General features: G+C 40.1%; 4 protein-coding genes across 9 annotated transcripts; 2 read left to right on the plus strand and 2 right to left on the minus strand.

Annotated features, from left to right (window-relative positions):
* Window positions 1-26,763: 26,763 nt before the first annotated feature.
* Window positions 26,764-33,519, plus strand: igfals (insulin-like growth factor binding protein, acid labile subunit). Of its 2 annotated transcripts, none has more exons than XM_059979150.1 (2): window positions 26,764-26,910; window positions 29,459-33,519. In XM_059979150.1, exons 1-2 carry the CDS (start codon window positions 26,895-26,897, stop codon window positions 31,270-31,272), a joined length of 1,830 nt encoding a protein of 609 aa, XP_059835133.1. In that variant the 5' UTR covers window positions 26,764-26,894; the 3' UTR covers window positions 31,273-33,519. The 2 variants fall into 2 exon arrangements, with proteins under 2 accessions (XP_059835133.1, XP_059835135.1); XM_059979152.1 differs by having other exon boundaries at window positions 26,790-26,910; window positions 29,493-33,519.
* A 226-nt stretch (window positions 33,520-33,745) lies between these two features.
* Window positions 33,746-63,843, minus strand: nubp2 (nucleotide binding protein 2 (MinD homolog, E. coli)). Of its 3 annotated transcripts, XM_059979157.1 has the most exons (8): window positions 63,157-63,246; window positions 54,800-54,887; window positions 49,459-49,571; window positions 44,691-44,889; window positions 41,607-41,761; window positions 39,464-39,574; window positions 38,633-38,702; window positions 33,746-36,308 (listed from the first exon to the last, which is right to left on the minus strand). In XM_059979157.1, exons 2-8 carry the CDS (start codon window positions 54,825-54,827, stop codon window positions 36,154-36,156), a joined length of 831 nt encoding a protein of 276 aa, XP_059835140.1. In that variant the 5' UTR covers window positions 54,828-54,887; window positions 63,157-63,246; the 3' UTR covers window positions 33,746-36,153. The 3 variants fall into 3 exon arrangements, with proteins under 3 accessions (XP_059835140.1, XP_059835142.1, XP_059835141.1); XM_059979159.1 differs by lacking the exons at window positions 54,800-54,887; window positions 63,157-63,246 and adding an exon at window positions 63,710-63,843; XM_059979158.1 differs by lacking the exon at window positions 54,800-54,887 and having other exon boundaries at window positions 63,157-63,312.
* LOC132399134 (SPRY domain-containing SOCS box protein 3-like) lies at window positions 63,447-83,144 on the plus strand. 3 transcript variants are annotated; one of them, XM_059979154.1, is made up of 7 exons: window positions 63,447-63,566; window positions 72,666-72,810; window positions 73,937-74,111; window positions 75,922-76,109; window positions 77,721-77,823; window positions 79,413-79,538; window positions 80,298-83,144. In XM_059979154.1, exons 2-7 carry the CDS (start codon window positions 72,685-72,687, stop codon window positions 80,645-80,647), a joined length of 1,068 nt encoding a protein of 355 aa, XP_059835137.1. In that variant the 5' UTR covers window positions 63,447-63,566; window positions 72,666-72,684; the 3' UTR covers window positions 80,648-83,144. The 3 variants fall into 3 exon arrangements, with proteins under 3 accessions (XP_059835137.1, XP_059835138.1, XP_059835139.1); XM_059979155.1 differs by having other exon boundaries at window positions 63,491-63,608; XM_059979156.1 differs by lacking the exon at window positions 63,447-63,566 and adding an exon at window positions 63,843-63,967.
* On the minus strand, window positions 82,715-100,209 carry LOC132399133 (probable crossover junction endonuclease EME2). The gene is made up of 8 exons (XM_059979153.1): window positions 99,592-100,209; window positions 97,350-97,498; window positions 95,399-95,491; window positions 93,332-93,456; window positions 91,836-91,953; window positions 91,224-91,339; window positions 90,304-90,493; window positions 82,715-87,144 (listed from the first exon to the last, which is right to left on the minus strand). The coding sequence occupies exons 1-8, from the start codon at window positions 99,968-99,970 to the stop codon at window positions 86,974-86,976; spliced, it is 1,341 nt and encodes a 446-aa protein (XP_059835136.1). The 5' UTR covers window positions 99,971-100,209; the 3' UTR covers window positions 82,715-86,973.
* Window positions 100,210-117,082: the final 16,873 nt, after the last annotated feature.

Here is a 117,082-nt window from a genome sequence, read left to right on the forward strand (position 1 = left end):
CCCCCCCCCCCACCCCAGCAAGAAGCAAAAGATTCTATGACTATTTGAAGGGGACTCTCTTTGTGCTCTGTTAGCAGAGTGCTCCTGTGTGTTTGTGGAAAATGATTTGTCTTGCAGTGTCGCTTTGTTGTGCCTCGATGATTTGTTGGCATACCTATCTCTAACCTCTTGTTTTCTTCACTTCATGGGGAGTCTGCCACTCCTCTGCTTCTGCGTCATGTTATTGCCAGCACTTACCATGGCTGAGTCTACCGTCCGCCGCACCAGGGTTGTGTCGTTGCCGACGCCCACTATGACAGAGTCTGCCTTCCTCCGCACCTGCATCCAGTGCTGCAAGCACACACCATTGACGTTAATCCTTATTATAGCTTTCAGGGAATTTCCAGATTAAATGTTGTTTGAGTGTTGAAGTCTGTGCGTGTGCCAGGTAAAGTTTCCTAATATCTTTCACCATTCCAGCAGCAGTGATTCAAGAGTCAAAGGTAAACAGCACAGAAATGGACCCTTCAGTCCAACTCATCCAGGACAACGAAGTTGCCAACCTTAGCTAGTTCCATTTGCCTGCATTTGACCATCTCCCTCTAAACATTTTCTAGCAATGTATGTCTAAAAGTGTTTTAAGAGTTGTAATTGTACCTGCCTCTACCACTTCCTTATTTCATATGCCTACCATCCTCTCAGCTTACCCCTCAGGTCCCTTTTAAATCTGTCCTCTCTCACCGCTAGTTATAGATTTTTCTACCCTGGGAAGATGGCTATGTTCCACCTTATCTCTGGCTGTCATAATTTTATAAAGCTCTATAAGGTCACCCCTCAGCCACCTTCGCTCCAGAGAAAGAAGTCCCAGCCTACATAACAATGTTCCCTCTAAGGTGAGTGCATGTGTACGCACACATCTTTTGCTACGAGCACACAAAGGAATTTAAACTGCCACAAAAGGTCGTCATCCTCTACCTTGTCTGGACGTTAAGTATATTTCACCATTGTACACAATCATATTTTCTTTTCCAGTTTCTGATGTGGATGGTGTTGACAACATGGAGTTTGTGATAATTTATCTGCAGATTTTAGAATTGGCTTACCGATACTGTTTTTTTTATAGAGGTTATTGATTCTCTATGTTGAACTCCATAGAAACAAAAGGTGTGACGCACAAAAGAACTGCTTAATTAAACAGTAGAAACGGCTACACTGAAAGCTCATGAGGTCAGGAATGTGCAGCTACGAGAAATATTTATGTACAATACAGAAACTGGTGTTACCTGCATGTATCGTTGCGATGCAAAAGATGCAAATGGGAAGAAGTGGAGTGAAATTTGAAAACATGATTTTTTTAAATGTCATTTAGCAAGCAAATCACATACAGATGGTGTGCAAATGCTCTGGTGAGAAAATTCTTCATTACCCACTATAGGCCTATTTTGTGAGAGTGCAGATGAACAAAAGCAAAAATGATTAATCCCAGAGGAGGTCAAAGTTCGCATTAAGAGTGTTTTGCCAGCTTTTAAAACGTATATATATAAAATTCAGCGCACACATGTTGTTGTCACTGGGCAAAAAATTGCACAGCACAAGATTTTTGTGCACACTGGTCATTACTAATTCGAGGGAACGTTGCTGCACAGTCCTTCTTTTCAACTCAAACTCTCCAGTCCCAGTAAAGTCTTGTGAATCTTTATTACACCCTCTCTAGCTTAGTCATATCCTTCCTCTAGTATGGTGACCAGAACTGCACACAATTGCACAGGTGCTATCTCACTGGTATCTTGTACAACTGTAACTCTTGTACTCAGTCCCCTACTCAATGTATGTAATCATGCCATAGGCCTTCTTCACCACCATGTCTACGTGTGTCAACACTTTCAAGGAACGATGTACTGGTGCCCAAGATATCTGTCATACAACATTTCCTAAGGCCCTGTCATTCACTACATATACCCAGTTTTGCTGTAACTTCCCAAAATGCATCTCATTCAACTTGTACATCTGCCATTGCTTTGGCCATGTTCCAGTTAAGCTGGAGCCTTCTTCACTACCCAATTTTGATGTCACTCACAAATTTACTTATGCTATCTATGTTCTCATCCAAATATTTAATGTATATGACAAACTGTAGGGGACTCAGAACTGATCTCTGCAGCACAACATTGGTCACAGACCTTCAATCATCCAAGTAACCATCCATGACCATCCTTGAACTTCTCCCACAAAGTCAACCTTGTATCCAGTTGGCTAGCTTGCCTAAATCTCATGTGATCTGACCTTCTGGATCAGTCTACAATGCAAGACCTTGTCAAAGCCCTTGCTGAAGTCTACACACACCCTCCTGCCATCATGGATCTTCTTGGTCATCTCTTCAAAGCTCTCAATCAAACTTTTGGGACACCATTTCCCACACAGACTGCATCTAATCAGTCCTTGCCTTTCCCTCTAGTAACTTTCCCACCAGTGGTTTTTAGCTCACCAATAGCTCTTTAGCTCTTTGTTGCAGTCCTTATAATAACGACTACCCTTCAGTCTTCTAATAGCTCATCTGTGGCTAAGGAAGATACAAAAATCACTGCCAAGGCCCAGCTCTTAGCCGAATCCACCTCCAGCGGTACTTTGCCTCTGTTGTTTACATTCCCCTTCTCTCATCTTGCCCCAACTATTATTTATTTTTCTGTTTCCTATCCCTCTTTGCCAGCCTCTATCTATCATTCATCTGCCAGTATTCCAACTCCACCCTGCTCACTTCCCCTATCCCGCACTACCTGCCTGTCATTTTACACCCCTCCTCAATCCACAAATCACCTCAGTTTCCTTTCTTGACAGTTCTCTTCTCCTTTCTGTGCTGGCTATCCTGTTTCTCCACTGTGACTCCTGTACAGCTCAGAACATCGACAATACCTTCATCCCAACAATACATACGTAAAAACATAAGAAGTAGGAGCAGGAGTAGGCCATCAAGCCTGCCCTGCTATTCAATAAGATCATGGCTGATTTGTCTGTAAACTCAGCTCCATCTACCTGCCTTTTCCCCATAACCCTCAATTCCCTTACAATGTAAAAACCTATCTAACTGTATCTTAAATATATCTAGAGAAGAAGCCTCAACTGCTTCCCTGGGCAGAGAATTCCACAGATTCACCACTCTCTGGGAAGAAGTTTCTCTTCATCTCCGTCCTAAATCTTCTCCCCTGAATCCTGAGGCAATGTCCCCTAGTTCTAGTCTCACCTACCAATGGAAACAACTTTCCTACTTCTGTCTTATCAATCCCTTTCAAAATTTTGTATGTTTCTATAAGATCTATAGTCCCAGGTGACTCAATCGCTCCTCATAGGTTAACCTCTTTATCCCTGGAATCAACCTGGTGAACCTCCTCTGCACTGCCTCCAAAGCCAGTATATCCTTCCTCAAGTACGGAGATCAGAACTGCACACAGTATGCCAACATTCCGTCTGCCTTCTTTATAACCTGTTGTACCTGCAAGCCAACTTTTTGTGATTCATGCACAAGCACTCCCAAGTCCCTCTGCACAACAGCATGCTGCAATCTTACACCACTTAGATAATAATCTGCTCTTCTATTATTCCCTCTAAAGTGGATGATCTCACATTTACCAATGTTGTATTCCATCTGCCAGACCTTGGCCCACTCACTTAATCTATCTAGATCCCTCTGCAGACTTTCCACATCCTCTGTACAGTTTGCTTTTCCGCTCAGTTTAGTGTCATCAGCAAATTTTGATACACTACACTCCGTCCCCTCTTCTAAATCATCAATGTAAATGGTAAACAGTTCCGGGCCCAGCACCAACCCCTGCGGCACCCCACTCACCACTGACTGCCAACCGGAGAAACACCCATTTATACCAACTCTCTGCCTATTGGTTAACCAATCCACTATCCATGCCAATACACTTCCTCCGACTCCATACATCCCTATCTTATTTATAAGTCTCTTGTGTGGCATCTTATCGAACGCCTTCTGGAAATCCAAGTATACGACTTCCACCTGTTCCCCTCTATCCACTGCACTCATTATGTCCTCAACGAACTCCAGTAAGTTTGTCAAACAGGACCTGCCCTTTCTGCTGACACACTGTGTATGTTTTATGTTCTATGTTCATCCAACAGTTTGTTTGTTGCTCTGGATCCAACTTCCGCAATCTCTTGAGACCACCCACCCACCGCCCCACCTAGCAATTTCTTTCCTTGTGTTCCATGACATCCTAGGACAGACTTGGCCAGGACCTTGTTCATAATGAAATGATAAATACCCATCTTATGTATCTTTTTTCAGGAGAACTTGGAGACACAAGAGGCTGCAGATGCCTCCAGCATATTGTTGCTAGAAATTCATAGTGCTCCCAAGCAAGAGGCTCCTGTTAGAAGAGAGTTCACTTAAACTCTTCATGCCAATGCATTATGCAGACACGTAGGGGCTCTGTGGCTTGGCTGGTCAAAGGACCAGTCTTATAAATAGGAGATCCTGAGTTCAATGCCCAGCTGAATATTTCTGCCGACACTGCAGTGTAGCAGTTGGTATAATGATATTGCAGCACCAGCAACCTGGTATTCCAGTTTTATCCCATGTTCCAAAGACGTACAGGTTAGTAGCTTAATTGGTCACATGGGTTCACTGGGCCAGAAGGGCCTGTTGCCGTGCTGCATCTCTAAATAAAATAATGAGCACTAGTAAATGTTTTAAGGAGCAACTAGTGGTTTAGCAATTAGCTGGGCAGCCATTCATACTGCAGGCATGACCTCTTTAACAAAGATAAAGGTCAACTAGCATATTTCAGCTCAAGAGTCCAATTTAACCACCATTTCAGTGCCCAAATAACCAATATAAAATATCAAGAATATTAAACAGTAGAGGAAACACCTGCAAGAACAAGCCAAGGGCATCCTTGTAGTGTGAACTGAGCAGACCCTTTGCTCTACTCTCTTTACACCCATGACTGCATGGCTAGGCACAGCTCCAACACCATCTATAAATTCACCAGTGACAACATGATGGTTGGCAGAATCTCAGATGGTGACAAGGAGGTGTACAGTGATGAGATTGAGCGGCTGGTTGAATGGTGCCACAATCACAACTTGTGCACTCAACATCAGCAAGACCAAAGAATTGATTGCGGGCCTCAGGAAGGGGAAGTCAAGAGAACACACGCCAATCCTCAATGAGGAGACAGCAGTGTAAAGGGTGAGCAGCTTCAAGTTCCAGGGCATCAACATCTCAGAGGATTTATCCTGAGTCCAATGCAATCATGAAGAAGGCTTGCCAATGGGTATATTTAATTAGGAGCTTGAGGAGATTTGGTATGTTACAAAAACTCTAACAAATTTCTACAGATTTACCATGACTGGCTGCATCATCACCTGGTGTGAAGGCTACTATCAGGGGGCAGGTACAGGATAATGAAGACCTACACTCAACGTTTTAGGCACAACTTCACCCCTCCACACTCAGCTATTCCACTTTTACACAGCATATTTATTTTGTTTTCCTATTCTGCTAGAAAACAACAAATTTCACATCATATGTCAGTGATGATGAAGGCAATTCTAACTCTGAGGCATAACCTTCTGCAACATTGGGTCACTAGACCCAATTTCTTCTTTGTTGCTAATGACAACCTGGCACAATTTTGGCCACCACTTACACTCCTTCCCAATATTTAGGGATCAAAATTGAAAATGTTGGGCCCAGCCACCACCCCCTCATCCGGAAACATTAACTTTTTCTTTTTCCATAGATGCAGGCTGAACTGCTCAGTGTTTCCTGCACTTCCCATTTTTGTTTTAGATTTACATCAGCTGCAGTCTTTTTGTTTCAAAATTTCAGGGGGAGAGGCTGATAATATAACTCAAACTCTTCCCAACCTCCATAATTATTTTCACATCTGTTACTCAGGGTAAAGTGCTTATGTTTACAGAGGTAAATGTCATTACAGTTCAGTATGTCCTGATGTACAGAAACTTTATGGGGCATTTCACTAAACAATTCACAAGGCTTTACAGAAGAATTTCTAGCCTATAATTCAGCCCCAGGTCAACAGAGAGAAGAAGGTTATGGGATTCAAGTTTAAAACTTTCTCATAAGTCTGTTGAACATTTTGTAAAACATAACATATTTTTATTATACATGGTAAATTCTTCAATTTCCTAGTCCATCTTCCCTCATGAAGATTTAAATCTACTTTTTCTAGTTTCCCTAACCACTCCAGATGGGGTCAAATGGCTATTCATTTACAGAAATAACAACGGCACAGATCTTCAGCAACACACATAAAATGAGAGAGAAACTCAGATGGTCAGGCAGCATATTCTCATTGCATTGCAGCACAAGCTTAAGAGGCTCAGTAATCTGTTCCTATTCCTGAAGTTAAGCAATCATCTTCAACTTGAACTGCTGCCAAATCTCTGAATGTACCCTGGCTGATGTGCTCTATATTGACTTTGTAGTTGCTTAATCAACCCTCAGTCAAAATTGCTGACTCTCCCCTGGTGCACTTAAATCATTTGTGCCGATGTTTTATTCTTAATATGTTAATGTGTGCATCTGCATTGAATTTGATTATGAATATTTATACGAAGTGGGATGAAATAAATACAAACTTCAATATATTTAAAGCATATCTAAAGTAAAGTATGAAGGCACTTCAACCCTCTTTCAATCTTCCTGCCACTGCCTGTAAGGAGTTTGTATGTACTCCCTGTGACCATGTTTGTTTCCTCTAGGTGCACTGGTTTCTTCCCACAGTCCGAAGATGTACCATTTAATAGTTTAATTGGTCATTGTAATTTGTCCTGTGATGAGGCTAGAAATAAATTAAATGTTGCTGGGCAGACAGCTCAAAGAGCTGGAAGGGCCTATTCCACACTGTATCTCCATAAATAAATAAATATCTTCTTTTTTACAATTAGAAAATTGCTTTTTATATTTATTTCAAATTTTTGTGTTTCCTTTGCTTTCAACTAGCTTTATGAAAGTAATAAAATAACTGTATTTTTAAAGGCACAATAATCACAGCACACTTACAGACCCCAGTCAGTTCAGATAGGAAACAACATCTCCTCCAGGATCTCCATCTGCACAGGTGCACCACAAAGCTGTCTGCTTAGCTCCCTGCTCTATTCCTTTTCTCTTATGGCTGTGTGGCTAAGCACAGCGTCAATGCCATGTTCAAGGTTGTTGGTGGCATCACCGTCATAGGCCGGATCAAAGGTGGTGACAAATCAGCATGCAGGAGGGAGAATGAAAATCTGGCTGAGTGGTGCCATTACAACAACCTCTTACTCAATGTCAACAACACCAAGGAGCTGATTATTGACTTCAGGAGGAAGAAAACAGAGGTGCTTGAGCCAATTCTCAATGGAGGATCAGAGGCAGAGAGGGTCAACAACTTTAAATTCATCTGTGTTATTATTTCAGAGGACTTGTCCTGGGCGCAGTACATAATTGCAATTATGAAGAAATTCAACAGCGCCTCTTCTTCCTTAGAAGTTTGCAAACATTCGGCATGACATCTAAAACTTAGACAAGCTTCTATAGATGTGTAATGGAGAGCATATTGACTGGCTGCATCACAGCCTGATATGCAAACACCCATGCCTTTGAATGGAAAATATGATCAAAAGTAGTAGATAGGGCCCAATCCATCCCAGATAAAGTCTTCCCCATAATTGAGCACATCTACAGGAAGCATTGTCACAGGAAAGCAGCATCCATCATCAGGGAATCCCACCACCCAGGACGTGATCTCTTCTCACTGCTGCCATCAGGAAGAAGGTACAGGAGCCTCAGGACCCACATCACCAGGTTTTACTCCTCAACCATCAGGCTCTTGACCCAAAGGGAATAACTTCACTCAACTCCACTTGCCCTATCATTGAAATGTTCCCACAACATGGGGACTTGCTTTCAAGGACTCTTCATCTCATGCTCTCAATATTTATTGTTTATTGATTTATTATTATTATTTCTTTCTTTTTGTATTTGCAGTTTGTCTTTTGCTCCCTGGTTGAACACCTAAGTTGGTGCAGTCTTTCATTGATTCTATTATTATTATTATTCTATTATGGCTTTATTGAGAATGCCCGCAAGAAAATGAATCTTGGCATTGTACATAGTGACATTATTGTACTTTGATAATAAATTTACTTTGATATTCAGAATGTATTTCTACCAACGACATAGGTAGAAAAAGGGTGGAGGTCCTAAAGGCAGAATACAGGGAGTTAGGGAGGAAGCTGAGAAGCAGGACCTCAATGGTAGTAATCTCAGGATTGCAGCCTGTGCCAAGCGACAGTGAGGATAGGAAGAGAATGAGGTGGAGGATAAATGCGTGGCTGAAGCTTTGGAGCAAGGGGCAGGGATTCAGATTTTTGGATCACTGGGACCTCTTCTGGGGCAGGTGTGACCTGTACAAAAAGGATGGGTTGCACTTGAAACAGAGGGGGACCAATATCCTGGTGGGGAGGTTTGCTAATGCTATTAGGGAGGGTTTAAACTAGATTTGCAGGGGTTGGGAACAGAAGTGAAGAGGCAGAGTATGGGGAAGTTGAAGCACAAGTAGAGACAGCTTGTAGGGAGTTTGTGAGGAAGGATAGGCAGATGTTAGGGCGAAGATGCGCTCAGCCTCATGGTTTGAGATATGTCTGTTTTAATGGAAGGAGTATCATAAACAAGGTGGATGAACTTAAGAGCACAGATCAATATGTGGAATTGTGACGTTGTGGCCATTACAGAGACTTGGATGTCTCTGGAGCAGGAATAGCTGCTGAGTGTGCCAGGCTTTAGATGCTTCAAAAAGAACAGAGAGGGAGGCAAAAGAGGTGGGGATGTGGCATTGCTAATTAGAGATAGTGTGACGGCTGCAGAAAAGGAGGAAGTCATGGAGGGGTTATCTACTGAGTCAGTGTGAGTGGAAGACAAAAACAGGAAAGAGGCAATAACCCTACAGGTGTTTTGGTTTTTTTTACAGACCTCCCCCAGAAGTAACAGAGACACTGAGGAGCAGATAGGGAGACAGATTCTGGAATGGTGCAATAATATTAGGATTGTTGTGATGAGAGATTTTAACTTTCCTAATATTGATTGGCATCTCCTTAGCACAAAGGGGTTTAGAGGGTGTGGAGTTTATTAGGTATGTTCAGGAAGGTTTCCTGACACAATATGTAGATAAGCCAACTAGAAGTGAGGCTGTACTTGATCTAGTATTGGGAAATGAACCTGGTCAGGTGTCAGATCTCTCAGTGGGAGAGCATTTTGGAGGTAGTGACCATAACTCTATCTCCTTCACCATAGCGCTGGAGAGGGATAGGAACAGACAACTTGGGAAAACATTTAATTGGGGTAGGGTGAAATATGATGCTGTTAGGCAGGAACTTGGGAGCATTAATTAGGAACAGATGTTCTCAGGGAAATGCACGGCAGAAATGTGGCAAATCTTCAGGGAACATTTGTATGGAGTTCTGCATAGGTATGTTCCATTGAGGCAGGGAAAGGATGGTAGGGTTAAAGAGCCATGGTGTACAAAGGATGTAGAAAATCTAGTTAAGAAGGAAAGAAAAGCTTACAAAAGGTTCAAGAAACAAGGTACTGTTAGAGCTCTAGAAAAAGACATTGTTAGGAAGGAGTTTAAGAACGGAATTAGGAGAGTTAGAAGGGGCCATGAGAAGGCCTTGGAGAACAGGATTAAGGAAAACCCCAAGGCATTCTTCAAGTATACGAAGAGCAAGAGGATGAGTTGTGTGAGAATAGGACCAATCAGGTGCGATAGTGAAAACGTGCATGGAGTCAGAGGAGGTAGTGGAAGTACTTAATAAATACTTTGCTTTAGTATTCATCAGGGGAAAAGACCTTGGCAATTGTGGGGATGACTTACAGCGGACTGAAACGCTTAAGCACATAGACATTAAGAAAGAGGATGTGCTGGAGCTTTTGAAAAGCATAAAGTTAGATAAGTCACCAGGACCAGATGAAAGATACCCTAGGCTACTGTGGGAAGTGAGGGAGGAGATTGCTGAGCCTCTTGCGATGATCAATAGGGACGGGAGAAGTACTGGAGGATTGGAGGGTTACAAATGTTGCTCCCTTGTTCAAGAAAGAAAGTAGAGATAATCCAAGAAATTATAGACCAGTGAGTCTGACTTCAGTGATGGACAAGTTGTTGGAGAAGATCTTGAGAGGCAGGATTTATGAGCATTTGGAGAGACATAATCTGATTAGAGATAGTCAGAATGGTTTGTCAAAGGCAGGTCATGTCTTACGAGCCTGATTGAATTCTTTGAGGATGTAACAAAACACATGGATGAAGGTAGAGCAGTAGATGTAGTGTACATGAGTTTCAGCAAGGCATTTGATAAGGTTCCCCATGCAAGGCTCCTTCACAAAGTAAAGAGGAATGGGATCCAAGGGGACCTTGCCTTGTGGATCCACAATTGGCTTGCCCACAGAAGGCAAAGAGTGGCTGTAGATAGTTCATATTCTGCATGGAGGTCGGTGACCAGTGGTGCTCTGAAGGACCCCTCCTCTTTGTGATTTTTATAAATGACCTGGATGAAGAAGTAGAAGGGTGGATTAGTAAATTTGCTGATTACACAAAGGTTGGGGGTGTTGTGGATAGTCTAGAGGGTTATCAGAGGCTACTGTGGGACATCGATAGGATGCAGAACTGTGCTGAGAAGTGGCAGAAGGACTTCAACCAAAATAAGTGGTGGCTGAGAGGAATGCACTGCTGGTGGTGATGGTGGTGGAAGCAGATACAATAGGGTCTTTTAAGAGCCTCTTTGATAGGTACATGGAGCTTAGAAAAATAGAGGGTTATGCACTAGGGAAATTTTAGGCAGTCTCTAGAGTAGGTTACATGGTCGGCACAACATTGTGGGCCGAAGGGCCTGTAATGAGCTGTAAATTTCTGTGTTCTATGTTCAATGTTCTATGATGCTCTTCTAACCTGTTAACCTACTCTAAGACAAATCTAACTCTCCCCTCCTACATAACCTTCCAATTACTTTCATCCATGTGTCTATCTGAGAGTTTCTTAAATCTCCCTAATGCATCTACATCTACCACCACCTCTGGCAGGGTGTTCCACGTACCCACCACTCTCTATGTGAAACACCTCTGACATATACTTCAGATACCCATATACTGCAAACAACTTAAAATTATGCCCCCTTGTAATAGCTATTTCCACCCTGGGGAAAAAAAGTCTCAATCTATGCCTTATTTTCTTGTCTACCTCCATCAAGTCACCCCTCACGTTCAGGGAACTTTTGTTGCATTCCTGTACAGGCAAGTATAAAATTTGTGAGGCAAGAGATAAGATCTCTGAAAATAAAAGGATGACTGGGAGCCTCGGAGATGTTTTACTTGATTAAAGTCCATTAGCAATAGATTTAAGTATTATTTTTGAGGTAAAGCAGTGTAGGCACATGATGAATGAACACAGAACAGAGAGGGTGTTGTGATGATGTCACCAACCTATGTCTATTTAGTCCATGATTAATCTAACTTCTCCTTCCTACACAGCCTATAATCGTCCACTTGTCCTTCATGCATGTGCCTACCTAAGAGTCTGTTAAATGTCCTTAATGTATTTGCCTCTGCCACCACCCCTAGGCAGTGTGTTCCAGGCACTACCACTCTCTGTGTTAAAAAAAGTTACCTCCACTAAAGTTTCCTTCACTCACTTTAAGTGGATGTCCTCGTGTAATAGTCATTGCTGCCCTGGGTAAGAAGCATTGGCTGTCTGCCCTATTTATATTATAATATAATCTTATAATCTTATACTCTATCAAGTCACCCCCCCAACCTATCAAGACACCATCCATCGCTCTAAGGAGAAATGCCTTAGCTCACTCAGCCTCTCCTCATAAGATGTGTTCTCTAATCCAGACAGAATGCTCATATATCCTCAGCTCTAAAGTTTCCACATCCTATACTGAGGCAACCAGAACTGAACACAATACTCCCAAGTGTGGCCTGAGCAGAGATTTATAGAACTGTAACATTACCTCATAGATCTTGAACTCAATCCCCCAGCTAATATAGGCTAACGTGTCATGTGTCTTCTCAACCATTCTATCAATTTGCATGGCAATTTTGAGGGATCTATAGATTGGTGCCCCAATACCTCTCAGGAACCCTATACTCTGTATTCAAGCTCAATCTCCCATGCTGTATCATTTCACACTTTTATGGACTGAATGTCTTCTGCCATTTCTCAACCCAGCTCCTATTGTAACTGCGTCTTTCTTAACTTCAACATGCTCCAGCACGTTAGCCTGTTCTACATTAACCTCACGTCACTGTTGAATACTGAAGCAAAGTATTCATGAAGGATCTCCCCTGCCTCCTCTAACTCCAGGCACACATTTTCTCTTTAATCCCTGAGCAGTTTCATCTTCACTTTAATTATCCTCCTATTCTTCACATACGTGTGAAATGCCTTGGGATTTTCCTTAATTCTATTCGCCAAGGCCTTCTCTTGTCCCCTTCTAGCTCACCTGAGTGCACTCTTAAGCTCCTTCCTGGCTGCCTTATAACTCTCAAAAGCCCCATTTGACCTTTGCTTCCAAAACCTTAAGTAAGCTTCCTTTTCCTCTTAACAAAATGTCACACATCTTTTGTCAACCATGGTTTCTTCACCCAATCGTCCTTCCCCTGACTCAATGGGACAAATCTATCCAGAACCCCATGCATGTGCTCCCTAAACAGCCTCAGATGTTGTTGCAAGAATAAATAAAGGGTTATGTTAAGGTCTCCTGGATGTTTGAAAACTGTTAGAATCTGCAATGCGGAAAGAAATTTTAAATATTTACTCTTGCTGCCCATTGGAGTCAAAGTCTAAACTGCAGTGATACTTTAAATAGCTACCTGCCATTGTCAGCACGTTTATGTTTAATAGTTTAATCCATAAACAAAAAAAGACATTATTTTTTCAATACGTGACCTTAGTTGGGGATACCCTTCCCTATTCTGGCATCGGAATCAAATGTGCAAACGATGATACACAGAGAGAGTGACCAAGACATGGATGAACAACGTAAGCAATTGTGTCTGCCTATAATTCATCCGACTGAAGTATTGTGAAGTTAACATAAATTCAAATTACAGTGGGTAGATTCAAAATGCCACATTCAAAACTGTATATATGTACTTATTTATTTTATTTAAACAATCAGCACAGTAACAAGCCATTTTGGCTCACGAACTCATGCCACCCAATTATACCCAAGTGACCAACTAACCTGTATGTCTTTGGAATGTGGGAGGAATCCAGATTATCCAGAGGAAACCCGTGCAGCCACAAGGAGAGCATGCAAGCTCCTTACGGACAGCTGAAAGAAATAAATCAAGGTTTCTAGCATTATAAAGTATTAGACTAACCATGAAGGTATTGTGTGGCCTGCCACTCGACTTCCACATGTACTTGCCCTCATCAAATGCAGCTTTTATGCAGTACTGTGCAAAAGTGTTAGGCACGTACGGCGTGTATAGTTAGAGTACCTCAGACTTCTTCACAGCACTGCATTTGTCAACATGGAGCAGAGAGCGAGTTTGTAAATCTGGAAGGCGAAAAGGCTGTTAGGAATGGAGAGGGTGGAGTGCCACGGGAGGGGTGGGGGATAGGTGGCAGAGAAGGAGTGCCAGGGTCAGGGGGTGGAGTGTGTGCAGACACGCCCAACCTTGAAACACCAGGTGAAGTAATCTGATTCTAAACATTTTGTTTATTGATCATTACAGAATGTCTTTCTGGTGCTTCTCGCTCCCTCCCCTCTCCTTTCCCCTTTTCCCAACCATGACTCCCCTCTCCCTGCCCCTTCCCAATCTCATTCCACAATACAGACCCATATCAGAATCAGGTTTATCATCACTCACATATGTCATGAAATTAGTTTTTTTTATGTGTGACAGCAGTACCATGCAATAGATAAAGTTACTGCAGTCAAGTGAAAATCTGCAGATGCTGGAGATCCAAGTAACACACACAACATTCTGGAGGAACTCAGCAGGCCCAGGCAGCATCTATGGAAAACAGTACGGTTGACATTTTGGGCCAAGACACTTCATCAGTCCTTGGCCCAAAACGTTGACTATACTCGTTTTCATAGATGCTGCCTGGCCTGCTGAGTTCCTCCAGCATCTTGTGGAAGTTACTACAGTACTATGCAAAACTCTTAGGCACCCTAGCTATATATTTTATATATATATATATATGCTCAAGACTTATTAGCACATTCCAGGCTGCAGGAGTACGTGCTGATGGACTCACTGAATTTTGGCACAGCCACAGCAAGGGCTAGGTGGGAAAAAACCACAGTGTAGGGTTCTTCTGCTGCTGAGTTGGGGGAGGAAGACCCTCAATTATTGTAATAGGATACCAGCCCAGAGGGCCATATGAGTGCCAACAGTGATAATGATGGATATGTAGGAATGTAATAGAACAGTACTGAAAGCATCAACCTTGAATGTAAGAATGAAAAAGCATTGCATGATTTATTCTTGTAAATAAATGTGTTATGAATAACCAGATACCCACAGATTCCCTGAACTTTCAAGAGTTTATTAATCTCCACTTCAATTCCTTCAAATATTCCAGCCTCCAAAATGCTCCGAAGCGGGTTCCAGAGATAAACTACCCTCTAGGAGAAGAAATTTTTACATACTCTAGTTTAGACAACCAAAGTCTTATTCTGAAACTATTTCCCTTCATTCCCATTTATGAAAATATCTCAACATCTACACAAAGCATGACATCTTGGGATCCTCTCATGTTTCAATTAGGTCACTGTTCTTTCTTCTAAATAACAAAGAATACAGACAGACTCTCTCAGCTGGATAATAATTCTCTCATTCCTGGAAGTATCCTGGTGAATCTCCTTTGGACTGGAGTAGGGGGGCCAAAAGTATGGCATCATCAACACTCTGTTCAATACATCCCTGTTTCCAAACTCCAGCTCCTATGCAATAAAAGCCAACATGTCTTTTGTCTTTTTTTAATACTTACTTCACAAGCCTGCTAACATTTTATGATTCAAGCATAAGATCCCTCCATATTACCCTCATTTCAAATTCTCTTTCGATTTAGACAATAGTCTGTTCTTGAATTCTTGGATGACTTCACATTTTCCCCACATTAAACACCACTTAGCAACTTTTCAACAACTTAAGCAACTTTTCAACAGTACTGTGCAAATGTCTTGGGCATTTTGTTGCATGGATTTGGTCTGGATAATTTGGAATCCATACAATAATGAACAACAAAAGGCGGTTAAGGAGAAGATTGCTGAGGTGGAGTCTCAGTCGATGCCTAGGTGGGGAAAAGGCAGGACAACCAAAGACATATTTCACTGTGTGGCAAAAGAGATAGTAAATTAAAGCATAGAGAAAAAAATCAGCATTTGTGAGGAGAGTGCTGAGCTACGTATGGGATGTTTGGAGGGCAATGCGAAAAGTTTCTAAGAGGAGCAAAGAGAGATATCTAAGGGCTGCTGCAAATATAAAACAGATTCAAAAATAGTTCAAAGTGAATTTATTATCAAAGTACATATACGTCATCACACACAAACCTGAGATTCTTGTGGGCATACTCAATGAATCCATAATCGAATAATAACCATAATAGAAGCAATGAAAAACCGTACCCAACTTGGGCGTTCAACCAGTGTACAAATGACAACAAACTGTGCAATTACAAAAACAGAAATAATATTAATAAATAAATTAGCAATAAATATCGAGAGCATGAGATGAAGAGTCCTTGAAGGCGAGTCCTTAGTTTGACGGCACTTATCAGATCTGTTCATGGAGGTACAGAACACGGCCAAGGTACACTCAGTGGCCACTTTATTAGGTACACCTGTATACCTGCTTGTTAATACAAATATCCAATCAGCCAATCATGTGGCAGCAACTCAATGCATAAAATGATGCAGACATGGTCAAGAGGTTCTGTTGTTGTATGGACCAAACAGCAGAATGGAGAAGAAGTATGATCTAAGTGACATTGACCATGGAATTTAATGTGGTTTGAGTATCTTGGAAACTGATCTCCAGGGATTTTCACAATAGTCTCTAAAGTTTACAGAGAATGGGGTGATAAAACCAAAAAAAACATCCAGTGATCAGAACATCTGTGGAGGAAAATGCCTCGAGGTCAGAGGAAAGTGACCAGACCGGTTCAAGCTGACAGTAAGGTGACAGTAATAAAATAACCCCACGTTACAAGTGTGTACAGAAAAGCATAATTGAATGCAAAACAGGTTGAACCTTGAAAAGCATGAGCTACAGCAGCAGAAGACCATAAACATACAGGAGGAATCCAATAAGAGGCCTCTCAGTGTAGAAATGAACACTTTACATCAGCCTTTACTGAGAAAGAGCATGCTACTTGGATCTGAACAAAGGAAGTTGTACGTGATATATTCTTGGTTAAAAATTGATATTGATACTAAAGGATCAGTGCATTTAAATGGACAAATTACGTAGTCTATATGAGATACACTTTAGGTTACTGAGAGAAGTAATAATTGAAATTGTGAAGTATTAACCATAATCTTCCAAACATCAATGGATGCAAGGCTGATGTTCAAGGGTGAAGTGCAAATACTTTTTTTTGAAAGAATGTAAGAATAAAGCCAACAACAAGCCAATCAGATTAACATTGGTGGCAGGGAATCTTCGACCCTTGATTAGGACTGGAAAGGAAGGGGGAAGAAGCCAAAAAGCTTTTTCCATTGATGCTACCTGAACTGCTGAGTTCCTTTAGCATTTTGTATGAGTTACCCCACGAGGAAGTTACGTTTGATGTAGTCTAGTAGTAGTGTGGTCACTCAAGTCACGTATGATGTTCTCCTAAGGGGTTGTCAATTGGCTGGTCCTCTACCAGGGGTCTGGAAGCTTGAGGGTTCAGTCCAGTAACTTTGCTGTTCCTAGTAGTGAGCTGTTCTGGACCAAGATCTCAGTTGTTGTTCTCAGAATATTTTGGAGCCAATCTCCTAGTCCAGGTGTCACAGCTCCAAGTGCTCCTATCACCATTATTCTGGATTATTCTGGCTTTAATCTTCCCCATCCTTTCTATCTGCTCCTTCAAGCCCTGGTATTTCTCCAGCTTCTCATACTCTTTCTTCCTGATGGGATTGCCACATCTATTACTATTGCTTTCTCCTTTCTCCTGTTTCTCCAGTACTACTATGTCTGGTTGGTTGGCCAGTACCTGCTTATCAGTCTGTATTTGGAAGTCCCACCGGATCTTAGCTCTGTCATTCTTTTGTCAGTGCTCGGAGGGAGAGAACCAGGAACCTCCACTCTCTGGTCTGACGGACTTGGTCAGTCGGTGCTCAGAGGGAAGAGGACCAGCAGCTGGACAGAGTTTAGCAGGAACTTCGGAGGCCGACACCGGGAGCCGTCTGGGCTCCACAGCACACAGATTCAGAGTTCAGGTCTCAGTGGTGATGGCCCAGTAGGGTCTTGGGCTGAACCGCTTACACTTATGCTACATCTGCCCACAAAAAGGTCCAGGTGAGAGTGACTAATAAAGTGGCCACTGAGTGTATGTTTGTGGTCTTTTGCTACTGTAACCCATCCACCTCAGGGTTTGTCATGTTGTGCATTCAGAGATGCTCTTCTGCAGACCACTGTTCTAACACATGGCCATTTGAGTTACTGTCACCTTGAACCAGTCTGGCCATTCTCCTCTGATCTCTCGAATTAACAAGGCATTTCCACCCACAGAACTGCCGCTCACTGGGTGGTTTTTGTTTACCGCACTGTTCTCTGTAAACTCTGGAGACTGTTATGCATGAAAATCCCAGGAGTTCAGCAGCTTCTGAGATACTCAAACCACCCCATCTGGCACCAACAATCATTCCATGGTCAAAGTCACTGCGATCACACTTCTTCCCCATTCTGATATTTGGTCAGAACAACAAATGAACCTCTTGACCACATCTAGGAATAATGGTGCATAGTTCCCTGAAGGTGGAATCTCATGAGGATAGGGTGGTGAAGAAAGCTTTTGGTATGCTGGCCTTTATAAATCAGACCATTGAGTATAGGAGTTGGGATGTAATGTTAAAATTTGGAGTATTGTGTACAGTTCTGGTCACCAAATTATAGGAAAGATGTCAACGAAATAGAGAGAGTACAGAGAAGATTTACTAGAATGTTACCAGGGTTTCAGCACCTAAGTTACAGGGAAAGGTTGAACAAGTTAGGTCTTCAGTCTTTGGAGTGTAGAAGGTTGAGGGGGGACTTGATAGAGGTATTTAAAATTATGAGGGGAATAGATAGAGTTGACATGGACAGGCTTTTTCCATTGAGCGTAGGGGAGATTCAAACAAGAGGACATGAGTTGAGAGTTAGGGGGCAAAAGTTCAAGGGTATCACGAGGGGGAATTTCTTTAGTCAGAGAATGGTAGCTGTGTGGAACGAATTTCCAGTAGAAGTGGTAGAGGCAGGTTCGGTATTGTCATTTAAATTAAAATCGGATAGGTATATGGACAGGAAAGGAATAGAGGGTTATGGGCTGAGTGCGGGCTAGTGGGACTAGGTGAAAGTAAGCATTTGGCATGGACTAGAAGGGCTGAGATGGGCTGTTTCCGTGCTGTAATTGTTATATGGTTATATCTGCATGCTTTCATGCATTGAGTTGCTGCCTCTTGATTAACTGATTAGATATTTGCATTAATGAGCAGGTGCATGGACATACCTACAATAGATATAGGCAGCATGGAGTAAAGGAATTGCTCGAGGAATATAAAGAATGTAAAAGGAATCTTAAGAAAGAGATTAGAAAAGCTAAAAGAAGATACGAGGTTGGTTTGGCAAATAGGGTGAAAGTAAATCCGAAAGGTTTCTACAGTTATATTAAAAGCAAGAGGATAGTGAGGGATAAAATTGGCCCCTTAGAGAATCAGAGTGGTCAGCTATGTGTGGAACCGAAGGAGATGGGAGAGATTTTGAATGATTTCTTCTCTTCGGTATTCACTAAGGAGAAGGATATTGAATTGTTAAAGGTGTGGGAAACAAGTAAGGAAGTTATGGAACCTATGACAATTAAAGAGGTGGAGGTACTGGCGCTTTTAAGAAATTTAGAAGTGGATAAATCTCCGGGTCCTGACAGGATATTCCCCAGGACCTTGAGGGAAGTTTGTGTAGAAATAGCAGAAGCTCTGACGGAGATCTTTAATATGTCATTAGAAACGGGGATTGTGCCGGAGGATTGGCGTATTGCTCATGTGGTTCCATTGATTAAAAAGGGTTCTAGAAGGAAGCCTAGCAATTATAGACCTGTCAGTTTGACATCAGTGGTGGGTAAATTAATGGAAAGTATTCTTAGAGATAGTATTTATAATTATCTGGATAGACGGGATCTGATTAGAAGTAGCCAGCATGGATTTGTGCGTGGAAGGTCATGTTTGACAAACCTTATTGAATTTTTTGAAGAAGTTACGAGGAATGTTGATGAGGGTAAGGCAGTGGATATAGTCTATATGGACTTCAGCAAAGCCTTTGACAAAGTTCCACATGGAAGGTTAGTTAAGAAGGTTCAGTCATTAGGTATTAATGCTGGAGTAATAAAATGGATTCAACAGTGGCTAGATGGGAGATGCCAGAGAGTAGTGGTGGATAATTGTTTATCGGGATGGAGGCCGGTGACTAGCGGGGTGCCTCAGGGATCTGTTTTGGGCCCAATGTTGTTTGTAATATACATAAATGATCTGGATGATGGGGTGGTAAATTGGATTAGTAAGTATGCCGATGATACTAAAGTAGGAGGTGTTGTGGATAATGAGGTGGATTTTCAAAGCTTGCAGGGAGATTTATGCCGGTTAGAAGAATGGGCTGAACGTTGGCAGATGGAGTTTAATGCTGAGAAGTGTGAGGTTCTACATTTTGGCAGGAATAATCCAAATAGAACATACAGAGTAAATGGTAGGGGATTGAGGAATGCAGAGGAACAGAGAGATCTAGGAATAACTGTGCATAGTTCCCTGAAAGTGGAGTCTCATGTAGATAGGGTGGTGAAGAGGGCTTTTGGAACGCTGGCCTTTATAAATCAAAGCATTGAGTACAGAAGTTGGGATGTAATGCTAAAGTTGTACAAGGCATTGGTAAGGCCAAATTTGGAATATTGTGTGCAGTTCTGGTCACCGAATTATAGGAAAGATATCAATAAATTAGAGAGAGTGCAGAGACGATTTACTAGGATGTTACCTGGGTTTCAGCAATTAAGTTACAGAGAAAGGTTGAACAAGTTAGGTCTCTATTCATTGGAGCGTAGAAGGTTGAGGGGGGATTTGATCGAGGTATTTAAAATTTTGAGAGGGATAGATAGAGTTGACGTGAACAGGCTGTTTCCATTGAGAGTAGGGGAGATTCAAACTAGAGGACATGATTTGAGAGTTAGGGGGCAGAAGTTTAAGGGAAACACGAGGGGGTATTTCTTTACTCAAAGAGTGATAGCTGTGCGGAATGAGCTTCCTGTAGAAGTAGTAGAGGCCAGTTCAGTTGTGTCATTTAAGGTAAAATTGGATAGGTATATGGACAGGAAAGGAGTGGAGGGTTATGGGCTGAGTGCGGGTAGGTGGGACTAGGTGAGATTAAGGGTTCGGCACGGACTAGGAGGGCCAAGATGGCCTGTTGCCGTGCTGTGATTGTTATATGGTTATACCTAATAAAGTGGCCAGTGAGTGTATAGTCCAATCGCAGGCATTGTTCACACAGCTTTCATTCGAACATTAAAGAAAAGACACAAGCAATGTTTCATCTTCAATCAAGAGGTGACACAAGAATCAGTTATAAAATTATAGGAAAAACATTTAAATTTAAGAATAATTGTGCAAATGGTACTGTCATGTACCACGTTATCACATTGATCTATCCAGCATTTTTTTCACATTTGCAGCCTTGACCATTATAGTGAGGTGTTTTCCTAACATTGATTGAACTTTATCACGCTATCACCAGAATATTAACAGGGCAGGAGTTCTTGCTAACGTCAGGTGGTTAACCCAATCACAAATGCAAGCTTGAAAGAATTTGGCCTGAATCAGTAAAATGTTTTTGATTGAACAAATGTTAGATAATTGTATTGAAGCAAAAACAAACTCACAACTATACAGCACGTTTCACCATGTCCAATTTATAGCCATGAAGACTTTCTGTGCAAGGGTCAGTTTGTGTAACTGGTTCCACAGATTGGGGCGGCATGATAGCGCAATGGTTAGCACAATACTTTACAGCACAGGTGACCTGGGATCAATTCCCACCGCTGCCTGCAATGAGTTTGTACATTCTCCCCGTGACCGTGTGGGTTTCCTCCAGGTGCTCCTATTTCCTCCCACGGTCCACATATCATGCCATACGATATAACAAATTGTACTCCACAGAGGTGTTTTCCAAGGGTATGCGAAAAGACTCCTCTACATATTGACACAGGGAACTTGCCTGGACACAAATAACATAGAACAGTACAACACTGGAACAGGCCTTTCGACCCACAATGATGTGCCAAATCAATTAAATTAGTAATCAAATGGCCACCTAATCCCCTCTGCCAACACAATGTCCATTTCATTCTGTTTCCCTCACAATTCATGTGCCTATTAAACATTTCTTAGAAGTCCCTAATGCATCTACTATCCCACTGTTATAAGATTATTGAACAGCTCCCAGTATGAGAAAAGGGACTCTTGACCTCACAATCTACCTTGCTATGACTTGGCATCTTGCTGTCTTTTTACAAATTCCACCCTCTCCAAGCCCTTAATACTCTAGATCGGGGGTCGGCAACCTGCGGCTCCCGAGCCATTTGTGGCTCTTTCACCTCTGTGCTGCGGCTCCCTGTGGCTTTGGGAAATAATTGGTCAGTATTTAATTAAAATGTATTTTATGTTAGTTTGTTAGCTTTTGAAATGTAATTCTAAATTTGAAGATTATGGTGATCTTGTACAATGTAAGTGTGGCGACACATTTTCTGACACATCCGAAACGGCTCTCAATTAGCCAGCATTCCGGCTAAGGGAGATTGCCTACGGGGGTTTGTGAGTACGTGTCTTTTGCAGCATCTGCGTCCATGGGGGCTGGGTTGAGGGAGGCTTAGAAGCAAGGCTGTTTAGTTCGAATAAAGTTATTCGACTGCAGTTTACTGACTGCCTGAACACACCGCTGCAACGTGTTTTTATCGCTATTAATATACGTCACCACTGCCAATACCTGACACCCGCCAGTGCGCGATTTCTTTAATTTTTCGATCCAAGGTAAGCCAACTATGGAGAATTCTAAAAAAAGAAAAGTGACTGAAGAAAACAGAACGTTTAATGATACGTGGACAGATTCATTTGCTTTCACTGTTGACGAGACTGGTTTACCGGTATGCTTAATATGCAATGAGAAACTAGCAAACAACAAAAAGTCAAATGTCGCAAGGCATTTCCAGAGTAAACACGCAGCCTTTGCTCAAAAATATCCGGATGGAGATGAGAGAAAAAAAGCCGTTTCGGAACTGATGCGGAAGGTTGATCTGAGCAAAAATCATTTCCAGAAATGGATGAAGTCAGGAAAATCAACGACATACGCCAGTTATATTGCCGCTCAGGAAATAGTCAGGCACGGGAAGCAGTTTACAGATGGTGAATATATAAAAGAATCTTTCATTAAGATTTCAGAACATCTATTCACGGACTTTAAAAACAAGAGTGAAATTGTGCAGAAAATCAGGGATATGCCCCTCTCTGCAAAGACTGTCAAAGACAGAACCATAAAAATGGCAGAAGACATCACAAGACAGCAAATTAAAGACATCAATTCAGCTGTGGCCTACTCGATTGCCTGTGACGAGTCTAAAGACAAAGGCGATATTGAACAAATAGCGTTGTTCTGCCGGTATGTAAACTCTGCCGGGCCACAGGAAGAACTGATTGAGTTGATACCTCTAAAAGACCAAACACGGGGGGAGGACATCTGTGAGGCTGTCTTGAATTGTTTAAGAGCCAAAGGAATAAAGACCACCCATCTGGTGTCAGTAGCTACTGATGGGGCTCCGAATATGACGGGAACGCACAAGGGATTTGTGGCTTTACTGCAGAAGTCGCTGGACAGAAAGCTGCTGACTTTTCACTGCATCTTGCACCAAGAGGCACTGTGCGCTCAAACATTTCCTCCGGAATGCACAGAAGTAATGGATGTTGTCATTCAGATTGTCAATAAAATAATGGCAAAAAGTTTAAATCACCATCAATTCCGTTTGTTACTGGACGAGATGGAAAGCGCATATTCTGATCTCCTGCTGCACAACAAAGTCCGGTGGCTGTCCAAAGGGGAGGTGCTGAAACGCTTTGTCGTGTGTCTGGAAGAAGTGAAAACTTTCCTGGGCAGCAAAGGGCTCAACTTTCCTGAGCTGGAACAGCCAGGGTGGCTGGAAAAGCTACACTTCATGGTAGACATGACAGCGCACCTGAACACGCTGAACACAGCTCTTCAGGGGAAAGGACGCACAGCCCTGCACATGTTGGAGGATGTCTTGGCATTCGAGCGCAAGTTGACAGTGCTTGCCAGAGATTTACAGAAAGGCACTTTGTCTCACTTCCCCAATTTGAGAGAGTTCAAACAAGGTCACGACATGATAATTTCGGAGTATTTACATTCTGCAATCATCGCAATGCAAACATCGTTTGGGAAACGCTTCTGTGAGTTCAGAGAGGAAAAAAACACATTATCCTTCCCGGTCACTCCCTTAAGCATCGATCCTTCCCTACTGAATACGACTGCATTGGCAGGTGTGAGTCAACCTGATCTTGAGATGGAACTGGCCGACATAGCCGACAAAGACATATGGGTGTCCAAGTTTAGACGCTTGACAGCAGACCTTGAAGATGTTGCCCGTCAGAAGGCCGTTCTTGCTCAGAATCACAAATGGAGTGATATTGAAAACCTTCCAAATCCGGACCAACTTGTGTTTGAAACATGGAATGCTGTGCCCGACATTTATGTAAACATGAAAAAGTATGCGCTTGGAGTCCTGTCGATCTTTGGATCCACATATGTATGTGAGCAGGTGTTCTCCAACATGAACTTTATTAAAAACAAACATCGCGCACGCCTCACAGATGACAGCTTGCGATCCTGTGTAAAGATGAAGGTGACGTCATACAGCCCTGATGTGCAGACGCTGTGCGCTGAGGTCCAGGAGCAGAAATCCCATTAACCAAGTATGATAAATATTTTAATTGCCTATTATTTTATGTATATTCATATTTTTTCATTGTTCAGTGAAATAGTCCTTTTATTTTTCAGGCTGACAGCTGGCTGATGTTATTTTTGGTTTGCTGCTGGCGGAAAATTTAAGTTCGGCGTTTTTCATAAATACAAGAAGGACTCAAATAGACATTGAGTATTTTACTTAAAAGTAACTTTCAACCCAACGTCTTTTTTTCGGAGTTCAAAATGTTTTTGTTGCATGCAGAAATGTAATTTCGTTTTCTCTGCAGGAGTTCATCAATTTCATAAATGCAACACATTATAGTTTGTTTATACATAGCATAAAGGCAAAAAAAACGTTGTATGCAGTGTTATTTCATTTTAAATGTCAAACGGGTTTTGCGGCTCCCAGTGTTTTCTTTTCTGTGGGAAACGGGTCCAAGTGGCTCTTTCAGTGGTAAAGGTTGCTGACCCCTGCTCTAGATGGTCTAGACAATATGAAGGAAATTAAAATCTCACACAAATACAACCCCATTATTCTTATAACTTTGAACAATTACTCTAAACACATACTCATCAAATTCCCTCTATCCCTCTACACTACACTACACAAATTCCCTCTACACTACAGCCCACAAGAGAGACCCATCGCTTCTTGCTTTTAAGTTCTATCCATATGCTCACTGAACGATCCCCCAAGAATGTCATCTCTAGGTACTGCTGTTACATCCTTTTTGTTATCAAAAAGGTTATACCCCTTCCTTGCTTACCTGTACCTCTGTAATTTGTGTAGCATCTTTATCCCTTATCCTGGAATACTGAGCTGTCAGTTCTGTCCTTCCATCAGCCATGTTTCTGTTATGGCTGTAACATCAAAGACCTGAAAGCCAATCCACTCCCTGAGTTCGTACCCCTTACCTGTTGAAATAAATACAGTTTAAAAGAGAATTCCTTTCCTTGCCTTTACGGTGTCCCCAACTATTCTGATTACGAGACTTCCTCTCGCCAGGTATTGCTTTTTTTCATGACTTGCTTTGCGTGTGGAAAATCTTGCTTAATAAACCTTCTAGTTTTTTGTTGAAGAGGTAACCAAAAAGGGAGACAAGGGTAGGGCAGTTAATGTTGTCTACTTGGTCTTCAACTCTGCTCTAAATTACATACAACCATGACTTGGGACTGTGTAAAAAAAGTCTTAGGTGCATACAGGATATATATATCTAAGGTGCTGAAGACTTTTGCACAGTAGTGTAGTAATTTTATGTATTGCACTGCACCGCGGCCACAAAAATCGCAAATTTCATAACATATGTGAGTGATGGTAAACCCGATTCTGATACGGGTCTCTATTGTGGACTGAGAGTGGAAAGCGGGCAGGGAGAAGGGAATCACAGTTGGGAAAAGGGGAAGAGAGAAGGGAGGGAGTGGGGAACACCAGAGGGACATTCTGTGATGATCAATAAACCAATTGTTTGGAACCAAATCACCTTGCCTGGGGTCTCGGGGTTGGGTGTGTCTGCACCTGTGCCATTCCATGCCCCTGGCACTCTTTCTGCCACCTGTCTCACACCCCTCATGCAGCATTCCCAACATTCTTTGCTCCTGCCAGATTTACAAACTTGCTCTCCGCTCCATGTTGATAAATACAATAAAGTGCAAAATTATCATGCACCCTAGCTATATATATGTGTCTAAGACTTTTGCACAGTACTGTATCATCATTTCTTCTTGGTCTGGTTAACCTCTGAACCACCATACCCAACAACACTTTGAGAGTATCTTCACCACCATTCCAAGAAGACAACTCACGATTACTTTCTCAAAAGCAATCAGGGATTGGTAATAATGCTGGCTTTCCCAATGACATCCAAAATACAAAAAAAAAATTAAATACAGACAAAACCCAACCAGGTAGTATCACATTTACCATTATTACAAATACCATTCAATATCAAGCCTGAAAGCACCTATCACCAAACTCCAATACAAATTTTATCCTGCAGTTGTAAGACCATTGAATGAGTCCCCCTGTATGATAAAATGGATTCATGAACTCATAATTTACCTCATCATGGCCTTGCATATTATTGTCTGCCTGTGCGGCATGTTCACCATAAATATACTATTTGATGGCTCATACCACCTCAAAACATTGTTGTACGGATGGCATGTAAAATAGATTTTCATTGTTCTCAGCCCTTAACAATAATAAGCCAGTTTTCCCAATTTTATCATTCAAGGGACACAAAATTGAAAGGTTGCATGATTAATTATTGAGAGCTGGCCAGACAGAGGTCTTATCAGATTTTTATTAACTGAACGTATCTGGCCTCAAGAAGAACATTGCATTGGCAGCAGCATGTTTTATGGCAGCAAAGTAGCTAAATATTGCTACATGTGGATGCTTTAAGTAAATACTATTGATTCTTTCTTTACTGTGAACCAGATGTTTATTTTCTGCTGACCTTATTTTGGCTCATTGCCATTCGGTCACTAACACAGTCCACTGATCAGTGACGGAGTTAAAATAATTATGTATTAAGAAAAGAATGAGACACGTGGAATGTCATGCTGAATCAGCCTGTGGTCTGAAGTTATCTCATGAAAACTGAAGTTGTGCAGAGTAATCCTATTTTCCACCTACGTTATCCAGTCTGGACACAAGACGATTCAGAAAACATACAGTAGGAACAAAATGAGCAAATCTGTGGGTAAGATGCTTATTGTGGTTTTGGGGAACTGGTGGGGAAGGTGGCTGGAGTTGAAAGTAGGGAGGGGTTTAGTCAATAGCAAGCACAAAAGATTTCGGCATTGTGCACAAATTTTTCGGGACTATTTCTTTCCTGCTATGCACTATTTCACAGTATTTGTGAAAGATAAAAATCCCACAGTTAGCAAGGCCTTGTGAACTATTGAAATAGTGAAGGAACAGTTAGAAAAATACTGTACTGGTCACGGCTAAGAGAGACATTTCAGAGGTATTTAGATTTTAGAAACTAGAAATCAACTTGAGTAAATGCAACATTTCTTTTCAAGGTGATGCCTTGGCATTTATCTGACACAAGTCCACCTCCATAGTAAGTGCAATTAGATTAAAATTTAGAGACCACAGAGCAATGTTTTTGAAGTATTTTGGAGTATTTCATGCACGTTTGCTTCTGTGGGGATTCTGCCAAGGTGTAATTAGAGACACTGCATCCCGACATTTGAAATCATTAAACACATCACTGGTGTGTTTAAGGCTACCAGTTGGCTCCAAACACATAAAATGGCACATGTTGCACTCACTGCTTCACTAACACGCAAATGCATTGACCATTCTACACCATCACCATTGCACAAGACAGCAATAAGATGAATGGCCTGTTAATATTTTTCCACTTCTAATAACTGTGTTTAATGCTGATGCCCAACACCCTGACTATAGAACAAAATCTTTAATAAGACCATAAGGCATAAGAGAGAATTAGATCATTTGGCCCATCGAGTCAACGCTGGCATTCCATCTTGACTATTTTATTATCCCTCTCAAGCCCATTCTCCTGTCTTTTCCCTATAACCTTTGATGCCCTAATTACCTATCAATCACCTTAAATATATCCCATGACTTCCTCTCCCCAAACATCTGACAATGAATTCTATGAATTCACCACCCTTTGACTGAAAAAAATTCCTCATTTTTGTTCTAGAGGTGTCCTTCTATTCTGAGGCTGTCCCTCTAGTCCTAGAATCTCCTAAAAACGTCCTCCGCACATCCACTGCATCTATGCCTTTCATTATTCGGTAGGTTTCAATGTAATACTCCTTCATTCTTCTAAATTGTAGCAAGTACAGGCCCAGAGCCATTAAATGCTCCTCTTACATTAACCCTTTCATTCCTGCAATCATTCCTGCAAATTTCCTGTAGACCCTCTCCAATGCCAGCAGATCCTTTCTTAGATATGGGGCACAAAACTGATCATAATACTCTAAAGTGGTCTGACCACTGGCTTTAAAAGTCTCAGCATTACATCCTTGCTTTTATATTGTAATCCCATGAAATGAATGCTATTATTGCATTTGCTTTTATTACCACTGACTCAACCTGCAAGTTAATTTTCAGGGAATTCTGCACTGGTACTCTCTAGTTCCTCTGCCCTTCTGATTACTAAGAGGTCCACGTTTAGAAAACATTCTATTCCTTTATTCCTCTGCCAATGTGCATAACCGTTCACTTTCCTACACTGTATTCCATCAGCCACTTTTTGCCCAGTCTCGTAAACTGACTAGGTCCTTCCGCAGATTCCCAGCTTAGTGTTCACCTAAACTGTTGTAGAAGGACCTCAGAGATTAAATTGGTATGTGTGGTGTGCCATTTATTTTTATTCCAATTGTTAAGGATGATCAAAACTGGCAAAGTTGATCACAATGACTCTGATAGGATAATTTCAGATTATTAATCTTAAATTAAGTTTGATTTTTTTCATATCAAAAGAATTATTCAGGATCTTTTAATAGGAAATGAACAAAACCAATGTGGCCTGAAATAAAAGTACCGTGATTTGCAACAGTGGAATAGAATCCACTCAAATCTTCCACTACTTCCACAAAAAAAAACAGAACTGCTACTACAATCGCATAATAAAAGTTCATAGATTTTCATTTACACTGGGTGACCACTGTATTAAGTATAGAAGTAGAAACCTGGTGTGGTCTTCTGCTGCTGTACCCCATCCACTTTGACAAGGTTTGACATGATGTGCCCTTCTGCACACCAGTGTTGTATTGCATAGTCACTTGGAACATATTTCTTCCCCATTCTGCTGTTTGGTTTGAACCTCTTGACCATGTCTGCATGTTTTTATGCAATGAGTTGCTGCCACACGATTGGCTGATTTTATCCTTGCATTGATAAGCAGGTGTACAGGTATACCTAATAAAGTGGCCACTGAGCGTACTGCACAGTATTCATGCATAAAAGACACATTTTTTAAGGAATAAGCATCTTCAGTAGGAGAATCATCGCTAACCTATGAATTCATTTTATTGCCCAAAGGATAGGTCCCCAGAACATGTTGTTAAAAGGACAGGGCAAGTTGCAATCTGTTGTACCTTAGCTATAGGATAATACACCGGCCTCCAGTAAATTTATTCTGCCCTGCTCCAAGCATTGTCATGATGATTATTATGTGTCTTATTTCAACCAAAGGAGCAGGAATATAGTATTACCCAAAATCAAATATTTCATGTTTTCTTACAGCATTTTGTGTTTTCTTTTAGAAACTTGCTTTGTTTTGCTTATTGTTTATCTGAGGTTCATTTCACTGATGGGAACAAGCTCACAGCTACGACCAGATGGACAGACAGATAACAAAAATTTCACGTGCCCTCACATGTGCACATGCATTTTCGATGACTACACTGAAGAACTGAATGTCTACTGCAGCTCTCACAATCTTACCAGCATTCCTAACGATGTACCAACGAATGCCAAAACAGTTTGGTTTGACAGTAACAACTTCACAGTTCTTCCATCCTATGCTTTCAGAAATCTGTCAAATCTGGACTTCCTGAACCTTGAGAAAGGACAGATAGTTAGCATAGATCAACATGCTTTCTATGGTTTGAAGCAACTGGTCCACCTCCACTTGGAAAGGAACAATCTGAAACACCTGACACCAAGTGTATTCCAACACACTCCAGTTCTTGGCTCACTTAGTCTAAACAACAACAACTTCGGCAAAATTGAGGGAACATTATTTTCCAGCCTTTCCCATCTTTGGTACCTGAATCTGGGTTGGAATAATCTTGCAGTTTTGCCTACAGCAAGTTTTCATAATTTGTCTAAGTTGAGGGAGCTTATTTTAGCGGGAAATAGACTTAATTACCTGCAGCCACAACTATTTACCAGCTTGACAGAGCTGAAGGAACTTGATCTGTCTAGAAACCTGTTGAGAATTATTAAGAGGAACATCTTTGTGAATTTGCAAAAACTTCAGAAGCTCTATTTGAGTCATAATCAAATCAGCACCATCATGCCTGGAGCTTTCATGGGAATGAAGTCTCTCAGATGGTTAGACTTGTCTCACAATCGTATTACCATATTACATGAGGAGACATTTGCTGGACTCCTAAACCTCCATGTACTTCGAGTGCTCAACAATTCCATCACAGGATTAAAGCACAAGACCTTCAGAGAACTTCAGTTTCTAGAAGAGCTCCAATTTGGGTACAACAAAATCAGAAGTCTTCCTGAGAACATTTTTGAGGGCTTAGTCCAACTAGAAGTCCTCACTCTGAATAATAATCAAATACAGGAGATCAGACCCGGGGCATTTGCTGGTCTTTGTGATGTCGCCGTCCTTAATCTATCTAGCAACTTTTTAAAGGACTTATCAGAATACACCTTTAAGGGTCTTCCTAACCTTCATAGCTTGCATTTAGAAAATAATGTAGTCACAAGAATTCCACCCAACACATTTTCTGGACTGATTGGCCTTCGACGACTTTTCTTGCAAAATAATCACATTTCAATCATCGAAAATCATAGCCTCAGTGACTTACGAGGGCTTTTGGAATTAGATTTCAGGTACAACAAACTCACAGAGCTATCTCCTCATGCCTTCACAGGAATATCAAATCTGGAATATCTTCTGTTAAAGTGCAATAAACTTGCAAAAATTCCTGACATCGCCTTTCAGCCTCTTCAGCAGCTCTCTTGGCTTGATTTATCAGAGAATTTTATTGAGTTTTTCTACAATCATACTTTTAAGCCACTGACCAGGTTAAAATATTTGAACCTCAAGAGCAATTCTTTACGGAATTTCCCAGATCAACTTTTGAAACAGTCATCAGAACTTGAACAATTATTGTTGGATGGTAATAGATGGCATTGCGACTGCTTGTTGAAGTCCCTCAGAGACTACTGTCTGGAGAACCCCCATGTTGTGCCACGTTACTTTGAATCAACAGTAGAAAGGGATGAAATTCATACAGTTGTGTATATATACAATAACATCACATGTGCAAGCCCACAAGCCATAGCTAGTACAGATCTGAGAGACATCAGCGAGGACTATTTTGTTAACTGCTAACATCAAGCGCAACATGAGATGTTACCTACAATTATCACAGTCAAATTATTCAAATGGCTATATTGTGATTACTTCATCTTTTACAAGCATATATTATCTGCATATGCACTTATAACAATACATTAATCAGTTAATGGGGGCCTGAAATTTCTGGATAGTATAATCTGTTATTGATACAATATTTCCTTCGGGCTCAGAAAACATATGACTAAGCTTATAAACACAAGAGATTATGCACATTCTGGAATCCAGAGCAACATTCCCAAAATGCTGAAGGAACTCAGCAGATCAAGCAGCATCTATGGAAAGGAATAAACAGTCGATGTTTCAGGCCGAGACCCTTCATCAGGATTTAAGCTTATTATAGTTATGCAAATAATGCCCAGATGATTGAGCAGAAATGACAGTAACTGCACTAACTTGAACATTAAGCAGCTTAAAAGGTAGTAAGATGTTTCAGTGTTCGGGGAAATTATTTTACTGGTTTGGTGAACCAGAAACAAATTGAAACTGATGGATGTCAGTAGGAATGCAATAAGAAAAATTAGCCACTTGGCAAATTATATATTTTAGGAACAAAATGTTCTACCAAACCAAAATACTGAAAAATGTTGTAAATCTGAAATAAAAAGAGAGAAATTTACAAGTGCTAAGTGGGTCAAAGAACATTTATGAAGATAAGGATGCAGTATTTCATGTTTGTGTCTTTCATCAGAATGAGTAAAGATTAAGAACTAGATTTGTTTTAAGATGTCAAGAAATGGGAAAAGAATAAAGTAGATCTGTGGTAGGGTGGGAAACTTAAACAAAAAAGCAATGATCAAAGAAACAAAAGATTGATCTAATGGAGACATAAATCTAAGTGTCAAAATTAGTGATATTTAAATATTATTCAAAATTAAGCACATCCCAGCAACACCCAGGACAAATTTTGGATTAGATTATTTCATAAAATTCAGAAGTTTTAAGTCTACTCTTTCATTCCGACTTAAAAGTAAATTTTGACCTCATTACAAATTTAGACAACCTGTATCTTCTAACCTATCTATCCATGTACATCCCTAAATGTCTTTTAAACATGGTAATTGTTCCTAACTCAAGTTTCCACTGGCAGCTCATTCCAGATAACCATCATACTTCGAGTGTAAAACTTTCCCTTTGATCATTTTTTAAATGGTACCCCCTCATCTTAAATCCATGTTCTTTTGTTTTGCACATTCCTACCCTACAAAAGACATAAACTTCATTGTAATGAATATATACCATTCTTAAACTCTCCCAGACTTTTTTTAAAGGCAAACCTTTACCTGCAATAGCCTATCCCAATCCACTGTTGTCTTACCTCAATTTGGGATTTTAATTTGTGGATTAGTCCCATCTTTTTCCATAACTATTTTCAAACTAGTAAAGAGTTATGGTCACTGCTCTTTAGTTCTGCTTCAATAAAAAAATTCTATTCTGCATATTCCTGACTTCCAACCCATCCCACTCCTCTTTTATTGCATCTTAAACAATTATTCAGCCTTTCTGATGAAAAGTCATTAACTTGACTCCCATTCTTAGCTGATCTGATAGATTCAGACCTACATTATCTACATATACTCCCTAATCTGCTAAGCATTTCTATCACTTCCTCTTTTTAAAAGTTGAGGTCTTAGAAATGTAGACATTTCAGTATATTTCTAAATATAGCAATTTCAAAATCGTTTGAATAGTTTTTCAATTTTCATCGTTTTTATTCAATGAAACATGAGGTTAGTGATTTTTAATGCTAAATTAATGTTCTCTTCAATCCCACCACAGGCCTTAAAGGTATCTTTATTTCCTTCACTTGCAAGTACAACAGAGCAGATGCAGAAAATATTCCTTCAGTTGAAACCTCAATTGTAGAAATCAAGCTTCACAATTCTAATCAGTTACTCAGGGAATACAATACCACAGTAATTACATCTTCAGTTCAAATCCACCACTGATGGAGGAATGAATGTAAAAGCTTGTATAACCACAAAATCACCGGATTATCATTGCAACCAATTTTGTTCATGAACAATCTTTAAGGAAAGTCGATTCCCATTCTTGGCCGATCTGACTGATTGTGGAGCCAGACTTGCACATCTGGAAGAACTGACATTATATACAATGTCAGTCCATATGTCTCAAATGAACAGCAGGCAAAATAATGTCTTTAATATCTTTATGTTACAGTACTGATGATACTGCATGCTTCAATAAATTTCAACAACTCATGATGCTGCTTCTTGTGAATTTAAAACACTTCAGAAACGATCAATGGTTTTTGTTTCCCCAATTATAGTACAGGTCGACCTTCACTAACCTGGCACCATTGGGACTGAGGAGTGCCCAATTAGTGAAAATGCCGAATTACATAAGGATCACATTAGGCAATAGTTAACCGCCTCATCATACCTTTAACATATGAGTACAAGTTAGATAATAATGAAACAGAAATATTAAAGGAGTAGCAAGCAAAATTTTAATAAAGTAATATACTGTACAGGCACAGATAAAATAAAGGGTACAGGTAAATGTACAGGAATTAACTTATACAGAAAAGTTGAGCACTTCTGCTTCTAAAGTGAGACGTTTAATATACCTTCAGGAAAAGTTACATGTCTGCAAGTGTGGGGTTGTCAGGATCATCAACATCTTCATCTTGAAAAATGAGTGAAGCATCAGGAACTGGTGCTGAAACTGGCACATTATACACCTGCTCGGGGTTTAATTTTTCCATCGGAGACTAACTTGGCGTCAACAAACTTTACTGCTGCTTCCTTGTCTGCTGAACGTTTTTCACCACATACTGCATGAAACTGTAAGCCATGATGCTGCTTGAAACGATGAAGCCAGCTTTCACTATAGTCACACTCATAATCTAGTCCTAGTTCTTCATTATACACTTTTGCTTGTTCCTTCACCCTATCTCCAGATAGTTCAACACCTTCACTTACACAAAGATTAAACCATGTGATCAGCACTTTATCTAGTTCCAAAATTCTTACGTCTTTCATTGTTTTCTTACTCACATCTGTTTCTTTGAGCCACTTTCAGCAAAAAAATGTAGCCGTTTTTCTTTCTGTTTCTTTATATCGTACACTGTGGAAGAGCATGTTGTGACACTCACACAAGCTTTTCACTGATACACCACTGTCCAGTTTTTTCAAGAGTTCAACCTTTAATGGACAGTGTGCGGTGTTTTCACTTCACAGCATGAGGTGCATTTCCTTTGCACACTGAGGCCATTATAAATGCAGGAAAACAAGCAGGAATCGCCTGTCTGTGCTTACAAGAGCACGCCAACACGTGAACAGATATAGCGCAACCAAAACAATGCACAGCAGATTGGTATGGTGGCCCAGGAAATTTGAAATTGCAATTGCACAGAAAATTTGAAATCAGTGCCAGATTATCGAAGGAACCGGATTACAGGTAGTTGGATTAGGGAAGGTCAACTGTATACAAATTAAATTTTATTTTCAAAACATGCCTTGTGAAAGTGAATTCCTCAGTCACATGTGGCATTCTTAATTGGATATATGCATATGGCAGTCTATAATATAACATACTACTTTTACATGCACTTCATTCAGCTACAGGTCTTGAGTATGGAAAATATTAATTGCAACATTAGATTTGAGTTGAAAACTTATTGATTAGGAATCAACTAGAATATGTCTTTAATTCCTAAAGTTTATACTTAAACTCACCATATTGAAATAACTCAAGTTGCTGTGTGAACTGATGTCCTACAGGGTAAATTGGCTGTTAAAAAAATATTAGGCTAGTTCTGTTCAAGCAGATAACCTCCTGAATCAAGCACTCTTTGGGCAACACAGCTATACATAGCTCCTTAAGATAGCACTCAGAGCACAATGTCCGCCATTGCAGACACTCTTTACTAAAGGGCATCAGGTTACAGATCTTCATGCACATTCACAAAATTAACAGGGTACAAAGAACTTATTTATTTATTTATTTATTTATTTACACATTTCAATAAGCACAAAGACAATACTGTTCCATATTTATAAAACATATTTCTGGAATAAATATTGACATCTTGTCACCATATCTCAGGAATGGGTATATTTAATGCTTCTGTTCCCCAATCTCCTATTTCTGCTGTCCAATATAAATATACAAAAAACAATCTTCTGCCCTTTTTTTATTTTAGCTATGATTATGTTCCCTGGAAGTTAAGGATCGTGAGAAAATTTGATTTGAACTTTTCAAGATATTAGAGGGCAACTGACGCTGCCTACAGGGAAAAACTATCTCGTCACTTAGGAGTTGAGACTGCATCTAAAAATTAGAGGCAGTTCTTGTAAATGTTAGTATACACTTTACTTGTTTGTTTGTTTGTTTATTTATTTATTGATTGAGATACAGCACAAATAAGCCCTTCCAGCTCTCCGAGCCACACCGCCCAGCAATCCCCCAATTTAATCCTGGCCTAATCATGAGACAATTTACAATGATCAATTAACCTACCACCTGGTACGTCTTGGACTACACGAGGAAACCAGAATACCCAAAGGAAACCCACATGGTCACAGGAAGAATGTACAAACTCCTTACAGGGAGCGGCAGGAATTGAACTCAGGTCACTGGTACTACATTGCATTGTGCTTACACTACTGTGCCATTCAAATGTTGTATAGTATAGAGGTATAAAACCCTCCTCCACAAATATTAGCTGCTTCTGGGTCAATCTGTAATTTTAAATGTAGTATTGATAGATTTTGGTGCATCTTTAATAATCAAGAGCTACTAAGTAAAGGAGTTAGCTCATGAGTCAGTGATAATTACACTTAATGGAGAAATAGGCTTGAGAACCTAAATAACCCATTCCTCTTTCTATGGTCATGTATCATGTCCAGAGAATTCATTATCATTGCTTAAAATCTTCTCCACTATTTTATTAATGGCATCGAAGGTTGCACTCTTTGGAAAGGCTTGGATGAAATCTCTACCTTCTTCCAGACTATGTGCCAGTTGAGGATCTAGAGGAACACATCCTGAGTAGAAGAAAATAAATACAATGATATTTCAAAATCGAAAATGTAAAACTTACATATCAATGAATTCTATCCCTCAACAGAGTTTTAACTAAAGCAATCTTAACAGATATTTATAGTGATCACAAACATTACTGCTGTAAGTAAGAGGAGACAAAATCCCTTTAGGTTCAAAATTAAACTGAAAAATAATCTGCTGGAGGAACTCAACAGATTGAGCAGAATTTGCTGGGGGAGGGGGATTATTTTCCTTGTTAATCCACTGAACTCCTTCAGCAAATTATTTGTGGCTCCAGATTCCAGCATCTGCAGTCTCGTGTCTCTTACAATTAGTGGATTTGAACTTGTGCTTGTCTGAATTTCTCCCTTTCCATACAAAATGCAGCCAGTCTTGGCACAAGTTGAAAGTAAATCTTTTATCAATGTACATACAAGTTATCATAAACTAATCTGAGATTCTTCTTCTTGCAGGGATTCACAGAAAAAAGAATTCAATAGAATCTTTCAAAAAAAAACTATGTATAAACATTCTGACAAACAACCAATGTGCAAAAGAAGACAAACTGCAAACTATAATAATATTGAGAACATGAGTTGTAAAGAGCTCTTGAAAGTGAGTCTATGGGTCACAGAATCAGTTCACATTAGTGTTGAATTAGTGGTGAAGTTATCCACACCAGTTCAGGAGCCTGATGGTTGTAGGGTAATAATTGTTACCAAATCCAGTGGTGTGGGACCTAAGGCATCTGTACCTCCTGCCTGATGGTAGTAATGAGAATAGGGCTGGATGGTGTTTCCTTGGGACAACATATCCAAATATTTTTATACAGAATATTGTAAGGATAATACAGTACATTAAAAAATATTAAAATGGGCATTACCCAGCTTTTCATTTCACTTCACTGGGCAGGAATGTTTCAGGTAGCTTTGTACCCTAACCTCCTACTCTTATGTTCTACGCCCTTAAAATTTTTTAAATCAATATTACAAAATTTGGCTCGTCAAAAGGCAATCAACAATCAGAATGCATATTAACAACGTACTGAAACTTCCCCAGGGCATTACATGTACCTTTAAAAATATGGAAAAATTTCTAGCCTTGATTTTACTTGGATCCACTGACATTCACTACAAAAGCAAGCTGTGAACGCAGAGACACACCTCGCATAAAAGTCTGGTTAAAAGTCCAGACTATTCAAAGGGTATGACATGCTCACAAGATGCAGAGCTCTTGCAACCCTGGTTAGATCCCGACCAGGGTTCTGACTGTGCAGCTTCAACACTCTCCCTGCCCCATGTTTGGGCAGCAGGGATTCAATTGCTGACCATATAGGAGAGAACAGGTTATAGGGGAATAAGCAGGTGAACTCAGACTGGCTGGTTTCCTTTGAGAGCCAACTAAGACTTAATCAGCCAAGAGGAAAAGTACTCAATTACAAAACTTACTCTCAAAGCCATGCCTTTAACCTCACTAAATCACAATCATACAGCACTACTGCACAGAAACAAGTCATTTGGCCCATCTAGTCCATGCCAAACTATTGATCCGCTCTGTCCCATTGATCTGCACCCAGACCAAAACCCTCCATATCCCTCCTATCCATGTACTATCCAAATTTCTCTTAAATATTGAAATCAAATCTGCATCCACCACTTTCGCTGGCACACTTTCACCATTCTGAGTGAAGACATTCACCATCATGTTCCCCTTAAACATTTCACTTTTCACCTTTAATCCATTATCTCTAGTTTTAGTTCTCACTCAACCACAGCGGAAAAAGCATGCTCATAGTCACCCTATCTATATCCCTCATATTTTTGTATACATCTATCAAACCTCCCCTTATTCGTTAGTGAATAAAGTCCTATCCCAGCCAGCCATTTTACAGTATGAGAGTCCCAGTCAATATGGGGAAAGGCAGTGACCTGCTAGCACAACCTTATGTTTCTTGAAACAGTCTGCAATCTCTCCACAAATTTGCTCCTCTAAGTCCTGTGGCTGTTAGAATCTGTATCGCAAGAGGTTCTGCAAACACTGGAAATCCAGTGTAACACACACAAAATGCTGGAGGAACTCAGTACGTCAGGCAGCATCTATGGAGAGGAATAAAGAGCTGACATTTCGGACCAAGAAATCTCTCCGTAGATGTTGTCTGACTTGCTGAGTTCCTTCAGCAGTTTCCCTGAATCTATCATTCATTAATTAATTGTAAAATTATTAAAAAGCTTATACTTGAACAATAATCAAGATAATTGGCTGATATTAATCAAATTCCAAAACTGACAGGTGATTTATGTCTCTAAAGTTCATTTCCAGATCTCACCTAGAAATGGAACTCCGGACTGCTCAGCAAGTGCTTCCCCACCTCCTCTGGAAAATACATTAGTGCATTCCTGAAAAATAATAATTTACCCAAGTCAAGAACCTGAACCAGATAAACAATGTACTTAACAAGCCGTTAAACATGAATGAAATTATCAGCATGAGCCACCCCTGCATTGTGAAGTAAACAAATAATTTTGGTGTTTTCATAACATGAAAATCGAGAGGGTGACTTTCCAGTTTTCCAAGAAATATACTGTTTTGCTTCCTTCCATAAAACAATAGGAAATCAACTGAATAGAGGAAATTTTCCACTTTTCTTGATGAAAGGTATCTTCAAACTATAATGGTTACATGAGCTTTAACTGAGCTTTTAAAACGTTGATCTTGGCCATAATTACCAAGCCGCAAACTCAGACCCTTAAAACAGACGATATATGTTAATTGCAATTCCTTCATGAATATATTAGAATGCAGTAATTTTAATTCCAAACATGAGCTTCCACTTTAACCTAATATTCCAAGGCTTTATTTTGCAATCTGTAAAATGCTTAAAATACTACAGCTGCGAAAAAAAAACTTTCTGTCTGGGAGAATTCTTACTGCACTATTATTGGTTCAACCAACTTAATGGAAGTTCTGCTGCGGAGTACCAAAGATCTCTCTAAAGCAATGTCTGGCAGTAACCAGCATCAGCAAAGAGAAGACCATGTGTGGCCATCTTGTTTGTACCTTGCTGCTGACTGCAAAGTCTAGGGCATCATTATTCAACAACGTAAGACACATCCACTGTAGCTTAATGAACCCACAGTTCAAAAAAAGTCATACTCACCGAACAATTTGGGCAGACAAAGCCACTCATGTTCTCAATTATTCCAATGACAGGTAATCCAGTTTTCTTACAGAACGTCAATTCCCTTCTTACATCTCCTATAGATACTGCCTATTAATTGAAAAGAAACACTTAGATGGTGCATCCCGCCCAGTATTTAGGTAATATATACTTGTTTTCAGATAAAATAAAACATCCCTTTTGATCATTATTTGTTATCAATGATCATAAATGAATGGACCACTTGCTAATATGGATTCGTCACTGTTCATTGAAAAAGGCTTTTTTCATCCAAATAAATGAGCTAGAAGTTAAAGAAAAGACAGGTTATGATTATTTGGCACCAATCTTTACATCTCCAAGTCTTCAACTTCCATGAGAGGGGACAAGGGTTTCACTGTTTTGAGATTCAGTCAAGACATGAGCTCTAGAATGAAACATGTTAAGAGGAGTCTAATAGTAAGAGTTAAGAGTAGGGCACAACGGTTGCATAGCAGTTAGCACAAGACTATTACAATTCAGGGAATCAAAGTTCAGTATTCAATTTCAATGCTGTCTGCAAGGAGTTTGTATGTCTTCCCTGTGGGTTTCTTCAGGGTATTCTGGTTTCCTCCCATATTCCAAAGACGTACTAGTTAGTAGGTTAATTGGTCATTGTAAATTGCCCTGTGATTAGGTAAATAGGTGAGTTGCTGGGTGGTGTGGCTTACTGGGCCGGAAGGGCCTGTTCCAAACTGTATCTCCAAATAAAATAAAATACGTCTTATTTAAAGCAGACAGGAAACTCCTGAGGAATACTAGTTAAATTGGAATTAGTGAAATATGGAAATAACTGGAAATACAGATAGGAAATAAAGAATCATCCAATCAATACCTTGTGCATTAGTTCTAAAGCAAATAAAAATATAAATTAACTTTTTAGAAGCATTTAGCAGTGTCAGTTCTGAATTCATTAAAATTAAGAATAGAAATAAATTTGAATTGGAAAGCTCAGCCTCAATGTCAAGTGTAACAACTTTTAATGAAGGAGATCAGTCATAACTGAATATGCTCCAGATCAGGTCTTAGGGAAACTAAAGGGAATGAATCTCTCAATACTTGGTAGAATAACTTCACTTTCTACAGCTACTGGAGGGAAAAGCAAAACAGAAAATAAATGCTTTCTCTCAAATTACAATATCAGACAGGGGTGAAGCTGATTTTTGAAATGAAAGGTAGTTGTTAATCTAATATTTTTTATTTTATCTGTTTGAAATAACATCAGCCCTGTGATCCTGTTGCAGTTACCACTAGTGGCACTAGAGGGCAGTGCCAACAAAATCTAAGACCAAGATCATACTGAGCACCATTGTGAATCCCATTTAATAAAAAAACTTTACAACAATGTCCAATAAATTCTTAACTTCTTTAACATCACATTCACTAATAAAGATTAAACATCAGTTGCATTATTCTACTTCCGTATACATTACAGGTTTCATTGCATGAAATAGAGGAAAACAAAACATAAAATCCCAGGAATAAAGGTATTTCTGAACCAAAAAAAATTTAAAACAAATAAGATATTTCATTACCATGGTTTTTTACCCCCCTGACAATAGTGGAAAAATAAATTGGATCCAGAGACTACAAATTTTTACTGTATCTGGAACATTGATTTTGGGCAGACACAAGTATCTTAGCTCCCAAGACTTACTCTGACCAGTATATCAGCTGTATAATCTATCAATTCACAAATAGGCAAGATATCCAGAAATAAGACAATTGGTACAAAATGACCACAGAATCTGTGTCCATTACAGAGCACATTATGATCTGCACCATGAATTTAACTACAAAGTTTTTCCTCAAGAAACATAATCCAAACATGCATTCTACATTTTCAGAAGAATCCAAGGAACAGGATAGGGTCATTCAATAAGATCATGACTGATTATTTCCATTTTCTAGCCCAACCCTAGGTAGATAATGGTTCTCTTAGGGACAAAATACATAGTTCACAAGGACAGAATATATTTCTAGCTCTAGAGTAAAGAATGCAAGTACCTGATGCACTTAACAATTATTCTTCTGTTTTTAATTATCAGCATTAATTAGCCTGGCTTAATGGGGGAAACACTTTTAAATTCTTTAGAAAATGTACCTGAGGTGTTGTAACCACCAGAGCTCCATCAGGTTTATGTTGGCGAAGGGCCTCCACCACTGAGATGTGTTCATCAGAAGTTCCTGGAGGTGTGTCTACAATGAGATAGTCAAGCTCTCCCCATGCCACATCAGAGAGAAATTGCTTGATAAGAGCTAAAAGGAATAAACACATATAGTTAGTTTGTAAACGTGGAGAGTGCTTAAAGCTTCAGTTTCATTTGAGTCTTACATTCTATTCAGCATTAGTCTATAGAGTTGGTCATTTGAATGCACCCATCTCAATTTCATCTGATCTTGTTAATACAGCTTTACTAAAACAAAAACATAATTTCCAGTCATTTTGTGGGACTAAATTGAATTTACCCTTGAATGGGATTGCTTTATTGAGCACTTTCACTCCGTCTACAAAACACAGGATTTCCTGGTGATATAAACCTTGATTATTCCAATCCCCGTGCCCAATACAATATATGTGTATGTGTGGCATCCTCTACTGCCATGATCAAGTCAATCTGGAGGAGAAGCACCCCAAACCTCTAACCTGATGGTATATACACTAATTTCTCTAACTTCAGCTAATTTCTCTCCACCCCCTCTTTTTCATTCCCTATTCTGGTTCCGCCCTTACTTCGTCTCTTCTCCTCACCTGCCTATCATCTCCCTCTGGTGCCTCACATCCTTCCCTTTCTCCCGCTGTCCACTCTCCTCTCACTTCAACCCCCTCTCCCCCACCCACCTACCTTCCCCACATCTGGTTTCACCTATCACATGCCAGCTTGTACTCCTTCAAACCACCCCCCCACCCCACTGTCTTATTCTGACTTCTTTCTCCTTCCTGCCCAGTCCTGAAAAAGGGTCTCAGCCCAAAACATCAACTCTTTATTCTTTTCCATAGATGCTGCCTGACCTGCTGAGTTCTTCCAGCACTTTGTGTGTGTTACTCTGGATTTCCAGCATCTGTAAAATGCTACAAAATTCTAGCTCAAGTGTATTCTCAAACATGCTGCATGCTGGCATTCAAGGCCAAACATACCTCAAGGTTAATTGAAGGGGCAGGGGGCTTTATCGCTCTCCAAGAATAGTACATTGCTTCTGAAGGAGCCAGAATTAGCCTGTCACATTACTCTCAATACCTTGAGTATTGGGTCAAGTTTGGTGAATCAGTTAGGTTTTTTTGTATGAATTTGGCAGGATTCCACAAACAGAACTCGGTCAGGTTTTATCAGTTAGCTTCCCTTATTTTACATTTCTAAGCTGTTAGCTTTACGACTTTTTGTCCACACTGATAAGGGAAGCTGTCACTGTAAACCTATATTCAAGTGTAGTTAACCCCGTTTGCAAATAAACAATGTTAACAGGGAGTGCATGGAAGCACGTAACCAGAAGTTTTATGTGGATTTTACTCTTGCAAGACAATGAAGGATGTTTCTGCAGTTATTGCATCATTTTTTTGGTCTTCCACTCGTATTTCACATTTTCTTCCAACACTGGAGTCCATTTGTCCATTGGCTCTATATAAAATGAATCAGTAGGTGGGAGAAGGGGATGAAGTGAGGAGTTGTGTGGTGACAAGCGGAAAAGGTAAAGGGCTGAAGGAGGAGGAATCTGACAGGAGAGGAGAAGGGACCATGGGAAAAAGGGAATAAGGACATATACCAGAGGGAGGTGATAGGCAGGTGAGAAGAGGATTAAGAGGGGAGTATAAATGAAGAATAGAAAAAGAAAAAGTGGAAGGGAGGAGAAATTTATGTTCATGGCCTCAGTAATCCAATCAATCCCATTCCTCACTTACTTCCCTGCAATCTATTTCCACACATGCCCACTAACACCTCCCAATTCTCCTACGATCAGAAAGAAGATCCAGAAGCTTGAAAGCATGTACCACCAGGTTTAAGGTCAGCTTCCATCCCAGTTATCAGACTACTGAACAAACCTCTTGATGTGACAGTCTACCTCGTAAAGATCTTGCACTTTATCGTTTACCTGTACTACAATTTTTTGGGTAGCTTTTACACTTTATTCTGCTTTTTTTTACCTTATTCTAGCTCAATGATTTGATTGAAATAAACAGAATGCAAGACAAGATTTTCACTGCATCTTGGTAAACTAATAATAAACCAATATCATTCATATACATTAGGAGCAATTTACACAAGACAACTAATCATGAATTTCCGTCAGATGCTCTGAAATCACAAAGAAAACATGTAAATTGCATGCAGTCAGCACCAGAGGTCAGAATCAAATTCAGGTCACAGGAGCTGCGAGACAGTTGGACATCACCTGCAGCCTCCCTGTGACACACAAGTTATAACAATGACATCGATAAAATACTTGCAAAATTTCATTGCAATGATTGGCTCTTCTCTGTATTTTTCAAATTACAAGATGAAGAAATTTCTAAGGCCATAATAACAAGCTGTTCACAATGTATGCTGTTACCAAATTGCAACTGTTTTAAATTTTGCCAACACATTTATGTCTGTACAGAACACAAGAAGTACAAAGCGCTCTTCAACAAAATTTGTGGGCTGGCACACTTTTGTAAACTTTTGGCTCTCAGTCAGAGCACTAAAACATTATGAATGAATTCTCTATTTATTAATACAGACTGGATGCTCAAATGCTACGCTTGAAGTACAACTGGCTGAACATTCGTTTTAGCAGCCAACTTTGCTGAAAGGGAAATGTCAGTTTAAAAGGAAGCCTTTCAAGCTTCAAAGAAACTATTATAGCAAGTATCCCCCGCTTGAATTTTATTCCAGTCATTTCCTAATATCACTACATGGCATGACCAAAAGACAACTTCTCATCAAGAATGGCATGTGCACTGATCGAAAAGGCCACCAAAATGCTGAAGGAAAGTTTGAACTAACAATAAATCACTTCTAAATTGGTTTCCTCCTACATTTCAAAGTCATATGGGTTAGTAGGTTAATTGGTCACATGAGTGTTCTAGAGCAGTGTGAGCTTAGATGGACCAGAAGAGCTTGTTACGATGTGGTCTATCTAAATAAATATCACTAATTACTGGGCCACAGAGCAGATTGTTCCAGTGTGCTGTGAAGTAATATGACATCACCTGTTTTCTTTGGCCCTCTCCATATCACAGCATCATCTGGACTCTCCAGGAGAAAGCCTATTGACATCAAGCACATTGTTTTATTGGTGTCTACGTAAACTGGAACCCATCCAGCATCACACTGGTGCACAGCACTATTGAGAACATTCAGCATCCGGGGGATACTAGGACCACAAAGATCGATGTCCAGAACTCCAACCTAAAATAAAACAAAATCAACGAAAGTTAAATGAGCAGTTTAGAGAGCTTGGCAGTAGAGATTAATTAGACTAGAGGTTTCGGTCATAAATGAATACAAGCTTTTATCATTTGCATACAATAAAAGTAAAAGATCATATAGAGGCTGCAAGATTTCAGATAAATCACTGAAGTTATCGATTAAGATCAGGCTCAGAATTATCACAAAAACAGTAAGTAGCCTCTCTCTAACCACCCCTCTCCTCTCTTCCACCCCCAGAGAGCTTTAATGTAACATGGAATGTTTTAAAACACTGCAACTGAAAGAAAAGGAAGTCAATTGGTTAAGTCTTATAAGAAAAATTAAAAGGTTCCAGTGCCATCCATCACTCTTTTAGATTTCATTCTACTTTTCTTTGAATGTTTTAAACCATTATATTTTATGCTTCACTTTCAACCTCTGAAACAAACTCAACAAAAATAATTGTATTCCATCAACCAATATAAATATAAATAATTTGGCATCAGTCATCTGATAGTATTTCATGTTAGCAAACTCTAGCATCCAGTTGGAATCCAGGAACAGTAACTTGCCTTAAATGTCCGAATTCCCAACAGTGAGTTCCTTGTTTCAATAATATTGGTCATCGAATGTCAGGTTTGCCTATGCCCTGGAAGACTGTTCAAGTACATTGGAAAGATAGTTTTGTGAACCAGCTGCCTTCCAAGTGGATACAGGTTAAAGCCAAAAAAAGAGCTAGAGTGGACTATTCTGACTATTTGAGAACATTCATCATTCAATGATCGTAGTTGGTCTTCTAACTCAAGTTAACCTTCTCAAATATGCCTATATTCCATACATATATCAGGAACAAGAGGATAACTAGAGAAAGTTGGGACCACTCAAGGATAAGGGGGGAAGATTTGCTTGGATGCAGACCATGTGGGTGAGGTCATTAATGAATACAGACAGTCCCTGGGTTACGAGCGAGTTCCGTTCCTGAGTCTGTCTTTAAGTTGGATTTGTATGTAAGTCGGACCAAATACATCTGGTATTATTTAGCATCAGTTAGTCAAACGTTTGTCTTAGTATATAGTATATATTTTACCTTTCTATGCATAAAAAACTCTCAAGAAACGTAAGTATGCCAATAATTAAACCACTGTGTTGCTTAGTAATAACTGCAGTTTTCATCAGGGCAGGGCCTTTCACATGTTCCATTATTCTCACTTTATCCTTTAAAATTGTTCCGATCATTGACCGACTGTAGCCTAACACTTTTCCAATGACCGATGACGTTTTACCTCTTTCCAAACGCTTTATTATTTCCACTTAATTTTCAATCGTGATCGCTTCCCGTCAATGCAGGTGGCAGGTCTCGAGCTCCGCCGGATCCTAAGGACCACCACACTGAATTCCCCGGGTCCTTAAGTCCACCGCACTGAGACAGGTTAAATGGGACAATTGGGGGCTGTGCTGGATTTGGTTATTTGATCCTCCACAATATTCCATGTGGGAATTTAAACTGCAGGTGTCAGTGTTTTTTTTTACAAGGTAGAGTTGCGAGCTAGACATCAATCCGGCACGGATGGAGAGCGCACTTGGGAGCGGTCTGTCACTGGACTGAACTTGGGAACTTCCGTTCTCAAGCCCGGCGCTGATCTCAGCTGATCTCACCAGCTGACCAGAAAAGGGGGGGTGGGGGGGTTAGGATGAACCTTGCTGAGAAAAATTTAAGTCAAATACAAAGTTATACACTCAACACAGTGTCAACGGCAACGACTTAAAATGGCGGACGGCATCGCGATCTAACTTAAAATGGCGGATGGCACTCTCCTTCCTCGGTTCGTAAATTGGACATTCGTAACTTGGAGACTACCTGTACTTTACATCAATATTTACCAAGGAGGAGGGAATGGTGGATAGGGAAATCTGTGCTAAATGTATTAATATGCTTGGGCATTTTGAAGTAACGAAGGAGGTAGTATTGGGTCTCTTAAAGAGCAATAGGTTTCCAGGGCTAGATAGGATATACCCTAGATTTTCCCAAGCTACAGGTGAAGTCCTGGAGGACTGGCAAGCAGCTTACGTTGGTCAATCATTGAGAAAGGGAACCAGAGATAATCTTGAAAACTCACATCAGTGGTAGGGAAGTTACTGGACAGAAGTTTTAGAGATAGAGTTTATGAGTACTTGGAAAATCAAGGCCTAATTAGGGAGAGCAAGAATGGCTTTGTGCAGGTCAAATTGTATCTTATTAACTTGATTGAGCTTTTTGATGAGGTGACGCAGGTGATTGATGAAGGTAGAGTTGCAGATGCTGTCCACGTAAATTTTAGTAATGCGCTTGACAAGGTTCCTCATGGGAGGGTCATCCAGAAGATTAAGATGATGAGATCCATGGTGAATTGATCGTTTGGATTCAGAACTGACTTGCCCATAGAAGACAGAGGGTAAAGATTGAAGGGACTTAATCTATCTGGAGGTCCCTGATGGTGATGTTCCTTAGGGATTTGTACTGGGACCTCCGCTGTTTGTGATCCATATCAACGATCTGAATGAAGATGTATAGTACATAGGTGGGTTAGTTAATTTGCAGATGATACAAAGATTGGTGGTGTGTGGATAGCATAAATGACTGGCAAGGAATACTGATCAGTTACAGATACGTGTAGAGAAATAGTAGATGGAGTTTAACTTATGTGAAGGTTAATGTGAAGTGTTGCACCTTAATAGGCAGAATATAAAGAAACAGTAAACACAAAGTACACTGCAGATGCTACGGTCAAATTAACAAGTACAAAAGCTGGATGAACTCAGCAGGTCAGGCAGCATCCATTGAAATGAGCAGTTAACGTTTCGGGCCGAGACCCTTCGTTAGGACTGAAGAAGCAGGGGGCATATCCATTCAGATATGTCCATACATGGCCTCCTCTACTGCCATGATAGGGCCAAACTCAGGTTGGAGGAGCAACACCTCATATACCGTCTGGGTAGTTTCCAGCCCCTTGGTATGAACATTGAATTCTCCAACTTCTGGTAATTCCCTCCCTCTCCCTTCCCCCATCCCACTTTCACTCTGCCTCCTCTTCTAGCTGCCTATCACCTCTCTCATGATTCTGCCTTCTACTACCCATAGTGCTTTTCCCTTACATTCCCTCTTCACCTCTCCGGCCTATCCCCCACCCTCCCCTTGATCTTTCCTCTGATTGTTTTTCCACCCTCCCCCCCACCTTCTTTATAGGGCCCCTGCCCCCTCCTTCTTCAGTCCTGACAAAGACTGACTGCTCATTTCAACGGATGCTGCCCAACCTGCTGAGTTCATCCAGCTTTTGTGCGTGTTGATATAAAGAAACAGTGCTGATCAGTAGAGGGATCTTGAGATCCAAGTTTGTAGCTCCCCAAAAGTGGCTACACAGGTTGTTGGGGTGGTTAAGAAGACATACGACATGCTTGTCTTTATTAGTTGAGGCATTACAAGTCAGGAAGCTATGTTGCAGTTTTATAAAACTCTGGTTATGCTACATCTGGAGAATTGCATACAGTTTTAGTCACTTCAGTGTAGGAAGAATGTCAAGGCTTTTTGAGAGGGTACAGAAGAGGTTTACCAGGATGCTGTCTGGATTACAGGCCATGTTTTATAACAAGAAATTGGACACTTTCTCTGGAACTGCAGAGGCTGAGGGGAGATTGGATAGAGGTTCCTGTGATTATGAGAAGCACAGATTGAGCAGGCAGACAGTATCTTTTTTTTCCAGGATTGAAATGTCTAATATCAGAGAGCAATAAGGTGAGAGTGGGTAATTTCAAAGGAGATGAGAAGGACAAATTTTTATTTTATATAGAGAGTGGTGGCTCCTTGGAATGCGCTGCCTGAAGTGATGGTAGAGGCTGATAGATTAAGGACTTTTAAGAGACTTTTAGATAGGCACATGAATTGTGTAGGCATAAGGGATTAGTTAAATTGGCTATTTGGATATTAACTTATTTGGTTCAGAACAACATTGTGGGCCAAATTGCCTCCTCCTGTGCTGTACTGTTCTGCATTCCAAAACTCTAATGAACATTGAAACTGGTGGATTGAAAAGTTAAGCAAGTGGAGTGTGTTACTGGCTCATTGTCTTCTCTCCACAAGAATGCCCTGATCTACTGGGCATTTCCCTCCAGCTCTACAATTCCCAGCTGTATATCTAATTCTGGTGTTGCCACTCTCCATCCGCCCTTTTCTACCAATTCTTCGGTTCCTTTATGTTCTTTATGTTTATGCTCCTATCAGCATATCATCCAAGTTAATTTAAAACATCTTATCTCAAGGAAACATTGGCTCTGCACCCTTTGTCTTAACAATCCCTCTTCCACTCTGCACTTTAAAACCGCCTTATTTTCTCTCCTTCCCGATTCTGGTCCTTGAACTGAAACTTCAACTGTTTCTCTTTCACCTACCAAGCATTTCCACCATTTTCTGTTTCAAATTTTCAGTATCTACCATTTTTTATTCCAATTTTCAGACAAGATTATGATTGTCCAGCATGGCTGAGTTTTCAGTAGAACATCATTACATTGCCTTTATTTTAATTTAAATCTCCTTACCTTTTTCCCTGCATTTCTCAGTGCCAGGGCTAACTCTGTTGTTATGGTGCTTTTTCCTACTCCTCCTTTGCCAGACAGAACCAGTAGAATGTGATCAACAGATCGCAGGTTATCTTTGCAAAAAATTAAAGCACTTGATTAAATAAAGAAACAGGTCAAGACTTAGCCTAGTACAAGATAAATGTGTGTACAGTAATTCCAGTAGTTTAGTAACATTTAGCCCCATTTGTAGTTCACCACTATGACACTAGAAGTATGTACGGTGCAATATTTAAGTAAGAAATCTCCCTCTCCTGGTGAAAACTTAAACAGGTTTATAGCCTAATAAATCAATTCAAATATTTTATGCAGAATCAAATATTTTATCTTTGCTGGATTGATATTCAATCTAGAATTTTGAGAAGCAAAATATAGTATGGGATTAGTGTAAGTATGTTGGTGTGTACCTGTTTCGATGCCATATACCTCTACCTTTGAAAAATTTCAGGGCAGATCTGCCCATGCCCAGGCAATATTGTAGGTTTTTGTAAATAAAAAGGCAGGGGTGTTTTAAGTTTAAGGGAAAGAGTAATAACACCTTTATTGTCAAACACATAACATAAAGCACAACAAAATCTTCACATAATTACGTCATCACATCAGACCAACCTCTTAAAGTGAACCCCAAATCAATGTTGATAGTTCTGAATTATGCATATGTTTTCACCCATTACATTACCCTACAATACACCCTTATCCTCGTAAGATGTGTCTTCAGACAACGCGGATTCAGTTATGTGAGGAACCTATTTCTACCAACGTCTCCTTATATGTATCCAAAGCCCAATTACGCGAGGAGCACTGCTTTCCCGCCAATACGAGTCACGTGCGCGCACCTCACAGTCTCACTGTTGGGACGAGTAGCACCGCTTTTCAGCCAATACAAGTCAGGTGCGCACGCTTCACAGTCTCACTCCCGCCAGTCTCTCATTGGTTTTGGCAAGGTGTGGATGTGCAATCTTGTCCTGAAGAAGGGTCTTGGCCCGAAACGTCGACATCACTTCTCCCTATAGATGCAGCTAGCCTGCTGTGTTCTACCAGCATTTTGTGTGTTGCTGTTTGAATTTCCAGCATCTGCAGATTTCCTCGTGTTTGCTCTTAAACTTTTGTTGGTTTTACCTATGGTGCAGTGATTTTGTGCTTGAAATATTTAATTATGCCTCCTAAGTGTCTGTTGTCATGTCCTGGGCTATCAGCTGAGTGGCACAGAACCACTTTAACACTTGAAAAAAAGTTGGAAATTATAAACAACATGTCATCAGCTCTGGGACGCTACTGCTGGGAACAGAATTTTGCCTTTAAAGTTCTTTTGTTGCTTGACAATGCGCCAGCCCATCCTAAACATTTGGACAGCATTCATCCTAACATAACAATGCGTTTCCTGCTGCCTAACACAACACCGCTGATTCAACAACTCGACCAAGGTGTGATCCACACTCAAGGCGTGATCCACACTCAAGGCTTATTTTTTTTAACGGCGAACTATCTCTCAGATGCTGCAAGCAACATATGATTTTGAAAATCCCAGGAGTTCACCAACGGTGAGGGAATGGTGGAAGACGGAACACTTGGCACAAATGGCAATGGACATGGACCCAAGTTTAGAACGGAGTCAGCACTTCAGTTGCTCCCAGCCGTCAACCCTTCTTCCCTGCAAGCAAATTTATGCTGAAAAACAAAATGTTGCCAAGCAAATAACCCTCACCGCTTTCTTCAAACCGGTGTCATCTCCTGCTACCAGCAAGAGTTCTGTGATTCTTCCTTCAGCCCTTGCTGTGCTTGATATGACTCACAACAACCACTCATCACCCGCAGCGAACACAACTCCCACTGTTGGTGAGTACTGTACACCATAGTATGTTAACTTTCTATGATTACATTGAATATTACCTTAAATTGATGAAATATAATACGAATCTTGCCTTGTGGTACTGCTTTTGTGTCGTATTGGTATGAAAACGTGAATAAATTACAGATAAAACATATTTAGGAAGCCCTCCGGAACGCATCCGTTTTCCCTATTTAAATAATTATTCACATTATGTGTCGACTACGAGGAACGTATCCCCCACATATAACCAGGATAGGGTGTACCATGTATTAGAGGCAGCACATATAAGCTGAAAGATTAAGAGAGATATGTGGGGCATGTTATATTTATTATTTAGAGATACACCATAGTAATGGGTTATTCTGGCCCAATGAGCCTGCACCACCTAATTACACCCATGTGACCAATTAATGTACTAACCTGTACGTCTTTGGAATGTGGGAGAAAACTGGAATACCCAGAGGAAACCCATGTGGGCACAGGGGAACATACAAACCCCTTACAGACATCAGTGGAATTGAACTCGGGTTGTGGTAAGTGTTACACTACTGTGTCACCCAACAGAGATCCAGCCAGATTCCTAACCTAGGGCAGCAAGAGTAGCTGAAATAATATTTGCCCAAAGGACTGTACAGTTCAGTGTGCATTGATCTGAAATAATGAAAGTAGAAAACGTTGGAAATATCAATCAGTATTTGCAAAGAAAGATAGTGTTTGTTTGTTATGTGCCATGCTGCATGGGTGATCATGGGCTTGACTGCGACTGTTCTTGGCAAATTTTTTCTACAGAAGTGGTTTGCCATTGCCTTCTTCTGGGCAGTGTCTTCACAAGATGGGTGACCCCAGCCATTATCAACACTCCTCAGAGATTGTCTGCCTGGATTTCAGGGGTCACATAACCAGCACATGCGCCATTATGTGTACACCTCTTTCATATTTAAAATAGACAGTTGAAAACACCCTACATCAGGAACAGAAATAGGCAGGATAGGAGAGTGAAAACAAAACTAGCACTGAAAGCCCAAAGCAAAGTTAATGGGCAACATTTTGCTGACATATTGTAAGTATTTGAAGTCTTGCATAGTGTGAAATAACCTAGAGTGAACAAGCCAGATCCACTTGTAAACTCCACCCCCAATGCAATCCAACCAGTATTGTAAATACAGCAACCTCTAAATTGCAGCTGATCTGACCAAGGATGAACCATAAAGAGATCATATGGTAATATTAAGCATATAAAACTATCCCTGAGGTGATAATCAAGCTGGTAGCCTAAATGGCACCAATTTTAATTGATAAATAGGAACAGCTTTCACTGTTCAGCTTGCTAACAGACTTCTAATGCAGATTCTTAATCAGCAAAATTGACTAACATGTCACCCACTTTATTGGACTGTATCATCTGTGAACAGGTAATATCATAGCAAAACAAAACAAATGAGAAATAGCTTAAAGTTATTAAATTAAGCTTTCAGAACATCCAAGAGAAGAAATGTAAATACTCTTGAAAGATGAAGCCAGCCTGTTTGGAGCAGCCATAAACGAAATCGGAGCTGGAGTTGGAGGAGACGAGGCAAACGTTTTGCATATCTGGCCTGAATTACATTCAATTTCATGATTGGAGTATGGCAATTCCATGCATGAACTTAACCAGTTCAGGTTAACCTGGTCAAAAATTCTAAGCTACAGCGTAGGCTTCTCATTTCCCCTAGCCTGCTTTTGTCGTGGTTTCTCGTGCCCCACAAAACGACCAGGAGACACAGAAGATTCTTCAAGAAGTATTAAACTTTAATTTGCAAATCAAAGCTGAGACAGTCAGTGAGCTAGTCGCTGATTGCCCACCAATCCTTGTACATAGCATTTTTTATAGCAATCTCCTGGTTTAGTTGCATTAGCATATCCAATCGGTCTACAGTTGTGTATCACAAGTACATCCACCACTGTTGTTTCTACCCATTGACTTAATCCTGTTCTAATCTACATCTCTTAGCTACCTCTCATTAACCCACCATTGTCTTCTACATTCTTAAGATTTCATTCTCCTACTAAATTGGATACATGCATAGCAAATAGCAAGCTCAAAGCTGACTACACAGTTTTGGCTACACAGCTAACAATGCACCTTTTATACTCCAATATATCCCCCCTTACAGAGAAAGAAGACTGAGAGTCCGCGCACAAAAGCCCCAATAAACTCAAGCACTTATTCCCAAATCTCGGGTTAAACTATAATTTTCTGCGCCAAGACCTCAAAGTATTCTCTCCCTGTTACCCTGGGCCGCTGAGCCCTTTGTACCTGAGACAAGGGAAAAAAACTCAGAAGCCCTTACAATCTACTCCCACACTGTCGTTTTGCTCTTGTTCATCCTGCAGGTGTTGTAGGTTGTAACAATACATTTTTGGTGTTTATTTCTCCACTAAGCTTGCTTCAGTAATTGCCATGAGCATGGGAAATTGTTTGGTTGCAGCACACACTACAGGAGACTTGAGACAAGGAAGAAAACAGTACAGCACAAGCGCACAGCTCAACAACACAATACTGACAGTCCTTGCCATTTTAGTCAGCCATGCTCCCCATCCTCCAAGTCTACTTTCTAACCAGTCAAATAACTGATGCGGACCCTGCATTCTGTTTAACTTCCATTCTTAGACTTTTCAACTTATGCATTGCCTTAGTAAACGATCCTTCTGGACTAGTGTTATTTGGTATAAAAGTACAGCACTTCTCTCCAAACATCACACAAACTCCTCCTTTTTCTGCCAACAGCCAGTCCAATGCTTTCAGGGTTCCATTAATTCTCTCTACCATGCCCTGCGACTGAGAGTGGTATACACATCCAAATCTTTGCTTTATCCTCAGCGCTTGTAGTCAATTTGACCATTTTCTGGATAACAGCTGAACCATTGTCTGAGCTAACTTCTGTAGGTATTCCAAACCTTGGGATCACTTCATTTGTCAGAAATTTTACCACTGTCTTTGCCCCTTGATCTCTTGAAGGTACCGTCTCCACCCATCTGCTAAATCGATCAGTTACTACCAGCATCTTTTCCCTCTCACTGTCTTTATCATGTCTACGTAATCGATCACTAGATGTTTAAATGATTCTTCAGGTACAGGAATGTGACCTATTGGGGATGTAATTCCCTTTCGAACATTATTCTGTGCGCATACCTCGCACTGTGTCAAGACAAAGTCCACTGAAGCCTGTAAATAAGGTGACCAAAAACCATCCTTCTTTATTTTCTTTATCACTTCCCCCCCCCCCTTGCACAATGGTCAATCCCATGCGCTTCTGAAATCAGAATCATCAGTAGAGGGGTGGGCGCTACCAACAGACCGTTTTCCATGCTCCACAAGCCTTCCGGGTTCTGCTTGGCACCCCTTCGTCTCCATATTGTCTGTTCTGCCAAAGTTGCCTTACCTTGTATTTCAGTTAGGTCCTCTACCACAGGTTCTGGAGCTAGGCTTACCTGGGGAGCAATGACAACTGATGTACATCCAGACGCTTTTCTGGCTGCCTCGTCCTCAGCTTGATTTCCCTTTGTTATTACATCATTTCTGAGAGAAATGATTAAATTAAAAACGGTTCTTAAGGAGTCCATTTAGAATGTGCTGACACAGAAAGAACGTGCAAAGCAACTTGCAGGGCAACGTATAAACCAATTTGCAAAATCAGGATGAAACAATAGCTTGCTGATTAAAGAAGCGATACGGGTAACGGGAAGACATGCTTAACGGTTGAACAATAACGGTGTTAATGCGCTGAGGCTGATAAGTGGGCCAAAGGGTAATCACATTTGTAATTTTGTAATGAGATTAAGGAAGAATGTCTGCACCTCACATGGGTGCAACTCACAAAGTCGTAAACAAGTAGGGTATAAAAAACCGTGCAAAGTGTAATTCGGCACTCAATCTAGCAGGAGCTGGTTGGGTCCGACTCTGCAGACTCGAAAAATAAAGTTTACCGTTCTGCAAATTGCTGAGACTCAGTGTGTTTCTGACAATTTCCCTTCTTATCTGCCTGGCATTTTACTATAGCCAATGCTTTAGGTTTCATTATGGCTTTTATTAAGTCTAGAATTTGCTGACAATGTTGTATGGGATATCCACTGTTTTTTTAAAAACCTCTGTTTCCACACTGCCCCGAACAAATGGCATACTCCATGAGCATATGCCAAATCAGTATAGATGTCTACTTTCTCACCTTCCATCATTTCACACGCAGTTGTCAGGGCTTTGATTTCCGCTACTTGGGTGGAACACGGTTGGGGACAGGACTCCATCCTAATAATCTTATAGCTCAACTGATCCTGCTGCACTACTGAGAACACTGCATGATTTCCATCATGATCCTTATAACAAGAGCCATCTACGAACAGAACCTTTTTATCTGCATCCTCTAGTGGTTCTGACCGTAAATCTGCTCTCAATTTGGCAAAGGTCATCGTCTTCCCTACACAATCATGGGGTTCTCCTTCATAGCCCAAAGGGACAAAATCGGCTATATTACTGGTAGTGCATCTCTGTATAGTTATGTCAGGAAATGTCAATAGCATCTGATATGCTACTATCCTGGCTGGCGTCAGCACAAATTTCCTTCTTTCCAGCAATTCTGCTACTTTGTGGTGTGTGTACAGAGTCACAGGATAGCCCAGGGTTACAGATGATGCCTTTTCATATGCATAGTACAGCGCCGCCACAGGGTGGATACTCCTGAGCCACCTCATCTAGTCTCGTACTGTAGTATGCTATCGGCTGCTTTGCTTTTCCTGTGCCTGTCTCTTGTGTTAGAACCGCTGTGACATAACCCTCCTGTCGGTTGGATACATACAAATGAAAAACCTTCTCATAGTCAGGCAAAGCTAATGCTGGTGCTGACTGCAATTCCTGCTTAATAGTATTGAAAGCTATCTCTGCCTCTCCATTCCACTGTAAGCCGTTCTTCAAATTGGTATGTCCTGCTTTCATTATCTTTCTCAAAGGTGCCACAATCTCAGCATTTTCTCTTATCCAATCTGAGCTGTACCCTGCCATTCCCAAAAACGTCATCATCTGCCCTACAGTCTGGGATTTTGGGGCCTCAGTTATTGCCTCAATCTGATCTGGTGCTATCGCCTTCACTCCCTTGGAGATTACCCTGCCTAAGTATTCCACTTGCTGCGTGCAAAATTGCAGTTTCTTTTTGGATATTTTATGTCCTCCGTGCGCCAGCTTCTCTAACAGAGTTATAGTGTCCTGCTTACACTGTTCCTTACTGTGGGAGCAAATCGACAGGTCATCCACATACTGTAACAATGTACTTTCCAATGGTATGCCCTCTAGGTCTGCCTTCAACACCTGATTAAAAACATGTGGTGAATGTTTAAACCCTTACTTCTGGTATAGGTATACTGAGCACCTCTGTAAGTAAATGCAAACAGATACTGACACTGGTCGGCTAGAGGAATGCTGAAGAAAGCCGAACACAAATCAATCACTGAAAAGTAACTTGCTTCTAGTGGAACATTAGTCAAAAGCGTGTGTGGGTTGGGGACTATCGCTGGCCAGTCCTCTACCACGTTGTTTACCACTCGCAAATCATGCACCAATCTCCACTTAGATTTATCTACTTTTAAGATGGGCAGCAACTGGGTATTGCATGGACTGTTTGTTCTTTTAAGCACTCCTATTTCAAGCAACCCAGGCACTGTCGATGCTATTTCCTCTTCTGCTTCTGGTCTTAGAGGGTATTGTGGTCTCCTGGGTGGAATTGCTCCCCTTTTCAGCCTTATTTCCACCGGACTAGCTGTTTTTATTTTCCCTACGTCCGTGTCATGTTGTGACCACAGAATCGATGGCAACTCATCTAACCTATCTTTCTGCTGGCCTCTTTCCTTTCCCAGCAATGGCATGTGTGGTTGGGAAGTTATTTCGACCTCTCTCACTGTCCCTACCATATCTACACTTACCATTATTTTAATGCAATTGTTGTCTTTTGATATCCACACCTCTGGCGTGATTTTCCTCTACACTGTTATGGTTTCAGCACTCTTAACGAAGGGTCCCAAGTCTTTAGACTGATATCCCTTGTTTACCAACAACGTTACGTGGGGTGCAGCCTACGGTATCCTGCACCATTTTTCTAAAAAGGTGTTCCACTTAACTTGTAAAGCTGCCCCTTGCTTTCCAATTATCACAGCCTCCCCTTCCAGGTGCTGTTGGGTACATGCCTCCAGGTGCCATCTCTCCTCTAACTCCCTGTTCTGAGTCTCGTCTAAAATCACTGTACAATGTAGCTCAGATTTGGGCATTACAGCCCTGGGTAAATATAGCCTGCACGCCCTTTTTCCATTTTTCCCAGGCTTCCTGAATCTGATCTGCGATGTCTCCTATCCGAAAGACATTAGCCTTCTTGTCTTCTCGCATTATCAATTGAGACCCTGCTCTTTCCACATTCAGCCCATTTCTGGTGCATTCTAATTTTAATTCCAGTTTCAATAAGGCATCTCTGCCTAACAAATTAATCGGAGTTCCTTTAGATACTAGCACCGGCAAACCAATTCCTTTATTTCCCATTCTCAACTGCACTGGAGCCGTGCACTGTGTCAACTGTGTTTTCCCCGAGAACCCTACCGTCTTAAACTTTCCTGACATGGGAAGGTGAAGGGCATAATACTGTGGCTGTACACAAGTGTACGTGGCACCAGTATCTATCATCATTGGTGTCAGTTGCCCTTCTAACATAACCTGAACAATGGATTCCTCGTCTGCCTCCCTTAATATCATTGGGTAATGTCCTTTCCCACTGGAGTTCTCGGGGCACCCGTAATACCTCGCATAGGAGTTCACAGGTCCGCTTGGGCCTGTGGGGGCTGGTCCTTGACTAAACTTTAGTTCCCTTCTTATCGGTTCCTGCTGGTGTGCGACAGGCCATGGTGTAAACGGACAATCATTTCTCATGTGAACTGGCTGATTACATCCCCAGTACAGTCTCTCGACCTCTCCTCCCCCCGTTTCCTCACTGGTCCCCTCTGCCATAGCTCCTCTGTCCCCCTCCTTGGGACTTCCAGTCCTGTCTGAGCTGTTTGAATTTAGTCTGTTCCTGATAGGGCACTTGTGGGAATGTTCCTCCAAAGACGTTGATTATTGGCATGGGGCTTTCCAGCCCTTGTCTTACAGTATGATCGGTTCCTCCATATACTGGTGCTTCATCCAGTTCGATGGCTGTACTCAGACACCACGGTGGTTGCTGGCAGCATCGTTTTGCTTTTCTCTTTTTCCTTCTTTTTGAGTTCTTCGAGCTGCATTTGTATTAACTTTCTTTGCACCTCTTCCTGCTGCTCAGCCAACCTTCGTTTGTCTTTCCGGTATTTCTTAACCGCATGGACTACGTGGTCTCTAAATTCTTGTGGGATCATTGACATCAGCCCAACCACTTCCTCCAGTTTGGATTTTGCTTGCGGAGGCACTGCATCCAAAATGCTATGTCATAACAGTGGTGATAAATAAGCTATTTTCCACCTCTTGCTCAGTCTCCACCTTTTCAACTGGTTTTCTACGTAGGCTGCTGGGTTTTCAGTGACTCCCAGTGGATCCCCCTTGGGTAGATAAAGCTTCCTGAGGGCCTGCCATACCCTCTGCCTCACTCTGTCAAACCTGTCTCCATCAGATCTCGGGTCGTTCGAGTTTACTATTCCAGCCATTTCCATTAATTCGTTAAATTTGGAGGTTCCCATCAACCTTATCAATAGTGCCTTCAAATCTCCCATAGCCAATAATCCTCCCGCCGTTTCTTCTTCAAAGGCTCTAATCCATTTCCCTGCTCCTTCATGTAGATTGGGCAGAGTGTTTTTCAGCCCTTCTAGGTCCTGGGATCCCCAAGGGATGTACTGCACTTGTCCTGATCCTTTAACTAACAACGGCATCATTTTTCCACCTTCTTCCCACCTGCCCTGGCTCTCCTCCTCCCCTGACTCCCCATCTGTCTCAGTGTATGACTTTATTGCCTCCCACACAAATTTCTCCGGGGTCCTCTTCTTCCCTTGGTCTCCCTGTGGAGTCCTTTCTTTCTGTCTTGATTCAATACTTGCTTGGCCCCTGGAGTATTTTTCGCATCTCCTCTGGCAATCCCCTCTCAGTAACTTATCTAGCTCTCTTTCTACTTCTGCAAGTCGCTCCCCTACCGCCTTCTTCTGCTCTTCTAGGCTTCTGCCTCCTACCTCTTCCCCACAAATTCTCGCATCCTCTCTCTCTCCACTTAACTCTTGCTCCTCCAATGAGTCACCTTCTCTTTCTTCCTGTCCGTGTCTGTACACCTGTGGCAGGGACTCCTCATGATCCTTACTCGTGCTTGATTCCCTTCTCTCTTATGTTTCTCCAAGACTGTCATCTATCTTTTTTCCACTTCCTCTTGAATGCCTCATCTCTTCCTGCCCTGATGAGCCACTTTCTTTTCTAGTCTGTTTATTTCTATGGTATAACCCATACTCCTTTTCCTCTCTCAAGTATTTCATTCATTCAATCTCTTCTTTCATTTCTCTTTGCCTGTTCCACCTTTATCCTTTCTGCCTGTATCTCCTTCCATATCGGCACTTTTTCCTTCTCGTATTGTTTTTTTTTCCTCCTCATTATCCCAAACTTGTACCTCTCCCTGCATGTTTACTGTTCCCATCAGCAGGGGGCACTGCTTAGGGGTTCCTTCCTCATTATAGGGAGGGGGCTTTTCTGTTTCTTTCGCATCCGGGTACGGAGCTGAAGTCAGCTTCTCACTGTACCTTCCTCTCTCTCTAACAGGCTGTTTCTCCAGCACCTTAGTGTCTTCCCCGCTTGTAATCAATATTCCACCTGTCCTCTTCAGCCTTTCTCCCTCCGTTCTGAAGAGTTTTAGCACTTCCATTTCTCGTTCTTTTTGCCCTCTTTTCTTAGATTTATCTTTTGGTTTGTGATTTTTAATTAGTGCCTCCATTTCTTCGCACAAGCTTACATCAAACGTTCCTTCTCTTGGCCATTTTGTGACCAGGTTTTTGGTTCCCTTTTCCCATTTAAGTTTTTGTGATCTCATATTTATTTACCAGGATTTTTTTGCTCAGAATTTCTACAGCCGTTCCTTTATCTGTCATGTTGTTCTCTCTTTTTAAGGTATTTCAGAGATTCACAGTTCATTTACTGGATAATATTATTTACTCTAATTCTATACCTAGTCTATCGTCTATCTACCAGCGCTTTAAACTATATATTGGACTGTCCTTGTTTCCTATTCTGTTCTGCCCGTACAGACCTCTATTCAGAGCGGTATCCACAGAACTTTCTCTTTGCACCTCGTCTATTCAGACCCTTATCTCTTAAGGGGGTATCCACGAGGATTTTCTCTATTCTCCTTTCCCTGCCTGTTCAGACCTTCGTTTCATACGAAGCGGTATCCACAGGGACTTACCAACATGACGTGGAATTTTTCTTCGCTTAACTTCTTGTTAACTTATTTGTACTTACGCTCACTGCAGTGTTCTTGATCAATCCTCTGAGGCTCCTGTTAACCCCCAATTCTGCCAGATTCTTTGGACCGGAGAGACCCTTCGGCAGTGGTTCCACACTTCTGAGACTCCAAGAGCTCCGCAAAACCAACAGAATTCTTAGTCCAAATTGTCGCAAAAAGCGCTTGGGTGCACCCTTAATTCTGTTAGCCTTGTGGGGGTCCCTAGAGGACTGGGAAGCGTCCCCAATCTGCCTTTTCCTTTCCACGGGTCTCTTTCCGGTCCTGCCTTGGTCGCCAATTTTGTCGTGGTTTCTCGTGCCCCACAAACGACCAGGAGATGTAGAAGATTCTTCAAGTATTGAACTTTAATTTGCAAATCAAAGCTGAGACAGTCATTGAGCTAGTTGCTGATTGCCCACAGATCCTTGTACATAGCATTTTTTACAACAATCCCCTGGTTTAGTTGCATTAGCATATCCAATAGGTCTACAGTTGCGTATCACAAGTACAGCCACCACTATTGTTTCTACCCATTGACTTAATCATGTTCTAATCTACATCTCTTAGCTACCTCTCATTAACACACCATTATAATCTACAACTCTTCACTAGCCTCTCATTAACACCCCATTATCTTCTACATTCTTAAGATTTCATTCTCCTACTAAATTGGATACCTGCATAGCAAATAGCAAGCTCAAAGCTGACTACATAGTTTTGGTTACACAGCAAACAATGCAACTTTTATACTCCAATACTTTCACATTCAGGTGTTCTTTATACAAAGTAACACACACAAAATGCTGGAGGAATTCAGCAGGTCAGGCAGCATCTTTGGAAATTAATATGCAGTTAATGTTTTGGGCTGAGACTCTTCTTCAAGACTGGAAAGGAAGGGGGAAGATGCCCAAATAAAAAGGCAGAGGGGGGAAGGAAAGGAGGATAGCTGGAAGGCGATAGGTGAAGCTAGTGGGTGGAAAAGGTTTGGGTCTGGAGAGGAAGGAATCTGATAGGGAGAACAGATCCTGGTACAGTGAGATGGTACCTCAGGTAGACACCGGGGAAGAGTGGGGAATAGAACAAGTGAGGAGCGGGAAGGGGGAAAAAATTATAGACAGAAGAAAAGGATGTTCTTGCCATCAGTTTGGAGGCTACCCAGACGGAATATGAGGTGCTGTTCTTCAACCCCGACTGATCTCATCGTGGCACAACAGGAAGCCATGGTCCGACGTGTCTGAACAGGAGTGGGAATACAAATTAAAATGGCTGGCCACCAGGGAAATTACACTTTTTGCAGATAGTGTGGAGGTGCTCAAGAAAGCTGTACCCCAATATACAAGCAACACACACAAAATGATGGTGGAACGCAGCAGGCCAGGCAGCATCTATGGGAAGAAGCACTGTTGATGTTTCAGGCCGAGACCCTTCATCAGGACTAACTGAAAGGAAAGATAGTAAGAGATTTGAAAGCAGAAGTGGGAGAAGGAAATGCAAAATGATAGAAGACCGGAAGGGGTGGGATGAAGCTGAGAGCTGGAAAGGTGATTGGCAAAAGGGATACATAGCTGGAGAAGGGAAAGGATCATGGAACAGGAGGCCTAGGGAGAAAGAAAGAGAAGGGGAGCACCAGAGGGAGATAGAGAACAGGCAGAGTGATGGGCAGAGAGAGAAAAAAAAGGGGAGAACTAAATATATCAGGAGACTGCATTGGAAGCATGGGATACAATAGAAGTGTTGCCTCATCTGGAAGGAATGTTTGGGACCCTGAATGTAGGTGAGGAACATGTATGGGCAGGTGTAGCACTTTGTGGAAAGTGGACAGTGGGAGTTAAAGATGTGCTTGGTGGTAGGATCCCTTTGGAGAAGATGGAATTTGCAGAGGATGATAAGGTGGAAAGTGAGAACGAGGAACTCTTTCTGTTTGGGCGTTCGGATGATAGGGTGAGCACATTTGTTTGGAAAAATATAGGAGATGCAGATGAGGGCAGAATCAGCTTTACACAAACATGTGGAAGTGGTATTGACTAATATCGCTACTGAAGTTTATAAAGTACCAAAGTACAAGTACGTTCCATTGCATCTGTGAGAGGCTTTCACTCAACCAATGATTTTCAATTTAAAAGCATGAACTCTCGTGTCTGGATATGACAAATGTTCAAACATAAAACCGTGCAGCAGCTACAGTGACATCATGGTGCCGGTCAGTGTGCGGCACATGGGCCTTAAAACTCCCAATTAAACTCGGGAAGGATCGCGGGCAAGCAGCCTACTAAAAGTCGGCAAGCAGCCACGATTAATCGTAGTGAGCGTTCCTGTCTATGGCAGTCTCTGCCCCACAAGAAACCTCAATATTTCGCGTCGTGGATAAGTTTTTACCTTCCGCCGCCTCCATCCTCCCGTTTCTCGATCCAGTACCCGCCGCCGCGTACGTGCGCGTACCCCTACGAGCGCGTGAGTACCTTCGCGTCCCCCGCCGTGTGATGTCACGTCACGGCGGCGGGCACGCACACTGCCACCTCAGATCGAGTTGTTCCGGCATCAAACCTTGACGGGCTGTCAATGCGGCACGATTGACGCGCATCCTGTCCACTCACCAAGTAGATTGCGGAGACGGCTGTCCGCGTAGACGTATAGGAAAGAGCTCTGGATGTGACGGGGCGGGGACTCGTGTGGTTGAAAGGGCGGGGCGGGGAGGGGGGGTGCTGCTCCATGCACAATAAAAACAGTGAGTGGGGGTGGCCGACCCTTGGCTGGAAGCTGAGCGGAGTGTCGGGTTATTAACCCAGGTGGGTGACTGTCGGGCACGGGCAGTGACCGGAACATACGAGGTTGGTAGGGAACGGTGGTCCTTTCAGCCTGAGGCCTGCGGGTCTGGAGCTGGCTTGTCCCACCCCGGCTGTTTGCCCCTACTTGCTACCCAGTGCCTCACCTCATTAGCCCCGCTCAACCTAGGTTTCGACTTCGCCCTCTAACGACCTCAACTTCCTCCATTCCCTTCCTCGAGGCCGCACCTCATTTCTTCCCCAGTCCTCGCCCGACCCTCGGGACGGTGATGCCTTTCAGCGAAGCGCTCGTTTCCCTTTCCAGGGGCTAGTGTACTGCTGTCACAACACCCCCCCCCCCACCTCCAAACTACGAGTTTGGTAGGAACAACAGTGACTGGGTTCGCCCTCCTGATCAACTTGAGGTAAATACCCCGCCCGCCGTTTGATGTGCTGTGGGGAGGGATATGGCTGGCTGGGGCTGAGTTTTTGTTGCAACGCAAAGTCATCAGCAAACAAATGCATAACAAACTGCGCAACGTAATTGCAATAATAGACGCTTTCCCTTTCCAATCTTGTGCTTTTAAGAAAGAAATGTCCCAATTTATGTGAGCGTGATGTACATCTAATCAAGTAATCGCTTAGTTTTATATTTAAATAACTGTCCATTTACTGAGTAAGTTGTCCTTGTAACGCAATGAAGTACGTGACCCTACTGTTTTCGGTAACAAGGGCACGTTGATGCCTGGCCAGGATGGCCCGTGACGTTGAATTTTTGGTTTGTTTGCTCAGGCAATAATGTTGTGAAATTAAAGGTGATTCCAATAAAACACGGGTCTATTGCTTACCAAATTGAGAATGTACTTCAGAATTTGCTAATTGTATATCGCTGTGGGTAAGTCAGTACTGTACTGGTAACATAATTTTTTTATTTAAGATTTCGAACTTTATCATACCTTTTAAAATGAAATAATGTAGCATAAAACATTGCCAAATCTCCAAAGCAGAAGTATCACGTGTAAGAAAAAATTTAACAAGTCTTGCACCCTTATGGCTTTGAATCGGCCTCTACTTCTGGCTCACCTGTGCATTACCATTTGGAGTGGATTTTTGTTTTAAATCCTATTTTGGTTCTTTTGCTGATCACTCAGTTCTACATGATCTCATTAAGAAAGTATTTCGGTATAGGTGAAAGGTATCTTGCAGCAATTGTAAAGAGCCTTGTTGCAATGACAGCTGGAGTACGGAGAGCATTATTTTGACCTCCGGACACTTACTGAATTAAAAAAAATGTTTTTTTTGTTATGAAGGGAGTGAAAATTCGCACGGAGAGAAGGTTCTCTTCATAATTGAGTAAGCTGGGCTTATTTTTTTCCTAGACTAAGAATAATGACAGGAAATGTCATTGAAACTTGTAAAGTTGTTACTTGGCTGGATATAAAGAGGATGTTACTCTTGACTGTCTAGAACCATTGATCTTGCTCTCGCAATAATTGAAGACCATTTTAAAACAAAAGTGGGAAGAAATTTCTTCACATGGTGACGGGTCGGAGGCTCAGTCATTGAGCTCATTCAAAGTAAATGTATTCCATGATATTAAAGGAATAAATATATTGGAGATTTACTGTAGAAAATAAACTGTGAGATGTGATTCTACGACTTATGGACTCTCTTTAAAGGACTTTACAGCTTGTGTTCTTTGTATTTGTTTATTTGCACATAGGTTGGTTGTAAGCTTTTGTGTGACTCTGTTGTACTACTTTGTTCTACTGTGAGTGCCGAAGAAAAAGAATCCCCAGGTAGTATAGGGTGACATTAACTCAATGGCCACTTTATTAGTTGCCCCCTTCCTGTACCTAATGAAGTGGCCACTGTGCGTGCATGGTTATGGTCTTCTGCTGTAGCCCTTCCACTTCACGGTTTGATGTGTTGTGCATTCAGAAATGCCCTTCTGCACACTATTCTTGTAATGCGTGGCTATTTCTGTCCATTCTCCTCTGACCTCTCACTAACAAGGCATTTTTAATCTCAGAATCAGGTTTAATTTCACCGGCATGTGTCGTGAAATTTGTTAAGTTAGCAGCAGCAGTACAATGTAATGCATGTTAATATAGAAAAAATATTAATAAGTAAATCATTTGCAGTAAGTATACATTAAACAGTTTAGTTAAAATAGTGCAAAAACAGAAATAATATTTAAAAAGTGTGAGCATTCATGAGTTCAATGTCCATTTAGGAAATTAATGGCAGAGGGGGTAAAGCTGTTCCTCAATCGTTTGTGTGCATTCAGGCTTCTGTACCTCCTTCCTGATGATAACAATGAGAAGAGGCCATTTCCTGGGTGATGGGGGTCCTTAATAGTAGACAATAACTTTCTGAGGCACCGCTCCTTGAAGATGTCTTGGATACTATGGAAGCTAGTACTCAAGATATAGAGCTGACTAATTTTACAACTTTGGAGCTTTTCGATCCTGTGCAGTAGCGTTAACTGCATACCCCACCCCCCCATACCAGCCCGTCAGAATGCTTTCCATGGTACTACTTTAGAAATTTGGTTTAAGTGACAAATCAGTTCTCCTCAAACTCCAAGTAAAATAATACCACTGCCTTGCCTTCTTTATAACTCCAATATATGCATTGATGTATTGGGACCAGTTAGATCCTCAGAGATCTTGACACCCAGGAACTTGTAATTGCTCACTCTCTGTAGTTCTGATCCCTTTGAGGATTGTTTTGTGCTCCCTCTTGCCCTTTCTGAAGACCGCAATCACCTCTTTGGTCTTACTGATGTTGATTGCAAGGTTGTTGCTGTGACACCACTCAACTAGCTGGTGTATCTCACTCCTCTGTTCACTCACGTCTCCATCTGAGATTCTGCCCACAAAGAACAGCCACTCATTGGATTTTTATTTTGGCACCATTCAGTATAAAATCTAGAGCCTGTTGTACATGAAAATTCCAGGTGGTCAGCAGTTTCTGAGATACTCAGACCAGCCCATTTGGCACCAACAATTATTCTATAGTCATAGTCACTTGGATCATATTTTTTCCCATTTCTAATATTTGGTCTGAACAACAACCAAACCTCTTGACCATGTTGCATGCTTTAATTCATTGAGTTGCCCCATGATTGGCTGATGTGTACCTAATAAAGTGGCCACTGAATGTATACAGTTTGATAGATTTACCTTAAATTTTGCAGTTGTGTTGAAATATAATATCACCTATGATTTTTAAGAAATTACATAATAGTCAGAGCCAAATGGCATTTTCCTGCTCTGTGTGTTAGCTTGCTGGGATCTATTAAACAAGTTGTAAGAAGATCCTTAATAGTTGATTGGGTGAGTTAATAGTAGCTGGATTTTCAGTAAGCACTCAGTTGTTATAGATAACAGGTTAGATTGTGCATCATTGGAGTAATCTGTCAAGCATTAATTGAGGATTGGTTAAAGGACATTTAAGATTAATAGCTTTTTTGCCATGTGTACTTTAAAACATTGAAACGTACAGTGAAATGGTTTGTTTGCATCAGTGACTAATACAGCCTGAAGATGTGCTGAAGGATGCAGAGAGGCTTCAAGGGATATTAAGTGAATCAGCAAGGCCAATATAGATCATGATTTGGGCAATTAAGACCACCCACGTTAGATGGATGAAATGGTAATGCAGTGTATCTTTAATTGGTGAGGAATTGGAGGGTAGCAATCGGTACATTACTGTTGTCTCGGATTTCAGTACAAGAGTAGAGCTTGCTCAGACTTTAAGTGATCTGGTAGTATCACATGGAATATTGTGTACATTTGTCTAAGGAAGTGTATGCTTGTAATTGAAGAACTATTGTGAAGGTATACTTCAACTGAGAATGGAGTGTGGGGTTGAGATTTCTTACATGTTGAGAGATGAAGTGGTCCAGGCTCCTTAAGAAAGAGAGGTTATTTCATTGAAAGCTTCAAAATTTGCATTGATTTTGGAGGGTTGTTTCAGGGGTGATGCTTTCCTTGGGCGGGGTCTCTAGAACCAGTAGTCTTTCTCAAAATAAGGAGAGGTGAAATCTTTAGTGGAGATGATAGTATTGTTTAGCAGAAGACAGTTTCACTCTTGTAGACTGTTTTGCCATTCAAGATCATAAGGTGACATTATAACAGAGGATTTTGTATCCTGGTAGGCAGTAGAGGTTCAGTTGTTGAGTATTTTCAAAAGTAAAAGCAAATGTTCAGATATTTTTGAATCAAGGAACAGATGGTTAAGGAAGTGGTTATGAGGTAAAAATCAGCCTTGACTTTTTTTGAATGTAAGAGTAGGCATGAAAAGCTGAATGGCTTACTACTTTTTGTTTTGTTTGGAGTACCAGTTTCATGGTAATTACACCACACTTCTAGCCAGTGTGAAGAAATAACCTTTTATTACCTCAAATCCTAGTAATTTAGTCCTTTTTATCCACTCCACTCTTTTTTTTATTCCAAAGCATTAGATCTTGAAATCTTATCTACACATTACTTATCACAATACTTTTGGAAGTCTGTGTGTGTCATTGACTTTTCTCTAATTTACCCTCTTTCTCTTCATTTAAAAAATAAAGTATAACAGAATTTAGAGACTCCCAGATTAGATTATTTGACTTGGGGAAAATCCAACTTTTACTCAAATTGCCCTTGCATTTTTAAAGTACTTATCAAGCTAGCAATAATAAAATGTTCCAGGGTATTAATTAAAGGCTAGATGCAGTACATGTTCCAATAGTTTAATTACAGGTGTCAGAATGATTACTAAATAAAATAATTGTAACAAGAGTATGCTGAGTGAAATGGTATGGGTAGTTACAGAAAATAGACATTTCTTTAGGAGAAATCTGCTTACAGCTTCAGGAATGGAACCCCATATGATTAATTGTGCCCGCACCAGCGTGTTTATTATATTGCTTATGTTTACAATGTGTATTCATGCAAGCTCACTTTTGATTTTCTGGACCTATCTGTCTTATCCAGGTTTAAAAACTATTTCTTATTCTGATGTTGTTTATTTCTCCCAATCATTTTGAAAATATTCTTTATTCTCCCCATTCAATTATACTTTCCAGTATATACCACCTATCAAATTGATTTAAATGTCACCCTTTCTTCTCCAGTACTAAAGAATTTTCCAGTGTCTCCAGCTCCATACAAGTACACAGATTTAAAGTCCTTCCTCCTGCACAGATATCCAGCTGTACATTTGTCTGTTATCCTGCCATTTCTACACTCACTAGCACCTACTGAAGTAATACCACCTGATCTCAGTTCCAATTGCCTTAAATTTCCCCCACTGTACTTCCCTTATTCTGCCTATTGTTCCTCCTTCCTCCCAATAAGACTCTGGCTGCATTTCATAACAGTATTCCTCCTAACTATACTCAGAGCTTCTATTAGATCTGTAATGTTTTACTGGGTCCTTAATTCTGTGGTAACTTTAATTACTATCCTGATCATAGTAAGAATGTATGTAGTTTTAGTACATCAGTGACCTGAATACTTGAGTTGTCAACTTTAATACACTTAATTCCCACTTTAGGTACAGGAGTGTACCTAATAAATTGGCCACAGGAATGGAATCTGGTGTGATCTTGTGCTGCTGTCTCCCAACCACTTCAAGTTGTGATTATATTGTGCATTCAAAGGTATTCCTCTGCACGCCACTGTTGTAATACGTGGTTACTTAAGTTGTGTCCCTGTCCTATCAGTCTGGCCATTCTCCTCTGACCTTTTTACAAAGTGTTTATGCCCACAGAACTGACTTTTTTTTTGTATTTCACATCATTCTCTGTAAACTCTAGAACGTAAAATCCCAGGTAGGTGATCAGCAGTTTCTGAGATCCTGAAACCATCCTGCCTAGCACCTGTAATCATTCTGCAGTCAAAGACACCTGGATCACATTTCTTTTGCCCTTTTGACAAAGTCTGCATGCTTTTATACATGGAGTTACTGCCACCTGACTGGCTAGTTGGATATTTCATTAAACTATTGTACTGGTGTACCTACTAAAATAGCCACTGAGTGTAGTTGGTAAATAGTTGTTAAGCAAAAACATTTGATACACTGATCTTTTATGGAGTTTTATGTATTGAAGTGCCATGAAATGATTAATGTTGAAACACAGTCTGAGTCATGAATCTGTTAAGCAAGCTTAAACAATGAAAGTATGTTTTTACATGGAATGCTTATGCCTTGTCATAAAAGTACAATTGTCAATTGTGTTACGTATTTTAGAACATGTTTTAAATTTTATCCTTAACTGACCTAAATAAAGTTGATTTTTATTGAACATCTGAACAATTTGCAGTTGCTGCTTGGTCTTTTGCATTAACTTTGGGAATGTATCTATATTTTGGTATATTTGATTAATTCAGCTTTGATTTGTGAATGCATTATTGAGCAAGGAATTCATTATTGCAGTTTTAAACATTGATGTGTTTGCACATTAAGAATAGAATTTGCAATCATAAATTTCTAGACATTGGTTTCCATGCTTTGAAGTGGAATTAGTGCTCCAATACCATGGCCTCAAGGCTTCCATGTGCAACTGGATCCTCCGTTTCCTCACTTGTAGATCCCAGTCAGTTCAGGTTGGCAACAATATTTCCTCCACAACCTCCATCAGCGCAGGTGCAGTGCAAGGCTGTGTGCGTAGCCCCTGCTCTATTTGCTTTACACATATGATTGTGTCTAAGCACATCCCCAATGCCATATTGCTGATGACACCACTGTCATAGGACAAATCAAAGGATGTGACTAGTCAGCATATAGGGGGGAGGATCCAGACTCTCCAGTTTGGAGATTCAAACTAGAGGACATGATTTGAGAGTTAGGGGGCAGAAGTTTAAGGGAAACATGAGGTGGTATTTCTTTACTGATAGCTGTGTGGAATGAGCTTCCTGTAGAAGTAGTAGAGGCCAGTTCAGTTGTGTCATTTAAGGTAAAATTGGATAGGTATATGGACAGGAAAGGAGTGGAGGGTTATGGGCTGAGTGCGGGTAGGTGGGACTAGGTGAGATTAAGGGTTCGGCACGGACTAGGAGGGCCAAGATGGCCTGTTTCCGTGCTGTGATTGTTATATGGTTATATGGAGATTGAAAATCTGGCTGAGTGGTGCTATGACATCAACCTCTTGCTCAATGTCAGCATTGATTATTCTCTTCAGGAGAATGAAGCCAGATGTCCATGAGCAAGTCTTCAATGGAGGATTAGAGGTGGAGAGGCAACTTTAAATTCCTTAGTGTTATTTCAGAGGACCTGTCCTGGGCTCACCATATAAGTGCAATTACAAAATTAGCACGGCAGCAACTACTTTCTTAGGAGTTTGTGGACATTCGGCATGGCATCTAAACTTTGACAAGTCTATAGATTTGTAGTGGAGAGTATATTAAGTGGCTGAATCACAGCCTAGTATGGAAACACCAATGCCTTTGAACAGAAAATCCTACGAAAATTAGTAGATAGAGCCCAGTCCATCACAGATAAAGCACATCTACATGAAACACTATCACAGGAAAGCAACATCCATCATCAGGGATCTCCACCACCCAGGACAAGCTATCTTCTTGCTGCTGCCATCGGGAGGAAGGTACAGGAGCCTTGGGATCCACACCACTGGGTTCAGGAACAGTTATTTATCCCTGAACAGCAGGCTGCTGAACCAGAGGAGATAACTTCACTTGCCCCATCATTGAAATGTTCCAACTTTCAGTGACTCCACCCAGTGATGTCCCAAATTACTTGGTCAATGAAGTACTTCATAATGTTACAATATGAGGTAAGAAATGCAGCAGCCAATTTTTTGCACTGTATGCACCCACCAATAACAAAACTCAAATGTTGGTTATGGGATGTGGATTTTTTTTTTGTTGCACAGTTCTAATTCCCTTGAAGGTGGCAATCAGGAGAATCACTTCAGTCTTTCTGATGCACCCTCCACAGTCGCATCACCAGATAAGGAGTTCCAGACATTAGACCAGTGACAATGTATTTCCAAGTCAGCATTAGAAATATCTCCCATCATTTTTCAACATACTTTTACATTCACCTATGAAGGTTTAACATCTGATCCGATCAGTAAAGCTTTCTATTGGCATGATACTGTACTGAATTGTTCACCTAGTTGTATTTTTTTTTGTTTTTGGGAGTGATGTTTGAGCCCTCAACTTTCTTTCCCAAGTCTGTCGGCACAGCATTTTTCTTTGACCTCCTAAACTGGAAAGGAATAAATCATGTCAATAGCAGTGAATAGTGTATGACTTGTAATTTTGGAAAGGTATTTAGTAAGCTATCAAATGGAGAATGCTGTCTTGGTTATAAAAATGTACCATTACTTCCAGGGACAAGAAATAATAATCATGTAAATAGTGTATATTTGTTTGCTGAACAAAAGATGCTTTTTCATTGCTGACTAAACACTATTGTGTGCTGATAAGATCGATCTTGAAACATTTTCTTGTGGAAAATAAACTTGGTTCTTGGACACTTGAGCCTAGATATTAACCCTCACTCTATCTTACTATCATTGCACTTTGGGTCAAGTGGGAAAGGGATGTGACAGAAAATAGAAAAGCCAATCTCAGTGTCTGTGTGGGGAAAAAAAACTGCAGGTGCTGGAAATCTGCAACAAAACACAAAGCTGGAGAAAAACGGACAGTTCCTCAAGCTTTTTGTGTGTGCAGGTTCAGTGGCACAGAGATCCACAGTATACAGCTAAGTAGATACTTAATTTAACAATTAATACCTTGATTTGTAAGTTTAGAGTTCTGCATGTACAACAGTCACTAAAATCAGTGGCACTTTTGGATAATTACTTTGACATTAAAAAAACTAACAATTTTTCTTTGAAATTGTGCAACACTATTACAGTTCGGTTCATCGGAGTTGTCTATAAGGAGTTTTTACATTCCCTCCATGACCACATGGATTTCCTTCCACAGTCCAAAGGCACACTGGTTAGTTGGTTAATTGGTCATTTAAAATAGTCCTCTGATTAGGTTGGGGTTAAATAGGTGAGTTGCTGGGCCAGAAGGGCCTGTTCAGTGCTGTATCTCTAAATAAAATAAAAACAATCTAGTTTTTGACTACTAACCTATTGTATAAATCTCATTACAGGACAGATTTGGGAAAAAACATGTCTCGGAGTAACAGAAATAATCGTGCATGGCGATATGTTTACAGTGGCATTCGAGAAACCGATGCTATGGCTGTAGTATTGCCTGATGGTTCTGCAGGTGCTGTCTATGATTCAGATGGTCAGGTAGGTAACAAAATATTTTATTGCTTATAGTTTCAGTATGCAAATGTGTAAGGTCTTTTATTCCATAAAGCTATGGCTGCAGATGTTAGACATCTGAAATAGGGACATGCTCAACAGGTCAGAAAATGAATACTTTTGGTTCAGTTAAAAATGGAGTGACAGACTTGAATTTCTGTATTTTGATGAGAAATAAACTGATGCTAAACTTACCAAAGTTGGTTTGAATATTTAAATTTGAAACTTCTGCGAAGCATGAGATATTGTGACATCCTTAGTAGAATATAATTTTTACCCTTTATAAAGTTTAGAAGTTCCATTCTAATTTTCTGTAAAGCATACTTCAGAGAATTGTTATGTTATCAATTGTTGCACTGGAAATAGTTAAAGTTCAAAGTAACTTTAAAATCAAAGTACCTTTCTACCCATATAGTTTCTATCCTGAAATCAATTTTCTTGCAAGCATTCACAGTGGAACAGAAAACAATAGTATCAGTAAAAAATTACAAACGTAGACTGACAAACAATGTGCAAATGACAAACTGTTCAAATTGAAATATAATAATAGAGTACATGAATTGTAGGTCCTGAAACTAAGTTAATTTAAGAATATATTTTTAATACTTTTACCATGTCCATCGATAATTTTGACAAGTATAGATTCATCTGCAATGAATTCATGAGAACTGATCAATATAGTAATGTTGAAGCTGTTTATTTTAGTATTGGGGGAAAAGCTGAGGCTTTGGCTGTTGCATGTTTCAAAATACTAGTCAAAAATTGTTTTTTCAGTAATTCTCAGTTTACAAAATTTGAAGTTTCAGCAGGTGAGTATTTCTCACTTATGTATTTCACTTAGTATCAATTTTTTAGGAAGATTTTTAAAAAATAGTAAACTCTTTCTATTTGCTTTCAGCAGGTGAGTATTTCTCACTTATGTATTTCACTTAGTATCAATTTTTTAGGAAGATTTTTAAAAAATAGTAAACTTTCTATTTGCTGTAAGTTCTTCCAAAGTAATTCTTCAAAAAGCTGCTTTCAGTTCTACAATTTAATTTGCATAGAACAAATGGTGTCTAAAAGACTGTACAATTATGTTTAAGACTTTTCTTTTCCCATCTCTTTAAAGCACAGTGACTCTGATTCTGAGCCAGAATTCCATTTGCCGCCATCAATACCAACTGCATTACCTGTGACAGGAGAATCTTATTGTGACTGTGTAAACCAAAATGATACTCGATGCTGTGGTAGTATGCGCAGTTTTCATCGTATGAAGGACTGCCACTGTGGAGAGGAAGATGAATGTGAGTTTCAGTAACCATTGTCTCTTCTGGTGGTGGATTGGGAATTACTTAAGGCTGTACAGTAAAACTCCTGTAATCCAGCCCTTCAGGATTCTGGTGTCTTCCGGAATATTTGATACAAGTCCGATTAAGTGTGTGGAGTATTAATAATGTTTACCAATGTTTCTTAAATGTTGCAGTTGAACCCAGAGTTTAAATGGGGAATGAGAGCTCAGGTAGGTTAAGGAGCCACATGCGGAATCATCAAGGTTTCTGAACGGTAGGATAGTGAATTATTGAATGCTTTTTGTACATGGTAATAGGATGTGGAGAGGTGTATAAACCAGTCATCTGAAATACTTAATCCTGTTGCTTTACCTCTGAAGATCAAAATTGCAACATTCTAGTTCAAGGTTTTGATCATTGATAAATAGGAAATTAGCATATTTGCTCATCCCATCAATGCTGAAAATATTAAGTAAAATGAGATGTTGACAGATACTGAAGTGTTGGAGTGGACTTTTTTTTGGATGGGCTTTAGATTGTGGTCGCTGGGGGCTTTGCTATTGCTGGCATGGTGGGGAGGAGGGTCTGGTGCTATCGCTGGAGCAAGTAGTGGGAGGGTTGATTCTTTTTGCTATTAGCATGTGCAGGGGAGGGGGGTTGCTTTGGGGTTCTGAAGCTTCTGTAATTTGGGATTTTTTTTCTGTTTGATGTCTGAAGAGTTAAGAATTTCAGGTTGTATACTGTATACATCTGATATCAAATGGAACTATTGGTGCTGGGCATACTCGGATTCTAATGGCTGTTCATCTGAAATATTAACACTTTTTCTGTTTCCACAAATGTCTGATTATATAGCATGGTTTTGTTCCTTTAATTAGATTTTTGTAGTTTTTGTTTCAGACCTTGATCAGACCCCACTTGGAGTACTGTGTTCTTCACTACAGGAAGGATATGGATACTATAGAGAGTGTAGAGGAGACTTACAAGGTTGTTGCCTGGATTGGGGGGTGCATACCATGAGAATAGGTTGAGTGTATTTGGCCTTTTGTCCTTGGAGTGACAGAGGATGAGAGATGACTTGATAGAGGTGTATAAGATGAGGGGCATTGAGCATGTGGATAACCAGGGCAGAAATGGCTAACATGAGAGGGCACAGTCTTAAGGTGCTTGGAATTGGAAGTAGGTACAGAGGGGATGTCGGGTAAGTTTTTCCACACAGTGGCGAGTGTGTGGAATGCACTGCTGGCAGTGGCAGAAGCAGATACAGTAGGATCTTTTAAGGGCCTCTTAGATTGGTACATGGAGCTTAAAAAAAGGGCTATGTGCTAGGGAAATTCTAGGCAGACACTAGAGAGGTTACATGGTCAGCACAACATTGTGGGCCGAAGGGCCTGTAATGTGCTACAAATTTCTATGTTCTAGCCCACGGATAAGAACACTGAATGATCCAAGTACATCTTGATTATGAGCAAACTGAAGAAACTGCAATATTTGGGATTTTTCATTTTTATAATTCAAAAGTAAATGGTAAATTGAAAGTTAAAATGTTCTTTCATTTCCTCCACCATAAAATTACGTGTTCTTTAAGTGTTATGAAAAAATGTGCATGCATCACATCAGTTTGGCCTTCAACAGGTTTTCAGCATGAATGCTATTACATTGTTAATAGATTTCACTGAGCCTCTTTGTGTGGGTCTAATAAAGACAACTGTCTATGCGCCTTTTAATATGAACATGTTGAGCTTTGGTGGAAACAACATCAACTCCAGTTAAAGGTTAAATATGAATATTACCAGTTAAATTCAAAGACAAACCCGCTTTGCAGATTTCGAATGGATGTGGGATGATTCAACCAAATCTTCTGCTACACTGCTAAGCTGTGAGAACAGAGAGGTGAATTTCCATATGGACTATAGTTGCGGAACAGCAGCGGTTCGTGGCAACAAAGAAATGAGCGAGGGACAACACTTCTGGGAAATAAAAATGACCTCTCCGGTATATGGTACAGATATGGTAGGTATAGTAAAACATGGTTTTATACTTTATGGAAAGTATATTTCTTTATGAAAGAGTGTTAAAACCTCAGATTTATAAGATGATGGGAGGCACAAATAGAGCAGGCAGATAGTATCTTTTTCCCAGGGTTGAGATGTCTAATACCAGAGAGCATGCATTTGAAGTGAGAGGGGTGTGTCCATAGGAGTTATGAGGGGCAAGTTGTTTTTTTTAAACAATGTTAAGTGCCTTGAATGCACTGAATGATGTGATGGTGGAGATAAATATGTTATAGACTTGTAACAGACACATGAATGTGAGGGAAATGGAAGGATATGGGCATTGTCTTGAACAAAGGAATTCGTTTCGTTGGCCATTTGATTTCTAATTGGTTCAGCACAGCATTGTGGGCTAAAGGGCTTGTTCCTGTGCTGTACTCTTCTATAAGACTGGGTAACCAGTTTTGCATCTGTAGTGATTTTCACAAACTTGTGTGCTAACATTGTCATCAATTTTATATTGACTTTTTGTTATGCTGTACCTTGATACTGTTTTCAACTGTACTTATTGTAAGCATTTCCATCAAATCATTAGATATCACATCTGACTAATTCTGCATTTATCCTGTTTCGCCTCAAATATTTCCCACATTAATTTATTGATTTCTGTCTTAATTGCATGTGCAGTTCTGCAATATTTCATTGTTAAAATGATGGGTTGATATATATCTTGTTTTTCAAGTTGTAACAAGCTGTCAATTAATACTATCTGTGTCAGTTTTGTTACTGGCATTTGTTTGTTGTTAAAATAAATGCCCAATTTAAATACAGCTGCTTTTCAATACTGGAGTCTTGCATATTCCATTTTCAGTCCAAAAGATATCACAACTGAACTTGACACTGAATTCTTTGAATGGAGTTCAAAAATCTTTGGCTGCCCAGTAATGAACATTTGGTCAAATAAAACAATCCAATAATTTGAACATGAACAATACAGATCATTTAATACCATTCTAAGCAGTGAGTCAAGTTGTAAGCTTGTCCCCCATTTAAATTTGAGCTCCATTTAAATATAGTTTTGTAGGAAACTCATCAAGGTCGGTTGGTACTAAGTGACTCAACTTGGATCTTTGAATTCAATAAAATGTTCATGAATAATGTTGTTACAGTTGATGTCTTGTTCTGTTATCTAAGGTTTTTCTTTGTATATCCAGTTTTAAAATGGGTCCCAGATAATCAGCTCTACAGAGAATGTCTTGCTGTGCACCAGTGGTTTGCTCATCATTTGTCTGAACTACCTTGACTGTAGTTGCATTTAGCTTCTCCACCTCTTCCCTGTTCAAAGCACTGAAGTGACCACCTTTGATAACCTTTTGTCAAATCTTTATGTTAAGCACTGCAACATAGGAGCTATATTGTTATATTTGGTTACAGTAGATCAATATCCATTGTTTCATAGAAATAAATATCTGTTAAGCTAATGTGCAGGAGTAAAATTTTGTGGTTGCTTGTAACAGCAGTGTTTCCCATTGCATTCTTTGTATATAATCTTGCTTCTCTAACCATTTCAACTAGAGTATTTGTTAGCTTACCTAACCTGCCCACTCTTGTATTTTTGTGCATCATTCAGATGGTAGGAATAGGAACAACTGATGTCAAACTGGACAAATTTCGTCACACCTTTTGCAGTTTACTGGGAAAGGATGAAAATAGTTGGGGTCTCTCCTACACAGGTACTACTCTTAATTATTTGTCACTTTCCAAGTGAGGAATAACAAATCTTCCCCCCCCCCCCATTTAAATTTAAACACTGTTTCTCTTCAAGAAATTGTAGCACACGCCGTGGATTCGGTGGCCTGTTCACACTTACCTATGCCTACCTTTTCTCCCAGATGAAGGCACCTATAATAGTGATTGATCTTCAAGTGCTCTTGCAGATGTGATTAAAATATGATGACCCTTCCAGGCAAAATATTCCAGATCCCAGTACTAGTTGGGATTTCTGATACTCACGTAGTTCTCTTATACTGATTGTGAATCAATATCCCTTAGTTATTGACTATATATCTATGGTATTATTTACCTGTGACCTCTTATAATACAAAACAGCTTGATTATAATATATACTGTAAATAAAATCCAACTTAGTTTTTATTTCAACTTGGTAACGTATTCATCTAAACTAATTACCCTCCCCCCCTTATCTTTATAATGTGATAATCAAAACTACACAGTAATTAAGCTCCAGGAAAGAATTGATTTAGACTGTCCCAGTATGATTTATTTCTGAATCCCTTTTGATAGAGCCTCCTGTTTGTTACCTTTAGCCACATTCCTTATCAAACTGTCCTGCTGTCTGCCTACATTTCCATCTATAGAATCCATTCCTCAAATACTTATCAAACTACTTGCCATGTATTCCTTCAATTTGTTCTTGCCAAATTCAGTGTCTCAGCTCTTGAGCTGAATTCCATTTGCCTGTTTCCCACTCACCTGACCAGTCTATAATTTTTTATTTACTTCCTCCTTGTCAACAGCACTCAGTGAATGAGCAAGTATGAAAGGAATTGCCTCTCCCACTTTGCTTAACACTGATGAAAGTTTATTACAAGAATGCTTTGTGTAATTAACACATCCATTTACATTCTGACAATCACCTAGAAAAAATAACTAGAAGAATAGAATTTTGAGACAAGTTAAATAGTTTTTTGACCAAGTTTGTATTTGAGATTATAGTGATCAAATTGGAATCTTGTGTGCAAAATATGTATGTAGCCATTCTCCTGTTGCCGTCTTTTTAAGTATCTTTAAGAAAATGATGGTTTTCATGTTCTGATCCCACACTTAAAGGAGATCTTGAACCTCTGGACACTTTGAACACAGCTAAGAATTTAACTATTCCTAAATTTTAAGTCTTAAGTACCATTAGAATGTATTCAGTGTAAAATTTAAATAACTTGGGTTTGTTAATGTTTATAAATCATGGAAATTAGATAGTTTGTCACTACAGTAGAGTGATGGTTAGCGCAACACTATTACAGCTCAGGGTGTTTTGGAGTTCAATTCCGTCACTGTAAGGAGTTTATAAGTTCTCCCTGTGAACTGTGTAGGTTTCCTCAGGATGTTCAGGTTTCCTCCTCAATCCAAAGATGTACTGGCTACTAGATTAATTGGATATTGCAAATTGTCCTTTGATTAGGCTAGTTTTAAATAGGCGGGTTGGTGGGTGATGCAGCTCATTGGTCCAGAAGGGGCTGTTCCACACTGTAACGCAAATAAATGCTGCTGCTGCTTTTCTGAAAACGTTTGCAATGTTTTGTAGGTGTACTCCATCACAAAGGTGCCAAGAGTCACTTCTCAACAAGATTCGGTCAGGGCTCTATCATAGGTGTTCATCTGGATACGTGGCATGGTGTCTTGACATTCTTCAAAAACAGGAAATGCATAGGTATGATCTAGTGTTATAGATTAAATTTTACATTGCTTGCTTCATCAAAAATTTAAGGTTATTTTCTGATACCTTGATGCTGAGCCACAAACTGGCTATTTCAAAATCACCAGTTTTGGTTATAAATCAGACTTATTAATATCTTTAATAAGACATTTGGCATTTATGGGGTTTAAATTTTTAAACTGTGATCACCAAAGGTAACAGGAGTGAGTAGGGATTTTAGTTTTTCTATATTATACAAACCAAGTGATGTGGATATCTCCAATGATCTGGAGTTCATCTGTAAAGTTACGTTCATCTTGGAACTTTTTTTTACATTGCCAATAGCCTGAAAACTACCAGCTGAAGAGCTTTGAAAGTTGAGCCTCAAAATACCATCTAAGATGCTTCCAAAATTGCAGCTTGGCTTATTTTCATGAAGTTCAGTTTTCTGAATGTACACATTATGCAAAGAACAATAAGGTTTTAGACTCTAGGAATAAATGTTTGGCTTTGCTTTAAGTTGTGTTTCTTAAAAGCTTTGAGAAATTGTTTCAAGAAATGTACAATTTCTCTGTATTCTGAAAATCTTTAGATGTGTAAATTCAAAAGTCCATATTACATGCCTTGCTGGCCAGAAGTTGATAGTTTATGGAGACTATAAAATTTTTAATTGTCTGCCTTTTAACTTAAGACTTGGCAGGTAGCTGATTTGTTTAAAATCTAATAATGAAGTTGTGCATAGCTGGCATTAATAGTTGTTTTTCCTTTATAAAGGAGTTGCAGCTACCAAACTGCAAAACAAGAAGTTTTTTCCTATGGTGTGTTCCACTGCAGCAAGAAGCAGTATGAAAGTGATTCGCTCGTGTTTCTCTCCAACCTCTCTCCAGTATCTTTGCTGTCTGCGGCTTCAGCAATTATTGCCTGATCACACCAACAAATTGGAGGTTCTTCCACTGCCCCCGGGTCTGAAGCGTGTGCTACGCAATCGATTGGGTTGGGTCCTCACTATGAGTCAAGAAGGTAGCAGCAGCGAGGCTGCTTGCAGCTCATCAGGCAGTGATTCTGACAGTTCCTCCACAATAGATTCTGAAACTTGTCAACGGAAAAGATGTCGATGGACTTAACACCTCTGGTTTGATTTCCATTTAAATCATGACTTTTGCATCTAATGGCCGTTAAAACATTTATTTAGTATGGACATGGAGCATTACTGCTATACAATGAGATGAGTGCAAGATGACTGATGCTCTGTTCATTTTGAGTGGTTCCTGCTCTGTGCAGCAATCTTACAGGAACTGTTATCTGTCAGCACAGATTGGCAGAAGTGCAAATAGGGGTTTAAGATGATGTCATTCTCAATAAAGTTACCTGTGTTCTAAGGGTGTTTTCCTCAGTCTACACAGTTTTTGTAGGTTATTTAGCACTTTCACTTAATATATTAAATAATCAGCTTGTCTAAAATGTTTATAGCATGCATATCTTATTTCTCAAGAAAACTTCAGTAAACTCTACCTCTGGTTGAGTCTTTCTGGTTAAGCCAGGGAAATCACTCGAGTTTTTCCTGAGCTTTAGTTCTTAGTTGGGATAAAGCTAAGTCTGATCAATCAGTGTTGAGTTGGAGGGGGAATAATGTTCTGATTCCTATTCCCAATAACTGTGTGCTACTGGAGACATGCAAGTGAACATCTGATGAGGATTGAATTAATTTTTGTCAGAAAATTTTGACAACTGCAGTTTTGGCTTGCACTTGCATTTTACTGAGGTAATTATTAAAACCTTCTGAAATTAACTTATTTCAGGAGAGGGAAGAATCAGGTGGAAGAGTAGATGCTGTTGTAAAATTTATGTTGTGTGACTGAAGAAAATATTTGTCAATCTCAACTTTAAATTTGATGTAAGCCTAATTTCTGTGCTGTAAAAACATTTAAATATTTCATTTGCTGGTACACTGCAAAAGAAGTGTCTACTATCCGAGCAATCTAAAATGAATTGAGTAAACAGCATATTAATGATTTTCATTGGATATTTAACAGTTGTAATCGCCAAACGAATTTCCTATTGCAGGCAATGGAGCACATTTGCAAAACTGCTTGAAATCTCATTTTGTTCAATTTGTATATGGAATGCTTATCAACTGTATGATGTTTGATAATGGAAATTGGTTACTATTGTTACTATAATTAAGTAATTATTGTCAACCTCCAGCTCAAAGGATAGTTGGTCTCACATTCTGAAGTATTGCTTTGAATCGGTCACATTTAGCTTCAGTGGGTTATTCCCTAAATTGGTTCCAAGAATTGTACTTTGCCTAGTATGGAAGTAAGTACACCTATTTCAAAATTGGCCCTATTTATGCCAAATGAAATGAGACCATTAGTACATAGTGGAATGTAAAGAGATGTGATTTGTTTCCTGTTTTTATTCCAATAGTGCTTTCTGTGTATACTAAGAATGACAGTATACAATATTTCCCAACTATTGACCATCCATTCTTTCCTAGAAGATAGTTTGAGTGGAAATTGCTTATGTTTTGTAATGATGGAATCTACCAGTAAGGTTTTGATTTGTGTGAATGTCTGGAAACATAATGTGCAATGCTAATTCTAATGTTTAGCACTTCAAATAGAATATTTGAGTGTAACTTGAATTCTGGTTTTGGCGTTCTGGATCTGTTGTAAAGTTTAAATGCAATTTTGGGCCTTCTGTTGTAATGTAGTCACCTGTATCCTTTTTGCCCCTCTTGGATTTGTACTTTGAAAATCTTAAAAGTTGTAAAAAGAAACAGCAACTTGACAAATATTAAGTGCTACAAAAATGGAAAAGATGTCTGGGTGCAAAAAGAAAATCCAAAGGTTAGGAATTGAGGTTTTTTTTAAAAAAAAGTGTAACTTCATTCCTTAGAGCTGTGCCACATTTGTTCAGAAAGAAATTGAAAATATCTTCTATATTCAGCTTTATAATCGCCCTATGCCTCCTACAGGTTAGCAAACATATTGTCTTTGCTTTAGAGTAAGAGTCTGATGTTTAAAATTGAGATCTTAAAAGAAACAAATACTGCAGAATTTCTATCAAATTTCAGGCCATAAAAGCTGTGAAATTCTCCTTGTGTAGAAGCATGCAAATATGGCATTGTGCCAATTCAAACTTTGTTTTTTTATTTGATCCCTTTATAATTCAATTGATGCAACACATTGCACATCACAAGTTACTATTTATTTGATCACATCTATTAATACAAAGATATTACATTCTGTCAAACTCACAAATCTAGTCTCACTTTTTCAGGGTTACAATAAACAATCTACGAACTTGGCACTCAGTACAGAGAAAAAACATTTTGTGCTCTCGGGTTTTAGGTGTAGCATTCTGTGTGAGGCCTTAGACTCTTATTTGTGCTCTTCAAGCTTGTTTGTAATGTTTTTATCATTTCTGTTTGCAAATACTGTTGTTTGACATTCAATTTTTCCTTGTGCTTAATCTAAAAACTAGTACTTTAACTTGCAGTCTGGTGTGTAATACTATATCACAGCTGAATATTTAATGTGAAGTCTTAATCAAAATTAGAATAGCAATGCTATATTTTTTCCAAGCCTGAAAGAAAATATATTTTATTCTCCTGGATTTATTAGTTAACAATCATCATTGAACTTCCATTAACTGTTCCTGGTGTTAATATCAAGCCAAATATTTTAAGCATAAGATTTCTACAATTTCTATAATCCCATTTTTCAATAGGGATAGTTCTTGTCCATCTCTTTCTAACTAGAGTACATTATGCCATAACTATTCTAAACAGGATTGCATCAACTCATAACACATACACGATTGTTATCCATACAAATACTACTAATTAAGTGCTAAGTAACCATACATTTCGTAATAGTATCACACAGTATTGCAAGTATGTCAATAAATGTTTATGTATTATAAACACCAGTCAAAATTTCCTATAATCTTGACAAATCGTATTTTATGTGCCACATCTTGCTGTATGGTAGGTATGTGATAATTCTACCATTAGACAATTAATGTATATTTTGAATGTTGTTTAAGTAACTCCATTACTTATTGAATGGAGATACAGAATTCCAGAGGCTGTCGGCCACATTAAAGAAATTTAGGAAACTTGAACATTACACTCCCCTTAATGGAAAAAATCTGGTGCTTTTCTTAATATACAAGAGAAAAGGTTTTCTCATCGTTTTTGTTTTCTTTAATCATCCACTACTTATTGTAAAAATTGCTCCAAACATTTTCTTTGCAGATAGAATTCAGAGAAGTTTATTAGCTCATTAACCTGCCCTTTTGTCTGTCTTTTACACTCAAGTTCCTATTTTAGATCACATTGAAATGGCTTCCTCACTTAAATGTTATCAATAACTTTGTTATTACTGATTTGGAAACCTAGGGTTCATAAATCAAAACAGGAATTGAAGCTGGTTACTTGACCTGTATCTGACTACTGATTAATTTTCAATTTGTGCTCAGTTATTAACATAAAACATAATTTGAGTTCAGACTGATGATGGCAATGTTTCATTTGGGACAGGTTTAATTTTATACCTGACCAGATCTGAACTAAAACAATTTTAAGGTTAATCTTATTCTTTGCTTCCTTAATTTCTGTAAGCTAATTTCTTAGTTAGCACCTTCACATGGTTCATTTTTCTCTTGTAGCATTGCCTAAATATAAACCTTGTCCTAATCAAGTCACAAACTTTGGCACTCCAGAGTAGGTGGACCAGTTTTAAAACCAAAGCTTGTTTGCTCATGTAATGTGGACAAGCTTTAAGCAGCTCCCAATCAAAACAGGTCATTCCTACTGGAATCTGAATTGCTTCTGACTTCTTGAAATGAAAGAGACTAACATCATTGATTGTCACGGTAACTTGAATTTCATCCCTATAAATAATTCCCAGGGCTATTCACTTCCATCGTATTTAATCCTGCTTTTTTCTTTTCAAATTCTTTTTTCAAGTTCATCTTAAATACTTGTTCATAGAAATTTAATGGAGTTTCCTCCAATATTTCTTACTAATGTGCTTACAACAGTTTTCCAGCAAAACTTAATCTTGCCTTTAGGGTAAAATGTAGTTAACGCCAATCTTTTGATTGGGTCCCTTTTTTAATTCATAGTTGTGATTTTAATTGTTTAATTTACATTGGTTTGTAAATTTGGCAGCAATGAAGGACATGGCAGTATTTAGGAGTGTAAACCTAACTTCAGTTTTGAACAGTTATTTTATCCACTTCCTGTATTAATGAGGCCTCAACTCCAGTGGTGGTGATCCTGCAGTGGAAAGCAGTTAAAAGTTTAAAGTAGTTAAAAGTCCCTAATTGGAGCAGAGAACTGGGAGCTGAGGTATCAGCAGTTTACTATTCTCGTGCTAGGTAGTGACCAAATGGAAGGGATTACACAAACTATTTAAATACCAAACCAATATACTAGTATTTTAGTATGTATGCACTTGTATTTTAAGCAGCCTATCACCCTTACTTTTTCATAAACCATTATTTTGAATTGAAAATCTCAATGCTCAATGACATTTAAAATTGAATTACCTAGATAAAGCTCATGTGGCCAGTTACTCGCTTCCTCTAGTCTAGCATTTCATGCTATCTAAAGTCTGAAATTTTGGAACATTGCACTATTTCATTGGTGAAGTAGATTTTCATATGGTCTAAACAATTGGTCTTCATCATTAAAACTCAAATTATCGCATAAATTTTGTTCAATTTATTTGTGGATTTGCTACAAGTGCCAAGCTTTTAAAACAGGGTCTTGCAGTTTCCATGCAAGATTAAGTGCCTTTTTCTTAAACTGAAAAGTATTTTCCCTGTACGACATGTCAAAGCTGATGTGGGTATGACCCAATACAGTTGATGGCTTATTGGCTTTTCCACTGATTATTTGCTGTGCCAGATGGTAACACAGTAAATTCTGAGAGATTTATAACTTACAACAAACTCAATGAAGACGCTACCCAATGATTCTGAATTCTTTGGGAAGCATAGGTCCCATCAGTTGATAATATGCCACTGATTTGCTTCGATTTAGTAAGAAGGTGAACCTGGCCATGTCTCCTCTTTGAGCTACTGAGTGGTTACCTTGAGCTGCTGCAATTCTGGTGATGGTGCTTCTACAGCACCATAGGGAATAGGTTCTAGATTTAGATCTGGCATCAGTAAAGGAGGTGATATTTCCACTTCAGGATCTTTAAGGACTTTTTCATGCAACTGCAACCACTCGTCTGTCTTAGTGGTACGGGTTTTGCATTTGGGAGCAGTTTAGTTGAGTGTTTAGAGTGAATTTTAAAGTTGGAAGCAATAAGTATTCAAGGAGGTGGAATAGACATCCAATCAAGTAGATTGCTTCATTCTACATCGTGTATCAGTGTTGCTGTTGCACCCTTCCAGATAGGTGGAGAGAATTCTATCACACTCCTGACTTGTGCTCTGAGGTCTCAGAAGGTGATTTGCTTGCTGCAAATGCCCAGCCTTTTGAAGCCATAGTACTTACACCCACATTATTTTTACTTTTAATTGTTCTAACTCTTTATAACCAGCTTCTGACCTCTTGCAGCCAATGCATACACATTCAGCTGGCCCAATTGATCTTCTGTTCTATAGTGCCACCCACCATGTTAAATATTTGGAAACTTGATGGTGTTGAAAGTAAAGCGTAAGTGAGTAGGTGCCTGGAATTATTGCCTAATGTGAATGGTACTTGTCATTTATCATCCCATGCCTGAATGTTGCACCATTTGCAATCTAGAACTGTCATTTACTGTTGAGTGGCAAATGGAATTGAACAGGGTGGAATCCCCACTTGATAGAAAAACTGCAGTTGATGAGCCTTTGGTGGTTGGGCCTATGACGCTGCTCTGTGGAATCTCTGCAGCGATCCTGTGGCTGGAAAAATGGTCTTCAACAATGGGCACCCTCCTTCAAAGTGTATCAATTCTTTAACTTCCAGAAAATGATGTGCCTAAAGTCAGACTTGTGTGAATTCTCTCTCCACTGCTCCCTATCTGCTGAAGACGTGTATCAGTCAACAGGGTTTGTGTTAATCTATGTAACTATGTTTAGATTTTAATTTAATTGGCAACCCCTTTCCATAAATGTTCTTGTTGGACCCACATGTCAATGTTGTGAAAACATTATTCTAGAATTTTGACTTGCATTAACAGCTTTTGTTACCATCATACAATATTTCTGTGTGAGCAGCTACGTATTGTATATTGAATTAAAAACTGGTCTGTGACGCTTTCAATTTCTTGTAATGGATTAACAAACAGTAACTGTTTTAATAAAATCAGTTTAGAGCTCACAAATAAAGCTTCTATAACATACTGCTAATGCTAAACTGTTTTTAAATACAGACAACCCTGCTAATGTATTTTATATAAAAAGTTCATAAAATGCACCATTCTGTTTTCATCTGATCTATTTAACCACTTTTATCCAAGACTATGTCAGAATTTTCTGAGGTCATGAAAATGTACAACCTGCGGGATATATCTGGTCCAACACGTCGATCCACACGTTTTCCTCCAGCTTCCACTTTAACCTCTGATAACAGATTCTGCTTCTCCCATTCTGTAGTGCATTGTCTATAAGCCTTTAAATGCATAATGGTAAGGCACAACTGTGAATTTTATCTGTCAGGCAGTAAACATTTTACAGCACTATTAACATGTTGACATTGAAAATGATAGGCCACAGAAATACTAAATTTTTTTAGGATGAGGTATAAAAAGATTGCTATTCCATTGCACAGAGGGAAAGGATGCAAGAGGCAAGCAAATTGGAGTGAAGAGATGTTAAACAACAGGACTGAAATAATGGATGACTGTTTATCCAGTGAAAACTGAATTTAAGGATAATGGAAATGGCTAAATGTGATGGAATGCTACAACAATCAGCAACAATGCTTTCAGTTAAACAATGCTGCTTTATCTTTTACTGACACATCTGAAACTATATTTAATTGGTCCTGTTTAAAAAGGAAATGGTAAGAGCAGCAGCAGTCAAAGTATAAGACCATATGTATTAGAATCACCTGTCTAAACCAATTTTAGGACATTTTAATTATCGTGTGCACAAGCTAAATGTTCTTCCAAAGAGCTAAACAGCTGGAGTTACTGCAAATACAACGAGGACTAAAATGTAATGAGTGGAAAAATTAGGATCTAAATTAAAAGTTAAGAATAAAAACTAATAGCAAAAGGAAACCCCTGCATTCACAGAACATGGAAGCTGCTTGTAGACAGCAGTAGGAATTGAACCTGTTCACTGGTATTGTAAAACGTTGTGTTATAATGGCCAAATATAAACACGATAATTCTGGGGGGATTTGCAACCTTTGAGTGGGAGAAAAACAGCAGTCCCTGAATGCATGCTAGGAGAATTTGAAGAGGAAATCTCCAATCTTTAAATGTGTTCTAGAGAAATGTTGGGAGGCCAATTTAACATTGATCACTTTAAATGAGAAGCAGCAAGTTTCTTGGATACAGAGTTTGGGATAAATTAAGATAAAGAAAATCTCACATTGCAAATTTGTTCAAAATAAAACCATGTATGGTAATGTAATTTTTTTTAAGTTTTGATGATGATGTGGTGTGGAAAACATGTAAAGTATTTAGAGATGGTGTTGTAGAGGCTGAACTTCTGTGTTTAAAATCAAGGTGAACGCTTAATAGTGCAGTAGAATGGATAGTTTGTTAAAAGTTGGGGTTGGTACTGGTACTAAATGTTTTCCAGGGCACAGTAATGCATGTACTATTGTCTTGGGTGTTTGCAATAGAAAGGTTGTTTATATTGTAAATGTTCAGAATTCTTTGGGAGAACCATATCAAATTGCAACAAGAGCAAGAGGGAATAATTTTTCATGAATCTGCTCAGTCTTAATGAGGATTCTGCAGCAAGAGAAAACAATCTCCCCGATTATATGAAGCATTCAATCAGGAAATTATCAAATAAATTAATCATTAATCTTGGGTTGCTCTAGAAAGAATCAGTGCAAACCTTATGCTTCACATCCACTTTGTAAACTTGTTCTATAAAACTATTTCCAACCATTTTAAATCTACAAAGCAAATAGAATCAAAAAGTAGTAAATGAGTTCCAAATGAGCAAGGGTAGTGTTTAGGCAACTTTTTTCAATTATAAGTTTAAAATGAATAAAAGAACAGAAAGGTGATTATTCTGAAACATTTAACTGTTTCTGTCCATTTTTTTTAAAGTAACAGTCACATTAAGTTGGTTAGATCAGTTTTGAAAAGGATTTGGATAGGAATAAGTCTGAACAAAGTAAAATTACCTAACTCTTTATAAATGGAAGATAGAAGCTGACTCAATGCATGCAAATCACTGATGTTGAAGAAATGAAAGAGGGAACCGCCATCAGTTGGGTATTGCTCAAGTGCATCAGCATAAAAATAAAGTGCAAAATTAGGATATTTTGTTAATGCAGTAAATTGTTATAAACAGTACCCCTCAAGAAGATTTAAAAGGGAATTTTGCTCAAACTTAGATAAGGTCAATAGGTTATGTGGCAATGAAGTTCAATATTCTTCCACATGTCACTGCAGTAAAGTGACTCTTTTATTAATGCCTTTTCTGCTTACGTTACATCTCATGCATTGACATTAAAAATAGCCATCAAACTGCTTGTAAAACTGAATAACTAATTTCATTTACATAATTATTACAAAACATCCTAAAACATTTGACAATAGCATTATAAAATATAAAAGTGAGCTACTTAAGGAAATATTTTTTGGAGATGTTCACACAGTAAAACTGTCAGGAGAAAGTGAGAAGATAGAAGAGAATGCCAGATCATAAGGCTAAGGCAGCTGAAGACATGGCTATTGAGGAAGTGATTAAATTCTCAGCTGTTGGAATCTAGAGGTAAAGCAGCACTGACATCTGAGAGTTATGAGTTAGAGGAAAATTGAGTTACAGGAAGGTAATTGAAAATAAGTATGTGTTTTAAAACATTTCTCAAATGAAAGTTAATAAAGTCAATAGTCCATACTAGGGAAATTAGGCAAATGGTATTGGTGCGTGTTAGAATATGGGCAGCAAGAGATTTGGATGACCACAATTATTTTGAAGCATGTTTATTAGTAGTCTACAGTAGAACCTCGATTATCCCTCACAAAGGGAAATTTTCAGAGGAACATGTGAACATCTACGTGGAAAGATGCCAAGGCCTATCTGCTTCCTTTTCTATTGTCCTATTAGATATGTTGCAATAATCATTGAACTGTTAATAAATCCTGAAAAATAATTAACATTGAAATATATACAGGTACCTCTATCCCTTGCTTGGTTTCTAGTTTATGATTCAAGCTCTTTTTTCTAATTAATCCAGTATCTGGTATGAATTTTTTGGGAAACTGCTTGCTTCTGATCTCCTGCTTTATTTTTTTTAGCCTGAAGTTAAACACTAATGAAGCACAGAAAATCAAGTATGTGACTATCGACATCCAAATAACAACTACTTACCTACAGTAGTTGGAACAAGAACCCAGATGGTTAAGGAGCAGCCAGCTTTAAAAAAAAAATACATTTGCTCCATCTCTTGATGGTAACCTAATTCCGTGGTAACTTCTGTGGATAATAAAGACTATGGATAATCAAGGTTTCACTGTATATTAATAACTTGGCAAGATGAATAGAGGAAACTATTAAGATGGATGGACAGAGTGGAAACTATTAGCAGAGATGTGAATGAGAAAAATGGCAGATATTTATATATAGCTGCCATTACCCGTACGAGCAGCTGTGGTGTAGGGTAGGCTTGTGCTATTGCCATTGCCACTGGTTGGGTGATCCTGTTGAGCTGCTGCAGCTGTTTTTTCCACAATTTCAGGAGGCCCTTTCCATCCTTGTCCACTTTCACACCAGTGGACCACGTTCCATCAGGGCAGAAGGAGAAGGTCATTTTCTCAGTCTGCTTTCTAAACAAAATTATTTTCACAAGAATGTCTTGTCAAAAGTAGTTTTATTTTTGAAAATACATTCCTTTAACCATTGTATTAAGACACTTAAGTTCAGCTAATTTCAAATGCAGAGCAATATGGATAAACCTTAAACTATATTTCTTTTAAGTAATTTATTTGTAGGATTGAAAGAATCATCAGCCATTGGAACTGTGCAATAGGAAGTCAATAACTCAACCTGGTGAACACAAAGGTAAAACTCCAGCATCTCTGATTAGATGTAGGAAAACTGAAACCACTGTTGTTGCATTGACATTTTTTTGGAGAAGTATTTTCAATAACTAAAGTATGTTGTAAAAATGAATAGGATTTTTTTGAAGGATCACGAAAACAATGGTTTTGTGTGTAAAAATCTTGTGCACATTTTCTCTACAGTAATGTTATCAGACAAAAGATACCTCTAAAACACGTGCTGTAGTTGTAAAGGCAGCTTAGAAAATGCATGAAAGCCAACTCCTTAGGACTGCCTCAATGCTCTGCTCTACTCACAGCCACCCAGACAATCTACGCCTTACCAGAGAAACCATATAGCAGATTCAACATAAGAATCCTCAAAAACAAAAAATGAGCTCTAAAATAAAAACATTTGTTTTTAATTTGTACCCAACGGATAAAAAAAAAACTCCTCCAAACTAGTTTTTAAACATTAGTTTCTTTGATGCATGGGTATTCACTGTGGCTTACTTACTTGAAAGGAGATCGGGCTATAGCCTTTGTAAGTGTTGCAACATGATCGGCAAATTGTTGCCAGTTCTCTAAGAACCAAACTGTTGTGTGTGTTTGCAGTTGTAATGCCACCTGTACCTGAACACAAAACAGGAAAAAGGTGAGCTTGATCCAGAGTAAGACTGAGGAATCTTCTGCCACTTCTTATTCCTAAAGTAATATGCGCATAGGAATTCTATATGCTCTGCAAATTTAAGCACTAATATATATTCTTGCATCCTTGCTATTTCTATAGATTAAATAATTCTACTTTTTATTCAACAAAAGGCTTGGTCATCTAATTGTAGATTAGTTAAGACAGAGAATGAAGACCATTCAACCCATAGGTCTGGCCTGCTTTTAGCAGAATGATCCCAACAGACCCATCCCCATAATCATTTGCCATGGATTTATCCAATACCATTTGTAGGGCATTGATTTTGCTCCCACACAGTCATGATTAGTGAAGTCCAGAACAGAACTACTAGGTGCATTGAAAAAAAAATTTCCTCATTTTCCCACTTGCGCCATTGGCACTGGATTCAGTCAGTTTGGAGAAATGAGAAACTAACTAATGTACAAAAACAACACAGACCTCATCCAAATCTGCACAGGTCAACCCAAGCTCCTTGCTAACCCAAGACTCTGAATCTTCATCAGTGTTGTTTTCTGAATTCTGTTGCCTTTTCACTGGGCTGTAAAGCCCCTTTTCCCTAAATAATTTAAGAAAACTAAGTTAAGTAACAAATCAGTGATTATAGAACATAGAACAGTACAGGACCTTCAGCCCACAATGTTGTGCTGATATTTTAACCTAGTTTAAGGTCAATCTATCCCTTTCCTCCCACAGAACCCTCCACCTTTTTATCATATGTGCCTATCTAAGTTTCTTAAATGCCCCTAATGTATTTACCTCTACCACCACCCCTGGTGGAGTGTTCTGTACACCATCACACTGTCTTTTTTTAAAAAAAAACTTACATCAATGTGCTTGATATCTTTAAAATAAAATCAGTCTGTAAATTATGGTAAAAGGACATTTTCCATGGAAGGGGATTTGCTGAGAAGTTCTAAGTTAAAGGCAGTTACCTGTTCTAATTGGAGATCTGAAGCAACAGACTATCTGATGAAAGAACTCATGGGTCTAGCGGCATCTGTGGAGGGAAAGGAATGGTCAACGTTTTGGAACAAAACCTCAACAGTTCCTTTCCTCCCACAGACGTTGCTCAACCTGCTGAGTTCGTCCAGCTGGTTTTGTTTATCGGTCAGTTCTAATTGATATTTCTGCCATTGAACTCTCACTTTAAATCAGATTTATGAAATTAATTTTTTTTTAAATCCCTCCTTGTCCCATTATTGTCATGGTACAAGAAAGGCCAGAAGCCTCCAACATATCAACATAGATACATGAATGGAGCAATGGCTTATGGGAATGTTCTTTGCTACTTAAAGGTAAAAGTGATTACATCAACCTTTAGCTCAGTAATTAATGCAAGAAAATTATTTTAAAGGTAATACAGAGGAGCAGAATTAGGCTATTCAGCCCATCAAGTCTGCTTTGCTGTTTGTTCATGGCTGGTTTATTTTTCTTAACCCATTCTCCTGCCTTCTTGATAGCCTTACTAATCAAGAACCTATCAACCTCTGCTTTAAATACACCCCATGACCTGGCCTCGCATCTGTCTGTGGCAATGAATCCCACAGATATGCCACTCTCTGCCCAAAGAAACTCCTCCTCATCTGTTCAAAAGGAACATACTTTTCTGAGTGTGCCCTCTTTGGTCCTTGACTGTTCTACTATTGAAAATGTCTTCTCCATGTCCACTTTTACCAGGCCTTTTTATATTCACAGGTTTCAATGAAATTTCTCCCCTCATTCTTCTAAATTCCACACGTACAGGTCCAGAGCAAATAAATGTTTCCTGTACATTAATCCTTTCATTCCAAGGATCATTCTTGTAAACCACCTTTGAACTCTTTACAATGCCAGCTTATCCTTCCATTTATAACAGATTACACAGAAATTATTAAATCTGTTGCAAGGCTGAAAAGAACACAGATCTCTGGGAAATATTGTGAACTCACATTTACCTTGTGTAGGTATCCAAGCCAATGACAGCCAATGTGGCTTTTCTATGAAACCGCTTGTCCAGAACTCTGATTATGAAGCTGTCAAATGTTTCACAGATGTTTTCCATGAAAATGCCTTTCATTTTCTGTCAAGCAAAAAAAAAGTTAAACTGATCCCATTGAATGATTAATATGAGAATTAGTCATGTAGCACAGTTACTGGCCATTCGGCCCACTACATCCATGCTAGCCATCAATTATCAGTCTACATTAATCCCATTTACCAACATCAGGTCCCCAGATTTCTATGCCTTAGCAATTAATTTAGTTAACTTTATTACTTACATCCTTCATATACATGAGTAAAAATCTTTACGTTACGTCTCCATCTAAATGTGCAATGTGCAATTTATAATAAATAGTATATACAACAGAATAGTAAATATAATATGGAAATTCAGTTGTGTCAGCATGAGTTAAGTAGTCTGATGGCCTGGTGGAAGAAGCTGTCCCGGAGCCTGTTGGTCCTGGCTTTTATGCTGTGGTACCGTTTCCCAAATGGTAACAGCTGAAACTGTTTGTGGTTGGGGTAACTCGGGTCCCCAATGATCCTTCGGGCCTTTTTTTTATAAACACATCTGTCTGTGTAAATGTCCTGAATAGTACAGGTCCACTGGGCTGTCTGCACCATTCTCTGCAGTCTTGTGATTGAGGGAATTACAGTTCCCATACCCGGTAGTAATGCAGCCAGTGAGGATGCTCTCAATTGTGCCCCTATAGAAAGTTCTTAGGATTTGGGGGCCCATACCAAACTTCTTCAACCATCTGAGGTGAAAGAAGTTCTGTATGCAACACAAGTCATCCCAGATAATAGGAGGCAAGAGGGAGTTAAAGAAGACCAAAAGAAAGAAAAACTTTTAAAAGAAAGCTTAACTTTATTTATTGTCACACGGACATTGAAACGTACAGTGAAATGCATTGCTTTTGTCAAATCAACAAGAATTGTGCTGGGCAGCCCACAAGTGTTATACTTCCAGCGCAAATGCAGCATGCTCACAAGACACTAACCCTTACTGTATATCTGTATTCATGGGGCGAATGCATAAACTCCTTACAGTCAGTGGCAGGAATTGGACCTGATCAATGAAAGCTGATGCTGTAAAGCGATGCGCTAATCGTTAACACTACCCTACTGCTCTACATCCTAAACAAACATTGGTCTACTTCCAATTTATTTTGTTTGAGGCTCTTTGCAATAAACTATCAAGAAGTTGAGAAGGAACTGGAGGAGAGGGGAAAATCCCTGGGTGCGGTTAACGGGGATTCTAATGATTGGGCAGAAGTGAGAATGGGATTGAGGTTTAAGTATAACATGAGTGTCGTCAGAGCCAACAGGACTGAATCAGCAACTACTTCATGATAAAAGGTAAAAAGCTAACAGTAATGTGTCACATAAATTTATGAACAATAGGAAAGTAAAGAAATATGTAGTTAAAGTGACCCACCCTTGCTCCAAATACAGAACCTGCAACTCATCCATCAGAAATGTGTCCATCAGAATGAAAACCAGGGGGAGAGGTAGAAAGCCAAGCAAGAAACAGAGGGAGAGGCAAGACAGTAGAATGAAGGCAAACGATCTGCCATGAACTTGTTAAATAAAAATGTCTTGCGTCTGTGTCAATATTGTGCTACTGTTTTGATAGAAAAGTAGCTGGTGGAAAAGATCAGCAGTAAGTGAAGATTTACAATGGCAATAAATTACAAATCAATCCACTGTGATGTTGGAGGATAAAGACTTAAGTATTTGCATTGCCGTAGTTCCACTTTCCTGCACTAACCTTTATATCCAAGGAATATGTTGATTAAATTTTTTATACTTGAATATTGCTTCCTATATTTTCATGTTATTTTCTTAAACAAAAATCCTTCCCCCCCACTTCCTCCACCATACTTTCTCTCTCCCTGTACACACACACACACACACACACACACACACACACACACACACACACACACACACACACACACACACATATATATATATAAACAAAATGTCTCACTGCACAGAGACATCAATTTGATCCTTACCTGTTTATGTGACCACACCATGTTAAGGAAGTAATTTGGTGAAAGCAGCACCAGAATTTGATTTTCCTCCTTAGACTTGTACACGAATTTGGCCTGAAAGCACAAACAATATCACCAAGTAAACAACAACGCAAAGATAAATTGATCATCTAATTATTTACTTTTTTTTTCCAAGTGGTTGTCTCAGAGGAAAGATTCTGTGAGTGGACCCCACATCCTTCTCACAGCGCAGTTCTTTTTTATGAGACCGAGTTGTGAGCTCGACGCTCAACCCAGCACAGATGGAATGCATGCCCAGGAGCGGCCTGACTGGATTCGAACTCAGGAATCTTCGCTCCGGAGTCCGGCGCTGATATCACTGTGCCACCAGCTGGACTCCTTAAGATATACGTGTTTAGTTTTGTTCAAATGACCATTATCTTCCTGTGTCCTCTAAACACAGAATTATCCTCCTCAGATGTAGATATCTGTCTAAGTAGATGCAGTAGTCAACATAGAATGTATGTTACTTTATTTAGGAATACAGCATGGAACAGGTCTGTGCAGCCCAACAAGCTACACTGTATCTATTTAACCCTAGCCTAATCACAGAACTATTTACAATGATCAGTTAATCTACTAACTGGTACATCTTTGAAATATGGGAAGGAACCCATGCGCTCACAAGAAGGACATATAAACTTTTTACAGAGGACTCTGAAGTCCCCAATCTGTACAGCCCTGTGCTAACCACTACATACTGTGGCACCCCAATAATATGCAGAAGAGAATTTCCTAAGCTATCTTGGATGAGTTACGAGGATATGTTACTTACAACATGAGTTTTAGCTTGCAATGTCATCACTCTCACAAACACAGAAAAAGATTTGCTCTTCATAACAATAGTTCAGTTTAAGACCGAGGTCATGGCACATTTTTTCTGAGATCAATAACTAGTGAATGAAGAAATCAATTCAGAATGCTTAAATTCACATCACTGTCTCTGCACACTGCTAGTGCCTACCTGCACGCTTACACAGGGGTCTCCTGCTGGCTATTAAATGTTTTCAAACACAAAACGCTGGAGGTACTCATCAGGCAGCATCTATGAAAAGGAATGAAGAATCAGTGGTTTGGTCCGAGATGCTGACTCTTTATTCCTTTCCGTAGATGCTGCCTGACCTGCTGAGTTCTTCCAGCATTGTGTGTGTGTGTGTGTGTAAATGTTTTCAGAGCTGGTGTGACATCACTTGATTATCTTGTTCTTAAAAGAAACCTCTTCAATCTAGTTAGTGAGTAGGATATAAAGCATTTGTAAAGCATAATCTGATACCATAGACTTCTCAGCCAAAATCACTAGTAAACATTGCTGTTTGTGGGAGTTCACTTTGGAAAAACTGGCTGCAATATCTTCTGTGATAGAACAGTTGTCCTCTTTCAAAATGTATGACAATGGAAATAACATGATTTCGGAAGGTGTGAAAGGCATCACACTAAAATACTTTATCTTACAAAGGCAAGTATAAGCTGTGTTGAGACTGCCCTCCTATAATATAGAGCTTGAGCTGGTGATGAATCCAGAGTTACACTGTGATCATTCTGTGTTCCAAGGCATATAAGGAAGGAGAGAAGCCAGGCCCAAGACAAGGCCCAAGTCTTGGGTTAAAGGACTATGTACTGTATGTATGTGGGTGGGCAGAAGGGAGGGAGGAACAGGGATTGTTTTGCTGTTGTTGCTATGTTGTTTGGAAGGTTCTGATTTATAATCTTCTATGTTGTTCTTCTGAATATTGTAGGCAAACTATGTTGGCGCTGTAATGTGTGGTGAGACTTGTGGGCTGCCCCCAGCACATCCTTGGGTGTGTTGGTTGTTAACGCAGACGATACATTTCACTGTATGTTTCAGAGTATATATAACAAAATAAATGAATCTGAAATCCGAGTTGTCCTTTTAAGCATCCTATCTGCTTACCTCATCAGACAGCTCATCCAATATATCTTGAGGTAATTCTCTTCTCCATGTTATGGTGGAAGGCACAGACTGATGCTCAATGCTATACTCTGATTCCAGCGAGTTCAAAACATCCAGCAACACGTAGCCGCCAGCCTCCTGCAGAATAGCTAAGTGAGGAGCAACACATGTTCAGTTCAAGTGCAGAATTCACCCCTCTAGAACTGAAAGAAAAAAAAACACTTGAACTATTTCAGGAAGGTCCCACCGAATGAATAATCAGTCACAAACAGTCCTAACTTTTTTGTTTTATATGTAAATTGATTGCTTTCTGTATAATATGATCAAGATAAACTTATAATCGCTCAATCTGTCATGGCCTTTACAATTAATTATTTGCTTTCCTCTGTAATTTTAACACTACATCCTGAATCCTGATGAAGGGTCTCAGCCTGAAACATCAACACGTTATTCCTCTTCATAAATGCTGCCTTAACCTGCTGAGTTTTTCTAGCACTTTGTGTGTGCTATCCTGCATTCTATTTTTTTTCTTGCTTTACTCGTCAGCCGTGGTTGGCAGCTCATCTAGAAGGAAAACTTCGATCTCAAACCTCCACTGCTTTGCAGCTATACACACTCATGGGGAAGGCTTAGGGAGAAAACTTTAAGGAAAAGTCTGGAGCTGAAATCCTTAAGGCAGTCCAACGTTGAGTACAACGCTGACTGGCAACTCCTGTGATGCCGCTGGTGCCAAACTGTATCAGTATCTGCCATTTCCTTGGGATTCATCAGCTATGTGGAGAGGGGAAGCCTACTACATGGGCAACAGTTTGCTCTCCATGTCGCACTGCCTTGCCTTACATATCACGTAGATAGCTGGGATGCAACATCCATGATCAACCCCGACCAACAGAGGTCATCAACTCAACTACCTTGACGTACTTGTGTGTGGAATGATCTGTCTGAATGATATGCAAGGATTTTCCACTGTATCTTATTGTGTGTGACAATAATAAGCAAATTAGCAATTAAACTGTTACCTCCTGAACCTTCCGATATTGGACTCCTCGAAATACCCTTACAAAGACTGCAAGAAGTTGTAGAGTTGCAAACACAGTCCAGTCTATCATGAATGCTAGTCTCCCCTTCCAATGACCCTGCCTACATTTCCCATAGCCTTGAGAAACCAGCCAACATAATCAAAGACCTCTCCCACTCTGGTCACTCCACCCTTCCATTGTTCAGAAAATGCCAAAGCTTAAAAACACCTTCTGCTAGGCTGGACAGCTCCCAGCCTGCTGATATGAGTCTCTTGAACAAACCACTTACACTTGATGAATACGGATGAAAACTTGATCTCTCAGTCTACCTCATCCTGGCCCTTGCACTTTATTTGTCAGTCTACACTGTACTTTCTCTCTAACTATATTCTACATTATGCTACTGTGTTACTGTCCCCCTTAATAATCTGTCTGGATGGCACACAAGGCTTGTTACTTTATCTCAACAGGTGTAACAAAAACATTTTACCAAACACTCATTTACAGTACCTGAATTAAGTACCAATTAAAATCCTCTCATAAACCTGCCTGTATTAGAACCTCTCCGTTCCTACTTCACACGCACACCCTTGTATAAAGAATCAGAATCTGGTTTAGTATCAATGATAAATTACAATAAATATACAGCACTGTATATGGTGTGTGCATAAATATAAATAAATAAATAAATAGATAGATAGATAGATAGATAGATAGATAGATAGATAAATAGATAGATAGATAAATAAATAAATAAATAAATATAAGGCGGGTAGAAAGAGAAATAGAGATAGAGAGAAAGTTGCACAGTACTGTATATTAGTTAAAATAGGAAGGTGGAAGGAAAACAAAAATAAAAGTACTTAGCTTTGTGTTAGCTCAGTAATAACTGGAAAATGCTGTAATGTGTAATAATATATTCGTAATTTATAGTTTTTTAAGTTACATCAAATCAAAAAGCAAAACAAACGCCAGAACTCTGAAACGGTATCGCAGCAAAACCTTGAACCGATGTTGAGCTGAAGCCTGCTTCTCTCTCTCTCTCTCTCCACTCAGGCACAAGAGACGGTAGAAACTGGAAGAAGGGGCAACATCTGCGGGAGGAATTCGAGCATCTCCGTCGAAAGATGCTGTCTGACGTGTTGAGTGTTTGCTGCCTTTGTTAGAGTCACGGGTTAATAATTTGCGGGGAACAAAACAAAAAGATGTAAAGGCTCACTCACCAGGGTCCACACACACCCTGATGTACTTCAAACATTGGTCCGGACGGATGTACTTCAGGGTGATGTCCGTCGCCTGCCGCTCATCCCTCTCTTGCTTCTCCACCTCCCTGGCAGCCTCCCTCTCCCGCTGGAGTATCTCCGACCCCCACTCGGCCAAGTGGATCTCCTCGGGGCTGCAGCCCTTCCTCTGCCCGGAGCTAGGGCTCGCCGTGCGTCCTACCCCACAGCCCGCTGTGGCCGAGCTACCCTCTCCCGCTCCCCCTTCCAAGGGTGTCTGGACGCCGGCCGTGAACGGCCTGCCGCCGGCCTCCGGACAGCACAGCTCCCAGCCCGTCACGGCCACAGGCGCCCAGTAGAAGGAGCTCAGAGCCGGGTACATGTTCACCGCTCCCTCCCCCTTGCAACGGGGGCCGTGTCCAATCGATCAAGGCGCTCCCAGATCCAGATCGCCGGGCGTCAGAACAATAAACATCCCGGGACAGGGGCGGTCAAACGCCAGCTCCCAGCACAAAGCTTTGCCAGTGAGACCCCCGGATCTGGCACTGCCCCATCGCCGACCCACCAGCCGCAGCCAGACAAAGGAACCGAGGCTCAAGGTATCCCCCCCACCCCCACCACAACCACACGCACACACAAACACACACAGCCCTGGGCTGATCCCACCGAGTCCAGCTCCCTCTGCAATCCGACCAGGTAACCAAGCTGCCGCCGAACAATTCCCCCACCAACACGGAGACTCTCCCGCTCTCGCCATCCCATCCCTCTTCATCGCTTCACCGTAACCTGATCATAAACCAACATGCAATAGAAATGTTTGCAGCAGTTTCAGCTTGCAGGCAGCATAATAAATCTCTTTCCCCTCTCTCTTGCAGAATTTCACTGCTTCTCCTTCTTAGAGTTCAGAATCTTATTGCTCCGTTATATGACTCGTTATAATTCCCTCGCCACCAAATTGTGTGTTTTATTTATCAGAAGCAATTATATTCCTTAGGCAGTGACACGAGATGGAGGATGAATGAAGGATAAATAATATTAATGGTAATTACAATTCATAAACTTTAGTCAAGTCTCTTTTATTGTCATTTCAACCATAACTGCTGGTACAGTACACAGTAAAAACGAAACGTTCCTCCAGGACCATGGTGCTGCATTAAACAACACAAAACTACACTATAGGCTATATGAGACAACACAAAACTACACTAGACTACGTGAAACAACACAAAACTACACTGGACTACGTGAAACAACACAAAACTACACTGGACTACATGAAACAACACAAAACTACACTAGACTACATGAAACAACACAAAACTACACTAGACTACGTGAAACAACACAAAACTACACTGGACTACGTGAAACAACACAAAACTACACTGGACTACGTGAAACAACACAAAACTACATTGGACTACCTGAAACAACACAAAACTACACTAGACTACGTGAAACAACACAAAACTACACTGGACTACGTGAAACAACACAAAACTACACTAGACTACGTGAAACAACACAAAACTACACTGGACTACGTGAAACAACACAAAACTACACTAGACTACGTGAAACATCACAAAACTACACTGGACTACGTGAAACAGCACAAAACTACACTGGACTACGTGAAACAGCACAAAACTACACTAGACTACGTGAAACAACACAAAACTACACTAGACTACGTGAAAAAGCACAAAACTACACTAGACTACGTGAAACATGAAAAAACTACACTGGACTACGTGAAACAACACAAAACTACACTGGACTACGTGAAACAACACAAAACTACACTGGACTACGTGAAACAACACAAAACTACACTAGACTACGTGAAACAACACAAAACTACACTAGACTACGTGAAACAACACAAAACTACACTGGACTACGTGAAACAACACAAAACTACACTAGACTACGTGAAACAGCACAAAACTACACTGGACTACGTGAAACAACACAAAACTACATTGGACTACCTGAAACAACACAAAACTACACTAGACTACGTGAAACAACACAAAACTACACTGGACTACGTGAAACAACACAAAACTACACTGGACTACGTGAAACAACACAAAACTACACTAGACTACGTGAAACAACACAAAACTACACTGGACTACGTGAAACAACACAAAACTACACTAGACTACGTGAAACATCACAAAACTACACTGGACTACGTGAAACAGCACAAAACTACACTGGACTACGTGAAACAGCACAAAACTACACTAGACTACGTGAAACAACACAAAACTACACTAGACTACGTGAAAAAGCACAAAACTACACTAGACTACGTGAAACATGAAAAAACTACACTGGACTACGTGAAACGACACAAAACTACACTGGACTACGTGAAACAACACAAAACTACACTGGACTACGTGAAACAACACAAAACTACACTGGACTACGTGAAACAACACAAAACTACACTAGACTACGTGAAACAACACAAAACTACACTGGACTACGTGAAACAACACAAAACTACACTAGACTACGTGAAACAGCACAAAACTACACTGGACTACGTGAAACATGAAAAAACTACACTAGGCTACATGAGACAAGACAAAACTACACTAGACTACGTGAAACAACACAAAACTACACTGGACTACGTGAAACAACACAAAACTACACTGGACTACGTGAAACAACACAAAACTACACTGGACTACGTGAAACAACACAAAACTACACTGGACTACGTGAAACAACACAAAACTACACTGGACTACGTGAAACAACACAAAACTACACTGGACTACGTGAAACAACACAAAACTACACTGGACTACGTGAAACAACACAAAACTACACTGGACTACGTGAAACAACACAAAACTACACTGGACTACGTGAAACAACACAAAACTACACTGGACTACGTGAAACAACACAAAACTACACTAGACTACGTGAAACAGCACAAAACTACACTGGACTACGTGAAACATGAAAAAACTACACTAGGCTACATGAGACAAGACAAAACTACACTAAACTACGTGAAACAACACAAAACTACACTAGACTACGTGAAACAACACAAAACTACACTGGACTACGTGAAACATGAAAAAACTACACTAGGCTACGTGAGACAAGACAAAACTACACTAGACTACGTGAAACAACACAAAACTACACTGGACTACGTGAAACAACACAAAACTACACTGGACTACGTGAAACAACACAAAACTACACTGGACTACGTGAAACAACACAAAACTACACTGGACTACGTGAAACAACACAAAACTACACTGGACTACGTGAAACATCACAAAACTACACTGGACTACGTGAAACAACACAAAACTACACTGGACTACGTGAAACAACACAAAACTACACTAGACTACGTGAAACAGCACAAAACTACATTAGACTTCAGACTTACACGGGACTGCATAAAGAGCACAAAACAGTGCAAGACAGTACAATAATTAATAATCAAGATAATAGGCACAGCAAAGGGCAAATTACAATATAATAATAAATCATGTAAATGTAACAATGTTCTAGCGGGAATTGAGAAAAATGAGCAAAAAATGCAAAGGGGGTGGAGTGGTGTTCAGTTGAGTGAGTTCTGATGGCCTGAGGGAAGAAACTGTTACACAGTCAGGTCGTGATAGCTTGAATGCTTCGGTACCTTTTGCCAGATGGTAGGAGGGAGAAGAGTTTGTATGAGGGCTGCGTGGGGTCCGTCACAATGCTGTTAGCTTTGCGGATGCAGCATGTGGTGTAAACGTCTGCAATGGCGGGAGGAGAGACCCCGATGATCCGAACCAGGCAGTAATGCAGCTGCTCAGGATGCTCTCGGTACATCCTCTGTAGAACGTGGCGAGGATGGGGGGGGTTGGGAGATGGACTTTTCTCAGCCTTCGCAGAAAGTAGAGACGCTGCTGGGTTTTCTTGGCTATGGAACTGCTGTTGAGGGATCAAGTGAGATTCTCCGCCAGGTGAACACCAAGAAATTTGGTGCTCTTAACGACCTCTACAGAGGAGCCGTCGATGTTCAGAGGAGAGTGGTCGCTCTGTGTTCTCCTGAAGTCAACAACCATGTTTGTTTTGTTCACATTCAGAGACAGGTTGTTGGTTGTGCACCAGTCTGTTAGCCGCTGCACCTCCTCTTTGTATGCTGACTCGTCGTTCTTGCTGCTGAGACCCACCACGGTCATGTCATCGGCGAACCTGATGATGTAATTCGAACTTTGTATTGGGGCACAGTCGTGGGTCAGCAGAGTGAACAGCAGACTGAACACACAGCCTGGGTGGGGGGGGGGGGGTGCTCAGTCTGGTGGTGTTGGAGATGCTGCTCCCGATCCGGACTGCCTGAGGTCTCCCAGTCAGGAAGTCTAGAATCCAGTTGCAGAGGGAGGTGTTCAGGCCCAGCAGGCTCAGCTTTTCAGTCAGGTGCTGAGGAATGATTGTGTTGAATGCTGAACTGAAACTTATGAACAGCATCCGAATGTACGTGTCTTTTTTGTCCAGGTGGAGGTTGGTTGCGATGGCGTCGTCTGTTGAGCGGTTGGGATGATAGCGAACTGCAGGAGGTCCAGTGAGGGGGGGGCAGCAGGATCTTGATATGCCTCATGACGAGCCTCTCGAAACACTTCATGATGATGGATGTGAGTGAAACGGGACGGTAGTCGTTGAGGCAGGACACTGAGGACTTCTTCAGCACGGGGACAATGGTGGGGGCCTTGAAGCACGTTAGAACGACGGCGCTGCTCAGGGAGATGCTGAAGATGTCGGTGAGAACACCTGTCTGCACATTCTCTGAGCACTCTGCCAGGAATATTGTCTGGTCCAACAGCCTTCCGTGGATTGACCCTACATAGAGTTTTCCTCACATCAGCCACGTAAGTACACAGCACCTGGTCATTGGGAGGAGGGGTGGTCTTCCTCGCGACCACATCATCTTCCGCCTCAAAACGAGCGTAGAAGTTGTTCAGCGCATCTGGGAGGGAGGCATCACCAGCACAGGCAGGTGATGTTGTCCTGTAGTTGGTGTTGTCCTGAATGCCCTTACACATGCGCCGTGTCGCTGCTGTCCTGGAAATGGCCGTGGATTCGCTGGGCGTGTGAACGCTTTGCCTCTCTAACAGCTCGGGACAGTTTGGCCCTCACTGTTGTTAGGGCTGCCTTATCACCTGCTCTGACGGCGGAGTCCCGGGTCCTCAGCAGCGCACGCACCTCCGCGGTCATCCATGGCTTCTGGTTGGAGCGTGTAGTGATGGTCTTGGACACAATGCACTTGCTGATGTAGCTCGTCACTGTTTCTGTGTACTCCTCTAAGTTGGTGGAGTCGCCATCGGTTGCAGCCTCCCTGAACTTGTGCCAGTCAGTGTGCTCAAAGCAGTTCTGATGAGCAGAGGTGGCTCCTGCTGGCCAGGTTTTCACCTGTTTCAAAACTGGTCCGGAGCGTCTGACGAGCGGTCTGTTTGCTGGAATTAGCATAATAGAGACGTGGTCATCTCTGTGGTCATCATGGGTAAAGTTTTACCCATGAAAAGTAATTGAGCTACAATCTTTGTATAAAATGTAGCGCCTGCTCCCGCGGTGTAGTTGTGGGAACTGGCGCTGATGTATTTAAAGCGACACTGGAAGGAGAAAGCAACATAACTGAGGACTGGTATGAACGTTGTGGGTTGAAGACTCTGGTTCTGTGCTTAAAAGGTGGATGAAGTGAAGGCATAGTTTTGCTAAATCTAAATACCACAGATGCTTGAAATGTGAAATAAAAAGAGAAAGTGCAGGTCAAGAGGCACCTGTGCAAAGGGAAACAGAACTTCATGAAGGACAGTCTGATGCACATGCTCCCGACTTCAACCATGCTGAGGTTGGAAAGGTTGACAGCTTCAGGTTCCTAGGAGTGAATGTCACCAATAGCCTGTCCTGGTCCAACCACCTAGACACCACTTAAGCTCACCAACTTCCTCAGGGGCTAAAGAAATTTGGCATGTCCTCATCGACTTTTACCAATTGTTAAAAATGCACCATGGAAAGCATCATGCCTTAGTATGGTAACTGCTCTGCCAGTGACAATAAACTGTGGATGCAGCTCAGCATATCACAGAAGCCAGCCTCCCCTCCATGGACTCTTATGTACTCTTCCTGCTGCTTAATTAGAGAAGCTAGCATAATCAAAGATCCTACCCACTCCAGACATTCTCTTTTCTCCCCTTCCATCAGACAGAAGATACCCCAATGTCATTTGATTATTGAATGGTCTATTAGTACAATATGTTCCCTTGATGTCGCAATCTACCTCATTATGATCTTGCACCGGATTGTCTGCTTACTCCACACTTTCTCTATAGCTGTTGCACTTCATTTTGCATTGTGTTGTAATTTTTCTTTGTACTGCCTCAGTCTGAAGATACAACTCTACCAAAGGAGATGTCAGGCGCTCCTTCCCTCCGCTAGCCTGTAGATCACCGTTGGGCAAGGTATAGCATCTGCTTAGCCCCTCAATCAGGATCACGTGAAGCCATGGTCGTATGAGCAGCTGGTGCATATCGCAAGTCCTGGTTATGAGAACACTGATGCCAGGCAATCAATCCCTGAAAAGTGCTGATAATGGCTGGGGTCACCCATCTTTTAAAGACACTGCCCAGAAGAAGGCAATGGCAAGCCACTTCTGTAGAAAATATTGCCAAGAACAATCATGATCGTAGAAAGAATGATCACCTACAACATATGACACAGCACATAACGTATGAACCAACTCCCTCAATGCACTGTATAATGGTTTGATCTGTATGAACAGTATGCAAAGCAAGCTTTTCACTGTATCTTGATGCATGTGGCAACAATAAACCAATTCTAATTCCAATTAACTTAAAGGTAACCATTAAGAAGCAAAAATAGAGGAGGTGTCAGAGAGAGCAAAAGGGAAGTCTGTGTCTGGCTGGAATGAGGTTGATACTCCTGTTTCTTCTGGCCTCAGCTTCTCATTAAAATTTACTTTCCCCTCTAATTTTCCTGTTCAAATAACCAGAGGCACTGGTCTGCATTTTTCTGGAAATCGTGGCATTTCCCAGGTACGTTGTGTTTCAGAGCTACTGTATGATTTCCTGGCCAAGCTCACGGCCATTTTCTGATTCAACTCCACTGCTAGACACCCTGTGGAGTCCAGAGGTGGCAATAGGCCCTGCTGAGAATCTCCAATATTCAGACTGTGAAATCTGCTCCCAGATCTTGTGGCCTTCCACAGGCCGAATGATGTTGATAAGGGTTGTGTGACTTCCAAGAAGAAAGATAAGGCAAAGCAAAGTTTTTTTCTTCAAAAAAATTACTTGTGTCTTATTTAATGTCAAACTAATCCCTCCTGCCTCCACAGTGTCCATATTCTTCTATTTTGTGCCCATTCCTGTGCCTGTCCAAGAGCCTCTTGAATTCCTGTTGTATTTGTCTCCACCATCATCCAAAGCAGCACCTTACATTAAAGCATTAAAAACATTTTTAGTTAATTAATGTTTCTGTTTGACAGGGGTTTGAAACACTTCCAGACACCTAGAGCTTTGACACTTGACAGGGTGGTGATGGAGAGGATGACAGACAAGTTCAGTGGGTGAGTCCTGTTGTGGCTCTATTTCATCTCGTCATGTCTGGGCTGCCACAGAGGACCTATCACTCAACTCTGCAGATGAAAAGTTCAAAGGGTTGCTAAAATGGGCAGGAAGGCTGAACAGTTGGATTAATTTAGTAAATCAGTATTTGAGTCAAGTGTTACCAAGAAGTTACTATATTTTGCAGGATGATTTTTGAGTTTCATAGTCACACAGCATGAAAACAGACCTTTCAGCCAAATCATAAACATAAGAGCTTCTGCAAGTGCTGGAAATCCAAAGCAACACATACAAATGCTAGAGGAACTCAGAAGGTCAGGCAGTGTCTATGGAAATGAATAAACAGCCAACACTTCAGGCTGAGACCCTTCATGAGGACTGGAGAGAAGGGGAACGATTCCAGAATAACAAAGTGGGGAGAGGGAAAGGAGTAGACACTAGAATGTGATAAGTGAAGCCCATCACCTCCCTGTGGTGGTGCCCCTCCTCCTAAGGTCAACTCTCCTCTATCAAATTCCTTCTTCTCCAGCCCTTTACCTTTCCACCTATCACCTCCCAACTTCTTACTTATTCCCCTCCCCCACCCACCTGGCTTTACCTATCATCCTCTAAAGTGTACTTCTTCCCCTCCCTTACATTCTTATTCTTGCAGTTTCCCACTTCCATTCCAGTCCTTTGAAGAGTCTTGGCCTGAGTCTAATAGAAGGTGGTGGGGGGGAGGAGTACAAGCTATCCTCCCTTATTAGATACCTTCTTCAGCCCTTTAACTCTTATCTATCCCCTCCCAAATTATTTCATCCACTCACCTTCCCCATCTCATTAGATTTCAATTATCATCTGCCAGCTTGTACTCCTTCTCTCACCTCTGCTCCACCATCTTATTCTGGCTTCTACCCCCCTTCCTTTCCAGTTCTGATGAAGGTCTTGGTCTGAAAAGACAATGGTTTATTCTCCACCATAGAGGAAAACTGACCTGCTGAGTCCCTCCAGCATTTTGTGAGTGTTGCTCAAGATTCCAGCATCAACAGAATCTCTTGTGCTTAAGACAAACTGGAGACTAGTTAATCGTTTTAATTTCCTGGCAGCTGGGAGACAATATCAGACTGTTTCCTGACTTTCAAAACAATGAATATGAGTATCAAAAATGACAAGAAAATTAAGCAGATAATGGAAACAACCTGGTTGGCAAATAAGAACAAATTACACAGGAGGAACTGTTGAGTCATTAGTTGAATTATGATTAATTTATATTGTTAACATGGTTGTTTTATGTTAATATCATCATTAACATGTGGAGGTTTGTTCAATTTTGCTCTGATTTACTACAACAAGGGAACATCAATGCAGTATTTGAGCATAGAGGTAGAAAAATTTGGGGTAATGGAATCAAATCTGGATTCACAATTTCTTCATGAGACCAAGCTTCATCTAAGGGCTAATAATTAAAGTGTGGGTACAATGTATTGTTGTGGGTCTTATACTTCAAATAAGACTATAAGACCACAGATATAGGAGCAGAATTAAGTCATTCAGCCCATCAAGTCTACTCTGCCATTCTATTATGGTTGATTTAACATCCCTTCAAACACATTCACCTGCCTTCTGCCCCGTAACCTTTGACGCCTTTACTAATCAGGAACCTATCAACCTCTGCTTTAAATGTATCCAATGACTTAGCCTCCACAGCTGTCAGTGGGAATAAATTCTACAGCTTCATCACCCTCTGGTTAAAGAAATTTCTCCTCTACTCTGTTCTAAAGGAATGTGCTTGTATTCTGAGGCTATGCTCTCTGGTCCTAGTCTCCCTCACTGTAGGAAATACTCTTTCCAGGTCCACTCTATCTAGGACTGTCAATATTCTCTAGGTTTCAATGAGATCTTCCCCCCCACCCCCACCATTCCTCTAAACACCTCTGAGTTTAGGCTCAGATCCATCAAATGCTCCTCACACATTAACTCTTCCACTCATTATAAAAATAAATCTTAATTCTCCCATCTCATTACCATGATCAATATTTGAAAACAACTAATAATTGATAAAAATAATAGGAAATATCTCCTAATATATTAAAACTAAGAGACTGAAATAGCTAACTATATATTGTTTGTAGTCATTAGAGAAAGTGACAAGGCTGGGGTCTTTAAATTTGGAACAAGTGGGAACAAAGGATTTAATTAAGGTGCAAAAGATTATTGAAAGTCTAGCTAGAGTGAACAGTTCCCATAGTAAATTGATAAATGGGTCAGAGGAAGTTGAGAATTTTGGTTAAATACCCAGAATCACTGTCAACAGGAGTGGTAGAAGCAGAGTTTTTAGGCACATTTAACCAAGGCTTGGAGCTATAATCTCCAAAACTATGGATCAAATTTTGGTATATGGCTGTAACCATTTTTGTCTAGTATGATTATAATAAGTCAAATGGCTCCCTTCTGTGCCTTAAAATTCTATGATTGCATTAGATAGTGCTCCCCCTTATCCTAATCTCAACAGAAAAATGAAAACATACTGTAATTACCTTCTTAATTCTAACACCTTGTTCTCCTAACTTGTCCTAGTCTATTTGGATGTGCAATTTGTTTTCTAGAACTATCTTGGCATCATCAGAAATCAGTAATTCTTTAATTTATCTGTCAATACTTTATTTTTCATTATATATTTACTGTCTTTCTCTGAAAGGGGCCCATATTTGCTCTTAGTTGTCATTTTGGTAGACATGCCCTTGCAATGTGACATTTACTTGCCAACAATCCACACGACATGAGCAATAGTCAGGATTTCAGGAGTCCATTTCACATTTTAAACTCAGTGACATTGAGACACTCTAGGGTCTGACATGCAGTGGCAGAGTCGAGGCTGAGTAAAGGTTCCCTCAGGCTGGAGAGCAGTGAATTAAGAGCCATTGTCATAAGAGGTAAGCCACTTAGACAGAGAGAAAAAAATGAGAATTTCTTTATGCTGAAGATTATAAATATTTGGAATTCTCCTTCCAGAAGCCAGTTGATGCTCTGTTGTCGTGTACATTCAAGGTTAAATTGTGAATAAAGGGGATTCAATTTCCAACGTACTGGGAACAATAAAGTGCCAGGTAAATTAGTACCCTTAATAATAAATAGTTTGAGTTATTGCATAATACCTCAGCTGATATATCCTTGCCATTCACTGCATTAATTCCTTTTGTAGTAGCTTGCATTAGTAACTTAATTTTAATCACATGATTTTGTTTCACACTAAATCCCTTCCCTGTCCCATATCAACTGTGAGAGTATATCCCAACACGTGACTGTAGTGTATTCAATATTTCATTAATATTTGAGTAATATTGTAAATATATTATTTGATTAAGCATTCTTTGGTTATTTACACAAGTCATTATGGACTATATGTAAAAAATACATGAATGGCATAGGTCATTATACCAACGCACCTCACTAATGAAAAAGGAAAGAGAAACTTTCCTGTGTTTTTCTTTTAATTAGTTTTTGAAGTTACAAAACGTAACAATGACTGATAGCTAACCTGCTGCAAAATATGCACAATTATTGTACCGTATCTGGAACATTCCATATTTCTGAACCTGCACCTGGCTGCCAATATTCCTGGTGTTCACCAAAGCAATTTATAATTGCTATCACTTTTCTCCAAGAGTCATTTACATCATAATTTCTCCAAAAGTTGCAGAGTTCATCAACAACAGTGTAATTCACTTGAAAGGTAGAATACCAAGCTACTTAGTACAATAATGGGTAGTTAGCAGCAACAGAACTCGGGAGTTCAGTGAGTCCATCTCTTACACCACCTCTGTGATTTCTACTGCTCTGTGAGTCTTTACCTATCACCTTCTAGCTTGTGCTCCTTTTCCTCCACCCCCAACCTTCTTCTGGGTTCTTCCCCCTTTCTCCCCAGTCCTGATGAAGGCTACTGGCCCAAATTTCAACTGTTTATTCCTTTCCATAGATACTGCCTGACCTGTTGAGTTCCTCCAGTATTTTGTGTTACCCTGGATTTCCAGCACCTGCTTAATCTCTTACGTTTTTCTACTTAGCTAGAGGCTTTAATGTCATAAGACATTGGAGAGAAAAAAAAGTGTCGTTTTAAGCAAAAAATCCAGAGGTTAAGGCCAACTCAACCTTCATTATGGAGTGAGAAATGTTGGAGAGACACAAGGGGCTGAATTCAAAGAATGCAGAGTATTGTTAAAATTATAGGAACTGGGAAGCTATGGAGGAACTTCACAAATCAAGGATCAACTTTATTCATCATACACATTTACATATATTAAGAATTTGCTGTGGTGAATTGGTGCAACATACGACAATAAAATTCTCACTATTATCATTTCATAGGACCTGTCCTCAGCCCCGTATGTATGTGCAATTATGAAGGAAACATGATTGCACCTCTACTTCCTTAGAAGTTTGCGAAGTTTTGAAATGACACCTAGAACTTTGACAAAATTCTGTAGATGTGTAGTGGAGAGTATATTGACTGGCTACATCACTGCCTGGTATAGAAACAACAATGCCCTTGAACAGAAAGTCCTACAAAAAGTAGTGGGTACGGTCTAGTCCATCATGAATGAAGCCCTCTCCACCATTGAGCACATTTAAACGGAGTGTCGCAGGAAAGCAGCATCTATCATCAGGGATACCCAGGTCATGCTCTCTTCTCCCTGCTACCAACAGGAAGAAGGTACAGGAGCCTCAAGACTCACACCACCAGGTTCAGAAGCAGTTACTACCCCTCAACCATCAGGCTCCTGAGGATAACTTCAATCAACTTCAATTGCCCCATCACTGAACTGTTCTCACGACCCGTGACTTTCAAGGGCTCTTCAACTCATGTTCTTGATATTTATTGCTTATTTAATTATTATTTTTTTCTTTATTACTTTTTCTTTCTTTTCGTACTTGTTCAGTTTATTGTCTGCCCTGTTGGTGCAGTCTTTCATTGATTCTATTATTGTTATTAGATTTATTGAGTATGCCCCCAAGAAAAAGAACCTCAAGGTTGTATACAGTGATATATACAATATGTACTTTGATAATAAATTTACTTCGAACTTTGAAAAATAAAGAATTATAAATAAAGTTAGAGTACCGATGTGGAAAAAAGTGCATAAATAAGTAAATATCAGCATGTACTTAACAAGTAAACATCATTATAAATAGTGGTTTAAAGTGTTTATAGTCCAATGACTGGTGTAATAGATAGAGGAGGATGGGGGCTAACTAGAAAAGTTGATTAGATTAACTACCTGGAGTAAGAAATTTTAAAGCAGAGGTTGATACATTCTTGATTAGTAAGCGTGTCAAAGGGTATAAGGAGAAGACAAAAGACTGGGGTTGAGAGGGATAAAAAAGCCAGCCATAATGCAATATCAGAGCAGACTTGATGGGCTGAATCGTCTACTTCTGCTCCTACATCTCATGGTCTTAAGATGGCATTAACTTTTTTAGTTAGTAACCATATAGTGCTTTCCAGAAGGAAACTTTTGGAAAAGACAGTTTGCTGGGTGGGCAGTGTCCACAACAGTTAAAAGCATTACTAGAGCAGCAACTAATGCAGTTTAGTAATCACTAAGTATGGATGAATGAGGTTGGGTATAAATTAAGACATGAATTGCAATTAACTCATGTGACAGGCAGCTTTGATTTTCTATCATGTGGACTTGCCTCTGGAATTAGGGGACATTAAGTACAGCACAATAATCCTTCACAGAAAAAAAAACTGCCAAGAATTTCACCCTCAGCCTGTATAATTGAAGTGTTACATGCTGCCATATAATTCTCATTGTGCTCTAATCCTTCCACTGATTTCAATCGGAATAAATATTACAGGCCACACACAATACACAGTTGCTCCTAGGCAATAGAGAATGCAGTTCTGGGCAACTAATCCTAATGAAAGGCCACACACTAATTTATTGAGAATATCTAAAATGGCACACTTAGAAGCCAAGAAGCTGAGATGCCAGAAAGATAAATCATTTTGGAGATATTAGAGAAAGGCAGAGGCAAGAAAATAAATATTGACAGCTTTGACTGCTAAAGCTTCCAGCTGCTCTGGTTGAGAAACTGGGAGTTTCTTAACTTGACTTCACAACATCCTAGGTAGTTTAGTGATAGTGGCTCAACCTCTGTAACAATCACCCATATCTGTTCATCTGAAAATGCTAGTCGTTGATGTGAAGGTGGTATATGACCAACTGGAGCATTTTTGTTTTACAAAACATTTGTAACTTTTCCTCTTTTATATAAAAAAATGCATTCAAGCACAAAATAAAAGAAATAATCTATTGACAAAATGAACAGAAACCACTTGACGACACTAAGTCAAATGGTTCTGAAGAAGGGTCTTAGTCTAAAACGTCAACTGTTTACTCTTTTCCAAAGATGCTGTCTGACTTGCTGAGTTCCTCCAGCATTTGTATGTGTTGCAAATGAGTACTACATCACATTCATTGTGGGAAAAATACATTGAGGCAGTGTTTTAAAATGTTAAGAGAAGAAATTAACAGAGTTCTTTTTCTAACCTTTGGTGGCAAACCATCTTCATAAGCTGACCAGCTACAAGGATACACAATTCGTCTTCTTGTAGCAGTGAGAGCATGGCTCATCTTTGGATAACCTGGGGAACTGTATACCGACATTAGCTTAGATGAACAAGAAATAACAACAATCTTCATGCCAATTATACTCTTCGCTGATAATTTACAATTTAATCACTACTTAAACTCAGTGGCTATTTTATTAAATACCTCCTACACCTAATAAAGTGGCCACTGAATATATACCTGCTTCAAAGTTTGTAGTGTTGTGCGTTCAGAGATGCACATCACTTTGTAACACATAGTTATGAGTTACTAGTCACATTCCTGGCAGCTTGAACCAATCTGGCTATTCTCTGACCTCTCTCATTAACAAGGTGTTTCTTCCTTTTAGGAAGGATGTGGAAGCATTGGAAAGGGTATAGAGGAGATTTACCAGGATGCTGCCTGGTTTAGAGAGTATGGATTATGATCAGAAGTTAAGGGAGCTAGGGCTTTACTCTTCGGAGAGGAGGAGGATGAGAGGAGACATGATAGAAGTGTACAAGATATTAAGAGGAATAGACAGAATGGACAGCCAGTGCCTCTTCCCCAGGGCACCACTGCTCAGTACAAGAGGACATGGCTTTAAGGTAAGGGGAGGGAAGTTCAAGGGGGATATTAGAGGAAGGTTTTTCACTCAGAGAGTGGTTGGTGCGTGGAATGCACTGCCTGAGTCAGTGGTGGAGGCAGATTCACTAGTGAAATTTAAGAGACTATTAGTCAGGTATATGGAGGAATTTAAGGTGGGGGGTTATATGGGAGGCAGGGTTTGAGGGTCAGCACAACCTTGTGCGCTGAAGGGACTGTAATGTGCTGTATTATTCTATGTTCTACGTTCCCACAGAACCACCGCTCACTGGATTTTTTTGTTTTTCACATTATTCTCTATAAAAACTTTTGTGTGTGAAAATCCAGGGGATCAGCAGTTTCTGAGATACTCAAACAACCCCGTATGGCACCAACAATCATTCCCCAGTTAAAGTCACATTTCTTCCCTATCCTGATGTTTGGACTGAACCATGTCTCCGTGTTTTTATGCATTGCATTGCTGCCAAATGATTAGCTGATTAGATATTTTGATTGCCAAGGTGTACAGGTGCATCTAATAGCCACTAAGTATATGTCACCATTAACTTCTACAGTTGTCAAAGATACATAATTGATTTGTCACTTCAATAGCGAAGATCACCAACACAATTCATGTCACTGTAGTCAATGGTGTTTATACTTTTTAAGTGACTCCTTATTTTTAAAACATTTTTCTCAATAACCAAGACTTGATATATGAGTCCTGGGATAAAATGTCACATGGGATAATTGGATGAGTCTAGATGCACTGACAAGGACTAGTGGTTATTAATTACAGTTGAACCTTTTCATCATCCTTAGCTTATTCCAAAGTTGATGCAACAATGAAATGCATTAAAACAAGATCAATTCTGGGCATTTAAAAGTGTGGTTCAAACGCTTTTCCCAACCATCCAAAAGCAAAAAATTATAACTAATTCCAATTGTCTTAAATAATTATGCAAGGGATGTCCATTACAGATTATTAGAAACCTTTCTATTTTAAGTTGTTTCAACAATCTTTTCCCCCTAATATGGTAATATTAGCAAAATTTATAAGAAGCACAGCACCTATACATGAATGAAAGCAAAAATGATTTCACTGAGATGAAAGTCAGGTGAACTTTATAGCAAGTTATCAATCCTCTTTATGGGGCAGTTAAGTTGCCCTACTCGTTTCTCGATTCGTGTGCAACGGAAGGTTCCAGTGGATTTAAAGAGCAAACACGAGGAAATCTGCAGATGCTGGAAATTCAAACAACACCACACACAAAATGCTGGTGGAACACAACAGGACAGGCAGCATCGATAGGGAGAAGCGCTGTCGACGTTTCGGGCCGAGACCCTTCGTCAGGACTACATGCTGCCTGACCTGCTGTGTTCCACCAGCATTTTGTGTGTGGTCCCAGTGGATGGCCATTTTATCTCCTTTTTTCACTCATCAAAGTATGGCTAAGTTGATCTGCTAGGTATTTGTCGGGTTATTCCTAGCCTGGCATTTGAAATACAATTCAAGCGCTTGATACAAGTAACCAGGACATTAAAGTTGTTGCTATTTGATGCCCTTCTTTCTACGTAGGCGCGGAGCAAGAACTAAAGGGAGTAGTGTATTTAGGTATTTTAAAGAGTCACGTTAAGTATGGAGAACGTCGAACAACATCCAGAGCCGGAGCAACGAACCGGACCCGCCGAGACGAAGACGCATGCGCACCCGAAAGCCCGCGCGAAAGAAAAGCGAGCCCTCCGCGCGTAGGAGGCCCAATCGATAGGCCGCGCGATCGATCGGCCGCATGCGCACTTACCAATTCTCGCAATCAATCCCGATCGGTTCATTCCTCTCCCCCCATAGCCGGGAACCTCAGAGGAGTGGAAGGGAATGAGTGAGGTAAACTGAGAAAAATATGATGAAATGTCTATCCTGCTTGGTACGGGCCGACTGCCGCAGGGCGTGGGGGTATATACGGATCAGTGCTCCTTTGGGTCATATTTCAGATCTGTGCTGAGGATCAAAGATAAAGCACTGTGATATCAGCTTCCTGACCACATTCGTTAGAAGAGAAAGTTACTCACAGAATCAGCCAGTCATTTAATATCACTTGTGAATCGTTCTAGCCTGGTTGAAGTTTTCCGTTGACATCTCTCGCCTTTGCTGACCAGCAATCGTCAATGTTTAAATATTTATATCCCAGGTTTTTTTCAGCTCTCTTCTACGAACTGGTTTGCCTTCAGGTTAAGCAGTCCTACACTGTTGGGGAAGAAAAGGCAAAAGGATATGAATTGATTTCTTTATAGCTATGAACATTGTTTCAATATGTTTGCAGGAGAGGTTGGCAGAGCCATCCTTAACTGACCTTGAGAAGGTGGTTGTGAGCCACACAACAGTTCCAGGAATTAGATCCAGTAGAGAAGAATAAACCGATTCCAGAGCAGGGTAGCATGCAAATTGGAGGGAAATCTAGAGATGGCTGCATGTGCATGCACTTGATGCCCTTGTCCTCCTTGATGGCAGATGTTGCCTGTGATTTTGGGAGATTGCTGTCAAAGTAGTCTAGACAAGTAAATGCAGTGCAATTTTTTGATGGTACACACTACAATTATTGTATACTAGCAATGAAAGAAACAGACAGACAGTGCACATTGATGGATTGCTTTGTCCTTCATTGATCTTCTTGACTATTTTTGGAATTGCACTTCTCAGGGCAGGTAGGCAATATTCCA

This window comes from Hypanus sabinus, chromosome 9, assembly GCF_030144855.1.
Source record: "Hypanus sabinus isolate sHypSab1 chromosome 9, sHypSab1.hap1, whole genome shotgun sequence".
NCBI classification, from domain to species: Eukaryota; Metazoa; Chordata; class Chondrichthyes; order Myliobatiformes; family Dasyatidae; genus Hypanus; species Hypanus sabinus.

What these genes read in the sequence shown, in the direction of transcription:
- LOC132399133 (XM_059979153.1), bottom strand. Translation starts at nt 99,970, where the DNA reads ATGTACCCGGCTCTGAGCTCCTTCTACTGGGCGCCTGTGGCCGTGACG. An exon ending in CAGGGTGTGTGTGGACCCTG is followed by an intron (nt 97,499 to 99,591) that starts GTGAGTGAGCCT and finishes CTCCTCACTTAG; the next exon opens with CTATTCTGCAGGAGGCTGGC. An exon ending in CACCACAGCTGCTCGTACGG is followed by an intron (nt 87,145 to 90,303) that starts GTAATGGCAGCT and finishes ATGCATTTAAAG; the next exon opens with GCTTATAGACAATGCACTAC.
- nubp2 (XM_059979157.1), bottom strand. Translation starts at nt 54,827, where the DNA reads ATGTACATCAGTTGTCATTGCTCCCCAG. An exon ending in CAGTTGTCATTGCTCCCCAG is followed by an intron (nt 49,572 to 54,799) that starts GTAAGCCTAGCT and finishes TTTTTTGCAAAG; the next exon opens with ATAACCTGCGATCTGTTGAT. An exon ending in TGAGAAATGCAGGGAAAAAG is followed by an intron (nt 44,890 to 49,458) that starts GTAAGGAGATTT and finishes GTTTTATTTTAG; the next exon opens with GTTGGAGTTCTGGACATCGA.
- LOC132399134 (XM_059979154.1), top strand. Translation starts at nt 72,685, where the DNA reads ATGTCTCGGAGTAACAGAAATAATCGTGCATGGCGATATGTTTACAGT. An exon ending in CTGTGGAGAGGAAGATGAAT is followed by an intron (nt 74,112 to 75,921) that starts GTGAGTTTCAGT and finishes CCCGCTTTGCAG; the next exon opens with ATTTCGAATGGATGTGGGAT. An exon ending in CGGTATATGGTACAGATATG is followed by an intron (nt 76,110 to 77,720) that starts GTAGGTATAGTA and finishes TGCATCATTCAG; the next exon opens with ATGGTAGGAATAGGAACAAC.